The following is a 143,161-nucleotide window of genomic DNA, read 5'->3' as shown; positions in this document are numbered from 1 at the left end:
ATCTTTGCTTGAGGAAGATCCCAAAAAACTCATGCCCTTTCATAGAGCTTGATGTCTGAGGCAGATGGGGCCAGCTCATGTACTCTTACTCACATGGACGAAGAAATGCTCTCCCACCAACACGACGGTCTGGGGGAACTCCTCCCTAATTTAAACAATGCAACTCCCAGCTCACGAAGAAAGAGTTCCTTTCTTTGCTTCCTGAAAAGACAATGCACATAAGCAACATACAAGGTGGTTTAGCTTCATTACAGCGACTGCTCCAGATGCTCCCTGAGGGAAAGGAACCAAGAGCAACCCCAGTGAGGGCTCTGCCCAGCTCCCACAGAGCCCAGACACAGCAAACAGAACCACCAAGGGATGAACAGGCCCAGGGCCACCCAAGGAACCCAGTCAGGAGCAAATGCAGACAGGACCAGACAAGCCACAACACATACGCAAGGGGCCACCCAGGAGACACCTACCGACAGCATCAGTCCAAGGAGCACAGGCAACAACAAGGCTGCAGACCAGCACTCCTGCAGCAGAGCTCAAAGAGCAGGTGAGAGCCCTGGGCTGAGCTTAAATAGGATCCAGGGCCTGTGGTCAGGCTGTGGGTGAGGTCCCAGGTGAAGCTGTTCAGACCCATTAAGTCCACCTGACACATAGACCTGCTGGTATACGGTGCATTAAGCCATACTGATTTATTCCTGTGTAAGACCAAAAGCAGACACCCGTCACATATCAGAAAATCTCCCAAAACAACCCCGTGATAAAATCCTTTGGCTTCCGTGAACCGTGGGTCTCTGGTTGTGAGCAGCCCATTCTCAGGTTAGACCTCGCCTTGCCTGATGAAAATGCTGGGCTGACAACAGGCAGTGGCAGTGCAGATAGATTTTATGTTTTTTTCTGAGTTCCCAAATTTCTCAGGTTAATGCCACCCCAGAAAAAGCACATCACGCAGTTTAAAAACTAAGCCGCCTCCAGTTGAATTTACTTTCCCGCACACCAGCTCCCCTGGGGCAGAGCTCTGAGGAACAGAAATGCCTGGCTTTAGACAGTCAGATTTGAATAAGGCCGTGATAAATTTATTTTTCCTAAAATCCAGCATGTATAGACAGTGTAGCCCACCCTTCCTTTCACGTCTGCCCTATCTGAGGCTGAGCCATCTTCCTTATATTATCATCTCGTGCTATGGTATAGCACAATTATTTGTTACCCACTAGCAGTACGAAACAGAACACTGTAGCATAATGTAAGTCAAAATGACTAGCATCAAAATCAGACTCATAAGATCAACGTTGATGGAGCTGTGAAGCCGCAGCTCCTGCCGGTTCTGACGGTTCTTTCTTATCTGGCACCTCTGACTGCTTGTGTTTCTTATCTGGCACCTCTGGCTGCTTCGGGGCAAACAGCGTCCCTGCCCCCTGGCCGTGCGCTGCAGTACCCGAGTTTCGCCACAGGGCGGCAGCACTGAGGCGCACCGCGGCACCCCATTGGGGCGGCCGGGTGCAGCACCGCGCTTTGTCCACATGACGGCGACACTGAGACCCGCCGCGGCACAAATGGCATTTCTGTCCCCCCAGAAATCCCGGGTCCCTCCTGAACTCCTGGGTCCCCTCCTGAACTCCTGGGGGAAAAAAACATGCCCCTCGCGGTGGGGGGCTGTGCCGGTTTTGTTACAAAACAAGTTTCTCTTTTAGTGAATTTGCCTGTCAGCTAAAGCTTCATATTAGCTGCATTTTCCTGGACAACCAGATACATGTTGTGGTAAACAGAGCAATGGAATGCTAACTTGTTGCTAAGGACACATTCACATCTTGCAAGAGGGGCAACAAGAAACAGGTGACCGAGAAACTGACCAGCTGTGTATAACATCCCATTCACGTGAATACTTCATATAAAAGTGGGAGATCATGAGGATCTTGTCCTCCTAATGGATATTGGTCTCGAAATTGTAGCCTGGGAAATGAAACGATATGCTGGAAGAATCGAAGCAAAGCAAACCCCTTGGAGGAAATGGGGGATTTAAGGAGATCTTGGCAGAATCCTGCCTCTACCGATGTCAACGAACCATGGAAAGCCCCCGATGGATTATTTTGGATATGTGGGAATAGAGCTTAGAACGAGTTAATGCCTAAATGGAGAGGGTCTTGTACAATAGGGATAATTCAACCAGCATTTTTCCTTTTCCCAAAGGAAAAAGGGAGTCATCTGGGGAAACCTCCGTACGAAACTTTAAAGAGAGAGAAGAGGGGTTTAACAAATGTCCCCAGAGGAGGAACGCAAACTTGGAAAGATGATGAATGGCCTGCGAAAAGGATAATTGAATACTATGATCCAGCCACCTGGGCCCAAGATGGAAGCTGGGGATACCGTACCCCAATATACATGCTAAACCGAATTATCCGGTTGCAAGCAGTGGTTGAAATAAGAAGCAACCGGACAGCTGAGGCACTGAATCTCATAGCGAGACAGTTGTCTCAGACCAGGGCTGCAGTGGACCAAAATCGGGTAGCCTTAGATTATCTTTTAGCTGAAGAAGGGGGTGTCTGTGGGAAATGGAATACTTCTGAGTGTTGTTTAGAAATAGATGGTAATGGGGAAGCTATAATGAAAATAGCAGAGGAGATAACACGAGTTGCGCGTGTCCCAGTACAGAAATGGAATTCTATACTTACCGGCCATTGGTGGGATCACTTCTTTGGGGGAGCTGTTTGTACCGTGTATGATCCCGTGCTTTATTCGGTTAATACATTCAGTACGCCAAGCCATGCAAATCTCAGCCGTGCCTATAGATCCTGAAATGGCAACAAAAGGAACATCGTGTCATTTACACGTGCACGTACCACCACCCCCCAAAAGTGGGGGGGCTCCCCTAGGAAAACAAAGCGGGGGCAGCGCCCCAAACAGCCGCAGCCCCCGGCCCACAGGCCGGCAGCTGCCCCCCGGCACGGCAATGCTGCTGGCCAGCCTGAGCAGGGAGCTGTTCGTGCCGGCCAATATCGACACCCCCCTTCTCCAGGCAGTTTGGAGAACTCTATTTGCCAGTGTTGCCCCGGTACATTTCCCTCGTCCGGTTGCTCTTCTCTGTACCCTGTATACAGTATTAAGATGGTTTTCTAGACACATTTCACATTGCCGGGTCACTCGTTCGCAAAGAGTTTCTAAATTCACTCTTACCTTTTCGTCTAACCTTGACAGAGCGCATCAGCTCCTCACGCCGCGAGGCACCGCTGCTCTCCCGTCGCCAGTGACGGCTTCTTTGGACCCTAATTCTAATTCGGCTATAAATCTCCTATTAATTTCTTATCCTCTTTGTTACCGTTTCCTGATGTTGCTTGGAGGAGACAGCCACCTGGGATCAGAGACGTGGCTTTTGTGTCGGTCTCTGTCCTTTCGCTGGCTGGTTTTACAGCGGCGTCTGCCAATTTATTTCCAGTTTCCTGATCGGCGTTTCCCTTCTGAGGCCCTTTGCAACGCATGACGGCAACTTTTCTAGCAACAGCACAGCTTCCAGCAACTGGAGCGTCCCGTTCAATCTGCCTTCCTTGTGCTGTTAATAAACTTTATTCTTTTCAAATGGCTTCAAGGGCATGCACCACTCGAAAAACCTGCTTAGAATCAGTGCAAATATTAATCTTCTTCTCTTTGCATAACTCTAAAGCTCGCGTGAACAGCAAGTTCTTCAGCTTTCTGGGCAGAAGTCCCTGGAGGTAAAGGTTCAGCTCCCATTACCTGCTGGGCAGCCGTCCCCGCACGCCCGGCTTCACGTACCCCTTGCTTTACGCAAAGCTGCTTCCATCAGTGACCCGGGAGTCTTCGGCATCCTCCGGCGGCCGGTCCTTTCAATCCGCTCCTGCTGTTGCCAAGCATTCGTGGGCCACCGACTGCAGGACGGATCCACTGAGGAAAGAAGCCGCACCGACAACGTTAGCAGTAGCAATATTTACGTCATTAAACGTTCTAAGGAGGCACCGAGGGAGGGACGTTGTCTGCACACAAACGGGGACCTGACCCCCGTCGGGGGGACGGACGCTGACACGCGGAGACCTGACTGCGAACCCCACGGGTCACACAGCGTCTCTGCCCCCTGGCAGCTTCTCTTCACAAGCGAGAAGAGAAAACAGGGACAGGGATCTGAAAAAACAAGGCAGAGAACACAGCAGCGGGGGGGACAGAGGAAAAGAGGCCGGAAGAGCACCGAGGAACAGGGCAGAGGAAGAAACAAATCGGCGCGGCGGGGCGGAGACGGAGGAAAAAAGCCCGGCACGGTCAATGGGACAGAGAGGAACGCGGCCACGGGCAGGGAGCGGGACACGGGGACGCAGCGAGAAACCACGGGACGCGGGGAGGTACCAAAACGTCGGCAAAAAAGACTCTTGAACACTGTTCTGAAAGTGTTAAACGGCAGGCAATTTCAATACAGCGCACCGCACGCTCAAGGATCGCCCCTGTAATCGAGCGTGCATGTGACTCACGCTTCTTGGTATTGATTACATCTACCTATTGGATATTCATTTGCTCCCAGCGCTTAGTTAATGCATTAAACGGAAGCTCTTTCCATAACCCCACCCTTCGCTGGCAGTCCATCCTTGGTGTGCCAGCGTGTCCACCAAGGGTCTCCAGCGGTCCCCGGTGCCCCCCCGCCCCGGTGTCGGCTTCTCGACCTCATTTCTTGAGCACGCCCACTGTCATTTTGTGCTGCTACTCAAGTAGCTCCTTCTCCATTCAGTGGAACGTTCCATTTTCCCAGCCTGCGAGCCAAGAACATCCCGCTTTGCCCCACCTCCAGTCCCTGTAGAGCCAGTTTTTCTCTGTTAGGTATCTGTTACGTTAGGCCTGGTCTTGCTACCTTATGCCGAGGGTTTTCTAAAAGATTTTTGTCCCTCCTATCAACGGGAAGCAAGAGGGAGAGCAACAGGCAAAACCGATGGCAGAGCGAGAGAGACCGCGGGGAGCACAGGGGGCTGGAGGAAGAAAGAGAGGGATGAGGAGCCCCGCCGAGAGACGGAGGGCAGGGAAAAAACAACAAAAAAAGAGAAAAACGGGGCGGGGGGCAGCACGAAGGCTCAGAACAGGAACGAGGACGGGAACAGCGCCGTACAGAATGAAGAACGCCAGCAACGCTGAGCACGACAAAGGCACAGAGAGAGAAGACGAAGGGAGGGAGGAAGGAAAGAGAAAGACAGGAAGGTCGGGGGACAGAGCAGCACGTACAGACACAGAGAGGAAGAGAACAGCGGGGGGACACACAGACGAGAGCGCAGCGGGGGGACGGACGCACTCGGACGAGAGCGCAGCGGGGGGACGGAACACGGACACGAGAGCACAGCGGGGACAAGAGCACAGCGGGGACAAGAGCACAGCGGGGACAAGAACGGGCCAGAGAAAGCGTGGGGAAAAAGGAGACGGAGGGGCAGGGAGGCACCAGGACACACAAGCCGGGCACGAGGCCCGAGGGCCAGGGACTCACAGCGGCTCTCGCTTTCGGTGGCTGCCAGGAGGCTTCTAACAGCTCAGACGCTCCTGTCCCCTCCTCTCCTCCCTCGGGGCGCTCGGCCGTCCTCAGCCTAGGAGAACACGGTGGGGTGTCAGGGCTGCTACGAGACGAGGCTTCGGGGACACGGAGCCTCGCTGGCTCGCTCGCCACGCAGCCGTCCCGCTCCAGGATACGCGCACGGACCTGCCGCGCACGTTGACGGCCTGGCCCGCTGCACGCCACGCAGAGGGACCCTTCGCCACCCGGAGAGAGGGGCTCCCTCTCTTGCCCGCCGCAGGAAGCAGACGTCGGGCCGACGGCCCCGCATTTCTTCCTCTTTACCTCTCCGGCTCCAGCCGCGGCAGCACCCGTCCACGGACGGGACGCGCTCCCCCGTCCCTTTTCCCGACGCGCTGCCAGACGAGCCTCGCCAGCCCGAGGCGGGCGCAGCCGACGGCATCCCCGGGGTGGCAGCGAACGGCCGCATCCTCAGCGTGGCCTCTGGGAGCGGGAAAGAAGAAGCAGCAGCTGTTAGCACCATAGCTCACCCCTGCCTGAGCCTGCTCCTTCCGCACGGGCCACCGGAGAGGTGCCGAGGGCCGGCCTGCCGCCTTCACCGTGGGGCTCGGGAGCGGCCGGGGAACACGGGACGGGTTCGCAGGAGCTGCCGCGGCTGGGGGCGGCTGCACGGGGCGAGCGGGGCCGCGGGAGGAGGCTCAGGGGGAGCTCTGGCGAGCTGGGGACGCACCCGGCATCTGCCCCCGGCCGGCTGGCGCCTCCTGCTCCTCTGCGGCACGCTGGCCAATACACTGACAATACACCTATTAGTTAAATAGAAACTAAGCACTCTGCTTCTAAACAACGTGTTATTTAATCTTCTGTCTCCATCTTGTCATGCAGAAGGATCTAAAAGGTGAAAAATATCCCCTCAGCGTGCAGGGGGTCAGAAAGCATTTACCTCACATCAACTGGTTAACGAGGGTATGAGTTCTATAACTTCATCACAGCATGCACTAACTTGGCAGCTTCTCTTGAATTCCCCCCTTTGCAATATACTTGCAAATTCTGTGGCAGTATAAATCTACAAAATATTATCATCTCGTGCTGTGGTACAGCACAATTATTTGTTACCCACTAGCAGTGCCAAACAGAACACTGTAGCATAATGTAAGTCAAAATGACTAGCATCAACATCAGACTCATAAGATCAACGCTGATGGAGCTATGAAGCCGCAGCTCCTGCCGGTTCTGACGTTTCTTTCTTATCTGGCACCTCTGACTGCTTGTGTTTCTTATCTGGCACCTCTGGCTGCTTCGGGTCAAGCAGCGTCTCTGCCCCCTGGCCGTGCGCTGCAGTACCCGAGTTTCGCCACAGGGCGGCGACACTGAGACCCGCCGCGGCAGCCCCGGGCGAGCGGTCGCGCCGCGTGTCGCCGGAATCCCGAAAAAAAAACCCCAAAAAACAAACGCAACAAAACAAAAAAGCACACGGAGAGCCGCGGCACGGAAGCCGCGCCTACAGGACACGGAACCCGCCGCGCCTCGCCCCGAGCTCCCGCCGAAGCGGCGCCCCACCACCGAGCCTGCAACCGCGCCTCAGCTCCGCTTTTAAACGTGCCCCCACTAACGGGGGCTGCGCCGCTCCCGGAGGGACTGCCGGACCGGGCACGGGCGCTGCGCCGGAGGGAGACGCGGCTCCAGACCGCAAGCCTTCAGCGCACCTGCCCTCGGGCTCGCACGCCGCCCACCAGCTTCGCCAGCTCGGCCGTAAGGGCGGGGGGGGAAACGGAGCCCATCCCGCTCCCCCCGTTCCAACGGCACGGTCCCCGTGGCCGTGGCTGCGCTCACCTGCCGCGTCTCTCGCCGCTCCGTTCCCCTCGCGCTCTCCCGCCGTCCCACCGGCCGCAGCGAGCGCTCCGCAGCAGCCCCGACCCCCGTGTTCCCGTTCGCTCCCGGTTACCCCCCCGCAACCGAGGCGCTCGCGGTTTGGACATGCGCAGTAGGGATGCCGCAGCACCCGCCCCTTGCCGCATCCCGGTTGGCTGCCTAGGACACGTCAATCACCTCTCTCGCCGCCTATCAGCGCTCGCCATTGGGGCATGCGCAGTAGGGAGACCGCAACGCCCGCCCCTCCAGCAACCTGATAGGCGGACAGAGTGGCAACTGACGTGCCTAGGCAGCCAACCAGCGCTCCTCCCCTCCAGCCCTCCGGCCCTCCCGCGCCATCTGATTGGCCCGCTCTGAATCACAGTATCACGGTATCACAGTATGTTTGGGATTGGAAGGGACCTCAAAAGATCATCTAGTCCAATCCCCCTGCTGGAGCAGGAACACCTAGGTGAGGTCGCACAGGAACATGTCCAGGCGGGTTTTGAATGTCTCCAGAGAAGGAGACTCCACAACTTCCCTGGGCAGCCTGTTCCAGTGTTCTGTCACCCTCACTGAGAAGAAGTTTCTTCTCAAATTTAAGTGGAACCTCTTGTGTTCCAGCTTGATCCCATTACCCCTTGTCCTATCATTGTTTGCCACCGAGAAGAGCCTGGCTCCATCCTCATGGCACTCACCCTTTATATATTTATAAACGTTAATAAGGTCCCCCCTTAGTCTCCTCTTCTCCAAACTAAAGAGACCCAGCTCCCTCAGCCTTTCTTCATAAGGGAGGTGCTCCACTCCCTTAATCATCTTCGTTGCCCTACGCTGGACCTTCTCCAGCAGTTCCCTGTCCTTCTTGAACTGAGGGGCCCAGAACTGGACACAATATTCCAGATGTGGTCTCACCAGGGTGGAGTAGAGGGGAAGGAGGACCTCTCTCGATCTACTAACCACCCCCCTTCTAATACACCCCAGGATGCCATTGGCCTTCCTGGCCACAAGGGCACAGTGCTGGCTCATGGTCATCCTGTTGTCCACCAGGACCCCCGGGTCCCTTTCCCCTACACTGCTCTCTAATATGTAATCTCCCAACCTATACTGGAACCTGGGGTTGTTCCTGCCCAGATGCAGGACTCTACACTTGCCCTTGTTAAATTTCATTAGGTTATTCCCCGCCCAACTCTCAATCCTCACCCGCACGGCCTCTCCTTGGGGAAAAAACATGCCCAAACACTAGGGAGCCGTGGGGAAACCAGTGAGAGACAAGACGGACAGCAGCAACGGCAAGTGCAATCTGGCTTCAATTCTGATCGTGCACTTCAAAGCCTCTCTCAGTCCTACCAATGACTGTTCCTTTTCTGGAAGGACAAACTTTCTTACCTGAACATCCTAAATTGAAGACTCCACGGAACAGAACGGGGATTGAGCCGCAGCACAACGTGCCATCGATTTACACTAATGGGGAAAAAAACCCCTAGAAGTCAACCCCAAATTTAAAATTGCACGTGTCTTTTCCAAGCAGAATGAGCCTGTGATTCCACAAAAAAGGAGGGCAAAGAGCAGGTCAGCTTATCAGAGAAAGACAGTGACAGGGAGCCAGACAAGGTGACACAGAGAGAGGGAGAGCGAGGCAAACGGGACGGAGAGGCCAAAATGAGCGCTCCACAGCCTCCCCCGCCTCGCCCCGAGACACCACGGACGCGTTTGCAAGGCAGGCAGCTGTTCAAACGGGATTGAGTCGGCGCACTCTGATTGGCTGCTTTCCACCCCACCGCGCCGTCCTCCTATTGGATGCGCCTTCCGCGGTCCGCGCCCAGGTGCCCGCCTCACGTCGGACCTGACTGAGGACTGCGCACTTTGGGCATGCGCAGTACGGACACCCCAACGCCCGCCCCTCCGGCAACCTGATTGGCTGCCTACGCACATCGATTGCCATTCTCCCCGCCTATCAGCGCTCCGCCCCTCCAGCCCTCCCAAGCGATCTGATTGGCCCATTCTCAATCCTCACCATTTAGAAACAGCCGCTACTTAGTGGTTCCTTTTTACTTCTCTTGAAAAAAAAAAAAAAAAAAAAAAAAGTAACGTTTTGACTCCGTTTGGTTCTGAGCTTTGTTGCCTCCAATCTCATGGCTCTGTTATAATTTAAATACTAAACGCTCCCCATTACTTTCCAATGCTGTTTAAAATCTAAAGCTTCCTTACTTTGTTTCCTATGCAGTCATTCGTGCCTGCAGTTTATTTCATAACGGTTGTGCAAATGGAGCTACCAATGACTCCACATTAGTTTTCTGCCTTTACCATTTCAAAGGAATTCCAAACAATGTGGTTTTTAAACCAGGATTCAGACTGGGAATAACTGCTGCCTAGTTCACCAAGAAGTAAGAGCTGAAATTAAATTCAGTTATTGCTCACGCCTAAATAATTTCATTTATTTACACTTTAACATTTTTATCATTACATTACTACCAGCCGGATTAACTAGCACACATTACTTTTTATTATAAACTAGAGATTTTTTCTCCACAGGTATTACTTCCAATTAGTGCTCCAGTATTTATATTCCACTCTTTTAAATTTTACTACATCAATTGGAGATAATTATTATGTCTGCAGAGTTTTGAGTAACAGCTAGAGTAGATGACAGGCATTATTTACTCCCAAAGACTCTTCTGGTTACTCTTATTTACGTTTTCATTCTAAATGTCTTACAGTAAGTAAGTAGTTACAATCATAAAACACCAGGGCCTTGGCATTTCCAGGAAAACCCACCGCAGCGCCTCGACGCGTCCAGAGATCGTCGGTGCCGGCTCCGCCAACGACGCGCCCAACCAACCCCACGGCTGGGTGCCGGCTCACCACACTGCGGGTGCCGTCTCACCACACTGCGGGTGCCGGCTCTGCAGGTGCTGAGACATTCAAGATTGGTTTTGTATATTTTGGATTATTTTCTCTATTCTTATCAGTAGCATTAGTAAAACATTGTTAATATTTCCAGCTCTCTTCTCTCTGTCCTTCTCCCCCTCCCGATCGCCTGTCCTGAGTGGGACGGGGGGAGAGGGAGGGGCAAAAGGGGGAAGTGGGGGGGAGAGGGGGTTAACAATACACCTGCCAGGGTTTTACTGTCACCCCGCAATCTAAACCCTCGACAGGGGCCAACAGATGGGGGGTCCTGAGAGGAGACAAGAGGGCAAAAATGAGGCCTCTGGGATGTGTCAAGAGCAAATGGGGAAGTTTTGAGGGGAAGAGAGAAAAGAGGGGAATTTAATGGGGCAAGAGGTCAAACGGGCACCGTGATGCCACCAAAGAGCCTGCAGGGACCCAAAGGCAGGCAGGGTCATCACCTTCGCCTTCGCAGGGCCATCGCACTTCTGAGTGCTTGTGTTTCTCATCTGGCACCTCTGACTGCTTCGGGGCAAGCAGCGTCTCTGCCCCCTGGCCGTGCCCTGCAGTACCCCAGTTTCGCCACAGGGCGGCAGCACTGAGGCGCGCCGCGGCACCGCATTGGGGCGGCCGGGTGCAGCACCGCGCTTTGTCCACAGGACGGCGACACTGAGACCCGCCGCGGCACAAATGGCATTTCTGTCCCCCCAGAAATCCTGGGTCCCTCCTGAACTCCTGGGGGAAAAAAACATGCCCCTCGCGGTGGGGGGCTCTCCTGGTTTTGTTACAAAACAAGTTTCTCTTTTAGTGAATTTCCCTATCAGCTAAAGCTTCATATTAGCTGCATTTTCCTGGAGAACCAGATACATGTTGTGGTAAACAGAGCAATGGAATGCTAACTTGTTGCTAAGGACACATTCACATCTTGCAAGAGGGGCAACAAGAAACAGGTGACGAAGAAACTGACCAGCTGTGTATAACATCCCATTCACGTGAATACTTCATATAAAAGTGGGAGATCATGAGGATCTTGTCCTCCTAATGGATATTGGTCTCCAAATTGTAGCCTGGGAAATGAAACGATATGCTGGAAGAATCGAAGCAAAGCAAACCCCTTGGAGGAAATGGGGGATTTAAGGAGATCTTGGCAGAATCCTGCCTCTACCGATGTCAACGAACCACGGAAAGCCCCCGATGGATTATTTTGGATATGTGGGAATAGAGCTTAGAACGAGTTAATGCCTAAATGGAGAGGGTCTTGTACAATAGGGATAATTCAACCAGCATTTTTCCTTTTCCCAAAGGAAAAAGGGAGTCATCTGGGGAAACCTCTGTACGAAACTTTAAACAGAGAGAAGAGGGGTTTAACAAATGTCCCCAGAGGAGGAACGCAAACTTGGAGAGATGATGAATGGCCTGCGAAAAGGATAATTGAATACTATGATCCAGCCACCTGGGCCCAAGATGGAAGCTGGGGATACCGTACCCCAATATACATGCTGAACCGAATTATCCGGTTGCAAGCAGTGGTTGAAATAAGAAGCAACCGGACAGCTGAGACACTGAATCTCATAGCAAGACAATTGTCTCAGACCAGGGCTGCAGTGGACCAAAATCGGGTAGCCTTAGATTATCTTTTAGCTGAAGAAGGGGGTGTCTGTGGGAAACGGAATACTTCTGAGTGTTGTTTAGAAATAGATGGTAATGGGGAAGCTATAATGAAAATAGCAGAGGAGATAAAACGAGTTGCGCATGTCCCAGTACAGAAATGGAATTCTATACTTACCGGCCATTGGTGGGATCACTTCTTTGGGGGAGCTGTTTGTACCGTGTATGATCCCGTGCTTTATTCGGTTAATACATTCAGTACGCCAAGCCATGCAAATCTCAGCCGTGCCTATAGATCCTGAAATGGCAACAAAAGGAACATCGTGTCATTTACACGTGCACGTACCACCACCCCCCAAAAGTGGGGGGGCTCCCCTAGGAAAACAAAGCGGGGGCAGCGCCCCAAACAGCCGCAGCCCCCGGCCCACAGGCCGGCAGCTGCCCCCCGGCACGGCAATGCTGCTGGCCAGCCTGAGCAGGGAGCTGTTCGTGCCGGCCAGTATCGACACCCCCCTTCTCCAGGCAGTTTGGAGAACTCTATTTGCCAGTGTTGCCCCGGTACATTTCCCTCGTCCGGTTGCTCTTCTCTGTACCCTGTATACAGTATTAAGATGGTTTTCTAGACACATTTCACATTGCCGGGTCACTCGTTCGCAAAGAGTTTCTAAATTCACTCTTACCTTTTCGTCTAACCTTGACAGAGCGCATCAGCTCCTCACGCCGCGAGGCACCGCTGCTCTCCCGTCGCCAGTGACGGCTTCTTTGGACCCTAATTCTAATTCGGCTATAAATCTCCTATTAATTTCTTATCCTCTTTGTTACCGTTTCCTGATGTTGCTTGGAGGAGACAGCCACCTGGGATCAGAGACGTGGCTTTTGTGTCGGTCTCTGTCCTTTCGCTGGCTGGTTTTACAGCGGCGTCTGCCAATTTATTTCCAGTTTCCTGATCGGCGTTTCCCTTCTGAGGCCCTTTGCAACGCATGACGGCAACTTTTCTAGCAACAGCACAGCTTCCAGCAACTGGAGCGTCCCGTTCAATCTGCCTTCCTTGTGCTGTTAATAAACTTTATTCTTTTCAAATGGCTTCAAGGGCATGCACCACTCGAAAAACCTGCTTAGAATCAGTGCAAATATTAATCTTCTTCTCTTTGCATAACTCTAAAGCTCGCGTGAACAGCAAGTTCTTCAGCTTTCTGGGCAGAAGTCCCTGGAGGTAAAGGTTCAGCTCCCATTACCTGCTGGGCAGCCGTCCCCGCACGCCCGGCTTCACGTACCCCTTGCTTTACGCAAAGCTGCTTCCATCAGTGACCCGGGAGTCTTCGGCATCCTCCGGCGGCCGGTCCTTTCAATCCGCTCCTGCTGTTGCCAAGCATTCGTGGGCCACCGACTGCAGGACGGATCCACTGAGGAAAGAAGCCGCACCGACAACGTTAGCAGTAGCAATATTTACGTCATTAAACGTTCTAAGGAGGCACCGAGGGAGGGACGTTGTCTGCACACAAACGGGGACCTGACCCCCGTCGGGGGGACGGACGCTGACACGCGGAGACCTGACTGCGAACCCCACGGGTCACACAGCGTCTCTGCCCCCTGGCAGCTTCTCTTCACAAGCGAGAAGAGAAAACAGGGACAGGGATCTGAAAAAACAAGGCAGAGAACACAGCAGCGGGGGGGACAGAGGAAAAGAGGCCGGAAGAGCACCGAGGAACAGGGCAGAGGAAGAAACAAATCGGCGCGGCGGGGCGGAGACGGAGGAAAAAAGCCCGGCACGGTCAATGGGACAGAGAGGAACGCGGCCACGGGCAGGGAGCGGGACACGGGGACGCAGCGAGAAACCACGGGACGCGGGGAGGTACCAAAACGTCGGCAAAAAAGACTCTTGAACACTGTTCTGAAAGTGTTAAACGGCAGGCAATTTCAATACAGCGCACCGCACGCTCAAGGATCGCCCCTGTAATCGAGCGTGCATGTGACTCACGCTTCTTGGTATTGATTACATCTACCTATTGGATATTCATTTGCTCCCAGCGCTTAGTTAATGCATTAAACGGAAGCTCTTTCCATAACCCCACCCTTCGCTGGCAGTCCATCCTTGGTGTGCCAGCGTGTCCACCAAGGGTCTCCAGCGGTCCCCGGTGCCCCCCCGCCCCGGTGTCGGCTTCTCGACCTCATTTCTTGAGCACGCCCACTGTCATTTTGTGCTGCTACTCAAGTAGCTCCTTCTCCATTCAGTGGAACGTTCCATTTTCCCAGCCTGCGAGCCAAGAACATCCCGCTTTGCCCCACCTCCAGTCCCTGTAGAGCCAGTTTTTCTCTGTTAGGTATCTGTTACGTTAGGCCTGGTCTTGCTACCTTATGCCGAGGGTTTTCTAAAAGATTTTTGTCCCTCCTATCAACGGGAAGCAAGAGGGAGAGCAACAGGCAAAACCGATGGCAGAGCGAGAGAGACCGCGGGGAGCACAGGGGGCTGGAGGAAGAAAGAGAGGGATGAGGAGCCCCGCCGAGAGACGGAGGGCAGGGAAAAAACAACAAAAAAAGAGAAAAACGGGGCGGGGGGCAGCACGAAGGCTCAGAACAGGAACGAGGACGGGAACAGCGCCGTACAGAATGAAGAACGCCAGCAACGCTGAGCACGACAAAGGCACAGAGAGAGAAGACGAAGGGAGGGAGGAAGGAAAGAGAAAGACAGGAAGGTCGGGGGACAGAGCAGCACGTACAGACACAGAGAGGAAGAGAACAGCGGGGGGACACACAGACGAGAGCGCAGCGGGGGGACGGACGCACTCGGACGAGAGCGCAGCGGGGGGACGGAACACGGACACGAGAGCACAGCGGGGACAAGAGCACAGCGGGGACAAGAGCACAGCGGGGACAAGAACGGGCCAGAGAAAGCGTGGGGAAAAAGGAGACGGAGGGGCAGGGAGGCACCAGGACACACAAGCCGGGCACGAGGCCCGAGGGCCAGGGACTCACAGCGGCTCTCGCTTTCGGTGGCTGCCAGGAGGCTTCTAACAGCTCAGACGCTCCTGTCCCCTCCTCTCCTCCCTCGGGGCGCTCGGCCGTCCTCAGCCTAGGAGAACACGGTGGGGTGTCAGGGCTGCTACGAGACGAGGCTTCGGGGACACGGAGCCTCGCTGGCTCGCTCGCCACGCAGCCGTCCCGCTCCAGGATACGCGCACGGACCTGCCGCGCACGTTGACGGCCTGGCCCGCTGCACGCCACGCAGAGGGACCCTTCGCCACCCGGAGAGAGGGGCTCCCTCTCTTGCCCGCCGCAGGAAGCAGACGTCGGGCCGACGGCCCCGCATTTCTTCCTCTTTACCTCTCCGGCTCCAGCCGCGGCAGCACCCGTCCACGGACGGGACGCGCTCCCCCGTCCCTTTTCCCGACGCGCTGCCAGACGAGCCTCGCCAGCCCGAGGCGGGCGCAGCCGACGGCATCCCCGGGGTGGCAGCGAACGGCCGCATCCTCAGCGTGGCCTCTGGGAGCGGGAAAGAAGAAGCAGCAGCTGTTAGCACCATAGCTCACCCCTGCCTGAGCCTGCTCCTTCTGCACGGGCCACCGGAGAGGTGCCGAGGGCCGGCCTGCCGCCTTCACCGTGGGGCTCGGGAGCGGCCCAGGAACACGGGACGGGTTCGCAGGAGCTGCCGCAGCTGGGGGCGGCTGCACGGGGCGAGCGGGGCCGCGGGAGGAGGCTCAGGGGGAGCTCTGGCGAGCTGGGGACGCACCCGGCATCTGCCCCCGGCCGGCTGGCGCCTCCTGCTCCTCTGCGGCACGCTGGCCAATACACTGACAATACACCTATTAGTTAAATAGAAACTAAGCACTCTGCTTCTAAACAACGTGTTATTTAATCTTCTGTCTCCATCTTGTCATGCAGAAGGATCTAAAAGGTGAAAAATATCCCCTCAGCGTGCAGGGGGTCAGAAAGCATTTACCTCACATCAACTGTTTAACGAGGGTATGAGTTCTATAACTTCATCACAGCATACACTAACTTGGCAGCTTCTCTTGAATTCCCCCCTTTGCAATATACTTGCAAATTCTGTGGCAGTATAAATCTACAAAATATTATCATCTCGTGCTGTGGTACAGCACAATTATTTGTTACCCACTAGCAGTGCCAAACAGAACACTGTAGCATAATGTAAGTCAAAATGACTAGCATCAACATCAGACTCATAAGATCAACGCTGATGGAGCTATGAAGCCGCAGCTCCTGCCGGTTCTGACGTTTCTTTCTTATCTGGCACCTCTGACTGCTTGTGTTTCTTATCTGGCACCTCTGGCTGCTTCGGGTCAAGCAGCGTCTCTGCCCCCTGGCCGTGCGCTGCAGTACCCGAGTTTCGCCACAGGGCGGCGACACCGAGACCCGCCGCGGCAGCCCCGGGCGAGCGGTCGCGCCGCGTGTCGCCGGAATCCCGAAAAAAAAACCCCAAAAAACAAACGCAACAAAACAAAAAAGCACACGGAGAGCCGCGGCACGGAAGCCGCGCCTACAGGACACGGAACCCGCCGCGCCTCGCCCCGAGCTCCCGCCGAAGCGGCGCCCCACCACCGAGCCTGCAACCGCGCCTCAGCTCCGCTTTTAAACGCGCCCCCACTAACGGGGGCTGCGCCGCTCCCGGAGGGACTGCCGGACCGGGCACGGGCGCTGCGCCGGAGGGAGACGCGGATGAGCCCGCAAGCCTTCAGCGCACCTGCCCTCGGGCTCGCACGCCGCCCACCAGCTTCGCCAGCTCGGCCGTAAGGGCGGGGGGGAAACGGAGCCCATCCCGCTCCCCCCGTTCCAACGGCACGGTCCCCGTGGCCGCACTCACCTGCGGCGTCTCTCGCCGCTCCGTTCCCCTCGCGCTCTCCCACCGGCCGCAGCGAGCGCTCCGCAGCAGCCCCGACCCCCGTTCCCGTTCGCTCCCGGTTACCCCCCCGCAACCGAGGCGCTCGCGGTTTGGACATGCGCAGTAGGGATGCCGCAGCACCCGCCCCTTGCCGCATCCCGGTTGGCTGCCTAGGACACGTCAATCACCTCTCTCGCCGCCTATCAGCGCTCGCCATTGGAGCATGCGCAGTAGGGAGACCGCAACGCCCGCCCCTTCGGCAACATCATTGGCTGCCGGCTGCACGCCAATCACCATGTTCTCCGCCTATCAGCGCTCGCTCTTTGGGGCATGCGCAGTACGGAGCCCTTAACGCCCGCCCCTCCAGCAATCTGATAGGCGGACAGAGTGGCAACTGACGTGCCTAGGCAGCCAACCAGCGCTCCTCCCCTCCAGCCCTCCGGCCCTCCCGCGCCATCTGATTGGCCCGCTCTGCATCCTAACCCGCCTGCTCTCCCCTCCCAAACACTAGGGAGCCGTGGGGAAACCAGTGAGAAACAAGACGGACAGCAGCAACGGCAAGTGCAATCTGGCTTCAATTCTGATCGTGCACTTCAAAGCCTCTCTCGGTCCTACCAATGACTGTTCCTTTTCTGGAAGGACAAACTTTCTTACCTGAACATCCTAAATTGAAGACTCCATGGAACAGAACAGGGATTGAGCCGCAGCACAACGTGCCATCGATTTACACTAATGGGGAAAAAAAAAACCCTAGAAGTCAACCCCAAATTTAAAATTGCACGTGTCTTTTCCAAGCAGAACGAGTCTGTGATTCCACAAAAAGGGACGGCAAAGAGCAGGTGAGCTTATCAGAGAAAGACAGTGACAGGGAGCCAGACGAGGTGACACAGAGAGAGGGAGAGCGAGGCAAACGGGACGGAGAGGCCAAAACGAGCGCTCCACAGCCTCCCCCCCCTCGCCCCGACCCCCGTTTCCCCGTTAATTCCCGCTACCCGCGCCGAGACACCACGGACGCGTTGGCCAGGCAGGCAGCTGTTCAAACGGGATTGAGTCGACGCGCTCTGATTGGCTGCTTTCCACCCCACCGCGCCGTGCTCCCATTGGATGCGCCTTCCCGCGGTCCACGCCCAGGTGCCCGCCTCAGGGTCGGACCTGACTGAGGACTGCGCAATTTGGGCATGCGCAGTACGGACACCTGAACGCCCGCCTCTCTGGCAATTTCATTGGCTGCCTACGCACATCACTTGCCATTCTCACCGCCTATCAGCGCTCCGCCCCTCCAGCCCTCCCGAGCGATCTGATTGGCCCATTCTGAATCCTCACCCGCCTGCTCTGACGGGACCCCCACGCCCTTTGGCCGCGCGGCTTCCAGCAGCCGCGTTTAAAATGGAACAACAAACCGCGCTCATTTGCTTTACACTGAAAAGGGGGGCGGGTGGTCACCTACCCATAAATTCATTGTGAACAGAGAGAGCCCTAAGGAGCTCCGGCCGGCAGGATTTCTCTCCCCTGTGTCCGGGACCGAGGAGACGCCGCCACCTCCTGCTGCTGCCTCGCCCGTTCCCCTCGCAGCGGGGCTGCCCCCGGAGAGCCGGGGGCCTCTTTGTTTCCCGGCGGCTCGTCCGATCGCTGCCCCCCCTTTCTGACCGGCATGACCCCGACCGCAGCGGTAGCGCCCCCTCGCCCCCCAGCACGGGCACAGGGCGCCGCTCCCCAGCTGCAGTACCGGGATGTGGCCACCAGACGGCAGTACCGAGGGCGGTCACGCAGCGCCCCCCGGGCCCCGCAGCGCGGGCGCTTTTCTTGACCCGTGGGCAGCCTGAGCTCCCTGAACGCGCTTTCCCAGGGCCGCGGACATGGCAGACACACTGATAAAAGATAAAACCCCCACATTTATAAAGTATTATTTTCCTCAAGATGTCTTCTGGCCTAATAAAATATATTGCCTCTGCCTGTGCCCGTGTCTTGTCTGCAGCAATAACTCGGCTCCTCCGCAGCTGTGGCAGCTCTGGGGCTGTTAGGGGTCAGTTCCAGCCCTTACCCGCAGCTGAGCAGCAGCCGGGCAGGTGTTGCTGTTCTGGGCGCTTCGCATCCTTCAGGAACAGTTCTCAAACGATCCTGCGCAGCGATGCCCAGAGCCAGGACAGCCCGCGGCGGTGGGACAGGAGCACACGGCGGGGGCGCGTCCCGGCTCGGGGCTGTTTCCGCAGTCGCTATGAGTTGCTCCGTGAGCTGGAACCAACCTCCTGATGCCCCGGCCCGGCCCTTTGTCCCCGGCTTTCCCAGGGCAGCCCAGCGGGTCGGTCACACAAACTGTTCTCTGCTGGCACCACCCAGCCGGGTCACCTCTGTCTGTGGTTGTGGGGACATCCCACGGGCTCCCTGGAAAATGGACAGCACAGCACTGACAGGGGGCGTTCAGGAGCCTCTGCGCTTTTGGGTTGGTTTGTTTGGGGTTTTTTTGCCTCTTTTGTTGTTTTTATCATTAGCTTCTTGTTGTTGGTTTGTTTGTTTTTAAGCTCTTACTCTATATAGCTCATCCATGGTGCTTATAGAGTACGGATAAATCTACCCTGCTTCCTCACAGGAGACAAGCATCTTGCTTTACAACAGGTGACTGAATCTGCTATAGAAAAGTTCAACCACCTCCTGTACAGCAAAGGATAAAAGAAAGTATGGATTTTTGTTGCATCTAATCCATAATGCAAGTACCAATTAACAATACATTAGCAGTGGGTTCCTTCAAATATTCACTGTGAAGGCAGTTCCTGGCCCGATTATATTATCATTCTTACTATTTTACAGGAGAAACACAGGGCACGGCTGATTTTGCTCACGTGCAGCGCAATGATCACACGGGTGCGGTGAACCGGGTGAAAGGCCCTAGAGAAGGAAAATCGGGCTCCGTGTGCTACAAGGGGTATAAAGCAGAAAAAAGGGCAGTGAATGTGTATAATGACACAATTAGATGTTTTTTCAGCTCCATGATGTGCTCTTCTACTAACAGCATCTGCTGGAGTTGATATCCTGGACACAAACGGGCAGGTTCCTGGCGTTGTGCCCACGGTGATTCATCCACTGTGGCCGTGGGTGACAACAGACACAAAACCCTGGGAGGGAGGTGATCACAGGAAAACGCTTAAAGATATTGAGCTAGCAGACTTGATTTAATCTTTATTTAAAAATACACATGGCTGCTGTCTTTTTTTCCAGTTTAGCTAGGACGGGCTTCAAGATCTCTATTAATTCTAATTACAATATGTGACAAAAATTAAGGGGGGAAAGCTTTATTTTTACAATGGTGTTTAAATCGCAATTTGGGAAACAGATAAAGGGGTGTAGCAAATGAGGCACAGACTCTCTTTAAGATGCGAAGAGACATTTAATACAAACTCAGGTTTGCATTTGAAACATTGCGTACCTCTGTCCCTGATGTACCGATCCCGTATCAATCCCTGTCCCTGAGGTACCGATCCCGTATCAATCCCTCTGTCCCTGATGTACCGATCCCGTATCAATCCCTGTCCCTGATGTACCGATCCCGTATCAGTCCCATATCAGTCCCTCTGCCCCTGATGTACCGATCCCGTATCAATCCCATATCAGTCCCTCTGTCCCTGATGTACCAACCCCGTATCAGTCCCTCTGTCCCTGACGGTTCATGTCCCACACAGTCCTTGCTGCGTGTGTTGTTCCACCAGCGCTTGTTCTCACACTGTGACTCTTGCAGTTTCTCACAGGCCTGATGTCACAACCTGCCACATCTCCCCTTCTTTGTTTAACAATTGCAGCCACAGCAGCGTGTAACTGCACAGCCCCTGAACCATTAAAGCTTTTTTCAACCATTCGTTGTGCACAAGAGAAGACACATGGTACACAATCAATAAGTACCAGACTCCACCTACAAACATTCTAAGCAGCGGGTTAAAGGGCCGTGTTTTGCAATTTTCGTGGCACCCATAACTGTTACAGAATCACTACTTAATATTCCCTGCATAGTGTTTAACACAGAATAATGAGCTCCCAGTCAACTAAGAATTCTCATTCTCTGTTCTCCAAGTCAGGATCTATATTAATATATTTCTGAGCTGTCGGTTTAAGACGGTGTAAAAACTCAGTGGGAGATTGCTCACGATCCTGTTTAATCTCAGAAGGTTTCGGCATATTTGCAGCTTTAGGCACAGCGTGTCTAATCCTGTATAAAATGCACTGGCGATACCAATGCAGCCTGTCCCCCGACATAAGGACCTTAGGATGCCACCCTGGACTGACCGAGGGACAATTCTGATCTCATGTTCTCTGTGTATTCTACACCAATATCTGTTCTTCAACAAACCTTTTACTGGTTTCAATGTCTGATCATCCTTTTTCAAAACAAATGGATCTGACAGGGATAAATACAATGCATATGTAACATTATCTATTGTGTAATACACATTATGTAATAAGCAATATATGATTTAAAATATAGATCTTATTATATATTACATGTAGTGCAGTACTATACTACACATCTCAAAGTATACCCACCTAGACCTGTGCAGCATATTAATATTATCTACAGTGGCCACCATTAATTACAATATTTAATCAGATTCGCCCTGGTTGCTGTTCCCCAGAGAGTCAAACGATCCTTTTCCAATGTCACAAAACACAGCCCGGGGGGAATTTCTTCCAAATCCCTCCTGTCAATTGTACCACTACCTATTTCACAATCGCAATAACAGACAATTGGTGAACTGTAAGTATTGGACTATAAAATCATCCAAGACACAAGTAACAACAACAACAGATCACTGAAGACACAATCATACAATTGCTAAGGCAAAAACAGCAAAATCACTAAAGGTACCTTTACCAAATTACTGTTCCCTCACTTTTCTCTTTTATTTATTGTTTTCTCATTTTCCTCTTTAATTTTTTATTTCTTTTTAAGTTCCCCAGTTTACAAAACGCGCAGACGCGGATGCGCAGACCCAGCGCGCTGGTGCCGCCCACGTCTCGCGCAGGCAGCTGCCAACCCAACCGGACAATGGAAGTGCCGTATCCCATTGATGGGGCTTTACCCGCGTCCCGAGCTGGGCCGAGGATCTGTGGTCCCTTCCGGGAATTCCCCGGTGCCGGCACAAGGTCCCAGAGATCCTGGGATCCACGGGAGGTCAGGCAGATTATCGCATCCTCGTCACCAGAAAACGATACCGAAAAGTCAGCAAACAGCCTCTCTAACACTGTTTTGAAAGTGTTAAACAGCAGGCCCTTTTATTACAGCGCACTGGGCACTCTGGGGGATCGCTCCTCTGATCGAGCGTGTGTTCCGCTTTCCTCTGGTTTAACGTTATCGTGGAACTCCTCAAACAGCAAAACATGTCAACCGAGGTTACAGACGTCTCGTGCTCTTTCACCAGCGCGTGCAGCAGCAACGAGAAATCTGGAATGAGCGTCTACAGAAACACGTACGTATTTACCCAATTCAGAACAATGCGTTACATCCGCTGGCCGTACTTCATTGGCAGTAACCCCTCCTGGACTAACACCCTCTGTGGATGGCACGGGGGCCAACTGCTGGCAATCAGGGCAGGACATAAGAACGCTCCTGGCCTGATCCACTCTAATTTGAAATTGTTGTTTTAATGACTTTGCATTCCGGTGAAAGAATTTATGTGATCATTTAGGTTGCTCCAAGGCTTTAGGCACAGTGAGCGGCACAGCTCGTGCATCGGCCCTCCTATTGCCTTCCACAAGAGGTCCTGGAAGGGCCGTGCGAGAGCGGGTATGCATTGCATAATAACCATGATGTCTATGATCTATTAGAAACCATAGCATTCTCAATTCAGCCATCGAAAGAGGATTATCCTCTTCCTTAAGAAAAGAAGCTTCCAGGCGGTTAAGTACGCCAGCTGCATAATATGAGCCAGTGACAACATTCAAAGGTTTGTTACAGAACACCTCAAAGCGATCCCAACAGCTGTCAGCTCAAGAACTTGTTGGACCCTTGGTCTCTTTTTCTACCTTGCGTTTGCAGCACTGGGTATCTGAGTTTAGCCACGTCATTACAACTTTACGTGAGCGACCAGAGGCATCAGTAAATACAGTCTTGTCGCTTACTGGTCGTTGCTGACAGCAGCATTTGCTGCACAACGGTAAATTACCAATTTCAGCCCACAGTTTATGCTGAGGTTAATAAACTGATATGTTCCCTGCGTATGTTGCCAATGCAATCTGGAAATTCACATCCCCAGTTAATTACCATTGCGAATTCTCCTTTGTTGTAGGAATAAATATACCTTCAGGTCTATCCCATACATAGCATATAAACATTCTCTGCCTTTACTTATTGGTTTTGCATACATTTATTTTATTATCCAAACTGTTTTCATTGGCATGTGAGCTAGAAAACCCCATACGGCCACAGTCACCTTTCTCCCTCCTTGAGCTCTCCTGACCTGCGGTTCCACCACCGGTGTCTTCCTCCCTGATCCCTCCTGACTGGCAGGTGCGATCCAACCCTCTTTATCCATCACTCTTCCTCACAGGTTCGCCTCCTTCCTTGCTTTTCCTTTGCACGCTGCTCCACCTGAAGAGAAACACACGGAGGACTGAGCTACACCAGCAGGGACAGATTATGACAGACAAAAGATGTGTTATTGGCAGTAACTTTGGTGGGAACACAAAATACATCGCTTATGTAACGTCTAACTTAGCTAATCAGCAAATGCTTGAGCAAGCATCATAGCGAGTATAAATGCAAACCTGAGTTTGTAATTAATGTCTCCCACGGCACCTTACCGCGAGTCCACGCCAGACTCGCTACACTCTTCCTCACAGGCTCACCACCTTCCTCTGCTTCCTTTTTCCTTTGCACGCTGCTCCACCTGCAGAGAAACACACAAAGGACTGAGCTACACCAGCCCAAGGGCACTACAGTCAGACAGGGGACAAGTCTGGGGGCTGACACCTCCCCACACCCCACAGCGCGCCCACCTTGCCTTGGCCCCGGCCCCTCGCACCTGCCTTAGAGATGTCACAGCTCAGTACAAATGCCCACGGTCCTCACCTGCTCTCTGGTACTTGCTGGACCCCAATGTCACGGGTTAGAGATGTCACAGCTCAGTACAAATGCCCGCGGTCCTCACCTGCTCTCTGGTACTTGCTGGACCCCAATGTCACAGGTTAGAGATGTCACAGCTCAGTACAAATGCCCGCGGTCCTCACCTGCTCTTTGGTACTTGCTGGACCCCAGTGTCATGGGTTAGAGATGTCACAGCTCAGTACAAATGCCCGCGGTCCTCACCTGCTCTCTGGTACTTGCTGGACCCCAATGTCACGGGTTAGAGATGTCACAGCTCAGTACAAATGCCCGCGGTCCTCACCTGCTCTCTGGTACGTGCGGAGGGTCCCGTCGCTGTGCCCCAGGGCACTGGCCTGCACGGCCCTGCCCGGCAGCGGGAGCATCTGGAGCTGCGGCTGGTTCTCCAGCTTTAGGGTCCCCCACAGCAGCCCGCTCTCCTCAGCTCTGCACACCCAGCCAGTTGCGCCGCCCAGGCAAAGTCAGCTTCACCCTCTGCCTACACCTCACCTGCAAACAGCCAACTCTTCAGCTGACAACCGCCCAAAACCCACCGACAAACTCTCCAAATCTCAGCCTTTCACTTTCAGCTGCTGCCTCTAGTGCATCTCACAGACAAGCCTCCAAAATCCCCTCATCCTGCAATAATACTCCTGCGCTGATCACCTGCGGGAACAACTGCCACAATACCATGCAAACACCAACCAGTTCTGGCACAGAAATATCGCTTTCTCCTCAAGATTCCACCTACATCAACTGCTGACAATCACACGCTGTCCTCACCAAAGCCAAACGCTGCAACAACCAGCGACAACTCAAATCTCCGTGTGCAGCGCAAAATCGCAGGTGTGAGCTAACGCAGAGCTGGGCTTGAGAGCTGCAGAGTGCGCACCCTGTGGTTTAACGTGGCCAGTTACTGCCATTCTGCCTTCCCCCTGGGAGAAGCGCATGAGCACAGGCTGCTTCAAGGCACGATGCGAACGGTTTGGTTCTCCGGGTCTCTCAGGGCGAGAGCGATAAACGTGATCTGTGTCGTGGCGCAGGAACTTCCCGTTCACTTGCTCCTCCATTCGGTCTCAGGTGCTGCAAGAGAGGGACAGAGAGATTCAGGCCAAGATTGACAACCTTGGCATTCCCGTCCCAGCCACGGGTCACCCAAACCTGCAGACATCCCGGGAGGCCCCATAACATTTATGCTCCCCTATCCCCCACCCTCGAAGCCTGGACATCACCAGAACCACAGAGCAAGTATTTCTGGAGGAGGCACCCAAAGGGTCCGTGTTCTCTTTCAGGCAGATGCTAGCGCAAGATTGCAAATCATCTCACAGCTACCAGGAAGGTAAAAAATAACGTCTCAAAATGGAAAAGGAACAGGTATTGTTTCTCTTCATCACCTCCCTCAGTGCCACGTTATCAAGGTCTCCCGCAATGTTCCACAGGAAACTTGAAGCTTGGAATTCCCAGTATTCTGAACCTGGGCAAGAAAGGAAGAAAAGCATGAGACTGAGCATAAAGAGGGTGGCTGCTCGTAACACGAAAAGAGCAATAAAAAGGCAAAAAGGTATCACTTTTACTTAGAGAGCTCTCAAAGCTGCCTGTTAAGGACAAGAAAAACAAACTTAAAGGGGAACCAAAGAAAATATTCACAGAAAACATGGTGATAAAAACATAGTATACGTCATGCAGAAAGTGACAGATCGTCAGTTAAAATGCAAGGCCCAGGGAGCGACCTCATGTGCATTGAAACATGGGCCACGAGACAGTGGAAGTGCCACGAGCTGAGACTGAAGGGACAGCGGATGGATTTCCAAAGAAGTTTAGGTTTCGATGTCAGAACAGAAAATTCTACGTAATGAAAAGATAATGCAGAAGTCGGTGTAAAACCAAGTAAGGCAGCAACTATAAATGAACTCCCAGGCGCTTCAGTCAAAAAACCGGATCATTTCTCACCTGCCCACCTCCCAAACCCCAGCCTATGGCCCCTGCTTCCAGCTTCCCTGAGCCCAGATTAAAGGAGGATTTCAGAGGCCACGCCAAGTTCTGCTTCTCCTCGCTCTGGAGTTGCAGGTCAACCGCCTCTTCCTGCAAGAGAGGGAGAGAGAAAGAAAAAGTTAGGACTGGTTTAACAACCTTATCATCCCTGTCCCCAAACCTGCAGGCGTCCTAGGAGGCCTGATCTAAGTTTGGCTCTTCTCCCTCTCTTTGCTGGTTTACTGCAGAAATTTCTGTCATGAACACTCTCTTAACCAGTCTGATGTGTTCACAGTTCCCAGCCCAGCGTCCATTCCTCAAGGTACCTCAGCATTTCCCTTTGAAACCAACCTCAGTGCCATCCCGTCCTGAGCTACCTCAGCACTGCCCACTGCAGCCTCCCCGACGCCATCTCCTCCCTGAGGTCCCTCGGCCTTTCCCGCCAAAGCCTCCCCGATGTCCCCCCCTCCCTGAGGTCCCTCGGCCTTTCCCGCCAAAGCCTCCCCGATGTCCCCCCCTCCCTGAGGTCCCTCAGCCTTTCCCGCCAAAGCCTCCCCGATGTCCCCCCCTCCCTGAGGTCCCTCAGCCTTTCCCGCCAAAGCCTCCCCGATGTCCCCCCCTCCCTGAGGTCCCTCGGCCTTTCCCGCCCAAGCTCCTCCCGCGCCGTCCCGCCCTCCGGCTCCTCCGCCGCTCCCCCCGTTCCCGGCCCCGCCCCGCGGCAGCGCCGCCCCCGCCCCTCGCGCCCCCTGGCGCCCCCACGGCGGCCCCGGCCCCGCCTGCGCCGCTCCCGCCCCGGCGCTGCCCCTCCCGCTCGTTTCCTCCCTCTGCCCGGTGTCCCCACGGGCTCCCCCTCCGCCCCACGGCCCCGCCCGAGCCCCGCGCAGCGCTCAGCCCGGGGCTCCTTCCCTCACAGCCGCCGCGTGTTTCCGCCTCGCCCCTTTCTCGGCCCGGGGCCGCGCTGTTGCGGCTGCCTGCCCCTCGCCTTCCTCCTGCCGAAACCAGCCCGTCCCTCCCCCTCCAGCCTCCCCCCTCGGCCGGGACCGGGGCGGCCCCGTCCAGTTTCCCCGGTGTCCGCCCGCCCCTCGCTCACCGCCGGCACCGCCGCTCCTCGCGCGCTGCTCCCGCCGCCGCACCGGCGGCACGCGCTCCTCGGCCCGCGCACTTACGCAGCGTGTCCCCGCCCATCCCGCGCAGGAGCCAATCCCGTCCGCGCCCGCCACCGGGCCCCGCCCCTCCCTCCCGGCCCGGCGGGTCAGCGGCAGTGGGGCCGGGAGCGCTCGGGCTGCGCCTGCCCGGGACGGCCCGGGACCGAGGGCCCCGGCGCTGCAGCCCGTTTCTTCCTTCTAACTGCACAGCAGTTCACACTCACAAACGTTCCGTGCTCGTTGGCATAAGAATATCTGCATAAGAATTTACAAACATTACAAAGATATACCACGGACCACAGCTTTCTGAGCTTTCAGGTTAAAGTTCCTGTAAATATCCATGTTTAAATAAAACAGACGATACCAGTAGAGCTGCTACCTCTGCCATCTTTGTTCAGAAAGAAGTGACAACACCAGAAAACACATTGGCAGCCGGTGCTTTGACCAGTGAAGGTGGGATCTACAAAAGTCTGATAAAACCAAACAGCCTGAGGTCTTTATCGAGCTGCAGATCTGCCAGGAATGCTGAAATGCAAGAGTTTACTCCTGCAATATTCCACAATGGAACAGCCACTTAATATCAAATATAATCTCAAAGATCCAAACCAGTATATTAAAAAGCTACCACTAAGTATTAGAAGACCGCTGCAAGATCTTATTGCTTTTTGAGTTAAATAATAATTTTTCAATAATCCAAAACCCAAACAATTTCTGCAGTCTGTTGCTCATCCTCCTGTTCATTCATTAGCACTGCAGCAATCAGTTTTTATACAACGTGTCAACAGAGGCGTTTAAAAAACCCCAAACAAAACTTATTCAAGTCCACGGACCCCCCGTCCTCCCTGCCCCCCCTCACCCTGAGCCCCACGATCAGCACTTGGTGCGGGAGAGGAGCACAGCTCGACAGACAGAACCAGAAATCCGCCTGCAGGGAGAAGGAAACACCAAGGTAGTTACAGCTTCCTTAACATTCAAATCTGATGTCTTCCAAAACAAAGCACATCATCCTCGTCATTTCAGAAGCAAAGTTGCTTTGTAGGTGTCTGATCCTCACACAGCTGAGTGGTTCTCAGGTCCGCTGAGCTCCACTGTGCAGCCGCCCCGCGTCTGCGTCCCCTTCTCTGGAGTCCCCAGTCGCGGGACAGTGAGTGGGGTTGGGCTCCAGCGATAAAGAAAAACACAAAGAGTCAGAAAGCCAGTTTAATTTTAATAACTTATTTTTACACTGCTATAAGCATATGAAGTACAGGGGTCACGAACTCTGTTACTACCACATATGTGCCTTATTACATAAGCACAAGAAACAAGGAAGCAGCATTCCTTCTATTTTTGATGTAATGATGAGCTAATCCATCTCCTGAGATGGCTTCCAGACCTTAGTATCTACACCGTGTTGTACTGCAGATAAATACCTCAGGTCAGCATTAATCGAAGACAATGTGCAGAAGGAGCAATATGCAGGTCAGCACAAGATCCTGGATTCCTTACAAGAGTCTACTTCTAAAATTGTCTAAAAATGCTACAGAAATTGTAGCAGATAAACAACAGTAGCCACATTTTGTTCTATGGCATTTACATAATGTTGATCCACCTGTATTAACTTGTGCCCTTTCGGACCAGAGCTGTAAACTCAGAGTGTTCAAAGACTTCTTTCTTTTGAACAGAATACGATTAAACTGGCTGTCTTGAAAAGACCAGCTGTGCAGACTTGCAGCAGCTGAATAGAGGATGTAATTCCAGTGAATGGAGACAGAAAGAAGGTCAGCACAAAACCAGCGATGACAGACCAGAGACACTCACCTAAAGCACGGACACCAAAAAAAGAAGTCGTGTGGGCTTAGCAGTTGGGGAACCGGACCAAACAGCCTGAATATTCTCCAACAGGAGGGTCTTTATCTGGCCATAATCATGTAATCAATGGAGAAACTTACCATGATCAGACAGAGCGCAGGCGTGGGCAATGAGAGCAGCAAATCCCGCACCGACACAGTGTCAGAGCTTGTACAGACAATGCACACGCTCACGGGTCTTGTTCAGTAGTTTACACACTATTCTGAAATGAGACACCGATTTAATTGTTGCACAGTACATACTGTCACTTTACACAACTTGAAGAAATAAAGCAAGCTCATAATGTTCATACTCCATACATCAGGATAGGAGGTTACTCATAAAATGCAATCATCTCTGACAGATACAAGCAAATATATAAATTTATTTAACGCAAATTCCAATCTTATACCATCATCTCAGGTCAAAATCTGCTATCAGACACAGGACACAGAGCTCAAATGCCAACAGCTCATAAGAAAGCTTCACAAGAGAATGAACGAAAAATACAGCTATGGAATCAAGTGTGTTTTATCAATACGTCAATGCAACTCTAATTCCTCTAGGCCCTCACATTAATAAAAACCCCACAGAGTTTCTAGAAAGAACGTCCATAAAATTGACATGCGACATTACACTCAGTGAGTCTCCTGAACCAGACAGCAGAGCAACCGACCCGCAGCAAGGACAGCACAGAATAGACAGTTCTGTTGGAAATGCAAGGAATGGGCTAAAAGTAACAATTCTACATTACAGAATTAATGCATCGTGTCACTTTGTGTGGGTAATTCACCCATAAAAATTAGGAAATATGAAGGTCACCTTTATTAATAAATGCCTGTATATTTGTGGTCATGTTTAGTACAACACACACCTTGTGAGGGTTTTTTGACTCAAGGACACTGGATCAGCGTCGCTTTGGATTATTTCTGTAAGTAGCCATAACTTAACAGAAAGATAGCTTTAAGAAAGCGTGCAATTAGCTGTTAATTGGACAAAATAAGTGTAGTTAGCACACAATAAATAGTTTTAAATAGTCTCACAAGTAGTTCATGTGAGACATTTCCCTCAGGGACTCCTGACATATTTCGTTCATTTTTATTAAACCTGCTGAAATGAAGCTGTATGTGTGTTTCATTTCAGTGATCTACAGGGAATTCAAACTAACAATAAGAACTTGCCGTATTATCAGAAACAGTTTCCAAAAAGCAAACGGGCAACACTATGGGAGGGGAAGTGGAAGAAACACCACCTGGTTTCATTTTCCCATCTCAATTCTTATGAAAAAAACCCCAATAGGATGCAGGTATCAGCAAGGTATACAACTGCACATCTACACACAACATAACTGCATGTAATCGCACATTTCTGACCATATTAACTACAAATTGGGCAGCTATAAAATATATCAGTTATACCTTCATTTACTTCCAGAAATCTTCACTGAAATTATTTTGTTGCTTAAACTACTGTATAATGTGTACTTTATTAATGTATTATACATTAAGTATACAAACATATTATGAAAAACCAAATCTAGTCCCGATACTGTTGTGAGTTCTGAAGGACGCTGGTGGGTAACGCTGAACAATCAACACTCATCCGGGTAAAACATCCACGGGCAGAGCTGAAACTTGTTTTCATCGGTAGGCTGTGTTTTTCTGCAAGTTGTGTTATCATACCTACATATAGCAAATAAAGATTTGACCCAAATTACATACATTTATATGCATACACACACGTACATGTTTGTGCTGTACAAAGATGCCCACTGTTACTGAGATTTATAGTCACTGGATGTGTCACGTAAGTAACATGACAAGAGGCTTTAGAGGTGGGTCTTCAGGGAATTATGTAAGTAACATATTAATGCAACGAATTGGGTGGCATAAAGCTATCGGGGAAAAAAATCCAGAGGAGAATCAGATAAATTCATGTGTTCTTTAAAGACAGTTCATGCATTCAACCAGCTCCCAGGTGGGCCTGACTATGGAAAGGAAAGTTTGCTCGAGCACTTGGCAACACCAACTGCAGACCAGGGACTCCCAGTTTGCAACCAGTTCATGGCTCTGAGCAGTCTTCTTTCCACACCCTGCGCGTAACGCTTTACATCTGCAATCCCCTCCCTAAATCCATCTTGTTCCTGGCTGAGAAGATACCAGATGTGGGAACTGTTGCATGATAGAAGAATTTGTGCTGTCAAATCACAGGATTCTGAGCCCTGCAGGTGATCACAGTGTGGGGCTGCCCTGAGAAGAAAGGACGAGTGACCTGTGGTGTGTCCCTGCTGCCCACTGCCCTGATCCTGCCCACCCTCATGTTCCAGCCACTCAGACCCCGGCCAGAATGACTGAGACAAGAGGGTCTCTTAAGGATATTGTTTTGTTTTGTCCAGATACCTTTAATTTGCTTATAAACGCAGATTTCATAAGAGGAAGCACTTGATTTCACCGATGACATGATTTTTCAAGTAACACATCTCACCAAGATTGTCAGTTGACAGTCCCCCTTAGGATGAGAGAACTATTGCTTGATCTTCAACGAAACTATGTTGTTATAAGCATTTATAGCTTGTCTGTTTATGCTTTTATGAATAAACGCTTTTATCTGCATTTCACAGAATCACAGAATCCCAGAGTGTCAGGGGTTGAAGGGCCCTGGAAAGCTCACCCAGTGCAATCCCCCCATGGAGCAGGAACACCCAGCTGAGGTTACACAGGAAGGTGTCCAGGGGTTGGAATGTCTGCACAGAAGGAGACTCCACAACCTCCCTGGGCAGCCTGGGCCAGGCTCTGCCACCCTCACCCCAAACAAGTTGCTTCTCATATTCAAGTGGAACCTCCTGTGTTCCAGTTTGCACCCATTGCCCCTTGTCCTGTCCCTGGTTGTCACCAGAAGAGCCTGGCTCCATCCTCCTGACACTGCCCCTTTCCATATTGATCCCCAGCAATGAGTCCCCCCTCAGTGTCCTCTTGTCCAGCTCCAGAGCCCCAGCTCCCTCAGCCTTTCCTCACACGGGAGATGCTCCACTCCCTCCAGCATCTTGGTGGCTGCGCTGGACTCTCTGCAGCAGTTCCCTGTCCTGCTGGAACTGAGGGGCCACAACTGGACACAAGATTCCAGGTGTGGTCTCCCCAGGGCAGAGCAGAGGGTCATTTTGGTCCACCTTGTGAGACGTGTGATTGAAGGTGACAGATAAGAGCAGGGCACTCTTTTAATCCGTAAGACACGACCCTGAGAAAACTTTACAGGAATCAGTTCTTCGCTACATTGCTGTTCCTTGCGTTCCCAGGGCAGCAGAAAAGCACGGGCCCAGGTGAGAACCGCCCGCAGAAGGGGCTTCCAGGCACCGCTCTGGCTGATGCTCTGCAAGGACGTGCATCGTTTTCTGTCCGGTGCTGTTCAGAGGGAACACTGAACATCCGCACGAAAAACCTGCACTTGGCTCGAGCAGCGTCTGTGCCACGGGAACCAACAGCCACGTCTCATCGCTGACCTCGTGTGTTCACACGCCTGACTCAGTGATCGATACAGATTTATCTGCATTATAAGCACAGCCGAGCAAGGCCATGAGTGCTGCTTAAGAACCTTTTTCAAAATGACCTTTCAGACAATAAAGACTGATTTCTCTCAATTTGTATTACATAAAAGCTAAAGAATTATTTAATTTCTAGTAAGAAAGATGCCTAATTTTCTTTTGGCTATTAAAAATTGTATTAACCTCCAAAAAATAAGAGAGTAAATGTCTGTTAACACACTTTTTCCTTTTATGCTGATGTGAAGAAAGTTCCTCTCTCATCTTGGTACTGTCAAACAGGATGAACATTTACAGACAATGAGAGTGGAGAGTGATGAAAAAGTCAACAGGTTTTGCAGTCAGTTTGTATAAAATAAGATAAACGTGATATTGAAGCAAACCCAAATGTTTCTAACATTCTCCTATAGAATCTCCTGCTGCTGTACAATAAGATATACTCTCAGACTATGACAGCATTAGTCAGTGTCTTTGTAAGGCGCAGTCTTTTTCCTACCATATCATGCATAGGTACCACATTTATATATAGCCAGGTAACTGCTTATCTAAGGTGCATTTCGAAACATACCATATCCTGCTTTGGAACTTGTGCCAAAATGGAAAGTATTTGTTCTGTATCCAGGAATTTTGAGATAACTGTAAAACAAAAGTAAACAGATCAGAAATTGAATGGAAATTGTAACAAAATCTATTTTTTTTTTTAATGAACACAATTACTTGGTGAAACTTTTGCTCATCTTTTTCTTTCATTCTATCTTCACAAATTATTTACCAGGGAAAAAACAGGTTAAAAATTGCTGCTATCTAAATTATGTTGTCATAACTATACAGACTGTACCGAAGCATGCAGTGATTATTTTACAGGTGGACATATATCAATTCAGCAATATTCTTTTAGCTTGATTGAATCACACATCTCTTGTGATAAAGATCAAGATGACATGATCCAGCTCCAGGTGCACTGACTCACACTCCGCTGTTGTGTTTTGTTGAGTTTGCCTGGACCACTATGAAGCAACACCAAAAATCTCCATACACAACAAGTATAACATCAGTGATGCCTTTATTTGTTTTTAATGTATACATTATGCACACTCGAATACTTCCAACTAGTCATAGAGGTAGAGACAAACTCCAGTTCTTTGAAAAAGGCATTGGCTGACTTCTACCCATTTTATCTGAGAAATTCACTTTTCTTAGCAAAATCCTTGAGAAACACATCACTATCATAATAAAAATTATTTCCACTACGTGTCACCTGACAAATCATTACAATTCAAACATACTGAGTCACATTGCATACTTTCACAGATTAAAAAAACAAGTGTTTTAAAATAAATTTAATATGATGCATTAAAAATAAACTACTACCTAGCTGATTACACTCAGACAACCAAAGAGTAAATATCAAATGAGGTTTCCAGGTAAGAGTATCCTACAGATTTGAGGTGCGCTTTAGGGACACCCAGTGCCTCCTGTTCACTGTATATTATATGAACTACAGCAGTTGAGACCCTGGGATGTGTAACATGCAAAAGCCATGAACATTAAAGTAATATTTATAAATCACAAGCATGTTATTTGGCTCCTCTATGGACTGAAAGTGACAGGAGTGAAGCATCTAAATGTGATTTGTCCCACATTCATTCTTCACCACTCTGCAGCTGTTCTAGCAGGAGCTTCACACATGTTTTCCCCATTTAAGAGTTTAGATGCCAAAATATCCCAATAAGAACCATAATGCTTGTTTACGTCTAGAATTGTCTTAAATATACGTCCTTCTATACATGTTTCAGAGACCGCAACGCTGCTTTGTGTATCAGCACGTAACATACGCCACTAAAGCTGTTTCAACTAACCGACTAGACAGAGTTTTCTCTGGAATTTAACACACACATTAAAACCCCTCCAGACCAGAGCCCAGCTCCACTAGGACACAGCTCTTCGGGGTCACTGCAGTGTGGCGGTTCCTCACTTCCCAGCCATCGCCCCGGCCGCTGGTTCTGAACCGCACGGGTCCAGCGCAGACACAGCCCTGGGAACGGCAGCGGCACGAACCCCAGCTCAGCGCACAGGGCGGAGACAGCGGGCGAGTCCCGGCACGGCTGCTGTCCCGAACCCCAGCTCAGCGCACAGCGGGGAGACAGCGGGCGAGTCCCGGCACGGCTGCTGTCCCGAACCCCAGCTCAGCGCACAGGGCGGAGACAGCGGGCGAGTCCCGGCACGGCTGCTGTCCCGAACCCCAGCTCCGCGCACAGGGCGGAGACAGCGGGCGAGCCCCGGCACGGCTGCTGTCCCGAACCCCAGCTCAGCGCACAGGGCGGAGACAGCGGGCGAGTCCCGGCACGGCTGCTGTCCCGAACCCCGGGGCTGCGCACAGGGCGGAGACAGCGGGCGAGTCCCGGCACGGCTGCTGTCCCGAACCCCAGCTCAGCGCACAGGGCGGAGACAGCGGGCGAGTCCCGGCACGGCTGCTGTCCCGAACCTCAGGGCTGCAGCCACTGTCTGCGTGCACCCAGATCTGGAGCTGGCGTGGGACCTTCTCCTCTGCTCTGACAGAATCCAAGTGTATGGCCAGAACAACAAAACCAAAAGCAATGTCCTTCTTCCACCTTCCTTCCTTTCCTACGGTCACAAACCGTAAGGCTGAACTCGCCAACCAAGCTGTCTCAACAAAACCGAACAGAAGCACCTTTGGAATGAAGCACATACCTGGGCATGACCATGTTCTCAGAAGGTAAGAGAATGGGTGTCGATTTCCCCCCCCAGAATGCGAGTCATGTCCATACCATTTACATCAGTTCTGACAACTGGGGGCTCAGGGGCTGCTTCCCGGGTGAGGGGGCACCGTTCCGAGGGCTCGGCCCTACCGCCCGGCAACACCGCCCGGTAATACTGCCCAGCAATACCGCCCGGCATCTCAGCGCCGCTGCCACGGGAACAAAACACACCATGAGGAGCGACCGAGGGCTCAGCCACAGCTCCGCTCTGGTTTTGAACGTTCCCCAGCACAGGCTGATGTCCCCACTGTAACACACAGAGGCGAGAGGGAACCTTCCGCTCCCACATCCAAAACTCCATTTAGAATATAAGGAGATTTTACCAAGAACGTATCAAATATTAACACGATCGGATCAGACAGCACATCTATACCACACTGTAACCTGAAATGGGACTTTCAAAGCTGCTGCTGTGGTGTCCCGTTGCTGACGCTGTGTGAGCTGACACAGGCGGGCGGCAGAACAACCAGAGGCCACAGGTGCAACACAAAGAGCAAATGTATTGTTGTTCATTGCTGCCGGGGGGATTCCCAAACACACCTCAGCTCCGGCAGAGCTCACACCAGCGCAGCCACAGGGCTGCGGAATTCAGGAGCATTCAGACTGGGGCAGTTCCCTTGGAGTGCAGCCTCCGTATCAACATCTTGCAATAACTGGTCATTTTGTTTCCCTGGATATCCAGGTTTAGAAAACCAGTGTTTCCACAGTGCTTCTCGTCGTCCTCGGTTAGGAAAGCCATACCTTCCGTCACCTTTTCTAAGCACAAGCATTTCTGTTTTGATACACACCAAAGCCATTTGTGTCAAAGCCATAACAACATCTTTAGGCCATGACATTGGATGGAGGGCACACACTGAACCTATAGAATTATACGGAGAAAGCACAGTCCAGACATTCACAAGTGTTCAGATGCTTCTATGCCAAGGGTGTTTTTTGCAGGTTATATTCACCTTGTGTAAAAAAGTGACAATGCCCCACAAGCTTTGCTTTGGAGATACATCTCAGTGCACATCAGTTCCAGATGAGAACAGGTCTGTCCATTAAAAAAGATTCTTACAAACACCAGCCCTGCCTGAAACCGTTCAGATAACAGCCGCGGGCCTACGTGGGCTGAATGTGTGTGTGCACAAGGAGCCAAAGGGAAATCAGACACCCCAGGAGCCACCTGCAGCACTGGCCTTGGCAACTGCGAGTCTCTGGTCACTCCCCATGTGTTCTTCACCCTTTCCATTTCACAGAGAAGCTGTCAGGTACTCAGCAAGGAAACACCGACATCACTGGCAGTGAGTTACTGCGATGACAGCCTCTGGTTTCTTTTTATAGTTGCTCCACTGAAAAAAATACAATTTGAACTCTTTTTCCCTGCCTGCCAAGCCAGGCTTCGCGAGCAGGCCCAGGTGTGCTGCGCGGGCTGAAGCCCCCGCTCAGGGCACAGGAGCCGCTGAGGGGTCTCGAACCCGCGGAGCAGCTGCACGCACAGGGCGGCACCGGCGGCTGCGGGGTCACAGCGTCTCAACACGTCCCGGATAACGGCCCTGGAAGCCACTGCAAAGGGCAAGCCGAGAAAACCGAACACCTCCCAGAACAAACAGCATTGCAAAGGGCAAGCCGAGAAAACCGAACACCTCCCAGAACAAACAGCCAAAAAACAATCACAAAACCAAAACCCCGCCGGCAGCGCGGCCTCCCCCGCACGAGCCGCCCGGCCCGGCCCGGCCCGGCCCGGCCCCGCCGCTGGAGCAGCCGCCGGTGCTGCCCCCGCGCTGCGCGGCGTCTGCAGCGGCCCCAGGGGCAGCGGGGCGTCCGCTCCGCCCCCCGCTCACCCGGCACGGAGCAGCCCCGGCCCGCGCTCGGCTCACCCGCCACGGCCGCCCCGCCCAGCGCCGGCCCCGCGCACGCGCAGCTCCGCCCCCGTGCCGCCCCCGCCCCGTGGGGGTTTGAGCGGAAAAGCCGCGCGGGGGGGCGGGAGCGGCCGTGACCGGAACAGCGGAACAGGGACGTGCAGCCACGAGGTCTGCACAACGTGCAACTACAGACGATCAAAGGCGAACAAACGCTCTGCTGTGCTCTCTGAAACACGAGTGAAGCATCTGAACATGATCTGTACCACATTCATTCCTCAATACTCTGCGGCTGTTTTAGCAGGAGTTTCACACATGTTTTCCCCTTGCTCAAGAATTTAGACACCAAAAGATCCCAATAAAAACAATAATGCTTGTTTACGTCTAGAATTGTCTTAAATATACGTCCTTCTATGCATGTTATAAAACACTGTAACCCTGCTTTGTATATTAACATGTAATACACGCCACTAAAACCGTTTCAATTAACTGACTAGACAAAGTTTTCCTCTGGAATTTAACACGTGCATTAAACCCCCTCCAAACGGAAGCCCAGCTCTACCAGGCAGCCCCACAAGCGCAGGGCTTGAGCTCTGGTTTGAGCCCGATGCCGCACTCCCCGCGCCGGGCTGCAGTACCGCGCTGCGGCCACCGGGCGGCAGCACCAGCGACACCCGGCGGGCGGCGCACGGGGAGCACCGGGGCGCCACCGCGCATGCGCCGAGCCCGGGCTGACCGGGGGGCGTGTGCGGGGGTGACCTGCACCGGGGTGGCCACCCGGGAACACCCACAGCAAACGAGTCACCCGGGACAACCCGCAACAGAGAATCCGCTCTGGAGAACCACCCCACCCAGAGAACCCCCGTCGGCGGAACCTCCCGGCGGCCCGTTCGAGCTCTCCTGTGCGCTATTTGCGTAGCCACGCCTCTGATTTGCATTTCTCCGCCCTATCCCCGCCCAAACCCCGAGGCGATTTGCGTGTTCGGCACGATGCTTTGTTCTGTTTCTATTTCTATTATTTCTATTTCTATTTCTATTTCTATTTCTATTTCTATTTCTATTTCTATTTCTATTTCTATTTCTATTTCTATTTCTATATTATTTCTGTTTCTTTTCCGGTTTTCTGTTTCTTTTTCCCGGCGGCCCGTTCGAGTACTGCTCTTCTGATTTGCATGTCCCCGCCCTCAGTGGCCGCACGGAGCAAGGCCACAGAGCTCCACTGCGCATGCGCCACTTCCCAGCTGCAGTACCGAACCGTGGTCACCAGAGGGCAGCACATAGCACGGCTGGGGCGCATCACTGCGCATGCGCTGATTCTGAGCTGCAGTACCGGATTTTTGCCACCCGGTGGCAGCGCCGCGCAGGGTTACAGAGCGACACCGCGCACGCGCGGCGCCCCGGGTGCAGTACCGCAGCACCGCCAGCAGGAGGCAGCAGTGAGCACCCGGCCAGGGGCACTTGGGTCGGTTTTCCAAACATTTTTGGTTTATTTATTTATTGTACGGCCCCCGCTGCAGACCCAGGTTCGGGGTGTTTGGGGTGTTCTTGTGCCATGGCAGCGGCTCCCACTCTGCGTGTGGGGCTCCACAGCAGAACATCCCCATTCTGGGGAATCGGCCCCAAATCCACATTGGAAAAGGAGAAGGGGAAGTAGCAGCTTTTGAAAGTGCTTCTATAACTCTCTTTTCTTTCGGGAGATGGTGTTGCCGATGAGTGATTTCGGGCTCTGCCTCCCGCAGAACAATGTTTACTCGGTCACAGAAAAGTGACTGAACAACGTTCGGGGCAGGTTCACCCCGTTATTTACCGCAGGAGGGGACACGCCGGGCGAGCCCCCTGCGCCCCGCAGCGCTGGGGCAGGGCGCTCCACGGCCCGCAGCCGGGACTCGTGAAGCAAACTCTCAGGCATCAGTGTTCGTATAAATCAATAATATAATACAGCAGCAGGGCTGGGTCGAGCTGGTGTCTGCCCAGAGTCCCAGACAAGCACCGAAATCCCTGGGGTTTTACATCTTTACAGAACGTTCCCATTGTGATTCAGTTCAATGGCAACAGCTGAGTCTGGGCTCTTCTTGCTTCTCACTGGATCTTCTTCACTGCTCTCAGAGGGGCCTTCGCTCCGTTCAGCTGTAGATGCTGTTTACAGTCCATAGCCCGGAAGGTGCCGTTTTGACTGCACGGATCCTTCTCTTCCCGGCGAAGCGCAGAACAGCCCTGTCGCGCAGATGTCCACGATGTCTTCGTCCTATTCTCCCCAGTCAATTCTGTTCTTCCCAGCAAAGTGCGAACCAGACCTTACCCCACAGATGTTCAATGTCAGCTGTAGCTGTTCTGGTAAATATGAGCAGAACTTTACAGCTTAAGATTTCAGCAAACTCAGCTTACATAGTAACATGAGCAGAGAATATATCAAAAATCACACAACCTTATAATTCTAGGTGATTAATTCTATTCAGTATGCTTTTCCTTAAACTATATGAGTGATATGAAACTTAAATTTGGCTCCTGAGGTGACCTGTGAGTAGTAAAACTGTCGCCCCACAGGCAGTTACTCAGGGCTCACAGCAGCTCCCCCAGGCCGTCACATTCACGAACAAAGCGGCTGCTCGCAGCCGAATGGCACACAGAGGGAAAGGTCTGCACGGGGCCCCCCGCACCCACGGCTGGTCGGGGTTCAGGTGCTGTTCTGCTTCCCTGGGGGTTTCTGAACAAGAAAGTTCTTGGCCTGGTGGCAGCTCAGGCCATTCCCTCCTGGCTTCTGCTTTTGGCCCCAAACCAGCTCCTTTAGTGCCCATTTCTGAGCCTCAAACCCAGCTGCCGAGCCTGCTCTCCAGTCCCAGAAATGCAGGATTTGACCTCTATTTCTGAGCCCCAAAACCAGCCATGCCACTCAATCTGTTCCTGAGCCCCAAAATCAGCTGCACAAGCCTGTTTTCAAGCCCCCGGAACGGAAAGCTTAATCTCCATTTCTGGCCCCCCAAAACCTGACCCTGTTTTCAGTGCCTGTGTGCGATGCCGAGGGGCGGGGGAGCTCAGCCCCGACCCGCAGGGCCCCACACGGCTTGGGGAGCGCTCGGGACCGTGGGGGCCCGGCCCCGGCCGGCGGCAGCACCAGCACAGGGGCGCAGCGCTTCATCACCGCCGCTCAGCTCCATTTCCGCGGCCCCGTGAGCCCCGCACCCACAGCCCCGGGCCGCAGGACCCGCGGGGACCCGCACGCAGCCCCTGCCCCCAGTGCAGCGCGGGTCCCGCCAAAGCCCCGGCGGCAGCAGCCGGGGCTTCCCCGCCCGGGCGGGCACCGGGACCCGCCCGCCGCCGCAGGAGCCCCCGGGCCGCCGCTGCGCGGGCCCAGCGAGGAGCAGCCGGGACGGGACGAGGCCGCCCCTGCTCCCCGGGCCGGACACGGGCTCGGCGCCCGAACCCCCCAGCGACGCCGGGACAGCGCTCGTCCCTGTGCCGCCTCCGCGCCCACCGGCCCCGGGAGCGCAGAGCCCGGAACCCCCCGCGGAGGCTCCGCACGGCGGATCCCACAGCGCGACCGCGGCCCCACGGCCGCTCACCCGCCCGGGGCGGCTCCCTCCGCGGCCTCGCTGGTCCCGGCCCCCGGCCGCTAATGTTAATGAAGTGATGGGGAACGGGAGAGAGGACGGGAAAGAGAAGAACGAGACAGAGGAGAGGAGGGAGAGGAGATGGAGAGAGGGGAGAGGAGAGAGGGGAGAGGAGAGAGGGGAGGGTGGAGAAATCAAGAACTGGGACGAGGAGCTCTGCAGAGAGATGGAGCAAGAAAACGTAGGGTCAGGGAGCAGGACAGAGCGGGATGGGAGGAGAAGAACACGAAAGGAGGGATGAAGACGGTGACAGGGTGCAGGACACACAGACAGAAAATACACAGAACAGGACAAACAGATGGAGAAACAAATAAAGGGTCAGATCTGTACAAAGAGACCAAGAAGGAAAAGTTTAAAAAGTGCAATGGGCTGGAGGACAGAGATGGAGGAAAAGGAAAAGGAAAAGGAAAAGGAAAAGGAAAAGGAAAAGGAAAAGGAAAAGGAAAAGGAAAAGGAAAAGGAAAAGGAAAAGGAAAAGGAAGCTGGACAGAGGAGGAGAGAAAGGGAAAAAGGAGAGGCAGCTGGACAGGGAGGTGTGGACATGGACAAGCCACGAGGCAGCAGGAGAGAGAAACAAAGGCAGAAATGACAGGGACAGGGAGCAGGACAGAGGGACAGCGAGGGGAAACAGGAGCAGGAGAGGTGGAGGAAGAAGCACTGGGGCAGAGGGAGAGAAAGAAAAGGTATGAGGAAGGATGGGGATAAAGAGGGGAAAAGGAAGGACAAGGAGCAGGATCCAGATTGTCAGAGACAGGGAACAAGACAAGGTGATACACAGAGACAAAAGGGACAGGGAGCAAGACAAGGTGATACACAGACAAAAGGGACAGGGCAGCAGGGCAAGGAGAAAGGCAAAAATAAAGGCAAGGAGCAGGACTGATGTGCAGCGGAAAAGCCCCAGGATGGGCAGCGAGAGAGGCAGACAGAGGAAAAAGAGCAGCAGGGATGGAGGGAGGAGACACAGTGACAGGAGCTGGACAGACCGACAGAGAAACAAAACCAACGAGGGACCGGGACAGAGAAACGAGGGGAAAGACAAGGAGAAGGGCAGAGAAACAGGAATGGGGTAGGCAGGGAGCAGGACCGAGAGATGGGCGAGGAAGGGAAAAGAACGGGGGCAGAACGCAGGGACAGAAACAGGGACAGGGAGCGGGACAAACGGACGGGAGAGGAAAATATAGCCATGGGCTGCAGGACAGAGATGGAGGAGTTACAAACACACACACAAGGAGCGCGACAGGACGACGGCGAGGGGAGAGAGGCACAGAGACAGCACCGGGGCAGACAACCAAACCAAACCAAACCAAACCAGCGGGGCTGGGCCGCTGGGGAGATACGGAGCAAGAAACCCCAAGGAAGAGAGAAGAGAAAGAGGGGATGGCCGGCTGGGGGAAACAGAAATGATGGGAGAGGGAACGGGACGGAGAGAGAAAGGGAAAACACAGAGAGAGGCAGCAGGACAGAGGGACAGCAAGAGAGGAAGAAAACAGAGGGGACAGGAGTCTGCAGAGCTGGAGAAAAAGCAGCAGGGACAGAGGAAAGAGAGCAAAAGAGAGACAGGGAGCAGAACAGAGAGAGAAAGGTCAGGGCAGTGGGAGGAAAGAGATGGAGAAAAAACATCCGGGATGGTCAGCAGGACAGAGAGGACTGTGAATATGGGTAGGGAGCGAAACACAGGGATATGGAGAGAAACAACGGGACGGGAAGCAAGAGAGAACAACAGGAGAGAACAATGACAGGAACGGGGATGGCGAGAAGCACACGTCTGGGGAAGGAAAGGAACGAGGAGACCTGCAGAGAGATGGAGGACAAGAAAAGGGCCAGGGAGCAGCACAGGGGGCAGAGAGAGTAAGAGATGGCGAACAGGAAGGAGGATGGGACAGGGAGATACTGAACGGGAAAAAACAGGGACAGTGAGTAACACAAAACGATAGAAAGGAAGGAGAAAGACAGGAAGGCACGGAGTGGCAGGTACAGGTGCAGAGAGCAGAGCCGCACCAAGAAACAGGCCCACGAGGTCGTGGAGAAGCAGCGATGGATGCGGATGGGACAGTGCCTCTGGTCTCCTCGGCCCCCCGTCCCCGTCTGCCCTGCGAGCGCGGCCGCGCCGGCCCCAGCTGGCGCTGCCAGTGCCCCGAGGGGCTGCGGAATCCCTGCAGCACCGCCCAGGGCCGGGCCCAGGGCAGCTGCTTTGTGGGCTATAAGAGCAGTGACAATGACAAACGTGCTCCAGATGACCGAGCGACTGACCGGGAACGGATCCAGACCCCTCTGGCGGCTGGGATTTCTCACTTCATTTCAGAATAGAAATGGCTGAACATGGAATCCAGGGCAGAAACGATTCACCTAAGAAAGATCTCACATTTGTCAGGTCCCATCAGCCCTCTACACGTTTGCCCCGCGTGTGCACGTGGGCACACGAGGGAACAGGGACCCAAACGCTCAGCAACGTTACCAGGAGCAGAGAGAAACCACCTGTACCTGCCTGTGTTTGGACACATAAGGGTAGTGCAAGAGATACAAAGAAACAAAGTATTTATTGTTCAAAGCTTTTCTACGAACCAGTCAGCATCACACAATGAGATACGGCGGCCGCAGAGCAGAGGGAGGGATTCTCTGTCCCTCTGCCCCCGTATTTGCTCACTCACACAAACCATAGCTGTGTTATTTTAATGGAGTTCCTCTCTTCAATGAGACTGGAGAAGGTGTTTATCATACAGGATCTGGAAGAACAGATACATCCTATTAAATAACAGAGCAGTTACAGAAAGGAGACCTCTTTTCTTCAGGAAAAAGACCTTTCTTTCCCCCCTTGTCTACCTGCATTGCCATAAGAGAGCTGTCGGCACAAAAACAGGCCAAAAACACCAACACCTGACTAGTGTTTTGGCAAAATTAGGAGCCCTAGGATATGCACCAATATTGATATATGCACAAATATTTTCACTCAGCTGTCAGAGGATAAATTCTAAACATGGTGTAAAAAAACCACCAGCTGAAGGACCGTCTGCACTACAACAACTACCAACCTGCTCAGAGCAACAACCGGACCCTGCGCACAACAACCGAAATGTTGGGACGTGTCTGGTTCTGCTCTGCACACCCGTGTCCCAGGCTACAGACACGGTGAGATGGACTGTTCCACGTGCTCTGTACACACACAGAACACACCGATTCACGCGACTGTGCCATTCCCAGCAGTGCTCTGCACACCGTCCTGTGCTCTCATTGGCACTCCTTGTTTCATTTTCCACTGCTGTATTCTCTATTCCATAGCCAAACATTTGTTTTCCCCTTAACTTCTAAGAAACACCTGAACTGAATCCTGACTCATGGCCAACACACAAAGCGTTAGTGTTTCAAACCTGCTGTGTCAACACCGCAGCTCCAAGGTTTATTTCCCTTTGTTGGTGCTCAGAATTCTGTTTTAACCCTTTCCTAGTTTGATGCCATGTTTGCTAACAATCTATATCATCATATATACATTAACTACTTCTCTGCACAGAATGGGTCTTTTTGCAGGATGCACAGATTTGTATTGTACCATGGCGGCAACTGAAGACCCAAACCATCTTCTTGTCACCATTTATACACACAAAAAGACAACCAGCCTGAACTTGAATGAATTTATCACTCACAATCTGCCACAATTACACGCCTGTTCGGTACCACTGCCTCTCATCTTCGTACACTCCGGCAGCATTTGGTCCAGCTCCTGCCAGCATTGTTCCACCGCTTCTCTTCAAACGTGATTTACCTTTTCTGCAAACAAGCGAGCTCCCGACCGCGCTCTGGAACGCAGAACAGGACTCCTCTGTCTCTTCAGTAAAGCGCCTGAACTACTTCTGAACACAGGAAAAGCACCAGAATCTGCCCCCGGTCTGAGCACAGAAGAGACACCTGACAGCTGCTCCCAGCCCCGCTGCTGGCGCCCGGCCCGCGTGCGGGGAGCGCGGGTGGCGGGACACGGCACCTCCGGTTCGGATCACCGTGCGGGGAGCGCGGGCGGCGGGACACGGCACCTCTGGCTCGGATCACCGTGCGGGGAGCGCGGGCGGCGGACACGGCACCTCCGGTTCGGATCACCGTGCGGGGAGCGCGGGCGGGGGACGGCACCTCCAGTTCGGATCACCGTGCGGGGGGAGCGCGGGCGGCGGGACACGGCACCTCCGGCTCGGATCACCGTGCGGGGGGAGCGCGGGCGGGGGACACGGCACCTCCGGTTCGGATCACCGTGTGCGGGGAGCGCGGGCGGCGGGACACGGCACCTCCGGTTCGGATCACTGTGTGCGGGGAGCGCGGGCGGCGGGACACGGCACCTCCGGTTCGGATCACCGTGCGGGGGGAGCGCGGGCGGCGGGACACGGCACCTCTGGCTCGGATCACCGTGCGGGGGGAGCGCGGGCGGCGGGACACGGCACCTCCGGTTCGGATCACCGTGCGGGGGGAGCGCGGGCGGGGGACACGGCACCTCCGGTTCGGATCACCGTGCGGGGGGAGCGCGGGCGGGGGACACGGCACCTCCGGCTCGGATCACCGTGCGGGGAGCGCGGGCGGCGGGACACGGCACCTCCGGCTCGGAGCGCCGCTGTCAGCGCACAGACACTCAGTGCAGGACTGGAGCCCGACAGGGATTCACCGTCCAGTGATGCTGCTGAGAACACCGGGCAGCAACAGCACAGCCGCTTCATTAATTTGCTCACCCAACTGGTTCCACAGAGCCGTTCCACGAGCAGGCCGAAGCCCACGCTGTGGCACACGCTGACAAATCTGTACAAATCTGCCACTTCGATGGGCAGCTGCTCACCAGCCGAATTCCCAGCAGACACCGTGCAGGTGTCCGTCCCAGCCCCACGTCCTTCCCACACCCCCCCTTTCTTATTCCTGGAGACTGAATGCACCCCTGAATGTAGCTGCTCTGTTTAGCACACACAGAAAAGTTTTACACACCAGACAGCATGCACACAACTGACACAGCAGCGCAATAAATATGGAAGCACAGTAGCAATGACCCCGCTGGCTCCCCTCAGAATGCTCGCGCGTAGCCCAGTTAGTGGAGTCCTAAACTAAATGAGCTTTCAAGTCGCTCACTGTCTGGCAGCCTCGCAGCCCCTCACTATACTCGGTCTAAGACTGCAAGATTTCACATTTTACTATAAAAAGAGTTTTTAACAGCAAGAAGTTCCAAACGAGGCCGTTCCTGGGAAAGGTCTCAGAGAGAGGTGCAGCTTTGTCCTCACCAGTGGTTCTGCATGACAGCACTGCCATCGTGTGACTGCAATCAAAACGGACACGTTCCGAGACATCTCTGAACACACTGGACACAGTACATCTGTGGCACTATTAACGTGAGAGCAGAGGCATTAAATGAAGGGGTGGAAGAGAAGACTCTTCTGAGACTGGACAGGAGAAACTCTGAAGTTCAGTTAAGAAATTGGCAAAGACAGCGGAAGATGAAAGGACGCTACTACAGCAAAGGCACCGTTCGGAAGAACGGCCTCCCTTCCACACCACGTGGGAACTTGATTCTCTTTGCAAGAAAGTGAAAGACAGCAGACGAACAGGAGTAACCGAGGAGCGGGTTTTGAGTACCGCATCACCTGGACAAGGAGTTGTAGCTTGGTAGCTGCTTTTTGGACTACAAATCATGATGGTCCATTACTTACAAACTAGTCTATGCACTACCAAAAATGAGGGGGGAAGGATTTAATGAAGAAGTCCCTGCTTTCAAGTAAATATGGTATAAATTCCCATAGTCTGAATTTGTCATACATTTACAAAGATGATTTCCAAGGGATACGTTCTCTGTGCTGTTTAAGGCTGATAGTGCTTTGTAACTCAACAGCATCCTATACACCCAGCATGTATCATGTATGGGGGAACTACACAATTCATAGTAAGAGGCAGTTCACCTCTGATCAAAATGTGAGACCGATCCAGGGACTCTGTTAACATCTTGGAGAAAAGAGAAAACTGCCACACTATAACAAAATGAACAATTAGGGGAGTTCTTCTCAGTGCTGATCCCTACTGGCACGCAGAGAAACGTTGAAGAAATCTCATATGATACATACACGCTTATTGTTAGCATGTGCCATGTTCAAGGCAGGTATCAGCAAAGCACCAGGAAGCTTCATCTTCCCAGATGCCCCGTGTCCCGCCTCGCCCTCGGCTCTGCCAGCACCACCGGCGCTGGGGCTGCCCCAGAGCCCTACCCGGGGACAGTTCCCTCCTCTCAGTCCAGCACCTGGATCACACCCGTCCAGCGGTACCTGACTCATCTGCCTTTCAGTGCGGGGCAATGGAAAGAGGGAACATCGGCGTTTGCAGAAGAGATGTCCTGACTTGACTTCTTCCTTCCCGAGGGCTCTTCATTCCAGGAATGGAAATCCCCTGGTTTGTCATTTCACACAGTGAGATGGCTTCCTGCGCTGCTGCAGCTGGAATAAAAACTCTATTCAGGAATATAAAGCATTCCACAGCATTAAGAAAAACTCTCTTGCCTGTTTGCAGAGAAGTTACTATTTGAGACTCTCAGGTAACATCGGACGTGAACTGCGTTTATTTCTCTAAATCTGTTGCCTCCTACAACACCCATCTCAGCTGCCCCACCAATGCCACCCACGATTCTGTGCATAGCCCATTAGGATTTGCTGCGTGGTGTCTGAACTTTGCACTAAAACTCAATGATGTGCGTCGATGAATGAACCTTCAATCTTCTTTAACACTGACACTTGTGTGGTGGTTTCCCTGGCCTGAAATGGTTTGAGACACCCCCCATGGGCAAGATTTTCAAGGGTCACTCTAAAGCTGGTGTTCTGACTGGTGTGTTGATGGTACATCCTCATCCAGTCAGGAAGCAGGTCCATGTGTAACAGTGAGCTAAGGAACACTGACGAGTCCACTGGTTTGGCGGTTGTGATGCCAACGGGATCCTGTGAGCAGTACTTATGTGTTGCGCACTCCCAGAGACTGTTCCAGTTCCTGCCGGCGCTGCTGGATCTGAAAGAAAAGACAAACGGCGCAGTTCAGCAGATTCAGGTGTTCAGTGGCAGGAAGATTCATTGATAGCCAGCAGTGTGGATAATTCCTTCGTACCTTGCAGTAAAAATATCTGCTCACAGCCTCTTGAGACCATGGCTCATGATAAAATTCAGCTCTGCGTTCTTCCTCTGGGTTTCCAACTACATCAGTCATCACCTGCAACAAGAATAAAAACATCTTTCACTGTAGCTCCTTACCACACAGAAAAACATTCGGATTTACCTACAGTCAAAAGGTATCGACATTTAAAAAGTTCAGGATTGTTCTCTAGGCCCAAGGCAAAGGGCAATGAATGGCATGTGTGCTCAAGGTGTTTGCATGCGGACTGTGAACAGCTCCTCAGCTGTGCCGAGGAACAACCCCGGACAGCAGCAGCTGCCCAGGGAAAGTTCCCAGCACTGTACATCCAATTAGCCCCTGTGCCCAAAGAACCTCAGTAGTTACTCATACACAGGGTAACAGCTTGAAATTGTTAAGGTGTTCACACCAGATTGAAGGACAATTCTATACCAGCATTGCCCTTATCTGAAAGCATATCTTACCTTGATTTCAAGGGAAGTTCGGAGGGGGAAAGCATTAAGTAAAAATAGCTCTATTGAAAGGCAAGGAGCAGAAAACCCTATTAAATCCCAAATGGACAAAGTCCTGAGCTGATTTTTCGGTCTCTACACAACTGCCAAGAAAGCAAGATTTGAAAAACTGGTGAGTTGTTTACGGAATTAGTGGATGGGACCACCTGGAAAACTGCCCTTAAAGACGAGAAGATCTGAACAGAGCTGGCAGCTCTCTAAGGACACTTTTCTTGGAGCGAAAGAGCTCCGAATTCCCCGGTGTAAGAAGCTGGGGAGGGAGGGCGGAGACCGGCCCGCTCGGTAAGGACCTCCTGGTCACACTGAAGCGTGAGAAGAAAACGCGCAGGCAGCGGAACCCGGGACACGCGTCTCGGGAAGAACACGGGGATGTGTCAGGATGGGCTCAGGAAAGCTCAGGCACAGCTGGAGCTGAACTTTGCAATGGATGCAAAGAATAATAAGATGAGCTGTTACAGGTATGCTGGCCAGAAAAAGAAGGTTAAAGAAAGTGCACCCTCCCCCTTCCTAAATAAGACAGGAGAACTGGTGCCAACCAATGTGGAGAAGGCTAAGTGAATCAACAACTTCTGCTTGCCTCGGTTTTCAGTTGTACTCTCTCTTCCCACATCCCTCAGTCCCTGAACCTCAAGGGAGAAAGAAGTCCCTCCCTTTGTAGGAGACCAGGTTTGAGACCATCTGAGCAACCTGGACACACAGGTCCATGGGACCTGCCAAAATGCACGCCCGGGTCCCGAGGGAGCTGGTTGGTGTAGTCACTAAGCCACTCTCCAACATATTAGAAAAGTCCCTGCAGTCAGGCAAAATCCCCAGCGACTGGAAAAAGGGAAACATCACGCTCATTTTTAAAAAGAGTGAAGAGGAGGACCCTGGGAACCACCGACCAGCCAGCCCCATCTCTGTGCCCAGTGAGACTACGAAACTTTCCTCCTGGAAGACACGTTGGAACACAGGGAAGGCAGGGAGGTGGCTCAGACAGCCAACAGGGTTGCACCAGGGGCAAATCATGCATGACTAACCTAGCGGCCTTCCAGGATGGAATGGCTGCACTGGTGGATAAGGGAAGAGCAACTGACATCACCACCCAGGCCTGGGCAATCCTCAGTGCCAATACAGACAGGAGGGACGATCGAGAGCACTCCTGCAGAGAAGGACTGGGGGCTATCGGTGGACAAAGATCAGGTGTGACACCTCTGGCCGCCAGGGCCAGCTGCCCGGCTGTGCCCCCTCCCAGCCTCCCGTGCACCTCGCACAGCCCGGGGAGCTCAAAAGTCCTTGGCTGCTTAACAACAACTACGACATCAGTGTGTTGTCAGCATTTCTCTCATACTAAATCCAAAACACAGCACCATACCAGGAAGAAAATTAACTACCCCGGCCAAAACCAGGACACACTATTACTTCTTGTTCAAACCTTAGCTCACCTTAAGATCCCTACTTTGGGACCGGAGAAGGTCTTGGATGTATCCTTTGGGATCTTTGGAGAAACTCAGCATGAAATCACGTTGTATTTTTAACTGATTTATGGATTCAATTGTCTCATGAATCTGACAAAAACAAACAAAGCAGATGTTAGTTAATTCTTCCCGTGCTCCGCTGACCCCGAGGTCAAACCCACAGCACCTTTGCACTTTGTGTAACGTACAAAGGTGACAACTCTGCACCGCAGAGCTGCGCAGGACCCCGCGGCTTTTCCTTTCAGAGAGGGAGTTAATCCTGCAATTACGTTCAAGTTTCACTTGTACCTCTGCAACACAACCAGGTACAGGATTCGCCTTCGCTTACCGTGCTGATCTGCTGGATGGCACCGGGTAAACAATACTGAAGAGCTACCATGTCACTGGACAATGTAGTTATTTCCTGTCTATAATCACCCTGTCTGCCAAGTCTGGGAGTTTTCATGAAAGGAGCTATATAAATCTGTCTTTAAACAGTGCCCAGTGCAAGAAAGCAGTTATTGCCCTGGTTAATCATCATCATATCTTCAATACTCTGCTGTGATCCTTAGAATTTCCAGTGATTGTCTGATCAGTCCATGTTAAACGAATTCACATAACACCCATGACTCGTAAACTTTTTCTTATAAGAAAGGCTGTTAAGTCACAATGGCTGCAAAACGAAGAGTGTGAACAATGAGAAATCAGAAGCTTGGAAGGTTTATAGAAAGTGAGTCATTATCTTCAGAAACATTAAGAAAGAAATGAGGTTTAACCAGCAGGGAGAATGGAGACTCCAAAGAGAAGTCAAGGTCCTACCATCATCCCAGATACCAAAATCAAGTATGGTCAGTGGGAGGACACTTAATGAATCATTTGCACATACACATTTAGTAGAGCAAACTATTGCTACCCTGTTCCTCAAAATTCTAGTTTGAGATTGGAAACCCATTATTTAGTATCACATATACATCTGTTTTGCAAAGCAGCAGATGTGGCCAGGCACGTGGGAGACAATAGCCCTCGCAGGGCCGCTAGCACAGGCACAACTATACGGTGCGCTGGCAGAAGAGAGCTGCTGCCAACGACGCCTTGTTTGGGAGAACGATGCAGCCCTGCCGGAGAGGGGTCTGCTGGCACGCACTGAGCTTCCAGCAGAGGACTCTGTGGCAGCGCCGCAATAAATGGCACAGATTATAACAATGCAGCAGGCAATGCCTGTTTACCCAGAGGTGATTTCAGCAACGTCACTAGTCACAGCCCTCTGCTCTCATCGATGCTCAAAAAAGGTGATACGGACCTGGGAAAAGGTGCAAGCTGCAAGCAAGCCTCTGTAGGCTGGGAACCAACCGGCCGAGCAGCTGCCGTGCTCGAAAGGACCTTTCTCAAGAGCCATCAAACAAAAGATGCTGCAAAAGTTACCAGAATCCATAGGATTGCCAGTGTCCAAACCCCTTTAAAATCGCATGAAAAACAGAGTTTAACACATTAGTTTGTATTAGAGGCAAACAAACAGAAACTGGGCCCAACTGTATGTCACATGAATCCTCGCTGGCCCTCGATGTCACATCTTGTTCCCTTGCGCGGAGGGGCCACCTCTGCTCATCCCTCAGCAAGACACGTCAGCCACTGCGCCCCGTGCCCGCGCGGGGCAGCGCCCCAGGCACGAGCCCCTCGAGCGCCCGCCGAGCCCAGGACAGGGACCGCGGCTGAACAGCGCCAGATCCTCCTCGGGAACGCTGAACCAGTCTGCCAGGCTGCTCCAGGTGACCCTTCTGCCACGCATTTCCCATATTCACACCTGCTGCAGAGAGCTGCTCTGCAACCATGTGTGGAGTCACTACTGAGGGGGCTAATTATTGAAACTAATTACCAAGGATACACTTATTGAGAATGAAGTTATATCCACATGTTCAGCACACAAGGCAGCTGCGTGGCGGGGAAATCGGCCCCCTGTGCTCCAGCCCCCAGCCGGCACGCCCGGGCGGCAGCGCGTGGGGACGCCCCGTGTGCCACCGGTGACGGGCTCGGGGACGCGGGCTGAGGAGGGACCGCGGCCAGAGCCCGGGCAGCCAGGCAGCCACGGAACCAGCTGGCAGAGCTGCTGCCAGGTTCAAAAGATGAGGTTTAGCTGCTGTCAATTAAAAAGGATAGAAGTCCAGTTCCATGCAAAATGGTAGTTACCGAGCCAGACATTTGTCCGGTGGATGAAATTTGCTCATTGTAATCTCATCAAAACACCAGAATACGCCTCCATCTCAAGAGATACCCGACTCCCACACCCTTTTGAGCCAGTGCAGTGAAGTTTTTACCTTAAAAACTGAAGCAAGAGTTTTGACACCAATCAATAACCAAGGTATGTATGACTAGAGTCACTCAAGCTCCACCTAAACATAGAAATTAGTATAAAATACCCTGAAGGTGTGGGAAGACACCGTCACTGAGAAGTCAAGGGAACAGCATCACAGGACTTCTGGGACCAGTCAACAGGTTGAGCCTGGGATCACTTAGGCTGAGCCTATCTTCACCCAAAGGGACGCTCTTGGGTAAGATCTGCGCACCCAGTTATACCAAGTTTTCCCTGGACACTCAGACTTCAAGCTTGTTTTGCAATCACATTAATAGTGCTACATAGTCATGTTAGAATTTATACATATTGGGTACCAATACGTATTTCTTGCAGCTAACGTGTTTTTTATAACTAAAGTGTATTTTGCAAGTAAGGTGTGTTTTTTCAGACAGTGTATTGATCAACAGCATCTAAAGAAGATGTACCTGTTGTACCATCTAAAAGAACTTTACCTGTTGCTTTAAAAAACCTCATTATTTGTGGATCTAGTCCTGCGAATTTCTCATTGAATGCACTCAGACATATATTATACTGTTCATGAATCTGGGCAAGCGTGTAAATTCAGTGGTCACAACTGCCCCGCACTATCAGTGAATCCAATTGTGTGAATCCAGTGTTATGGTGGAGCTGCTGTGGAGCACAATCAGACCCGTAGTGCTGACCTGAGGTTATCTGATGGAACTGGGCATCACTCGGGGCTCAGCTCAGCAGCTGTGGAGCACCATCAGACCCGTAGTGCTGACCTGAGGTTATCTGATGGAACTGGGCATCGCTCAGGGTTCAGCTCAGCTGCTCCCAGGGTCACAGAGCACACGCTGAGGACACGCTGGAATGCAAGGGAGCTTAACTGCCGCTAAACTAATCCTCTTCACACAACACCATGCATGCACAAAACATCTGGATATTAGATTCTATTAGCTTTGCCTTACAGCAATTTAGCAAGAAACCATGACCTCCCAATAAAAAGTTATAGTCGAGCAGTTCAGATGATTCTGGAATGCCAGGGGACTCATTATACTCCCTGTGAAACTCTGCTTCCATCACCTCGACAGCCGCGCGAGGCCCTGGATCAAAGCCTAAGCAGAAGCAGCACTCACCCCTCTGTGTTCCCACTGCATGTGGCCAGTTCACCTCTGAGCACACCTGACTGAGCAGTCCCTGTCTCACAACATTACTGTCCTCGACGTGTGACACCAAACCCACGTGCAGGCACACAGTGAGTACATATGCCATGTGATACTTTACTCCTGGGCTGGTACCTTGTTGTCCAATGCTGTAATCTCCTGTTGGTTAGCTGTTGAGAGAAGAAAACTACTCATCTGTCCCTTTAGTGGGTCTTCAACTTCTACATCTATGTCATAACAAGCCGTCTTCTTCTGATCGTTGGGGTCAACACTACAGGGAGTATAACAAAAGACCATGAGAACTGCCAAAATGAACCAGAATAAATATCCATCCAGCCCAGAATACACTTTGATAAAGCATGTTGCAGATGCTGTGGAAAGAGTTTAAGCACGGGGTACCTTTATATATTCGTATATCCTAGTATAGCCTCTCATCTTCCACTGGCCAGCATTCAGAGAATTTTGAGCTGGTGGTTTTGTCCAGACCATCAACTTTAATAGCTACTAACAGACACAGTGTTCATTAAATTGTCCAACATCTTCCGGAGACCTGTTATAACTCTGGTCTCCAAAGCAATGCCCAGCAGTAAGTACCATTCTGGTGAGTTTTTTGCTTGACTGCATCTTTTTTGGCAAGTACAACTATACACTACCATTCTGGATGTGAGCACGTAATGACATTTTATTTGGTTATCAGTTCCTTCTCTAATAATTCGTAGCACTGTTAATTGTTTTTTGCAGCTATGCAGCATTGTAATGATTCCCAGCTACTTCTTAGGAGGCAGCAGTGAACCTGGGCGCCACCACTTGCTTTGCAAAGCTGCCTGCTTAATTCTTCAAAGAATACAGCCAGTCCCGCCTTCCTGTTACAGAAGCTACAGTGACTCTTCCCAATGGATCACAGGTCTATTAACTCCATTCTCTACCACAGTTAGCACTGATTGGCTTCCAATATCCAGGACTGGTCCTGGTACATTTTTGGCGTCACATTAACTATTTACCACCCTCTGGTACTGAAGGAGATTTCAGTAATAGGTAACACATTGTAGAATCATTTAGGTCGGAAAAGACCCTCAAGGTCATTGAGTCCAACTGTAAATGTAACACTGCCAAGTCCACCGCTAAACCACATCCATAAGCACCATGTCTACACATGTTCTGAACCCCTCCAGCGCTGGTGACTCCAGCACTGCCCTGGGCAGCCTGTTCCAATGCCCCACAGCCCTTTGGGGAACAAATTGCTCCCCAGATCCACCCTCAACCTCCCCTGGCGCAACTTGAGGCCGTTTCTTTGTGTCCCTGTCTCCCCTCAGCTCCTGTTCTCCAGCTGAACCCCCCAGGTCCCTCAGCCGCTCCATCACACTTGTGCTCCAGCCCCTCACCAGCTCCGTTCCCTTCCCTCCACTCGCTCCAGCACCCCAAGGCCTTTCCTGGTGTAGGAGCCCAGAACTGCCCCAGGATTCGCGGTTTGGCCTCCCCGGGTCCCAGCACAGGGACGGTCGCTGCCCTGGGCCTGCTGGCCATAGTGCTTAATAGAGTCTCTGCAGTCTCAAGCTAAGCCAAAATAAATCTGGAAGTCTGGCACTGAATTGAAAGTAACTAATTTTTAGGTTCATAAATTCACAGAATAATGTACAGTTGAAGGGATTTCAGTTCCTTTTTTTCCCTTGAAGTGGACTCAAACTTTTGTTCATTTCCCCTTAGGAAAGAAACCTGAACCACTTTCTCAATGGTATTCTTATAGGGATAAAAATGCTAAGAAGTTTTCCATTCTCCTAGACAATTGGTGCCTCTCTATTGAAATTCATTCAGAATTATACAGACCAGAGTAACACAGAGAGTGACCACACAACAAAGCCCAAGGTACTGACGTGGGAGTTACAAGAACTGGACCGTGGTCCCCACTACTCTGGCTGCTCTGTATGTTGTGTTTGTAGAGCAGGTGCTGTGCGCACAGCGGCGCTGAGCTGACGACCCGCTTACCTGATGATGTGGTTTATCACAATGGGGTCTGGTGGCAGCAGCAGGTTAGTGAGTCTCTGAGGAATCTCAGAAAACTTTAGCCGTGGGCAGTCGAAGATCTGGAATACAAGAAATCCATAAATCCTGTTATCCTTGCCCAAAACCTAACTTGCAATTAAATGAGAAAGGAAGAAATCAACAGTTCAAAAGTCAAGTGATTTTGGAAGCCATTAATATAATCCTGGCTCCTTGCACAGAACAGACACCAAGAGACACTGCCCCGCAGCGCCATGTCCGTGACACGCGGACACGCTGCCCCGCAGCGCCGTGTCCGTGACACGCGGACACGCTGCCCCGCAGCGCCGTGTCTGTGACACGAGGACACGCTGCCCCGCAGCACCGTGTCCGTGACACGCGGACACGCTGCCCGGCAGCGCCGTGTCTGTGACACGAGGACACGCTGCCCCGCAGCGCCGTGTCCGTGACACGAGGACACGCTGCCCCGCAGCGCCGTGTCCGTGACACGAGGACACGCTGCCCCGCAGCGCCGTGTCCGTGACACGAGGACACGCTGCCCCGCAGCGCCGTGTCTGTGACACGAGGACACGCTGCCCCGCAGCGCCGTGTCCGTGACACGAGGACACGCTGCCCGGCAGCACCGTGTCCGTGACACGGGGACACGCTGCCCCGCAGCGCCGTGTCCGTGACACGGGGACACGCTGCCCCGCAGCGCCGTGTCTGTGACACGAGGACACGCTGCCCCGCAGCGCCGTGTCCGTGACACGAGGACACGCTGCCCCGCAGCGCCGTGTCCGTGACACGCGGACACGCTGCCCCGCAGCGCCAGATGAAGGGTGCAGGTGGGGCCGAGAGAACGCGCTGCCGGGCTGTGGAATGGCACGTGGGGTCAGGTGTCCGACCCGGGCGCTGTGCTTCCTCTGACAGAGCGCCACCTGAAATCGGCGCTTTCTGGAGAGAGGGAATTTGGTAGCAGAAGTACCTGGAAGCCAGTCCTGGCTTTTGAAATACCTTTGGACCTTCTTCCTTGCTTTTGGTTGTAACACAGTGGATTTCAAATCTCCCAGCTGATGTAAACAGATTTTCTAAAGGGAAAAGGATCCTTCTCCATCAATTCTAAAATCTGCCTCATTTGCTGGACTTACTTGCACCCAGGAATTCAGTCAGTCAGTTTCTAAAGAGCCAGGAAGTAACCAAATCTGCTGAGTCTGCAGGTCACTATTTCAGTTCTGAATTCCGACACTTGGCAGAGGTGTCTGTGGAATTCCCACTCAGCTCTGCACACCGAGCTCCATCCAGCCCGTCTCCTCAGCACTCACCTCAAACTACTCATGTGGGGGAAAAGGGAGCAAGGACACACACAACAGTGAGAGAAGGGGGCGACCAGGAACTAAGGCTGGATGGAATTTTAGGAACTATGGCTGGGTGGGATTTCCCCAAAGCTTCTCACACTCCTCCTCAGCTCGAGTTCATGGTCTGCGCTGCAGAGCCCGCATGCTGCAGGGGTTCTGTGTGGGGTAAGGCACGCGCTGCAGTGTCACCGGCTGCAACCAGGGCACGCCGGCGCGGGATCTGGAAAGCTGGCCACGTGAGAGGACGGACCCCCCGCCCCGTCCCCGCTGGGGAGCGCCGGGCTCCCCGCTGCGCTGCTCCGCGCGGCGCTCTGCGCCCTCCAGCTACGACTGCTCCTTTCCCAGGGGTACACACCCAGAATGACTGTCTACGGAAATACCGTCACACTGGAAGGCAGTCCTCACCCCATTCATTCACCCTCCGTATCTCAGTCCTACAGTTCTAGGGTGAAAACCAGAAACCTCATCACAAAATGTTTCACTGGATTGAATGGGATTCATTGTCCTGAGTACCAACACCAGCTGTGAAAGCCAGATCAGCTGCTCAGGACAATTCTGCCGGAGACCCAAGGGAAATGGAAACAGCCAAACACTCCACCAATCCCCTTTCTGGTTTAAACCTGTTCAAGCACTGCGTTCTCATGACACCATTCCAGACCGACCAGCGCCTGCAGGGAGGGGGTTCGGTCTCCTGGAACAGGAACCTGCTCCGCTCAGCCCACTGCAATTACTTTGCACTTCTAACTGCACAAGAGTTTTTTTCACTGGTTTGTCACTTTTGGAACCCACATACACTTTTAGCATTTGTCATGTCCTATCACAGAGCTCTGAAGTTTAACTGTGCTCAGTGCCTTCTGTTTGTTTTTGATTTGCTACCTGTCAGCGTCAGTTGATGGCCTCTAACTATTTAGCAAAATAAATGACAATCACTCCAGTTCATCTTTTCCATCCTGCAATGATTTTCCAGATCTCTCACATCCCCTTTCCATCTGGTCTTCAGGCTGGCACAAAGAAAACCGGCTAAAGATGAACAGAGAATGGAACCCAAATCACCTCAGAAACACAGCAAACAGCTCTCTAATTCTGCCAAAAATTCTTATGTAGTTTTAAGATTGAATTTTCACTATATATGAAAAAGACTTCATGCTGTAATTCTTAAAAAAAACCCAAACAATTACATGCCTATGACTACATAATACATATCACTGCCCATGAATCTCAATTATTCTATATTTTCAAACATGGAAAAACCCAGTGCTGCCTTTATTTCAAGCACTGGTCACTTCAAACAATGGAAAGGCAAATTAATAACAGAAAATCAAAGTTTAAGAAGAAAACCGGGACTCAACCTTCATTGCAACATTTCCTTCCAATGCTCACAAAGCACTGTTCATGTATTGTAACTGCCAGTACCTTCCCCAAACAGGGTTATGTCACAAACTACCTCCAGGTACTGCCAAAATAAATTAGGTAAGCCCGAAGCTACAGAAAACCAAAGCAAATTAGGATAGTGATACCTCAGATCACATTGTCTTTACAAAATAAATATAATAATATTTACGGAAAAGGTGGAGATGCCTTTAAGTGGCATTCTTGTTTAACTCCAGAGGTCACTGTGGAAAACCTTTAGTCTTAACGTGCTACTTTCAAAACATCATGGGGATTGTTGAGGGTATTTCACAACATGAAGCAGACTTAGGGAAAAAGAGCTTTTCTCATTCTATCTCCCATGTCTTCTGCCCCTCATGAACAGGGAAAGAGAAGGGAAGAGAACAAGTCTACATATGCCTTGGCAATCAGAATCAGCAGATTATTCTATGTTTCTTAGAAGAGAATGAAACATTGGGGTAAAAAAACAGTAAATCGATACAGTGAAACAATTAAACAAAGTCGTCCTTCCTGGACAGTCCACAACTCATGTGGCACTGAACCACCGGATGTGGTCTCTGACACCAGCACATACGAAGGCTGCTCAGTACATTAGTCGTAGTGACTGTTGAAAGCCATTCAGTACTGCAGATATTGAAAGTCAGTAACTTTCATTTATCCAAAATTCACGAATGTACATTACGGTTCGCCTCCGAAGAGCTGCTGCGTCCAAAAGGGAGTTACCTGCTGGAAGTACTTGTCGCAGTTGATGTATTCCTTATCGTGGGAGTCCTGCAGCTTGTTTGTTTTTATGTACTGCCAGAGCGCCTGGATGATGGCGGATCGGGTCTGCGTGTGGATCCCCAGCAGCCGGGCTAATCGCGGGTCTAGTTTGAACTGCGGAGGCTGCAACAGAAAGAGGAGGAGATGGAGATGGCAACAGAGAGAACAGCAGATGCACAGGTGCGAAGTTTCAGCTTTGGTTCTCGGGACCGCGCTCCTGGGAGCGGCTCCCTGCCCGCGGGCAGACGGCAAACCGCAGGGTGCTCGGCGGTGTAACGCTGCCGGCGCTCTGCGCCAGCCGTGCCTGGGGCCGAAAAGGAAGAGGGACGCTCCCTGTGCTGCCCACGGCCCGTCTGCTCACACGCTTTAGGTAACAACAACTCGCATGCAGACTCGGGAAAGCATTTTGCTCTTCAACACGGACGTATCGTTCGACTTTAGCAGTGCGAGAAGGAAAAGGATGGTCTGAGCTACTCGAGGCTGACCACCGGCAGTGGTAATGAGGTCAGGATGAGGCCTCTGCTGTCGCTAATAACTGCTCAGCTGCCTCACATCAGACAAGTACCTTAGATCTGGTTTTCAGGCACGTTCCCACCGTTCTGCTGCCTACCAGAAAATCTACCCAACCACAACTGATCAATGGAATATATCTATTGTCCTGACCTTTGTGATACAACTCTTCAACTACCCTGTTCTGCATCTCTAGTAATACACATTCCTTAGATAGCTCGGAATCTGGTGCCTCCTCAAGTGTGCACCCATAATCGAGTTTAATATTTGCCACACCATTAGGCAAGGCTTACTCTGTTGGGTGCTAGATCAGCCAAAGCCAGCTTTATAACGAGACTTAAGGATAACAGAACATCTGTTTTAAAGCATGAATTTATAACAATGGTGAGCACAACAAACATCATTATATTGTCTTAGCAATAAGAATTCTCACTGGTTATATCAGCATTTCAGTAAGCTCATACGCTCCCTAAAATAATACAATTTTCTCTCTGCTAACATAAGATGGAGCATCTTTATCCTGGACAGACGCTATTTGCATGGAGGGGAAAGAGAACAGCACAGAATGAGTTCTTAAACAATCAAAACGTATCTGAGACTGAGCTGCATTGACCAGGGAGATCCCGTCTCCTCTCCGCAGTCCATTTCCATCCCTTTCCTTCAGACAACAACGTTTCTTTCAGGGATGGTTTCAGTCAGATTGGTGAGCTCCACGACTGCAAATCTCCATCGCCTGTGCCATGAGAACAGAGACCGTGGCAGTGCACACCCACAGCTGAAACCAGAGCGGGGTTTGGAAGCAGCTTAGCCTTGCAACATCTTAAACCAGTGTGAAGCTGTGCCCAGGAACCTCTTTTATATCGTATCCCAAGGCAGAATAAAGTAATTTTGCCTATTGTTCAGGTTTGCGACCACCTGAGGAACCTGAACATACATAAAGCTATGACACCCAATGAGACGCAGCCCAGAGTCCTGAGGGAACTGGTTGGTGTGGCTGCCAAGCCACTGTCCGTGTCACCTGGGACGTCCTGGCAGTCCCTGGTGACTCATTTTATACAGGGCAGGAAGGAGGACCCCGGTAACTCCCGGCCTGTCAGCCTCCCCTCCGTGCCGCGGAGATCACGAACAGATCCTCCTGGACGCTGCGCTACGGACACGGAGGACAGGGCGCTGATTCCAGCAGCCAGCACAGCTCCACCCAGGGCAAGGCCTGCCCGAACAACCTAGGAACTGCATCAGCAGACAACGGAAGGGCTACAGATGCTGTCTGTCTGGGCTTCCGTAAAGCCTTTGACACGGTCCCCCACAACACCTTGGACAGATATGGATGCGACGGGTGGACTGTTCAGTGGATGAGCAATTGGCTGGATGTTCACATCCAAGAGGGTAGTGGTCAACGGCACCATGTCAGGATGGACATCAGTGACACGTGGTGTCCCTCAGAGTTCCGTATGGGGACCAGTACTGTTTAACATCTCCACCAGTGACAAAGACAGGGGGACCAAGTGCACCCTCACCGCGTTTGCAGGTGACACCAAGCTGAGTGGTGCAGTCCTGAGGGACGGGATGCCAACCAGAGCGACCTGGACAGGCTGGAGCAGCGCGGCCATGTGGACCGCACGGGTTCAACAAGGCCAAGTGCCCGGTCCTGCACCCCAGTCAGGGCAACCCCGGCACCGGTCCAGGCTGGGGATGGAGGGGCTGAGAGCAGCCCCAGGAGAAGGACTTGGGGTGCAGGGGGTGACAGATGGGACATGAGCCACCATGTGCGCTGCAGCCCAGAAACCACCCGAGTCCTGGGCTGTGTCACCAGCAGGTTTGGGGGATCCTGCCCCTCTGCCCGCTCTGTGAGACCCCCCTGCAGTGCTGCTCCAGCGCTGGGTCCCTGACAGGACACACATGGAGCTGCTGGAGAGGGGCCAGAGCAGCCCCAGGAATGACCCGAGGCTGGAACAGCTCTGCTGGGGACAGGTGAGAGAGTTGGGGGGTTCAGCTGGAAAGAGAAGCTCCGGGGAGACCTGACTGTGGCCTTCTTGGACTTAAAAGTGGCCTATAAGAAAGATGGGACAGACCTTTGAGCAGGGCCTGTTGTGACAGGACAAGGGGTGATGGTTTAAACTAAAGGAGGGAGATTCAGGCCGGACATGAGGAAGGAATTGTTGTCCTGAGGGTGGTGAGAGCCTGGCCCAGGTACCCAGAGAGGGGGTGGATGAACCATCCCTGAGCCATCCCAGGCCAGGCTGGACGGGGCTCTGAGCACCCTGAGCTGGTGACGATGTCCCTGCCATGGCGGGGGGGGCACTGGGGGCTGGGAAGGTCCCTCCAACACAAACCAGCTGTGACTCTGTGATTGGGGTTTTTCTGTTTCCTGTGACTGGGATGAGAGAACTGATGTGGCAGGAAGTTTTGTTAGCTTTCACATGGATCGGTACCCTGACTTGTTTGTGCTCAATCCAGAAATACAACAGAACTAACAGTGACAAAAGAGAGAAGCACGAATGCGTAACAAGGCCTAAGTGTAACAGCAAGTCTAACCCTTGCAGGGCAATGTTGTCTTATGCCAGATTAGGATGACAAGGTGACTAAACAAACCAGGAAAGCTGTGTAGTTTGCTCTCAGAGGCTGCCACAGCTGCACAGGTAGTTCAGGTACCACTAGCGAGAGCCACTCCTTTGAATTTCTGTATGAAACCACACACGTAACTCACATGCATCTTATCTGACTATTCTCTAAGAAGCCAGTAGTGGAAATGTATATTCTTTCTGCAGGTGGGCAGTGAAAATACTAATTATCATAGTGCCAAGAACAATATTCTGCTGGACTGTGATAGAAACTTACTTGATGCGCCCCTTCACGTTTCAAATAATCTGTCAGTTTGGTATCACTCTGACCTCAATGGATTATGTGACATTCTGAGTCCAAGTACATTGGTTTCTGAGGTATGTGACAGGATGAACTCGTTCTGCTGCGCTGTGTCCCAAAGCTGTGTTTCCCACGCCAGAAGCGGAGCACTGACCTGGTAGTCCAACATGAGGAGCAATGTGCACCGCACGCTGACATCGCCAGGTCTTTTCACCTGGAAGCCATCGGTCTCCTGGGTTGTGGGAGTTCTGTGCCACTGCCAGAGGCAAAACCGGGTATGATGGTCAGCCACGTTCTGACTGACGTCCACCGCGGTGCGTCTCGAACAGTACACCGTGCAGGAACAAGACAACTACAAGCCTCCTGAAGATTTTGCAATTAAACAAAACAAAACAAAACACAACACAACCCCCCACCCCCGAAAATTTCTTGTTCTGCCCTTACAACTCAGCCTTCAAACTGTTCTGCTGTTGGTATGCTTTAATTACCTGGAAAAATGCACACATTTTTTCATTTCATGCACTCTGTTCTAAGATGTGCAGTACATCACTACTATATTTATGGTTTTAGACTATACAGATTTTGTCAGTAAACATTCTTAAAAAGAATCGAATTTTGAAAACACTGAAAATAGCTTAAATGAGCAAATGAATGCAAGGTATCCTGAACCAGGCAGGCAGCGGGCTCAGAGCTCCGTGTCCGTGCCAGCGCCGGGTCTGTCTGCGACGCCTCCTTACCTCCACCAGGTGGTTGTCAGGTCCATAGAGATCTTTGTCCAGTTCAATAACCAAACTCTTAAAAAAAGACGAAAACTTCCGTTTCTGCTTGCTGAGCTGTACCATCAGGAGAAACAGAAATCATTAGGCCTGCACACGACAGCTTGTGTCCTCCGCTTCCTCCTCAGCCTCGCGCTTTCTCTATCACTAGTTCCCATACAGATCACAAACGTGGTCAATTACTTGAGTTCTCCCTCTGACAAACGTCTCTTCCCCCAGGAGGTGGGTTTGACTACATGATCTCTGAGGGTCCCTTCAAGCCCAGACCATTCTATGGTTCTAAGGCCGCTGTATAACTTTTTTTTTAACAGCTTGGGTTTTTGATGAATGCCAATTTCTGTTTGATTCATCAGATGACAGCAAATTTCTCAGATTAATCACACACTAAGTGAAAGTATTTCCTTTTACATTCTGCCTTTCCATTTAATTATCCATATCCACTGATTATTACACAGCTCATACTGTCAATTAAACACTGGGAGCTCTATAATCGTATAATCTGACTTTCCGTAGAACGCAGTACAGAGGATTTCAATTAATTTCCTCTTTGTTAAACAGAACATCTTTTAGAAATCACAGAATGACAGAATGGTTTGGGTTGGAAGGGACCTTCAGCGACCACCCCGTCCCGAGCCCTGCGCAGGGCAGGGTCACCCTCCGCCAGCCCGCGCTGCCCGGAGCGCGGCCGCCCGGCCTCGGGCGCCCCAGGGCCGGCACCGCAGCTTCTCCGGCAGCCGCTCCAGGGCCTCACCGCCCGCGTAGCGAAGCACTTCGTCCTTATATCTAACCTAAGCCCTCTTCCAGTTTAAAGGCATCACCCCTTTTCCCATCTCTACATGCCCTTGTAAAAGTCTCTCTCCATCTTTCTCGTACGCCCCTTTAGGTACTGGAGGCTGCAATGGGGTCTCCCTGGAGCCTCCTCTTCCCCAGGCTGGACACCCCGGCTCTCTCAGCCTGTCTTTGGTTTAGAATTTGCCAATACTTGAGACACTATTTTGTTCCAACGAAGAATCTTTCTTTCTTAAAATATAGGCTCTAATTTCTAAAATGAATTTGTCTAACATCAGTGTCCAGACATCACACTTTGTCACCCTTCAGCAAGATGATGATTCTGATTCATGTAGTTATCTCCAGACAGACAGACACCCATGTTCTCCATCTGTTTATTGTACTTAGCTGGTGAAGCCTATTCAAATAGGTGACACCTTTATTGGGAAAGTCCAGCCTTCCCTGAGGAAAGTTAAATCCGTCACTGAGGTTTCTGAGGACTTCAGAGTAATGACATTTTTCTTCCATCCTTGCTCTGACCATCCATTCATCCTCTTGCCCTCCCTATGAATAAAAACTCATATCTTTGTCGATGATCTGGATGAGGGGACCGAGTGCCCCCCAGTGAGCTTGCAGACAACACCCAGCAGGGTGGAGCGTTGATGTGCTGGAGGGCGGGAAGGCTGTACAGAGAGATCTGCCCGGCTGGATCGATGGCCGAGGCCAATGGTCTGAGGGTCACCAAGGCCAACGCCGGGTCCTGCACGTGGGTCACACCAACCCCATGGACGCTGCAGCTGGGGAACAGCGGCTGGAAAAGGACCTGGGGGTGTTGGTGACAGAGGCCGAACATGAGCCAGCAGGTGCCCAGGTGGCCAAGAGGCCACAGGATCCTGGTGGTACCAGCACTGGCCAGCGGGACCAGGGCAGCGACCGTCCCTGTGCTGGGACCTGGGGAGGACAAACCTCAAATCCTGGGGGCACTTTTGGGCCCCTACACCAGGAAAGGCCTTGGGGTGCTGGAGCGAGTGGAGAGAAGGGAGCGGAGCTGGTGAGGGGCTGGAGCACAAGTGTGATGGAGCGGCTGAGGGACCTGGGGGGTTCAGCTGGAGAACAGGAGCTGAGGGGACACAGGGACACAAAGAAACGGCCTCAAGTTGCGCCAGGGGAGGTTGAGGTTGGATCTGGGAACAATTTCTTCCCCAAAGGGCTGTGGGGCATTGAACAGGCTGCCCAGGGCAGTGCTGGAGTCACCATCCCTGGAGGGGTTCAGAACGTGTGTAGACATGGTGCTTATGGATGTGGTTTAGCGGTGGACTTGGCAGTGTTACATTTACAGTTGGACTCAATGACCTTGAGGGTCTTTTCCAACGTAAATGACTCCATGATTCTATGAGCTACTCGCTTCTCCTTGTTATCCTACTCCTCACAAGATGCAACGCCTGCTGTAGACCTGGTTTATCACACCTCCCGTGACCTGAACCTGGCCATATCTTTTAAGGGAACCATCTCAGGCCTGTTCTCTCCTCCTCCCCCAGCCTGCCCTGTCCTTATGTCTGTGCCCCACTCCCTGCTGTCCTTCCTGCCCCTCCACGACATGCCCATCGTGGCCTCGTCCGCCACTCTGGCTGGACAAGGCACCTTCCCAGCACACCAAGCCAACGCTGCCGTTCAGGATGTCTCGTCTGAGCGGACGTCCCCATCCAAGCCCACCACCCCGGGACAACCCCCAGTCCTCGCCAGCCCCCGTGAAGCCCAGGTAAGTCATACGTCATCCAAAAGCTTCCCCTCCACTCGCAGCTCCCAGGAAGCAATGCTGCCATCAGAGTCGTCAGCGTCGGACTTGGCGGGATTAAACGTGTTGGAGATGTAAAGTCTCAGTTTCCGCTTTTGCTGTTACACAAATAAAGAAAAGAAAAGAACAGATCCAGTTTAAGTCCAAGACCCAAGGAAGCCATGGGCAAGGTGACAGTTACACACTTATTAGAGAATCTGCATGTTTAGTACAGTTGTACCAGCTTATACTAGAATTTACGATTTGGTTATGTATAAGAAAATACACTGAATCTGAATCTGAAATTTCCTTTCAAAACTACTGGCTGTACAAATGTGCCAAGGTCCGCTCTGAGCAAGGAAAGGCAGGAGGCGGCAGGGCCAGGTCCACGAGACCAAATATCCTGTATTTCTGGATTAGCTGTTTGAGAAACCACTGAGGAAAGCACGATGTGATGCCCTTCCTGAGCAGATCCTGGCCAGACTGCTAAGACTCAGCTGCAAACCTCCTGCTACATGAACGTCTTTCATAGCTGCATCAGTTCAGATTTGTAAATGTCGGTCACAAGTACAACTAATTACACACCAGGCACATCTCTGCCCATCTTCACCATCCCTCAGAGCCTCGTAACAGTCCTCCTGCACACACCCGAATATCTGCTCTGGAGGATTTGTGAAGGAATTCCCATTTCTAAATTCACAACTCTTCAAATTAACTTGCACAATATATGCACTGTTGCTAAATTTTATCCCCACCTAGATGATTTGAAAACCTGTATCCATATACACCAGCAGCTTTCCTTCTTTCCTCATGGATACTCTCCTGATATTTCAGGTTTATATCACCAACTCCATTCCCAAAGACACCTTCTCCACTCTCCCCTTTGCCCTGGAAACTCCTCTTCTCCTCCTATCTCCCCATATCCACAAAGGAACCGAGTCTGTTTCCCCGAGGTGTGACATTTCGTCACTAAGATCACCCTCTGCAGTAACACCCTTACTCACATCTGGGTATTTTAGCTGCCCTCCTCTGTGCTGGCTTTCAGGCTCCTCGGCAGTCCTCCCAGCACGCAGCAGGTGAGGGCGCCTGACGGCACCGCCGAGCGCACAACCCCCTCCGGACACCGCGTTCTCTTCTGCAACCCCTCGCCGTCCCCAGGCTGCGCAGGAGCCGGACGCGGCTCCCGGGCGCTCCTGGCGCCCCACGCCCGCTGCTCCCGCGCGCTGCTGCTTTGCTGCTCCCGCATCCCTCCCTCCAATTTAAAGAGTTTTCTTCTACACAACAAATTTTCTTCCTCAAATTTAATCCGTTCTTCACTGTAACCCCTATAAATCAGCCACTTCTTCCCTCACTGTCATTACAAAGGAACTTAGAATAATTATGAATAAAACTCCCTAAATAATGGCTCCCTCTGCAGTTATCTTTTGCCCTGCTTTCCACACAGCTCGATTTTAGATAAAAAGCCACGTATCCCTTGCCTCGAACACGTCACAAACAGCACTGACAGCCTGTGGGTATTGTGGAGTGCTCGGCCCTCGTCCCTGCTGAGCGAAGACGTTCTGTCCAACGAGCAGCACGTGGAGCCTGCCCCCCGCGCCTGCCTGCGGGTTTCGGCCATAAAGGTACCGCGGATTTGCTACACTATTAAGGCAATGATTATCTTCCAATGTAACCACAGAGAGATCCTTGCTTCTGACTTATAAGAAATAGCCAGGAATTCCGTCAAACAGACCAACTGCACAGCAAGAGGACCCAACACCAAATGGGCTTTGAATCTAATAAAAATCTGTGTTAGAATATAAAGCAGAATAAGGGAACGTAACGAAGAAAAAGTCACATTTTCTGGGTAAAATGGAGTAAATAAATCTAAACCAACAGCAGTCTAAAAAAACTGTGAGCAGGGCATTTGTCCGTGAACACAGCTGGAGCAGCCCGCGTGTCCTCTGGGCATCACCGCACAGACCCAGAGACACTCCAGCCCGCACAACTGCCTTTCTGAAGCTGTTCCGACACCTCCACCTCCCGTCTGTTCCCTTACGGGCCGCTGCTCCATTCTTCCCATCTTTCTGCCCTTCCCAGAGCTCCCACCGCCTCCTCCTTACACACGGTCCGTGTTCCAGCGCCATCGCTCCCCGTAAAAGGCACCGGGAGCAGCTCTGCCCAGGGCCCGCTGGCAGAGCGCAACGCCGAGCCAGACGATGGCACTCGAGCTTGCCCAGCACACGCTTATCACCCACACTGGTAACACAGTCTTTGAGTGGTGTTAACGAAAATACATTCAGACAACTCCAGCAAAACATCAGAACCGCAGCTCCACAAACGAACGTTCTCCTTGGACCAGAAGGCTCCTTCTCCTCTACGGGGACCTTCCTCCCATCGGCTGTGAGACGCTGCCGTCCCACCCGATCCAGAGACCCAAGAGTAGAGTCTGAATCCTCCTGCAGGGATCTACTCCAGCACCCACAGCTGTACTGCTGTCATAAGGATGTCCAGTCTTGAAGAAGTCAGCCCAGAGGTGACGCAGAGAGTCAAAACTGAGCTCAGGGAAGGACAAAACCAAAATGGCACTGGCTGGGGTTTTACAGCCACCACACAGACCACGAAGTGTCCTTGTGTGAAGACACTCACCCAGCCACTGCACTCAGTTCACACATGAGCACCCCTGGGCTCCACGATAACGTCGGGTTCATTTCCAGAAGGCTCCGAGAGCGAGATCTTCCTCCTTCTCCAGCTGAGCGGCTCCACCTCATCCCAGCGGCAACGACGCAACAGGAGCTGCGTGCAGCTTGGGCACCTTGCATCTTAAATACAGCAGTGGACAAGAAGCCATTGTCCTTCAATAAATCTGCACATTCCTTAGCAACGCACATTATAGCACAGATCTAAAACCTATTCTCTCTGTATGGTAGCTTCTCAGGGAACAGGAGAGCAACCAACCAAACCTGTGCACTTGTGTTTTACTGGTAGGATTCTCAGTAACTTGAGGAAAAACTAAAGAGGAAACTGACAGCTCGAGGGCAAGAAGAAAGCAGCACATTCCATCTCTTCAGACACACCGGGACTTACCACCCACAAAGACAAAACTCAACACAGGAACTGCACAGAGGCCCAATCAATGCTGTAAATCAAATAACCTCCTGTCCAAAAGATCAATAAACGCTTCCTCTGCTTGTTCTCTATGTGTAAGATACACATCTTCAACAAGCATCTTTGACTTGTCTTCAGCAAAATGAACTTGAAATAGCAGTCATATTAAAAAGAAAGGCCTTCCCCTAAAAGCACTGTATTTCACTTACAACTTCTCCTTAGGAAAAGAAAAGGAAGACAGAAGCGCGTGTGACAGGAGATGGGTCACGTCAGCGGTGACAGCAGCGCCGGGCGGGAGAGCCCGTGTGGCTGGAAACGGCTCTGAACAGCAGCTACGGGAGCGCTGGGCAGCAGAACTGCAGCTCCTGCTCTTCAGCGTCACCGTCACACGCAGCAGTACAGCCTCGAGTGGCAGCAAATGGCTGGAATGCTGGAAATGCATCAAGTCCTTCAGAAAACTGCCTCTGGTTTAGAGTGTCATATTTTTTTTTCAGTTTCTATTAGCATTAGATCCCTAAAAAGTCAAATCAGAAACGGAGCATCCGAAGAGACCGATCTGTGTGAGACCCTCAGGACAATGTCTGTGAACCCAAAGCTCAGGTGTCCCCCAGGGGACGCTCGGGCAGGACACGGAACCCCAGGAGCCGTCCGGGGAGCGGCGCTTGGGGCCGCGGCCGAACTCACGGAGCTGTGAGCAGGCGGCCGGCCCGGCCGGGCCAGGGAACGCGGCTGCCGGCGGCGCGCGGCACCGCGTATCGGCGCTGTGCGCAGCGAGGACGACCCGCTGCGCCACTCAACGCTGCAGAAGGGCCTCAGGCACAACCTCTGTGTTTCTGTCTTTGCACACAGAGCAACTGTTTCACGGTCCCGCAAAAACCTTTTAGGAAGCAAAAAGAACAGTGGGAGATAGAGCAGCATGGAGACTAAAAATCTGGAGACAAAAAGAACAATGACCAGTAGTAACAAGTATTCAAGTCTGACCATTGTAAGAGAATCGAATGAAACAGAGTGTCCATATCAGGACTGGAATACAGAGGTGTCGCTCAGCCGGGGCAGCAGCAACCAACATGTCAAAATCTGTAGATTAAACTAAATTGGTTGGGTAACTCACAACAACAGAAGATGGACAAGAACTTAAAATGGTCAAACCGAAGCAGGAAAATCAGTGACTTGGTAGAAGATGCAATTATCATGAAGACTGAAAAGAACTACCTAATATTTGCTGAGTTCAAATTTGCACCAACACATGAAAAACACCTGTAGACAGTTCTATAAAAGCTTCAACAATAAAGAAAAAACCCTAAAAAATGTAGAACAGATGTTACAGAGGAACGAACTGGAGAAGGGCAGCACAAACGGTCTGTGCAGCAGCTGGAGCGCTCTGGGCAGACGGGAGGCGCGCGGTGCCGAGGACGGCGCTGCGGAACTCCCATACAGCGACCAGCAGGACCGGAACGTTACCTGTGAGAACAGGACACTGTAAAACCTGAAAGGTGCATTTAAAAAATGGCCTGATCTAAAGACGATCAGGTGTTTGCCTTTTCACAGTATCACAGTATCACAGTATGTTTGGGATTGGAAGGGACCTCAAAAGATCATCTAGTCCAATCCCCCTGCTGGAGCAGGAACACCTAGGTGAGGTCGCACGGGAACGTGTCCAGGCGGGTTTTGAATGTCTCCAGAGAAGGAGACTCCACAACTTCCCTGGGCAGCCTGTTCCAGTGTTCTGTCACCCTCACTGAGAAGAAGTTTCTTCTCAAATTTAAGTGGAACCTCTTGTGTTCCAGCTTGATCCCATTACCCCTTGTCCTATCATTGTTTGCCACCGAGAAGAGCCTGGCTCCATCCCCATGGCACTCACCCTTTATATATTTATAAACGTTAATAAGGTCCCCCCTTAGTCTCCTCTTCTCCAAACTAAAGAGACCCAGCTCCCTCAGCCTTTCTTCATAAGGGAGGTGCTCCAGTCCCTTAATCATCTTCGTTGCCCTACGCTGGACCCTCTCCAGCAGTTCCCTGTCCTTCTTGAACTGAGGGGCCCAGAACTGGACACAATATTCCAGGTGTGGTCTCACCAGGGTGGAGTAGAGGGGAAGGAGGACCTCTCTCGATCTACTAACCACCCCCCTTCTAATACACCCCAGGATGCCATTGGCCTTCCTGGCCACAAGGGCACAGTGCTGGCTCATGGTCACCCTGCTGTCCCCAGGACCCCCAGGTCCCTTTCCCCTACACTGCTCTCTAATATGTAATCTCCCAACCTATACTGGAACCTGGGGTTGTTCCTGCCCAGGTGCAGGACTCTACACTTGTCCTTGTTAAATTTCATCAGGTTATTCCCCGCCCAACTCTCCAGCCTGTCCAGGTCCCGCTGGATGGCAGCACAGCCCTCCGGCGTGTCAGCCACTCCTCCCAGCTTGGTGTCATCAGCAAACTTGCTGATAGTGCACTCAATTCCCTCGTCCAAATCGTTAATGAATATATTGAATAATATTGGCCCCAGCACTGCCCCCTGAGGCACTCCACTAGATACTGGCCTCCAACTAGACTCCGCACCATTGACTACCACTCTCTGGCTTCTCTCCCTAAGCCAGTTTGCAACCCACCTCACTACTCTATTGTCTAGACCACACCTCCTCAACTGAGCTGTGAGGATGCTGTGGGAGACTGTGTCAAAGGCTTTACTGAAGTCAAGGTGACCACATCCACCGCTCTGCCATCATCCATCCACCTTGTTACATTCTCATAAAAGGCTATGAGGTTGGTCAAGCATGACCTACCCTTGGTAAAGCCATGCTGACTGCCCCTAATAACCCTCTTATCCTTGATATGCCTTGAGATGGCACCAAGGACAAGCTGTTCCATCACTTTCCCAGGGACAGAGCTGAGGCTGACCGATCTATAATTACCCGGGTCCTCCTTCTTGCCCTTTTTGAAGACTGGAGTGACATTTGCTTTCCTCCAATCCTCGGGCACCTCTCCCGTTTCCCAAGACTTGGCAAAGATGATGGAGAGCGGTCCAGCAATGACTTCAGCTTAACTTTCCTTATCCCACAATGCAAAAAAGCAAACCACATAAAATTATGTCACAGGACCATAAATTCAAACCTGATCGGTGGCAGCACAATGAACCACAGTTTACCAGAGAACTGATTGTCACAGAACTCAGATTTAAAACCTGCAGGTTTTTAAGCCAGAAGAGACTTTATTTTCCAGTCCGATCTCCCATGCAACACGTGCTCTAATCATTCATCAACAGCTCTTCTTAAAGGACATCCAGTGTTGACTTAAAGACCCGATAACAAAAGATCTATTACATTTCTGATATCCTGCTCTAGTGGTCATAAATATGCATGTTAATCAGTTTCAACTGATATATTTTTGAACTACCAGCTGTTGGACCAAAGCCAAAAGCTCTTTAAAAACAAGTAAAACAAAACCAGACAAACAAATGGAGAAGGGACTGGAGCAGCTGTATTAGTTACAGATCCCACAAATATCCGGTCAAATAAATTGTCCATTTTAAAACCACTCTGTGTCTTAATATACACTGAACTCTGATTACTGGAATTTGGGTGGAAGTGTTCCCTACAGCTGGAAGCGCTTCTGGCACCTTCCTATGAAATATTCAGCATGGGAACACAGCACGCGGGGCTGTGGCGCGCGCACCGTGGGACGGTAGAGGCTGTCTGAGCGCGGTCCTGCGCGCCCAGCGCCAGCTGGTCCTCCTGAGCACGGAGACCTGCAGAGGGCCCTGCAGCGCCAGTCCTGCGGTCCTGTGCTGGTCCCTGTCAGTAAGGACACCGACGCACAGCAGCCTCCCCATTCCTGTTGCACGTGGGAGAGAGCGGGTGATCGTGCAAGACCGAACTGCGTTCTCATCAAACGCTTGAGCTGGTTTGGGATGGGTTAAGATGCACATGTGCTGGGCCCGTTTGTGCCCAGGCTGCGGAAGCCTTTGCCCGGCGGCCGGACCGAGCCGCAGCGGTGCCGTGCGGTGAGGCCGCGGGCTCAGGGGACAGCGAGTGACCGTCCGGGCACCGAGCCGGCCAGGAACGTAGGAATGTGCTGGGCCGGGCCCATGGGCCACCCGCTCCTCTCAACAACACAGTCACACGTGGAGAACCCCAGGTCGGTCCAGACAGGACAGCCTGGGGGCTCCTGGGGGTTCAGGTGTCCAAAAGGAGGTGGACCCACCCAGAGCCCACTGATTCTGAGGGACCCTCAGAGACTGGCTGACTGAAGATCCATTCATGTGTTAAGGCCAAGACCAGTAAGACAACCACAAGTCATGACCAACTCTCCCAATGTACAACTGTTTCCTAATCAGGAGATATATCTGTTGCCAGGCTATCTCTTCACACTAGACAAACTGTAAGCTATTTGGCGCTTTTTTGTTTAAATTCTGTAAATGTTATGGTTGATGATTAAAGAGAAGAAAATTCCTAATAATATTCACTCAATAAATTGTTTTGTTTAAATTGAATTGCCATAAATTCTGGTTTGCCTTCAACACATTTCTACGTCAAACGGCTGGTGCAGACATTCCACCTGAAGAGCTCTAACGTACCTTATCGAACGCGCTGTGGTGCTCGATGGGTCCCACCAGCGGGCCTGGGGTCACCGAACAGTGAGTCCAGCTCGCAGGGCTGTATCCTGCAACGCTTTTCAGAACCCCTGAAATACGATTTCGAAGATGAAATCTTTCTTTCCTCTCCTGGATTTGGAAGAATTTTGCTTCTCTGGCAATTCAAACCTCTTTCTAATTTCAAGCCTAGTATTTGTTCAGTCATCCTTTCCCCATTTGTTCTTGTGCCAACATTGTCCTCCAGCTTAAATGTTGATCTTTTTCCTCCCCTCTATCAAAAACGCAGCCACTCCCGGTCTGTCCCAGGTTTCTTTTGGTGTTCAGACAGGAAAGTCAAGTGACATTGAATCTTCCTTTTGCTGGGTTGGTCCAGCAGCTCTTTTTTTGCATGATCATTATAGTTTGAACTGTTCATTTAGAGCATCAATGAGACCATATTCTGGCTTTAACAATCCTATGAGCTATCACCAGGGTCTGCTGCAGCAGCACGAGCTTTTCTGTTGCTACAAGGAATTCTAGTTACTGACCTATCCGAAGACCATTTATCTCAGTTGCATAATATTGTTATTATACAAAAATAACAAATCCCACCTTTAATGATGTTTCCAATCAATTTGCAACCATTTTACAGCAGAAATTCCTCCAGCTAATCCCAGCCAGCACCGAGACCAACGTGACAACCAGAGAGAAGGAAGCGCGCTGCCCTGGTGCCGCAGACCTCGAGTGCAGAGGGATCTACACCAGCTGAAACGAGACAGAGCTGCCACTGCTCTCCGTCACCTGGACTGTGCTTCAGTAATCCCCACCTCCTTCTCCATAACATCCTGCGAGGAATGATAATTGATAGCTACGGCATTTGTTGACTGGAGTGAGCGCAGGTTTGATTCCAGGAGCTCAATAACAGGAGAGTTCAGAGCATGACAGAAAAATCTCCGTACATGGAAACGATGAGTCTCGTACAGCGCCAGAACCGCGGAGCTCGGGTGTGCCAGGCACCCTGAGAAATAACCCAGCAGGAACCTGGGGATCAGAAACAATGGACATTCCGTTCTGCCAACAATCCCATAGCAACTGCTCGGTCAACTTAAAACCTGAAAGTGGGGAAAGAACCTCAGTTTACAAAACCAGGAGAGAGATGTGACTGTATTCAGATGCTACTACTCTCTTTTAACCTAAAAATGGAGAACCCGTGAGTATACAGTTCAGTTTGAAAAACTGCAGCTATGCAGAGTTCTGGTGAGCTCAGCGTGCCACCCAGTTCAGGGAAGCGTGACGGTCCCGGTGACAGTCCCTGTCTGGGAGAGGCCGGGCTGCTCCCCGCGGGGACGGGCTGGAGCGGGAGCGCTGCCTGCGGGACGGGTCCCCAGACCTCTCCTTCAGCCACGTGAGCCATCGTGTGAGCCTCGGGGTGAAAACCGCCTTAGGCTTAACATTATGCCTTCGTCCACAACTGACTAGTTATCTTAGGCTTAGACAACAGAGAGAAATAGGCACTTTTTAGGGCATGATTTATCTGTATTCTTTCAAGTATCTCCTTCTGTATGAGAAGAACTGTGCATTAAACTCCATTGCCTACTCTGACCAAACCTCCCGACTATAAAGGGAGCCCAGGGTCACTGGCTTACCTATAAATAAATACAATGTAGGTGTCTATACTTAGCCAAATAAATCCCACTCCCAAAGTTCACCGTAGCCCTAGCAGTGCAGAGTTTCAGTGATGCATTCTTCCTTAATGACATCTGCTCGTCTGGAGCTGAGCCACACGGCTCCTGTTTCCTCCAGGCTCTGTGTGTACCTCCAGCCACAGGTGGTCACACAGCCCCGTCCGCCTCACAGCCCTCGGGCTCCTCGGGGCTCCCGGTCACACAGCCCCGTCCGCCTCACGGCCCTCGGGCTCCTCGGGGCTCCCGGTCACACAGCCCCATCCGCCTCACAGCCCTCGGGCTCCTCGGGGCTCCCGGTCACACAGCCCCGTCCGCCTCACAGCCCTCGAGCTCCTCGGGGATCCCGGTCACACAGCCCCGTCCGCCTCACGGCCCCTCGGGCTCCTCGGGGATCCCGGTCACACAGCCCCGTCCGCCTCACAGCCCTCGGGCTCCTCGGGGCTCCTGACAGAGCGCGGGGCTGTCACGGCCAGCCGAGGGCTCTCTCCACGCGTGGCAGCGAATGCCGCCGCGGAGGAGCGATTCTGAGAGTCGAGACAGACCGGTCCGGGAGCGCAGGGCCGGCAGCGCAGCGGACACAGCGGCCCGGCCGGCAGAGCGGGAGCGGGCGGGGCCGGGGCCGGCGGCGCGCAGCTGGGCGGGCCGGGCCCGTCCCCGCCTCCCGGGACCGCGCTGCCCCCGGCCCGCCCCCGCCTCCCGCGCACCGCGCTGCCCCCGGCCCGCACTCAGCTCCGCGCACCGCGCTGCCCCCGGCCCGCCCCCGCCTCCCGCGCACCGCGCTGCCCCCGGCCCGCACTCAGCTCCGCGCACCGCGCTGCCCCCGGCCCGCCCCCGCCTCCCGCGCACCGCGCTGCCCCCGGCCCGCACTCAGCTCCGCGCACCGCGCTGCCCCCGGCCCGCACTCAGCGCCGCGCACCGCGCTGCCCCCGGCCCGCCCCCGCCTCCCGGGACCGCGCTGCCCCCGGCCCGCCCCCGCCTCCCGCGCACCGCGCTGCCCCCGGCCCGCACTCAGCTCCGCGCACCGCGCTGCCCCCGGCCCGCACTCAGCTCCGCGGCTGCGCGCGGGTCCGCGTGCCCGCGCACTTCACGCACCGTCCTCAATCGGAAGTGTTTAAACATCTCCACCTATGTGTTCTCCAGAATAACAACAGCCTGAGCAACACTAGACCATTATTAACCTGTGGTTCCTAAAGACCGTCTCTAGCTACAGCTCCATCACTGTGATCAGTATAACTGCAGTTACAACTGATAACTCTGAGCAGTCCTGCACATTCTCTACGTATTATCACATACCTCAGACAAAATAAACATTTTCCCACTATTACAATTTCGGTTTGGGAACCACTGCTTTAAGGCAAATATTTTAAAATTAAGAAAGTTTGATAAGAGATGGAAATGCAGAGAGAACTTCTATTGCTGTTACTAATACTCAAACTATAATAAAATGAAAATACTCCACATCAGAACAACCCAGATTTATCCAGGCTTAACTCTGTTGTGACAGGTCTTGAATTTCACTGCTGCTACGTGCCAGTTCTAGACATGAATTGGAAAAACTGCTGTCTGGCCGTTCCTCAGATGTAACTGGCTGAGTAACCGGTACTTCAGGTGTGTTTGCTGAGCCCCGGGTGTACACCGAACGTTCTGTGGCGCGGTGCCCCCCAAGTGCTCCCACCGCAGGCCCTGAACGTCCCCAGCACGGAGCTGGAGCCCCGGGGCTGTCACCTCCCTCGTCAGAGAGCTGGTCACGGAACGGACGCCCTCCCGCAGATGCGGGAATGCCAGTCTGAGTCTGCAATTACGGGTAAACATGGCCAGCTTTTCCTTCTAACAGTCCAATCAGTTATACACAACACTTTTTGACTGCAAGCTTGTGATTTAAATCATCCACACTTTGGTTTCTGATCTACAAAACAGGTATGTTAATGGAACTTAACATTTTCTATTTTTTTTCTGTTTCATATATATCGACTGGAAAAAACATCATAGGTAAAAGCCTTCCACATCTTACCAGGTACCTACGGTGACAAACAAAATGGAGTCTCGATGGCAGTTCAGATGACACCCATGACTGCGGCACAACCGAGCGTGACAGCTGCGCTCCACAGGGGACATACAGCTGCGAAACTCCCCATACTACAGAATCCGCTACATGAACGAGCATGAGCATTCGATACAGTCACAAGAACTTAAATACGACATGAAAAGAAACTCTTCACAATGGGAATGGCCACTCATCGAACAGATTGCCTGGAGAGGCTGTGAGACCTCCAGCCCTAGAGGCTTCCAGAACTCAACCAGCCCCGTGTCGAGCCGGAGACTGAACTAACGACTTCCACGGCTTCTTCCTACCAAAACCTTCCCCTGATTCAGTAGAATACACTCGGAAAACTTAGGAAAAGACAATTTCAGCAGGCTATTGTGAACAGTGAAGTGCTGGACTTAATCCAATAGAAACTGCAGAAATTGTCCTCCATTATTTTCTTATAAGAATAATCCTTTTACAGACTACGTAAATGTGTACATTTCTGCAGGATCTTTAACAATTTTTCTGTAATTTTCCCATTACATGTTCTGTTATTCCACAAGTTTAGCTTTTGACTGAATTTAATACATCTCTTCAGCACATCCCTCTGGTGTCTTATTTTCTTCTTTTTAATCATCCTAATAGGAAGTTCCAAAACCAGTGTTTCTTTATCCAGAAACTATTATTGCCCTTCCTAAAGGCTTTCACAAGCTAGAGCTGTAATGTCCAGGGCATTCCCTCCACCACTTTTCCAGGCACGCTGCTCCCCGTCTGCTTATTCTTAGGAACTTTTTCTGACCCGTTTCAAAATACCTCTGTTAACAGGACTTTTACTGGAAGGATCATTCCACCATTTAACACAAGGATTATTTCCGCCCCAGCTCAACCCACAAATAGCCCATGATGTACCTTCATTGGCCTCTTCAGCGCCTCCTGAATATCCACACGCTTCCGCATGATGGTCTGGTCCAGCTTGCGTTCAAAGGCCAACAGGTCCATGTAGGCCTGGGACTCAGGAACCAGCTCCCGGATCTGAGGAGGAAACAAGAACGTCCCAGCACTGGAGACAAGGGACACCCCGGCACTGGGGACAAGGGACACCCCGGCACTGGGGACAGACAAGGGACACCCGGGCACTGGGGACAAGGGACACCCCGGCACTGGGGACAAGGGACACCCTGTCACTGGGGACAGACAAGGGACACCCCGGCACTGGGGACAAGGGACACCCCGGCACTGCGGACAGACAAGGGACACCCCGGCACAGGGGACAAGGGACACCCCGGCACAAGGGACACCCCGTCACGGGAGGGAAGAACCCGCCGTGCGCCAGCGCAGTGACACCGACCCTCCCCAGCCCAGACGGCGGCTCCCGACCCAGGGCAGGGCACGCGGTGCGGCGGGAGCTGGCGCCGGAGAGCTCGGCAGAGCCAGCGGGGCCCGCAGCCCCGCACCGCGCTCCCGTCTGTCAGTCCAGGCACCGCGCTCCCGTCTGCCAGTCCAGGCACCGCGCTCCCGTCTGCCAGTCCAGGCCCCGCGCTCCCGTCTGTCAGTCCAGGCCCCGCGCTCCCGTCTGTCAGTCCAGGCACCGCGCTCCCGTCTGCCAGTCCAGGCACCGCGCTCCCGTCTGCCAGTCCAGGCACCGCGCTCCCGTCTGTCAGTCCAGGCCCCGCGCTCCCGTCTGCCAGTCCAGGCTCAGCTGTGAGCAGCCTGGGCGCCGCTGCTCTTGCAACGGAAAGCACGGCAGATTTGTCCTGTCTAAACTAAAAGAGTGCTGGGTCTCTTCAGACTAAAACTAAAGGGGGGGTGTTCATGTCATTTTTAAAGTGTTACCCACGGAAGCAAAACCTGCTATTTAGGAAGTCAAGGTTTGTTGATACAACTTCTCGGCTGAGGTGGAATTGACCTTCACATCAAACTTCAACATGACCAGCTATAAGGTGTCAACTTCTGATCTCATGTTCTAATATATTAGCTAAATTACATCAGTTCTATTGAGAAACACCCTTTTTATTTTCCCTTTTCCAGACAAGTTAGTAGGGGAGGTAACATGATGTAGATTAGGAGGAAGGTCTAACAATCTGAGCTTGGAAATGGGCAAGTAAACCCTTCTATGAAAAAGCTGGTTCTTGGAATAACTCATGCAGGCAAACTATAAGAGAAAGGAACTGTAAGTAATTACAGTAAATCTGCTGGACTGCCTTGTTTATTTCTATAATATTCACTCTAGCTTTCACCTGTATAACTAAAATATTTAATTATTATAATACTTCTTTTCTATAGGAATTAAAACTAGTTGGTATTCTTGTTTTGCTTTAGAATCCCAAGTCTACAGTTTCAATTTGGTGTAAGACATGAACAGCCATGGGAGGCCCCAGGCACAGCCCTGCCCGCTGTGCCGTGCCGAGACAGCACCGCTGCGGGTCAGCGCAGCCGTGGGAGACCCCAGGCACAGCCCTGCCCGCTGTGCCGTGCCGAGACAGCACCGCTGCGGGAGACCCCCGGCACAGCCCTGCCCGCTGTGCCGTGCCGAGACAGCACCGCTGCGGGAGACCCCCGGCACAGCCCTGCCCGCTGTGCCGCGCGGAGACAGCACCGCTGCGGGAGACCCCCGGCACAGCCCTGCCCGCTGTGCCGTGCCGAGACAGCACCGCTGCGGGTCAGCGCAGCCGTGGGAGACCCCCGGCACAGCCCTGCCCGCTGTGCCGCGCTGAGACAGCACCGCTGTGGGTCAGCGCAGCCGTGGGAGACCCCCGGCACAGCCCTGCCCGCTGTGCTGCGCTGAGACAGCACCGCTGCGGGTCAGCGCAGCCGTGAGAGACCCCCGGCACAGCCCTGCCCGCTGTGCTGCGCTGAGACAGCACCGCTGCGGGTCAGCGCAGCCGTGGGAGGCCCCAGGCACAGCCCTGCCCGCTGTGCCGTGCCGAGACAGCACCGCTGCGGGTCAGCGCAGCCGTGGGAGGCCCCAGGCACAGCCCTGCCCGCTGTGCCGTGCCGAGACAGCACCGCTGCGGGAGACCCCAGGCAGCCCTGCCCGCTGTGCCGTGCCGAGACAGCACCGCTGCGGGTCAGCGCAGCGAGCCCGTCCCAGCGCCGCAGCACCACGCTTCTCCTCAAGAGTGAGAGGAAAATTCAAGGGGAGCCCCAGCAATATCACATCATGATGAAGAATTTTATTTGTTTCTGGTACGTCTTAGCTCAAAACAATAAAGGTAGAACAGAATTTATTTTTCAGTTCTCTTCATAGGTAAGGGAACGACAGTCACCATGGTGTCCATGCGATAAGGAGCCGTGCAGCCTGCCTAATTCCTTCCTCTTACATGGTGTGCCCTAAGAACTTCACCGCTCCACGCAAGTCTCTTCTCTTCTGCGAAAGTTCTAACTATCAATGTGTAAAGAGTATTTCATGACTTGAATTCTCTGTTCAGGCCTTTATCTATTTCAGAAATCACAAAAAGTACCTAGCAGCAGCACGTCATCAACTGAGGTTTGAAAGCATGTATGTCAAACCTCATCTCAGAATCACACGGATAACTGGAATAGATTATTGCTAGCACTAGTAAGATAATGTCTTTCTAAAGGCTGGGGTTAACCTGCAGTGATCACAAGGTAATCTGGACCAGAAGCACCTTTGGAAGTCGTGCAGAGCAATTGTTGCGCTAAACCAGTTCAGATCACACCAGGTTGCTCAGCACCTGGTCCCGTCGGGTTCTGAACAGCTCCAGCCAAGGACGGACATCCCACGGCGTCACGTGGCAGCCTGTTCCAATGTTCTGGTACCACCACGGTACCATTACAAAATCAAAAACCCAAATGAGTTCCTGATACGGAGTCAATTGCCATACTGCAGTGAGCTTGGGCTGCCTCCCACCCTGTTGTGCACCTCCAAGGGGAGTCTGGCCTTGTCCTTTCTCACTGTCCCACATGGCGGGGCGCTCTCCAACGGGACCGCCCTTTCCCCTTCTCCAGGCTGGACAAACAGCTCTGGCAGGTTCTCTCGGTGGGGCTGTGCTCTGGCCCTCGGACTCCGGCCCTGTGTGGGCCTCGCTCCACGATGCCACGTCCTTGTGGTCCTGTGCCCAGAGGCGGTTTCACAAGTGTGGTATAGCAAGGAATACTCTCTTTCCTCGACTTCATGGCAACACCTGCACTAATACAGCCCATTTTGCAGCTGACCTTTGTCACGGCTGGCACAGCTGGCTTACCTCACAGACTCGTTCTCCGCTTGTTGTCCATGAGGATCCCCAGGTCTTCTTCTGCAAAACTGCTTTCTACCCCATTGACATCCACTCTACCCCAGGAGCAGACTTTGTATTTGCCTTTGTTGAACTTCACAACATTGAACCGCCATTGTGTTCCTGCAGCTTGTCACGGTCCCTCTGAGCAGCCGCGCTCCCCTGGCTCTGACGTAGGGTCAGGGACCTGGGAGGCCTGGAGACAGGACTTAGCAGGAGAAACGGAGGCAAAGACAACCTGAGTGCCTCAGCCTTCTCCATGGCTTCTGACATGAGTGGCAGAACCAGACCCAGAAGACCCAGGTTGTCCTTACTCTTCCACTGCTGATCCACTTGCAGAAGGCTTCCTTGTTGCCCATCACATCCATTGCTAAGTTCAATTCCAATGGAGTTTTGACTTTCCTAATTCCACACCTGCATGCTTGGGCACCACAGTGCTGTTCTGGCTGGACAGACCATCCCTCGCACATCCCTGTTCACACCTCCATGCTCTCCCGCTTTGTATTCGAGGCCAGGCAGGAATTTCCTGCTCAGCCCTGCTGGCCTCCTGCAGGCGTGCTCAGCTTTCTGCACACTGGTCTGATGGTTCCCCTTGTTTTGAAGAGGCTGTCCCTGAGTTCAGCCAGCCTCCCTGAGCCCCTTTGTCCTCCGGGGATGCCCACTGTCCCACAGGATCCTTCTGGGCAGATCCCTGCACAAGCCAAACGCTGCTCTCCTGAAGTCCAGGTCTTGCTTGCTTCTCTCGGGATGGCAAACTGCCATCTCATGGTGGCGGCAGCCAGGGCTGCCTTCACCTTCACATCTTCAACCAGTTCTTCCTTCTCTGGGAGCGGCGGGTCCAGCAGAGCACCTCCCCTTGTTGGCTTGTTGAGCACCCGTGCCAAGAAGTGTCATCAATGCACTCCGGGACCCTCCTGCAGTGCTTGTGCCAGGGCTCCTGCCCTCAGAGCAGACAGGGTGGAAAAGTCCCCGCAGGACCGCGAGCGCCTGCAACCACGGCGCTTCCTCCAGGTGTCCAAGAAAGGCTCCGTCTGCCTGACCAGGCGGGCTGTTGTGGCAGACAGCACCACGCTGTCACCCGCACACCTCCGTTTAGTTTAAACTGAAGACAGGAAAACAAACAAACAGACACAGAACAGCATGCCTTCCAGAATGATGTCTCTTTCCAGGGGAAAGCTGGATATCATTAAAAGTTCCAGAAAAAAATAATAAGTAGAATTTGATCAGTTTCAGGTAGGAAATAACGATTGAAGCTGCATTCTTCACCACCTCAGCAGGACAAACAAAGCAGTTTTAGCATTTACTTCAAAGAAAAATCATCAGACATTTATCAATAGAGGTTTGGCAACTTCCTTAGAATTAGGCCAGCCTATAATTTCCATCTTTGGGAGCGGTAACAAAAGCCTCTTGCTGTCCCAAGTCTGACAAGCTTGATTATATCCTGAGCCACACAGCCTAGACATTTCAAAAATAGTGTTCAGAAGCCAACATTTCTACATTACGAGTTACAACAACTGGAACCTGATTTACCAGCTACTGGGCAGTTTCCCCGATAAGAAGCTTTAGCCTATAGCTTACTGGCAGAAGTTTACCGTTGAGGGGTCTGTGGTGCTCAAAGGACAGCTGAGGGCTGGCGCTCCTCAGGCGTCAGCTCTGCGTGCCCGCCGAGTCCTGGTCCTAAGAGGCAACGTGTCCGATTTCTGACTGCCTGTCAGAGCCAACAACACCGTCCAGCAACGTGCCAAAGCAACTGCAGACTGCGCGCTCTGAACTGCACAGCACGTGCAGGTACCACTGGAAATGCAAGAGCCTGCAACACCACAAGCAACAGCTAAGCAAGGCTTTCACCAGCACAGACTGATGTGGGCAGATGGATGCAATACATACGCTGCGCACTGTTTGTATTTGAATGTTTAATTACATAAAAAAAGGCTATCGGATACATTTATGAATTAGGATTATGAGGAGTCCTGAGGAGTTACTCTCAAAGTTCTAGCAAAAGCAATTCAGCAGCTCCTTTACGTTCAGTGGCTGGGCAGCACCTCTGACCCAGCCAAAACAGAGGCATATACAGTCCAATGAAACGACAGGAGAGGTGACCACAAAGTCAATCAGCCCCTGCTCCAGCGCTGCTGTACGGACACCCAGCCAGCCCCTGCTCCAGCACTGCTGTACAGACACCCAGCCAGCCCCTGCTCCAGCACTGCTGTACAGACACCCAGCCAGCCCCTGCTCCAGCACTGCTGGAGGGACACCCAGCCAGCCCCTGCTCCAGCACTGCTGTACGGACACCCAGCCAGCCCCTGCTCCAGCACTGCTGTACAGACACCCAGCCAGCCCCTGCTCCAGCACTGCTGTACGGACACCCAGCCAGCCCCTGCTCCAGCACTGCTGTACGGACACCCAGCCAGCCCCTGCTCCAGCACTGCTGTACGGACACCCAGCCAGCCCCTGCTCCAGCACTGCTGGATGGACACCCAGCCAGCCCCTGCTCCAGCACTGCTGTACAGACACCCAGCCAGCCCCTGCTCCAGCACTGCTGGAGGGACACCCAGCCAGCCCCTGCTCCAGCACTGCTGTACGGACACCCAGCCAGCCCCTGCTCCAGCACTGCTGTACAGACACCCAGCCAGCCCCTGCTCCTGCACTGCTGTACGGACACCCAGCCAGCCCCTGCTCCAGCACTGCTGTACGGACACCCAGCCAGCCCCTGCTCCAGCACTGCTGGAGGGACACCCAGCCAGCCCCTGCTCCAGCACTGCTGGATGGACACCCAGCCAGCCCCTGCTCCAGCACTGCTGTACAGACACCCAGCCAGCCCCTGCTCCAGCACTGCTGGAGGGACACCCAGCCAGCCCCTGCTCCAGCACTGCTGTACAGACACCCAGCCAGCCCCTGCTCCAGCACTGCTGTACAGACACCCAGCCAGCCCCTGCTCCAGCACTGCTGTACAGACACCCAGCCAGCCCCTGCTCCAGCACTGCTGTACAGACACCCAGCCAGCCCCTGCTCCAGCACTGCTGTACAGACACCCAGCCAGCCCCTGCTCCAGCACTGCTGTACGGACACCCAGCCAGCCCCTGCTCCAGCACTGCTGTACGGACACCCAGCCAGCCCCTGCTCCAGCACTGCTGTACGGACACCCAGCCAGCCCCTGCTCCAGCACTGCTGTACGGACACCCAGCCAGCCCCTGCTCCAGCACTGCTGTACGGACACCCAGCCAGCCCCTGCTCCAGCACTGCTGTACAGACACCCAGCCAGCCCCTGCTCCAGCACTGCTGGAGGGACACCCAGCCAGCCCCTGCTCCAGCACTGCTGTACAGACACCCAGCCAGCCCCTGCTCCAGCACTGCTGGAGGGACACCCAGCCAGCCCCTGCTCCAGCACTGCTGTACGGACACCCAGCCAGCCCCTGCTCCAGCACTGCTGTACAGACACCCAGCCAGCCCCTGCTCCAGCACTGCTGTACGGACACCCAGCCAGCCCCTGCTCCAGCACTGCTGTACAGACACCCAGCCAGCCCCTGCTCCAGCACTGCTGGATGGACACCCAGCCAGCCCCTGCTCCAGCACTGCTGTACAGACACCCAGCCAGCCCCTGCTCCAGCACTGCTGGAGGGACACCCAGCCAGCCCCTGCTCCAGCACTGCTGGAGGGACACCCAGCCAGCCCCTGCTCCAGCACTGCTGTACGGACACCCAGCCAGCCCCTGCTCCAGCACTGCTGGAGGGACACCCAGCCAGCCCCTGCTCCAGCACTGCTGTACGGACACCCAGCCAGCCCCTGCTCCAGCACTGCTGTACGGACACCCAGCCAGCCCCTGCTCCAGCACTGCTGGAGGGACACCCAGCCAGCCCCTGCTCCAGCACTGCTGTACGGACACCCAGCCAGCCCCTGCTCCAGCACTGCTGTACAGACACCCAGCCAGCCCCTGCTCCAGCACTGCTGTACAGACACCCAGCCAGCCCCTGCTCCAGCACTGCTGTACGGACACCCAGCCAGCCCCTGCTCCAGCACTGCTGTACAGACACCCAGCCAGCCCCTGCTCCAGCACTGCTGTACGGACACCAGGCCAGCCCCTGCTCCAGCACTGCTGTACGGACACCCAGCCAGCCCCTGCTCCAGCACTGCTGTACGGACACCCAGCCAGCCCCTGCTCCAGCACTGCTGTACGGACACCCAGCCAGCCCCTGCTCCAGCACTGCTGTACGGACACCCAGCCAGCCCCTGCTCCAGCACTGCTGTACGGACACCCAGCCAGCCCCTGCTCCAGCACTGCTGTACGGACACCCAGCCAGCCCCTGCTCCAGCACTGCTGTACGGACACCCAGCCAGCCCCTGCTCCAGCACTGCTGGAGGGACACCCAGCCAGCCCCTGCTCCAGCACTGCTGGATGGACACCCAGCCAGCCCCTGCTCCAGCACTGCTGTACAGACACCCAGCCAGCCCCTGCTCCAGCACTGCTGTACCGACACCCAGCCAGCCCCTGCTCCAGCACTGCTGTACAGACACCCAGCCAGCCCCTGCTCCAGCACTGCTGGATGGACACCCAGCCAGCCCCTGCTCCAGCACTGCTGGATGGACACCCAGCCAGCCCCTGCTCCAGCACTGCTGTACAGACACCCAGCCAGCCCCTGCTCCAGCACTGCTGGATGGACACCCAGCCAGCCCCTGCTCCAGCACTGCTGTACGGACACACAGCCAGCCCCTGCTCCAGCACTGCTGGAGGGACACCCAGCCAGCCCCTGCTCCAGCACTGCTGTACGGACACCCAGCCAGCCCCTGCTCCAGCACTGCTGTACGGACACCCAGCCAGCCCCTGCTCCAGCACTGCTGTACGGACACCCAGCCAGCCCCTGCTCCAGCACTGCTGGACGGACACCCAGCCAGCCCCTGCTCCAGCACTGCTGGACGGACACCCAGCCAGCCCCTGCTCCAGCACTGCTGTACGGACACCCAGCCAGCCCCTGCTCCAGCACTGCTGTACAGACACCCAGCCAGCCCCTGCTCCAGCACTGCTGGACGGACACCCAGCCAGCCCCTGCTCCAGCACTGCTGGAGGGACACCCAGCCAGCCCCTGCTCCAGCACTGCTGGATGGACACCCAGCCAGCCCCTGCTCCAGCACTGCTGTACGGACACCCAGCCAGCCCCTGCTCCAGCACTGCTGTACAGACACCCAGCCAGCCCCTGCTCCAGCACTGCTGTACGGACACCCAGCCAGCCCCTGCTCCAGCACTGCTGTACGGACACCCAGCCAGCCCCTGCTCCAGCACTGCCGCCCACCCTGAGCAGCGCAGGCTCCCTGCGCCAACTGCTTCACCACAACAACAACGCTGGGAACCCTCCGCCTTTTACACTATTAGATAAGACGGTTTTCAAGAGTAACATATATTTAATAGGTTCTTCTGTGCTCCCCAGTTTCCAGAAACACAAGCAGAAGTCTGCAAAAAGTCTGCAGGTAACAGATGCAGACTGTCTGGAAAAGGCTCCAGAAGCGGCTCTGAAAGGTGGAGCTCTCACCCCGCGTTTCACATGCATTCCGCAGCCACTGTGCAAATCGTCCCTTGGCAGGACACGGATGCACACAGCATCCTCCCACCATGACCGCTGAAGTGGGAGGAGGTTCTGACACACGGACTGCAGCCTGTGGAGACCCGAATCCCCACACAACGTTGTACCACCAGCACTGCCCCTGCTCCGATAAAAACGCCATTGCAGACAGAACTCCAGCAGTTTGCGGTGCCTTATCGTCCATCAGTTAAAATTACTGGCTGACAGCAAGAAAGATACCGAAAGGCAAGAAGACTTGGTGACAGCACGGTTCTGAAAGCATGTGTAAGCTTTTTACTTACTTGAATAAGGCTCCGTCTATTAAAGAATCATCATGGATTTGATAAACAGAGGCACAAGTCTGCTGCTGCCAAACAAGTTTGGTTACCTCTGTTCTGAGACCTCCTTATCTTATAAAGGCACCAGACAAAAAGAAAACAACAAAGGCAGCCTTGAAATGAACATATATTTAAAGCCACAGCCTCGCCATCCAGAATGTGCAATTGTCTCCAAAAACAGTTTCTGTGGGACAGACAGAGGCGAAAGCACAAGAAATGTAGTTTTCATTCTAAGAAAGTACAGATTCCAAGCAGAGCAGGAATGGGGGTTTAACATAAACACCATGGAGGCCGCAAGTCATTCAAAGGTCTGGATTTAACGGCAGCTTAGTCCTTTCAAGACAGCAGCATGAGAGAACTAACGGCTCACCTGCGAGAGGCTCTGCTTTCACAACGTGGTAGGAATTACAAGAAAATAAGTGATCATACGGCATCAGGAGCACCAAGCGGGCTCCGCTCCTCGGGTGGCGGGCACTGGGTACCTGTGGGGCGCCACAGAACAGAAGCGGGCGCTGCCAGCACGGCCGGGTTACACCAGCAGCAGACAGGGAGACCCGAACGCCCCTGTCAAAGAGGTCCTGAGCTCAGAGAAAGCGCCAGGAGCCAAAGAGACTGCGGCCAGGACGTGACGAGGGGGTGCGTTTGGAAGACGAAGAAGCTCTGGGACTGAGCGGGTTTCGGGGGAACTGTACTGAAGAGGGCACGAGAAAGGAAAACTCTGAGAATAATGAAAGAGAAGGGGAGCAGAGAGGAATTTCCATGTTTAGAAAGAAAGCAGAAGATTTAAGCACTGAGGACCGAGGATAGGCAGACACCAAAAGCTAGACGTATCTCCAGAGATAAGAGAACTAGTAACTCTCCGCACAGTCCAGGCCCCTAAACTCTGTTGTTTACACGGGCTCCCTTCGGTCCCGCCAGGACACAACCGCCAGCACCACAGCCCGGCAGCGCCGGGCCCCGCCAACAGCCGGTCTCCGGCAGGCACGCTCCGGCCGGGCTGCGCTGCCGCAGCGCGGGGAGCCCGCGGCGGGCCCGGCGTGCGGTGCTGCGGGGAGCCCGCGGCAGGCCCGGCGTGCGGTGCTGCGGGGAGCCCGCGGCAGGCCCGGCGTGCGGTGCTGCGGGGAGCCCGCGGCAGGCCCGGCGTGCAGTGCTGTGGGGAGCCCGCGGCGGGCCCGGCGTGCGGTGCTGCGGGGAGCCCGCGGCCGGCCCGGCGTGCGGTGCTGCGGGGAGCCCGCGGCAGGCCCGGCGTGCGGTGCTGCGGGGAGCCCGCGGCCGGCCCGGCGTGCGGTGCTGCGGGGAGCCCGCGGCCGGCCCGGCGTGCGGTGCTGCGGGGAGCCCGCGGCGGGCCCGGCGTGCGGTGCTGCGGGGAGCCCGCGGCGGGCCCGGCGTGCGGTGCTGCGGCGCTGACCCGCGGCGGGCCCGGCGTGCGGTGCTGCGGCGCTGACCCGCGGCGGGCCCGGCGTGCGGTGCTGCGGCGCTGACCCGCGGCCGCGCTCCCGCCCAGCCCCCCCGGCCGGCTCCGCGCACTGTCACCCGCTGCCCACTCACTTTTTAATTAGATTTTTAAACAAAAAGTGAAACTATTTTCTAAAGCCCCTTTAATTACACTAAGATGCTGAACTGATTGTGAAGGGAATAGGAAATGAAAGCGACTCACCCTCTGAGGGAGAATTTTGTCAGCCATCTTCCTCCTCTTGGCACTGTACATTTTTTAAAGAAAAAAACACGTTACCATGGTGACAGATCTAGGAGTAACGAGGCCACCTGCTAAATTATCCTGACATCTCCACATGCTGGTGCACAGCTGTGCGTGCATCCGCAGCAGGGTCTCCCGTGCCCAGGACCCCGGCCCCGCTCCCGGCAGCCCGCAGAGGCAGTTTGCCAAGCACAACCTGGGGCTGTCTGTTATGCATCCTGGAAAGAAGCGTGCAAGTTCTGTGGTCACAGCACCTTCTGCGGTGCAGGGCAGCACTGAATGCCAGCGCATGTGCATCCTGTGTCTGCAGATACGGAGAAAGCATGTGGGAGGGCAGCGCGCACGTGTGAAGCGTGCGCGACAGGCCTGTGCACGTGTGAGCGGCCGAGCGCCTGCGAGCAGAACCGGAGCTGCTCAAGCAGCCGACACGCGTTCATCCATTCATGCCTCAAACTGAGTGCTGAGGAAAACACACATGTATGTGTACTTCATATGACGTACGAAAACACACATACGTACACTCCCTTCCCTATGCACATACACTTGTTTCATTGTCACGTATTTGCATCAGTGATATACAAAAGCAAGCGTGCTTGCATTTCCGTATTTGTTCATCTTTATGAACGCACATGTGGGAAGATACACGTGTGCCTGTAGCGTATTTACATGATGTGTTCATACCCCTACATAAGCACATTTATGTATCTATGCTTCTACAAACATACTTGTTCTCCGGTACATACGCACCGATGTGTATGTGCCTAAGAAACGGTTCTGTCAGGAAGATCGCCAGACACACTGTCCTCTGAATTCCTGCACTCTCAGAGCCATTTGTGCCCACCAAACGCGTTCCCTGGCTTTGGCTACCGGGGCCAAGAGGGAGCTCAGGCCCTTCCCGCACGTGCCGATAACCAGCCTGGCCTGAAGCAGCAGTTTCTCAGACTCTTTCCCATTCCCGCACAGGCCGGGCCTGACGAACTCTTTGCTGGGAAGTGCAAACTACACCCTTCCTCGGGGCAGAAAATCCATCCACACCGTCACAACCAACGTCGTGGAACAATGTCCCTTTCTGAAGTGCAGGAATAATGGGACTGGAATGTTACACAGTGGGAACCTCCAACACCTTCCACAAACTTGCACTGAAATAGTTCACAGAACCCAGGAGTAATGCCTGAGCAAGCTCCACCATCCCAAGGGGAAATGGACATACATGTACCTGCAACACCCCCAAAGGCTCGCAATTAAAAAGCAAGTAACAAACAAACAAAAAGCACCAAAAAACTTGGGTCTCAACCAGTTCTCTAAGACTCTATTACAGAAGTGAGATTTTTGTCTCCATCAAACCTGCCAAGAAACAACGACATAAACCGTGGGACTCAATTACTCCCGGATTTGGACCCAAGGTGCCAAAACGCTTGCCTGAAAAAACAGAAAAAATGCAATGGGAAACGACAAGGAGGTGGAAAGGAACGAGGAGAAAACACTCAACACATCGTGCAGAGGAGGGTGTGGGAGAAGAACCAGAGGAACCCTCCTGAGCGCCGGAGGTGCTGGTGCGAGCGGCGCTGGCGGTGGCCGGGCTCGGCTGAGCTCTGAGGGGATCTGGGAGGGGAACCGCTTCCTCCCGTGAGCTGCCTCACCAGCTCATAGAAACCATCCCTGGAAACCGGGCAGCCAGCGACTATCCAGCAGCAGCAGCGTTCCAGGTGACATCTGCTCTGCGTGTGGGAAGGCCGGGTTACCTTGTGCGGTGTCCGGAGCGCCCCCGGGTGCTGTGGAAGGGCACGGCCTCCAGGACACACATGCGTCTCTTGTGCACACATGCTGCACTCACACACGCTCCTGCTGTATTCAATCTTATTCAATCACAATGTATTAATATTCTCAGTCCTTTCCAGATGCATCCCAGATATAAGCGCCCCCAAGTTTGGCTTGTTGATCCAAGGCATTTAAGCTGAGCAGAGCAGGGTTCCTGGAGCACTGAGCTTAGGGACATGTTTTACCTACAACTAGACTCGATGACACCACCTGAATACCATCCGAATCTAGATACACACCTACAGCGATTGTGTAAAAGGCAGAACACCCAGATGAGTGCGCCCACATATCAACACTGTTGAGGTCCAATCAGTTGCAAAATTAGTGAACCATTATTTAATGAAGAATGATTCGGCACTGTCTGAAGTGGGCACAGTTCAAAAAGAAAGTTCCTTTAGAAAAATCCCTCTGATTCTATTCAATGATTTCCTACCATACCTCTTCATTTTACCTCTAGGAAAGCCTGTGACAGTTGTGAGTTTCATGACTCTCCTGAGTGACCACGGTGTAAGTATTGACATGAACAACGAAAACATTTCTTCCACTTGTCTCATTCATAGATCATTTTGTTAGCTAGTCAGAAATCAGAGAGACTATACGGAACAGATAGCAAACAATACAATAATTGTGGTATGCTAGAAGGTAACTGTTGATTAACTTAAAAGGCTAAACATAATGGCCAGAATTATAGTCTGATAAGCCCACAAACTGCAAAACCAGACATGAGTAAAGGTCAGTTTGTTCCAGAGCATTCGCAAACAAAGAGTAAAACTTAATGTTTTTCCAGCTTTAAGAAACTGACAACATATAACTCTTCCATGCCGTCTCATTCCATTTTTAAGGTATTACCTATTGCTAAAAAGACATTTTTTCTTCCTCAAACCGTGCTCCCGTGTTTCCTGTCTGCAGCACTCACCTCCTGGTGCGGTTCTGCGTCGCCTGCTGCTGCTGCTGCACCTGCTGCGGCACCTGCTGCTGCTGCACCTGCTGCGGGGCCGCGCGCTTCCTCGAGGGCTCCATCACGGTCTGGGGCAGCCCGGGCCGCACTGACGGGCTCCCGACGTACGGGGGGCCCGGGGGACCCATGGGAGCCCCTTGGTGGGGCATTCGGGCTCCTGATGGCATCCCAGGTCGCTAGGAAAGAAGCGGAACAGAAAGAAGAGTCAGTTTGGTCCCTGCTTCTTCAGCTGCAGAGACAATTGTGCATAACCAGACACTAACTGCGGCAAGTTCCCCCTCTGACCATCCTGAGAAGCACTAAGCACGGACACAGAGCACATGAGCCCTGGACCGTATTTCCTGGACACCCCAACAGGCGCTCGGTGACGGGCAGGAGGCAGGGATGAGAAGCACTGGCCGCGGGAACCCCCCGCGGTGGGAAACACAGCCAGGCCGGCCCAGGGCAGCACGTCCCACCTCCGGACCCGAGAACAGGGCTGCGGCAGCGGGACCGTCCACCCGCAGCTCACAGCTCCGGACCGAGAACAGGGCTGTGGCTGCGGGACCGTCCACCCGCAGCTCACAGCTCCGGACCCGAGAACAGGGCTGTGGCTGCGGCACCGTCCACCCGCAGCTCACAGCTCCGGACCCGAGAACAGGGCTGTGGCTGTGGGACCGTCCACCCGCAGCTCACACCTCCGGACCCGAGAACAGGGCTGCGGCTGCGGGACCATCCACCCGCAGCTCACACCTCCGGACCCGAGAACAGGGCTGTGGCTGCGGGACCGTCCACCCGCAGCTCACACCTCCGGACCCGAGAACAGGGCTGTGGCTGCGGCACCGTCCACCCGCAGCTCACACCTCCGGACCCCAGAACAGGGCTGTGGCTGCGGCACCGTCCACCCGCAGCTCACACCTCCAGACCCGAGAACAGGGCTGCGGCTGTGGGACCATCCACCCGCAGCTCACACCTCCGGACCGAGAACAGGGCTGTGGCTGCAGCACCGTCCACCCGCAGCTCACACCTCCGGACCGAGAACAGGGCTGCGGCTGTGGCACCGTCCACCCGCAGCTCACACCTCCGGACCGAGAACAGGGCTGCGGCTGCGGGACCGTCCACCCGCAGCTCACAGCTCCGGACCCGAGAACAGGGCTGTGGCTGTGGGACCATCCACCCGCAGCTCACACCTCCGGACCCGAGAACAGGGCTGTGGCTGTGGGACCATCCACCCGCAGCTCACACCTCCGGACCCGAGAACAGGGCTGTGGCTGCGGCACCGTCCACCCGCAGCTCACACCTCCGGACCCGAGAACAGGGCTGTGGCTGCGGCACCGTCCACCCGCAGCTCACACACCAGTCACAGCTACGGGACGCTCACAGCTCCAGCGACTCCGACTGTGCGCAGACCAGCGGGAACACTGACAGGGCATTTTCCATCAAGAGCCCGCTCCTTCACCTACACCCGGAGCAGTGTAAGCTCATAAATGACACGAATCCCTCAGGAAAAGGTCATGTCTCTGATCAAGCCCCTCAAGTTAAAAAAAGGGATGTGGTAGTTGCAAGCAGCCCCTGCAGGCGTTCCAACGTCCTGACATTGTGTTTACTTCAGCGTGCTCTGAGAAACCCTTTGGGTCAAACCACGAGCTCAATGCCACACAAGACACACACTAAACTAAATTCTACATCCCAAGGTTTATAGTCATCAAGGAAAAACACCAGTAAAATAACTACCACCCATAAAATGCAATTTAAAACAGAGAAGAGATGAGTTTCATTCTAAAAGTTATCAAGACGTTTGTTTTCTGTCTACGTACATGTGAAAACACAGACAAATACACAACCTATAGGCATTTGAGCCAGTATGTGAATAAGAATAACCATACACAAAATTATTTTGAAAGTCAAGTCCCTCTACAAAGTCTTTTAAGGAAACCAAGGTGCAGCAGCATCTATCATGGGTAAATAATTGGTTAAAGGACAGAAATGAGACAACAGCAATTGGTTTAGAAAATAACGGAAGGCACCCAGAGTTTGCTGGGCCGTGCTTTTCAGCATGGCCATAAGCAACCTGGGACAAGAGACAAGGAGCAGGACGTGAAGAAGCGATCCAAGCTGGCAAAGGTGAGGGCCAGTTCCAAAGAACTGCAGAAGGGCTTCGTGAGATGGAACGGACACTTAAAAGGAACAAGAACATGGATTTCAATACAGATAGAAGGGAACTACATGGGGAAAACAAATCCAGCCATCAGACACAAAACGACGGGCTCTGAGCTGACCGCTGCCCTTCAGAAACAACATCGTGGAGTTCAAACAGTCACTTCAGGAAAGGAAAAGAGTTCTCTGCTTACTAGAGGTCAAAGAAAGCCATTAAACCTAATAAACGCCAAGGAGGGGAACAGAACATGGCTGCGCACCGTCCACGGCCTGGCCCCGCGCTGAACGCCTGCGCAGCTCTGCTCCGCGGCTCAGTACGGTGGAGCAGATCCATAAAACCACAAAGAATGGCATGGAAATTGTTAAGATATGGAACTGCATCCGCGTAAGTAAAAGTAAATACATGATGGTTTTCCATCTGGAAAGAGGTGATCCAAGGTAACCCAAGGGGGCGTTTCTGGAGCTCTGCAGAGTCCGGAGTGGCCTGGAGAGGGCAGCGGGGGACCGGCTGTTCAGCGCCCCTTCCAGACCATAAACCATGAGCCAGACCCACCCACACACAGACACACAAAGGGGTTTGCACACCGGGAGCTGTCAGCCTGAGCAACCCCTCCCAAAGGGCTGCGAACGGCACGGAAAGCAGCTCCGGAGCGATAGAGTCCCGGCACGAGCACCCGGCGGCCTGAGGGTGAGGGGTGGCGCCCAGAGGGTGCGCGGACAGTCCGCGGTGGGAAGAAAACGGGGTTTGCACCGTTAATAAATAGAACAACAATTTTAAACATGGTTTAGTTCATATTTATCTCATCCTTTTATAATTTCTAAATATAGAATTATAATATATATTATAAGAGTACATACTTCTAAATATAATTTGGACCTGCATCTCCAAATTAAGCACCCAAGCCCACTGTAGCCCCCAAAGCCCCAGCTCACTGCCCTCCCTGACCACACAGGTCTCAGACACTCCTTGTGCACAAAGGAAACCTGAGAAAGAACGAACGGGAGTGCATGGTCAGCAAAGGCCCGATGGCTACACTTGGTACGGACAGAGCAAGGCTGACGGAGCAGGGAGCCCAACACAGGAGCCAGGCAGGAGAGTTCAGCAAGTGCCCATGTAGAAACCAGCTGAGAGAACAGTTGCTGAGCAGAGAACAGCAAACAGGCCGAACCGAGGCTCTGCCGGAGCTGGAAACCCCTTCCACAAACACGGAGCTCCGAGAGCTGCTGGAGCAGAGCAGCTGCCCACGCAGCCGCCCCAGCCCGGGCAGAGCCGGCACAAATGGCCCAGAAACGCTCTCGCTGGAGCCTGTATTTGAGATCCCTCTGTGTCTGTCAGTCTGCACCGCGGCCTCCTTCCAGCAGCGAGCAGGCCGGCTGTTCCTGTCAGTCACTGGGGACATCTGACATTCCGAGAGACGAGGCCACCTCGCGCCCGTCCCTCCGGGGACAGGCCGGACGGCGGCCCCACCGCCCCGCTCCACAGAGGGCACCTCGAGGCCTGGAACGGCAGCGAGCCGGAGCTACTCCATTTACATTTGACATCTTCCAACCTCCTTCAGTGCCCTTTGTTAAGCACCAAAACAGAGAAATACAGAGAAAGCACCAAACTGAGAAAAAGGAGACATCTCCAGCAAAACCACGTTCAATGCCGCCCCTGCCCCGCCCCACCCCTTCCCTCCCACCTCACGCTGCTGTCTCCAGGATCACCCACCCATGGCACATCCCTCGCTGACCGCTGCTGGCCCCCAGGGTCACCCACCGATGGCACATCCCTCGCTGACCGCTGCTGGCCCCCAGGGTCACCCACCCATGGCACATCCCTCGCTGACCGCTGCTGGCCCCCAGGGTCACCCACCCATGGCACATCACCCACCCATGGCACATCCCTCACTGACCGCTGCTGGCCCCCAGGGTCACCCACCGATGGCACATCACCCACCGATGGCACATCCCTCACTGACCGCTGCTGGCCCCCAGGGTCACCCACCGATGGCACATCACCCACCGATGGCACATCCCTCACTGACCGCTGCTGGCCCCCAGGGTCACCCACCGATGGCACATCCCTCACTGACCGCTGCTGGCCCCCAGGGTCACCCACCGATGGCACATCACCCACCCATGGCACATCCCTCACTGACCGCTGCTGGCCCCCAGGGTCACCCACCGATGGCACATCACCCACCCATGGCACATCCCTCACTGACCGCTGCTGGCCCCCAGGGTCACCCACCCATGGCACATCCCTCACTGACCGCTGCTGGCCCCCAGGGTCACCCACCGATGGCACATCCCTCACTGACCGCTGCTGGCCCCCAGGGTCACCCACCGATGGCACATCCCTCACTGACCGCTGCTGGCCCCCAGGGTCACCCACCGATGGCACATCCCTCACTGACCGCTGCTGCGCCCCCGCTGCCAGCCCCCGGGCTCCCGCACACGCCAACGCTTTTGCCAGCTCAGCTCTTACAGGAGAACACACAAGCAGCACCTTATCTAAATGCTTATTTTGCTCTCAAACACATGTACAAGAGAAGACAGAGACAGACAGTACATTGAGTTTCTCACAGTCTCGATACTAAAGACTATTACAATACCATCACATCTTTTGAGAGGGATCTTGGGGGCCCACCTGCCTACAGATTCACATCCATCTCTCCCCTGTTCCTCAGGGGGCCGAACCTGCCCTGGACAAGTTCCACGGGTGCTGAAGGCCGCAGCCCACGCCAGCACCAACACGGACCCTCCTGCCACACCGCCTGCCCCGCCATGCTGCCCGCCCCGCCACGCTGCCCGCCCCGCCACGCTGCCCGCCCTGCCACGCTGCCCGCCCTGCCACGCTGCCCGCCCTGGCCACGCTGCCCGCCCCGCCACGCTGCCCGCCCTGGCCACGCTGCCCGCCCCGCCACGCTGCCCGCCCTGGCCACGCTGCCCGCCCTGCCACGCTGCCCGCCCTGGCCACGCTGCCCGCCCTGGCCACGCTGCCCGCCCCGCCACGCTGCCTGCCCTGCCACGCTGCCTGCCCCGGCCACGCTGCCCGCCCTGCCACGCTGCCTGCCCCGCCACGCTGCCCGCCCCGCCACGCTGCCTGCCCCGCCACGCTGCCCGCCCCGCCACGCTGCCTGCCCTGCCACGCTGCCTGCCCTGCCACGCTGCCTGCCCCGCCACGCTGCCTGCCCTGCCACACTGCCTGCCCCGGCCACGCTGCCTGCCCTGCCACGCTGCCTGCCCCGCCACGCTGCCTGCCCCGCCATGCTGCCTGCCCGGCCACGCTGCCCGCCCCGGCTCTGTCCTCAACCGCTGACCACCCCGCTTTGCCCCCTCTACTCCAGATTACATGGATTACTCCGCACTACTTCAAACACGTCACAGGCCAGAGGACAAACCTGGTGCGGGCTGCAGGCCCTGAGCAAGAGCACGGCACATGCCCAGCTGCAGGGACCGCTCTCACAGCTCCGAGATGAAGGAGCGGAGCTGCCTGCAGAGCAGCGGGACAAGGCCGGCAGGGCACAGAGGCACACAGCAGCACCTCCAGAGCTGTCACAGAGCAGCGGGACAAGGCCGGCAGGGCACAGAGGCACACAGCAGCACCTCCAGAGCTGTCACAGAGCAGCGGGACAAGGCCGGCAGGGCACAGAGGCACACAGCAGCACCTCCAGAGCTGCAGAGCAGCGGGACAAGGCCGGCAGGGCACAGAGGCACACAGCAGCACCTCCAGAGCTGTCACAGAGCAGCGGGACAAGGCCGGCAGGGCACAGAGGCACACAGCAGCACCTCCAGAGCTGTCACAGAGCAGCAGGACAAGGCCGGCAGGGCACAGAGGCACACAGCAGCACCTCCAGAGCTGTCACAGAGCAGAGGGACAAGGCCGGCAGGGCACAGAGGCACACAGCAGCACCTCCAGAGCTGCAGAGCTGTCGGACAAGGCCGGCAGGGCACAGAGGCACACAGCAGCACCTCCAGAGCTGCAGAGCTGTCGGACAAGGCTGGCAGGGCACACAGGCACACAGCAGCACCCCCTGCATGCACCCCGGTCCCAGTGCTCCACCGGTGGCTGCGTTCCCGCACGCCGCCCACGCCCCGCACCCCTGTCCCTGCTCCCAAACACACACACCCGCTTTTCCACCTCCGCCCCGGCCGAACCTCCTCTGAACCACCTCTGTCCTCCTCCCCTTTGTCATTTCTTCATGCGAACTTCTCAGAAATGAAACAACATTGGACTGCTGCTTTTCTGTGTATTTCTACTGCAGAGGCTTTTCTCAAGGGACATCAACACCATAGCAGCCGAGTGCTAAAGCAGAAAAAAGAAGAGTTCCTGTCTGGACATACCAGAGAGAGGAAAACAACCCAGAGAGCTGACAGGTAAAAGAAAGCGCCAAGAAAATAAAAACCAAAAATGCCCTTAAGAGCCTTACAGAAAGGGACTGAGCAGGGAGTCACTGCAACGCAGCCCAGCAGCGAGCGGCACCCACGGCGTCCTGTTCTGAGGGACACAGCGTCCGTCTCGGCACCAGTGACACCCCCACGGCAACAGTGAGCAGCCACCACCCCACGGACACAGGGACCCGCGGGGATTGGGAACGCAGGGACCCGCGGGGATCGGCAACACGGGAACCCACAGGGATTGAGAACACGGGAACCCGCAGGGATTGAGAACACGGGAACCCGCAGGGATTGAGAACACGGGAACCCGCGGGGTCTGAGAACACGGGAACCCGCAGGGATTGAGAACACGGGAACCCATGGGGATTGAGAACACGGGAACCCACGGGGTCTGAGAACACGGGAACCCACAGGGATTGAGAACACGGGAACCCACGGGGATTGAGAACACGGGAACCCGCGGGGTCTGAGAACACGGGAACCCGCGGGGTCTGAGAACACGGGAACCCACAGGGATTGAGAACACGGGAACCCACAGGGATTGAGAACACGGGAACCCGCAGGGATTGAGAACACGGGAACCCACGGGGATTGAGAACACGGGAACCCATGGGGATTGAGAACACGGGAACCCACGGGGTCTGAGAACACGGGAACCCGCGGGGTCTGAGAACATGGGAACCCACGGGGACTGAGAACACGGGAACCCGCAGGGATTGAGAACACGGGAACCCACGGGGACTGAGAACACGGGAACCCGCGGGGATTGAGAACACGGGAACCCACGGGGTCTGAGAACACGGGAACCCGCAGGGATTGAGAACACGGGAACCCACAGGGATTGAGAACACGGGAACCCGCGGGGTCTGAGAACACGGGAACCCGCAGGGATTGAGAACACGGGAACCCGCGGGGACTGAGAACACGGGAACCCACGGGGATTGAGAACACGGGAACCCACGGGGATTGAGAACACGGGAACCCATGGGGATTGAGAACACGGGAACCCACGGGGTCTGAGAACACGGGAACCCGCGGGGTCTGAGAACACGGGAACCCACGGGGACTGAGAACACGGGAACCCGCAGGGATTGAGAACACGGGAACCCACGGGGACTGAGAACACGGGAACCCGCGGGGATTGAGAACACGGGAACCCACGGGGTCTGAGAACACGGGAACCCACGGGGTCTGAGAACACGGGAACCCACAGGGATTGAGAACACGGGAACCCGCAGGGATTGAGAACACGGGAACCCGCGGGGTCTGAGAACACGGGAACCCACGGGGTCTGAGAACACGGGAACCCACAGGGATTGAGAACACGGGAACCCGCAGGGATTGAGAACACGGGAACCCGCGGGGTCTGAGAACACGGGAACCCACGGGGTGTGAGAACACGGGAACCCGCAGGGATTGAGAACACGGGAACCCACGGGGTCTGAGAACACGGGAACCCGCGGGGATTGAGAACACGGGAACCCGCGGGGTCTGAGAACACGGGAACCCGCAGGGATTGAGAACACGGGAACCCGCGGGGTCTGAGAACACGGGAACCCACAGGGATTGAGAACACGGGAACCCGCGGGGTCTGAGAACACGGGAACCCGCAGGGATTGAGAACACGGGAACCCGCAGGGATTGAGAACACGGGAACCCGCAGGGATTGAGAACACGGGAACCCGCGGGGTCTGAGAACACGGGAACCCGCAGGGATTGAGAACACGGGAACCCGCAGGGATTGAGAACACGGGAACCCGCGGGGACTGAGAACACGGGAACCCGCGGGGACTGAGAACACGGGAACCCACGGGGATTGAGAACACGGGAACCCACGGGGACTGAGAACACGGGAACCCGCAGGGATTGAGAACACGGGAACCCGCGGGGATTGAGAACACGGGAACCCGCGGGGATTGAGAACACGGGAACCCACGGGGTCTGAGAACACGGGAACCCGCGGGGATTGAGAACACGGGAACCCGCGGGGATTGAGAACACGGGAACCCGCGGGGATTGAGAACACGGGAACCCGCGGGGATTGAGAACACGGGAACCCACGGGGTCTGAGAACACGGGAACCCACGGGGATTGAGAACACGGGAACCCACGGGGTCTGAGAACACGGGAACCCGCGGGGACTGAGAACACGGGAACCCGCAGGGTCTGAGAACACGGGAACCCACGGGGACTGAGAACACGGGAACCCGCGGGGTCTGAGAACACGGGAACCCGCAGGGTCTGAGAACACGGGAACCCACGGGGATTGAGAACACGGGAACCCGCGGGGACTGAGAACACGGGAACCCGCGGGGTCTGAGAACACGGGAACCCGCAGGGTCTGAGAACACGGGAACCCACGGGGATTGAGAACACGGGAACCCGCGGGGACTGAGAACACGGGAACCCGCGGGGTCTGAGAACACGGGAACCCGCGGGGACTGAGAACACGGGAACCCGCGGGGTCTGAGAACACGGGAACCCGCAGGGATTGAGAACACGGGAACCCACGGGGATTGAGAACACGGGAACCCACGGGGATTGAGAACACGGGAACCCACGGGGTCTGAGAACAGGGGAACCCACGGGGTCTGAGAACAGGGGAACCCACGGGGTTCGAGAACAAGAGTTACCAAGAATACAAACAGCATGTTTTAAAACTGAAAACAGAGCTACCTTGGCTAGACAACATATTGTGTTAGTGCATTACAGCAGCTTCCGATTTCTATAAGGCACAAACATAAGGAAGAGGAGACGCCAGATGCTGTCTGAGGGTAAGAACATGCCACTAGAAGTACCTGGAACAGTTAAGAAATCTAGACCAGACTGATATTGTCTGATGGCAACCGGTTTCTGACCGCACAAACAGTGTCCCACTGCATGTGCTGCTTCAAAATGGACTCCTAGAAGTACCAGGAAGCTGCAGACAGCTCCTCTGCTCTCGCTACAGACGTCACCTCACACGAGTTCATTTTCTAACGTCTATTAATCTTCTAGATTTAGTAAGCAGAAACATCAGTCTTGCAATTCTTCGTGCTCATCTGCCATATTCACCTTCCTCCACTTCCCAAAAGCTCTCGCCCATTTTCATATAACGTCCATGACCATCCAAAAATCTTCAATTTAGAAAACATCCCATTTCCTGAACTGGGAACTGTAACTTGAGACAAAGCGCAGTGATCACTTTTCTGTGTCATGCATGTCCATTCACGGCTCAGAAAATCAGACAAACCTCAAACGAACACTTGGATGCACCCAAGGAAAATAAAAAGTCTTTGGGGTTGAAACCACCAGACCCTATAGACTAAAACATAAACCTTTGGGATTGAAGCCACCAAACCCTACAGACTGTCTTGAGCTCACAGACCCGATCACATCCACCGCTGAGCTCCAGTGCACGGAATGGAGTCGGTGTGAAGGACTCGGTGTGTGGGTGAAGCACCGCCAGGCTTCTGCCTTGTCCCCGTACGGCACCGTGTCCTGCGCTCCCTGTCACTGCAGACACTGGGTTAAATCGTTCGCTGTCACTCTTTTTGTATTCCTACAGTATTTCTTTTTTAGAAAACAGAAGAGCAATTCAAACATCTCACATCAGTTACATCTGTGCCACGATATTCATCTGCAAATCCAAATTTTCTCAACAGGCAACTCAAATTTGTTCAACAAGCCCACATTGCATAAAAACACGACAACTAAGGACAAGGTACTGATCTCTGTTAAAGGCCTCTATAGAATTAGTACGATTTTCTTGCCTGAATTACCTGTGAACTTTTCTACACTTGTCAGCCTGCAATGAGTCCGGGGCTGGGAAAGGACAAACCTTGGGTCTCCGTGGGCAGCTCACGCAGCCCAACGCCGTGCGGTGTTCCGCCCCCAGGCTCCCGCAGGCGCGGCCCCAGCCAAACCTGCCCGCGGGGAGGTCCCGGTTCTCCCGGATGCCCGAACCCCGCTGGGCGCAGCGGGGCCCGCGCGGCTCGCGGCGCCAGCCAAACCCTGCCCGTGTGGAGGTCCCGGTTCTCCCGGCTGCCCGAACCCCGCTGGGCGCAGCGGGGCCCGCGCGGCTCGCGGCGCCGCCGGACCGGCCCGACACGGCCACGCTGCGCAGCTGCGAACCTGCGCTGGGACGGGGACGCGCTGCCAGCGCGGTCCTGAGGCTCCTCTCCAGCCCCTCCAGCGCCGGCTGATCCGTGCTCCGACCAGACTGTGTTTAGAGCCGTGATAATATGAAAATTAGTAGGATATTCTTCATTAGCTCGTCTGTTCTAGTGGTGATCTCTGCAAACTGACGACTGTCTGGAAGAAACAGTCACCTTTATCCACTTACAACAGATCACTGTTCCATTTGGGGAGCATGTATTTAGTTCTTCCCATTCTAATGAAACAAATATAATTTTTATATCCTACTGAAATGTGAGTCCTTGAGGTCATCCAGTCCTTCCTTGTCTCTAAGTAGTATCACCAGTATCTCCATTATCTTTGATAGGTGTTCACTTCTTCAACCAGTGCCTAAAGGCCTCTAGTGACAGAGATCTTACAACTCGCCTAATCAGCTCCCATCCTTACGTATTATAAATAATCTTTTAAAAAAAATTCTCTTCTAGATTAAGTCTTCACGGGCTTCCCACCACCACTGACCCCTGAGCTGTTCCTCCTTTGCTTGCTGGTCACGCAGGTGACCGAGATCAGGAAAACATTGCTGTGAGCATGCCCTGGATCTACGGTCACTTCTGCGTTATCCTCTGCCCCACCTCCTGACCAGTTCAGCTGCTTTCCCAGCAGCGGCTGCTCACGGTACATCCAAACCTTCCTTAACACTTCATTTAAAACCCAGCGATGCACGAGGACATGCAAAACCTGCTTATGAAATCAACTGCTTATTCCCTTTTCCAAATCACCGATAAATCTGTTAGACACTCCACACGTATCTTTGGGGCATCACACCTGTCTTTCTGTCTGTTTTAACACTGGCAACGAGTTATCTACCACCGCCTTAAACACCCATGGCCACGATCCACGCCAGCACGCGCTGAGACCGCCTCCCGCCGCGACAAACGCCGCCTCCCGCCGCGACAAACGCCGCCTCGCGCCGCGACAAACGCCGCCTCGCGCCGCGACAAACGCCGCCTCCCGCCGCGACAAACGCCGCCTCCCGGAACAGCGTCTGCACCCACAGAATGCTCTGGATCCGAGGCGTGGATAACTAGACAAAACGACGGCCAAGGACAAGCAAAGAAGCCACATAAGTGATACAGAGGTTCCTATAAATTAGCAATCTCAACGTGTAACTAATATTAAACTGTAGGGATTAGCAGGAACTATGAAAAAAACATAAATTAGCAGAAAATAAATATGGATAAGGACTTATATTAACAGGAAGAGCTTCCTGAGCACAGCACAGAGGACAAAGAACAAGATCGCTATGGGAAAAAGAAAGTAATTTGAAGTGACAGCAAGTATATTGTAAATACATATATGACTTGATGGTTGAGAAAGGGACACAGACCTTTATAGGTGTATCTTGTGTACAAAAGGCAGGAAGATTGGTTTTGGAAGGGAGATAACGTGGGAATGGAAAGAGGACGCAGAAGCAGATTAAAGAGGTCAAAACAGCACAAGAAAACGAACCTCTCAGCAGCTTCTTGTGCGGGGACGACACCGGCAAGGTCGACGGCACGAGGCGCCGGAAAAGACGGAGCCACGAGAGGACAGATGTGGGACAAGAGCCGTAGCAACATCTGCACACGCACCTGCCCGGAGACGGGGGAGACCTGACGGGGTATGGACACAGGGGAACGAGGGAGAGAGGGAGAGAGGGACCGGTAACAGGCGTTTCAGGGACCCAGCCGCGGGCCGGCCGTGACAGAGGACGGAAGAAACAGGAAGATCACCAACTTGGTTTGGTCAACACAACCTACGGCAACAGCTGGACACTCGGAGGGAGGTGTCATAAAGGCTGCCTGAAATGTACTGCTGGACAGTACAAAACGCATCAGTAAAGAGACAAATCAACACAAATGTGGTGATTAAAGCTATATTTATCCATAAAAGTGCCAGAAATAGAGCAGAGAGGAACACACACACACACACACAAAAAAGAGAGGACAAAATAAAGGATGGAGCCTTTGGGGAAAAGATTTTCTCTCTTCCCACAAGAACAATGTGCAAGGCCCTGATGGAACAGAACAAAGAATCGTAAAAACAAATAACCGACAGAAATGTAACCCTTATGAGAGAGCGGCTGACCACAGGCGTGACAAACCGTCAGGAACTCAGGCAGGAGGAGAACGAAGCGTCACACCTGAGATTTTTACCCATATCGAGGTGTCACCGTTCAGGGTGTCGGGACAAACAAGGCAGAACAAGGAGAAGAACAAGCGCAGAACCAGGTGCGCAGGAGCACAGGGCGAAGTGACCTTAGCGCAGGAACGTGCGTTTCCAGAAAGATCAAGTGAACCCAAAGGACCTGCCCCTAGGAACACTGCGATTCATCCTGTTCACCCAGCGTTCACAGAGTAAAACCATTTCTCTATCTACTATTCACCTCTATTTACCTCTTCTTCTTCTTCTTCTTCTTCTTCTTCTTCTTCTGGGGAAGAGGGGAAAAGAGAAAAAAGAAAGGCGCATCCTGCCATAAGAAAATCAAATAATAAATAAGTAATCTGAAGAGGAGACTTTTCCCTGAAATTAGAGCAGAATCAGACTCCAAGAAATGGAAATAAAACTCAATAGCTAGCAACACGTAAACTCAAGGTACCGGCTGTGACGGCACATTCTTATTTGGTAGGATACAGGACCAGGGGTGTCAAAATGAAGTTATAACTCCTATTATCTCTTTTAAGCAACAGAAGACTGAGTACCCCAAGCTGTGCTTTGATCAAAATGAACCCCAGACAAGGAAGAGCCTGGGAGGCCAAGCAGAACTGCAGGAGATCGTCAGGAGAGGCGAGGGCACCAAGCACGGCCACACCGGGACGAGAGCCGGGAGCGCGGCCCACGGCGACGGCGGGAGGGCGGCCGGTGAGCGCGCACGGTCCGCGTGACGCGGACAGTCGGTAAGATGGCCCGAGCGGCAAAACTCCCAGGGCAGAAAAGACAGAGTTCTCCAGCACCCAAACGAGTAATGGAAATGAGCTCTGCTAAATGCATTCTGGTATAGACTAAAAACTCCCGTGCTTCAGCAGCCAGCATGCTGCTTTCACGTGAAGGCCGTCTACATGGGGAAGAAGCACATCCACAGCACTGTTTTTGCCACTCCTCTTGATAGCAAAGGAAGACGACTGGTGCGCAAATGCCAACAGAAACCACGGGAAAGGCAAAAGCATCCCCTACACCCACCGCTCCCAACCCACCCGTGGTTCTGCCCAGATACAGCCATCCGGAGCAAGTCACCCCAATACCCCCACACTGACCCCGTTACAGACCCGCGCACCGGCTCTCCCGTCACCCCAATACCCCCAGTCCCACACTGACCCCGTTACAGACCCGCGCACCGGCTCTCCCGTCACCCCAATACCCCCAGTCCCACACTGACCCCGTTACAGACCCGCGCACCGGCTCTCCCGTCACCCCAATGCCCCCAGTCCCACACTGACCCCGTTACAGACCCGCGCACCGGCTCTCCCGTCACCCCAATACCCCCAGTCCCACACTGACCCCGTTACAGACCCGCGCACCGGCTCTCCCGTCACCCCAATATCCCCAGTCCCACACTGACCCCGTTACAGACCCGCGCACCGGCTCTCCCGTCACCCCAATACCCCCAGTCCCACACTGACCCCGTTACAGACCCGCGCACCGGCTCTCCCGTCACCCCAATACCCCCAGTCCCACACTGACCCCGTTACAGACCCGCGCACCCGCGATCTCCAGCTCCTGCACTCTGCGCCACATCCCTGCTCGCCGCTTCAGAAATACAGAATGCCACCTCAAAGTCCTTCGTCTTGTGAGTCCCACCATATCAGGATGCGCAGGACACACTATGGATCCTACACATCTGGAGAAAGATTGAACTATGGAGACAACTTAGGAGCTTCACAGATTTCTGTGATCTGTGCACAAAAGCCACCACCTGATGTCTTCAAAAAGGCGTCGCAGGAGGTGCCAGAATCCTCAAGAGAGAAAGCACTCAAGACTGTCAGTATCCAAATAATATCTGCATTCCTTGGCACTCTTTAGCAGTCTTATTTTTGTTAAATATGTATCAATACAATTAATCCAAATGTTATAAATGGTGACTGCTTCCAACCACTAGAGAGTCATTTAAAGAACATCGTTTCCAATGCAGCAAAACAGGGTTGGCATTTCCCCTTAAATGGAGATGGAAGACCTGATTCTTAAACAAAAGCTGGAACATTTTTAAGGCCCTGAAGGATGGCTTTAATGACGCATGGCACCCTGAAACTCTCCCGTGGGTGCGCTCCCATAGACTGCCACGGATCTGCAGAGCTAATCTCTTCAAGCCCCTGAAAGTCACCTGTTAAGTAGCCAGAGGATACACGAGAGCCAAGACTGGAGACAAGAACCAGAGGCAGCACCACAGGCTTCATCAGGCTTTCATCAGAATTGTTTTCCAAAACACAAGTTTGATTACAGAACAAAGTGTCCTACAAGCCCATTTGGGTCAGATCCAGTGCGGATTCTGCACCGTGACCAGGCTCAAAAGCACGCTATTCACCATTATGGAGAATCAAAGCAGCAATCACAGCACACACCCCCCAGACGCCAGCCTGTACCACCAACGCACCGGAGCCTGCCCGGGGGCTCCGCGGCCCCGGCGAGGCAGAGCAGCGCCCGGAGCACCGCGGAGCTCCCGCCGGCGGAGCCGCCGCTTCCACTCATCCCTCTATTCAGAGCCAGCCAGCTCACTAACTTTCCCGACTCACCACCCCATGGACCAGAAACTCAAAAAGTTTGCTTTTCGTAGCTTTGCGAGCCCCTCCTGTAACTTCGTCTGTAGCCATCGGGGTCTGCTCAGCCTCTCTCACTCTCTCTCTTCCTCTTTCTTTCCCTTTTCTGCCTTTTTCTCCAACTCTCCCCTCTGAGTCCTGCTGGGCTCTCACACTTCTAATAGCGCGGAGTGGGGAGGGGGCCCCTTCAGGGCCTTGCTGACGGCCCACTCGCGCGAAGCCTCAGCTGCTGCATTCCTCCACTGATAAGCCAGAAATAGTTTGTGCTGCCGGGTTCTGTGTGTTTACTCTGCAGGGACAGAAAATCCAGCTTTTTAAACCTCTGTCCAAACAGCAGAGATAAGCAGGAGGCAAATTGAAAACACGTCTCGGCTTTTCCGTGGCAGCGCCGCAGCCTCTCCTCCTCTGCACCGGGATGGTAAATTCTGGGGCAGGGGGAAGGGGGAGGGGGCAACTTCAGCAGCAACACGCAACTCGGTGCCTCACAGAGCGTGTTTTCCCACTAGAAAATGCAGCAGGCGAGCAGTGAGAAACAATGGTTTTCCCTTGCTCCCGCTGCTCCTCCCGCGCTGCGTTTCCAGGCCCTTTCCCCGGGGACCTGGCAGGCAGCACACAGAAACATTCGCTGGCAGCGTTTCCAGCCTGCGAGACTGAGAACTAACCCCTCTGGACAAGAGAGAAACAGCGGGAGGCAGAGAGCTGGGAACAGGGAGGGACGGCGCGAGAGCGCGGGAGGAAGGACGGGGGCAGCATGGCGACCGCGCGGCGCCCGGCTCGCGCAGCCCGGCTCGCGCAGCCCGGCTCGCCGCCCGCGGGACACCCCGGCACCGCCGCGACGGATCCGTCACGGACCCCGGCGACTGACAGATGCAGACAAATTATAACACCGCAGCTGCCGTGAGACAGCAGCCGCTCGCTGCTCATCACACAAAGCCCTGCGTGACAACACGTGCCAGCCCAGGACGCTGCTGGGAACACGGCGCCCACCTGCCACCCGGGGGAAGGGGCGCACGGCAGCGCCGTCCCCTCCGCCCGCAGCACGGCGGCCATTCCACGAGCAGCGGCTCCATCATGGCAGCGCAGGCGGCGTGGCCTGCGGCACTGATCTGCTCACCCGCGGCTCCTTGTGCGGCTGCCGCTTGCAAGGCTGACGTTTCCCAGTCTGCCTCACACCGCAATAGGCGAGAGGTTGCCAGGTTACGAGAGGGGTTTATTCTATTCCTCTGCTTGAAATTCTTGTCTAGGGGCTGTGAATTTTCTGGCAAACAGAAGAGAATCAGATCTGAAACAAATAAATAAATTTATGCCCTCAACCAGTAACAAAAACAAGCACAGAAGAGACACTGCATTAGGCAGCAGTAAAGAGCAAGCCGCAAAGATCACGCAGACATTTGCACTTGGGGATGAAGGCAACAACCTCCACTGACATTCAGGATGACCCCAATCCAGGTGCTACCGTACAGCAACACCCCTGGGAATCACAGAAATTCAGAGGGTGGGCACTGTCACCAGTTCCCCCGCTGGGCCCTCGGGAGGAACGCGCCAGGCAAAGCAGCACGGCCACGCTCAGCGCCTGAACTGCTGCAGCTTTTAGCTGAGCTGGCCCAAGGGCACGTGTAATCTGGAACCAAACTGCTACGTGCCTGGTGGGCTTGGTAGCGTTTGATTAACAGTTGAACTAGATCTTAAGGGTCTTTTCCCACCTACATGATTCTACGATTCAACGTGTCAGCGCGCCTGGCCAGGTGGCACTGGGCCTGCGCCTCCCGTGCTCTTCCAGATCCCGCAGCAGGGAGAACGCCGGCTCCCATCTTGTGAGCCCTCTCCCGGGTTCCCAGCCAGACAACACGTTTTCTCTGGAGCTGCACTACGGCTCCTGCACCGGCCGCAGAAGCACCAGCTGTCCCCGCAGTGTTGATACCGACACGGGCGCTGCTGTTCCGGTTCCTCGAGGCGAACCGCGCAACCCCCGCCGCTCCCGGACACGCGCGAGGGAGCCGCTCGCGGGCAGAGGCTCCAGCGAGCAGCCGGGCGGCCCCGGCCCGGCCGGGCGGCGGCGGCACCGGGCGCGGCTCCAGGCTGCGCGCGGCGCGCGGGCCCCCCTCGCGTCCCCCCGCGCTCCTCCGCCCGCACCAGCGGCACCGAATGGCAACGGCGCGCCCGGCACGGGCAGGGCGCGCGCCAGCCGCGGGCCCGGCTGCGCGCCGGCGGGCGGGGGCGGAGGGCCGGGCCGCTCGCCCCGGGCCGGGCCGGGCCGGGCGAACCGAAGCGCGGCGGCCGCGCTGGGCCCGCCGCACGTCCCCGCGGGCCCGGGCGCGGCGGCGCGCATGCCCGGCGCGGCTCCGTGAAGGTCAGCCGTGGCCTAGCGGGGACGCGCGGGCGGGGACGGCCGGACGCGGGGAGGGAGCGGCCTTAACCCTTCCCGCGCCGGCACCGGGACCGGCCCCGCCCGCTGTGCGGCCCGAGCTGCGGGGCTCGGGGGGAGCCGGGGCCGCGGCGGGGCCGTTCCGGGGCTGCTGGGGCCGGGGCGGCTCCGCCCGCTGCGCCCCGCGGGGTCCGCGCTCGGTGCCGCGGGGCTGCCCGGGCTGGAGGCGCAGGACAAAGCGAATCGGGCGCTTCGCAGGCGTTTTGCGAGTGCCGTGACAAATTGGCTTGTCGGGGGCACCGAGGACGCGGCGAGCGGCCGCAGACCCGGCCCGGGGCGGGCGGGGCGCGCCTGGCCCGCGGCTCTTTGTCCGCAGCCGGGGCCGCAGCTCGGGGCCGGGAGCCTGCGGGCTTCTCGGTTTCAGAACGGGTAAAGCAATGAGCTGCAGTTGCTCCCGTCTCCGTCACTAGCGGGCTTATCACGTTCTGGAGCAGGAGGATACATTGAGTGTTACTGAATTTCAATTTAATACCATAGGACATGTATTGTATTCTATCTGGCTGTTAGTAACAGGCATTACATGAAGAGATTTCCTGAAAAGAACATCAAATTACAAGGTCAGCCACTTGAAAATTAACGAATGGCAGACTCACTGTAGCCATACACAGAGTCAAAGTCAAAAAAAACCCAAAATCATGCAATAATAAAATTAATCTCTTATTTAGTATGATTGTAGTTCTTTACAATCATTAGAAATAGCTCTTTTCTTTTGAAGATGGAAAACAAGGTGCAAATGGATGGAGGTGACTTGCCCACATCACCTGGCTGAGAATGAAACCCTTTTCCCGTGATTCTTCCACTCCCCGCAACACGGTCAAGGAAAACCGGTGCACAATGCGCCTGCACAGGAGGGGAGGACGGTGCAGGAACGTCTTCTCCCAAGCCACGAGAGAAATAATATCGTTTTCTTTTGTTTCTTCTCTATTTTCCATAAAGTTTAGGAGAAAAGTGTGTTCTTGAGCTGCCTGGTTCAGCCCAGGCCCTGCCCAACAGGCATCGCGCAGCTCCCGGCCGACTCAGGTCTGGGAGGTGCCAGTGTCAGGGACCCCAGCGGGTTCCTCCACCAGCTCGGGGCTGCGCGGACGCTGGGGCTCTGGCGCCCGCACCCCGAGCCGGCTCGTGCTGTTCCTGCCCACTGAACGAGGAAAGGCTGACACCTCCTCCTCACCCAGGACCGAGGCACCTTTTCTGTCCCCAGCCTGGGGGTTTTTCAAGCTTTTAAGATTCTTAAACTAGGATGGTCAGGTTAGAAAAGATGTGAACCAAGCTGTTGCTTCAGGAAAATATTTTTTCAGGTGCTTTCGTTCTTTGATCCGCAGGTAAGTAAAGATGTACACGGCGGTGCTGGTTGCCTTCAAGAGCCCTGGTTTCCCTTACCCAGTTTTCACTGAAGTCAGCAGCACTCTGCTCACAGAAACTTAAAATATCCTCCATGGTTTTGGAATTGATGGAATATGGGATTGAAAACATACTGAAAAACGGACAGAAAATATCCCGAGATTGAGGGTCTGCTTGTTGTAAAGAAATGACCACTTGTTCCCGTGTTCAGAATTATTCAATGTTCTCATTAACAATATGGACAAGGAACTAGAGAACGTGCCTGTCAAACTTCCTAGCGAACAGGGTTTGGAGGGTTACAGGTCTGCTAGGAGAGAATTAAAATCCTGACAGGCTGGAGACGTGATTTGGAAAAACAAGACATAATTCAATCAGAAATAGGGTGAGATTCCACATCAAGATAGAAATCAACAACTACACAAATACAAGATGGAGAACGACTGGCTGAAGAGTACTTTTTTTCAGAAAAAACATTTGGGGCTATAAGAGATGACGGAGTTATCTGGCACAGAACACGCAGAGCGAGCGACCCCGCAGAGCGGCAGCACCGGATCTCCCCCTCCACGCTTTGTCCCTGCCCCTCTCCTTGTCACCTGCGGGCAGGCTGGGCTCGGCGCTCCCTGGGGCTGCAGAATTGCACTTTGCCAGCCTTGCTGAGGAGCAGCAACCCCTCTGCCGCACAATCGTGAACGGCTCAGCCGGCCGTCCCCTGCCGCGTGGGGCACACGGCGTGGGTCAGGGACAGCAGCGTGTGACGGGGACTGCAAAGCCCCAAAAGAGAAAATAATGGTGTCCAGCTGTCCAAGGGCGGCTGCAAATACAGGGAAGAGCTGCTCCCCACACACGGAGGACAAGAAATCATGGACTGAAATGTCTCCCAGGAAGATTTACGTTGAGTATTAAGAGAGAAAGTCGAGGTGTTCTGTACAGCAAGGATGGGAACCTCCATCCCGAAGGTCTTCCAGGAGCGGGTCAGGCAAGCAGAGCGATGGGTGCTGACCGGGCGGGACAAGGGACGGGCTGGTCCCCACAGGCTCCTTTCCCTTCCTTCCCTGTGGAAGCTGTATGGCATTTCAGAAGGCAAAGATACGGCTTTCTTCAATCCAGAGAGTTTTCCCTGGCAGGTTTCACAGATCTTATGCAAACAAATTTAAAAGGTCCCTTATTTTTTTTTTTTTTATTTTGAAAAAATACCTATCTGATTGCTACAACAAAGCGAGAGTGAGGAATCGCGCACACAGATGGCTGCCGGTTGCATCTGAGACCTCCCAAGTATCACACCGCTTTCATACCGTGGCTTCTCTCTCCGTGACTTACGTATCCTCAGCCACCGTCTCGCACCACTGCTTTGTGGACACACCTTTTGAGGTCAGGCCTTTCCACTAACTGCTTTTAAAATCTATCTGCAATGAAGAAATACCATGGGCAACTTGTAGCAAGCGTGAAGAAAACTTGAAATAAAGGCAAAAAAAGAATAAATGAAGGCAAGGAAAAGCATTTGTGTCTGTCTCCAGAGCTTCCACACATTATTCTGCAGAAGCAGTAAACTCTGCCGCCCCCGGTCTGAAGAGCGTATGGTGATGCTGCCGGGTGATCAGAGCGACGGCTCTGGGGGTGTTGGGTAAGAGCACCGCAGGGGATACACCTGCTGTTACCGACCGACAGAACGCAGACGGGGCAGCTGGGCTACAGTCCAGTCCTGGACGATCAACAGCAAACATGTCATGTAACCCTTCCAGACACAAGCTTACTGCACAGCACTTCAAACTTTGGTGTTCCTGTGGGACAGCTGCTAAAACCAGAGTTCTTGGAATTACCATCTTCTTTTAGTACATGGGTCTCTTCCAACCAAAATGATTCTGTGATTCTATATCTTGCTATTCCCATTTATTCTTTTACCAACATTGCCCTTAACGGTCTTTCTTTGTGTCTGATGTTTCTGCTTTGGAGCATTTATACATCGCAGTCATACCCGCACTCACTCCTTTGTCAGGTCAAACAATCAAAACCTGCTGTTTGGTCTCTTTGAAGCCGATTGCCCAGTTCTCATCGTTTCCTCGGCCCTTCCCGAGTCCGCCCCAGTTAACCGGCCCAGAACAGGGCGGACAGACCCGAGCCCCGGTCCCCCGGAGGCCACGTCCTGCATGGCACTGATCGTCCTCCTGCCGGCGGAAACGCCAACAGGCGCGCGTTTCAGCACCGCCCGCACAGCCGGCAGCGCAGCCGCCCGTCCTGCGGACACGCGGGCCCGTCCGTCACCCAGCGCCGCCGCAGCCCAGCGCGGGGCCGGTTCCGCGGCGCGTCCCCCGTGCGCTGCGCCGTCCTCGGGTCGCCCCCTCCTGCCCCTGGAGGCTTCGGAATCTCCCAGTTCCTGCCACGTAACTCATCTCTTCTGCTTCAAATCCACTCACCACACTTGCTATTTTTGTGCCGTGGGCATTACTGAGAATATTAAATGACACAAATCTCATGGCAAATTGTGAGGAAACCGCAAAGTTCTTGTGTCGTCTTTGCTGAGCTCCTCACCTCCCTCGCAATTCTTCTGTTACCTGAATTTTCAGACAGCATTGAATCAAAGGCGTCACTGATGTCTACATGAAGACGACACACGCTGTTTCCTTTAAGGAGAAAATCAGCTGAGAAAGACAGCGGGTTGGCAAACTGATGCTGCTTTTTTATACCACCTGCACCCTCCTCATGCTCCGTTATCTTCTCCTTTAAAAATCATTCTTGAGCCCTGTCTGTACTCAGAATCAGAATAATACAACTGCCTGCAGTATTCTTGCCCCTTCGTATTATAGGAAAAGCAGCAAGATGTCCTGTTTCTTTATCAGGAAAAAAAAATAAGCCCTTTTTGATGAATAATGCTAGGGATTATATCCCGCTCTCACTGAAAGTCACTTCCAAAGTATCTGTAGTTAAGCAGATCAATAATAAGTGAATACTAACCGAAAGATGTATTAACAGGCAAAGCTGCATAAGAACCGAGACACAGCCTCAGAAAGCGCCGGCGGCCGGGACGAGGCCGGTAACCAAGGACGGACACAGAGCGGCCTCGGCACGGCTGTGCCGGATCCACCGCCCGTCCCACCGCGCCAGGGCACAACCAGCGGCTCCATCAGCCCATCAGGCTCGGAGCACACGGGCACGAGCAACCGGTAACGCCGGTGGTCACGAACCTGCGCCGCCAGGCAGGCCCCGGCACCCTCCAATTTCCTTCGGTTTTATTTGGCAGCATAATCACAACAATTACAAACTAATTACCCTCCCAAAAGTCAAAGTTAATCGCAAACAGTATATAATCACAGCAAACATCAATGATCTTGGAAAATGGCAGCCAACTGGGAAATGGCAAATGTAATTAAATGCAATGTAGTAAAACATAATTATACGCCTGAAATTCTTACCATGAACGCGATTTGTATGTAACTGCCAGGAAAATAAAAATTACTGAAAGGTTATAAACAAAGGTTGTAAACAAATGATAAAAACAAGTGAAAGGGAAGTGGCTACTAAGGACACCCGGCACCGCGGGCCCGCTGGTCCTGAGCCACCACACCCGGCACCGCGGGGTCCTGAGCCGCCACACCCGGCACCGCGGGCCCGCTGGTCCTGAGCCGCCACACCCAGCACCGCGGGGTCCTGAGCCGCCACACCCGGCACCGCGGGCCCGCTGGTCCTGAGCCGCCAGACCCGGCACCGCGGGCCCGCTGGTCCTGAGCCGCCAGACCCGGCACCGCGGGCCCGCTGGTCCTGAGCCGCCACACCCGGCACCGCGGGCCCGCTGGTCCTGAGCCGCCAGACCCGGCACCGCGGGGTCCTGAACCGCCACACCCGGCACCGCGGGCCCGCTGGTCCTGAGCCGCCACACCCGGCACCGCGGGGTCCTGAACCGCCACACCCGGCACCGCGGGCCCGCTGGTCCTGAGCCGCCACACCCGGCACCGCGGGGTCCTGAACCGCCACACCCGGCACCGCGGGCCCGCTGGTCCTGAGCCGCCCAGCCCGCGCTGCGCACACCCGGCGCTGCGCGCACCCAGCACCATGCACACCCAGCGCTGCGCACACTCGGCACCATGCACACCCGGCACCGCGCACACCCGGCGCTGCACACACCCGGCGCCGCGTCAGCCCAGCCCAGCACCGCAGCGCAGGAACAGCCGCCGGCGCTCACCGCCCTGGTCCCTCGGGGAACGAGGATGCGTCATTCTGCAAGGAGGCTCCCTGGTGCTCAGCCACGCTGGTACGGCACCTCTGATACGGACACACTGAATGTTATCAATACGATGCCAAATAGGGAGACATAAATCTCTGCTAAGGTTATAGAGAGAAAGGCTTTCTAAATTGTTCATTATAAACCTAAATAAAGATATCAAGAAAATGATAAAGTTATTTCATTAAATTCCTTTAGTTAAGATCTTGGCTATTAACCTGAAGCAGGATTTTCGCCCATCTAAACAAGCATAAAACAAACTCTAAATAGTGAAAAGTTTATGTAATGGAAGGTCAGTCACTAATATTCCAACCATAAGAAATACAGGAAACAAGTTCCAACACACACAAAAAGCCCTTGTCCTATTTCTGCTCCTGAGAAAAGCTGCTTTGTCTGTAACGTAACTGACCTTTCCTACTGCATCCGACCTCTATCAACTCCCCACTTGGTGCTTCTGTCTCAACAGCCACCCCTACCCGTCTTTACCTCCTTCTGCCGATTGTGTCGCTTCTTCCTTTCTGCAGTCACACTGCAGCCACTGCAGAGCTCACCACTGCACTGCAGTGCCAGTGACACCGCTGCACTGCAGAGCTCACCACTGCACTGCAGTGCCAGTGACACCGCTGCACTGCAGTCCCAGTGATACTGCTGCCTCTGCAGAGCTCAGCACTGCACTGCAGTGCCAGTGACACTGCTGCACTGCAGAGCTCACCGCTGCACTGCAGTGCCAGTGACACCGCTGCACTGCAGAGCTCACTGCTGCACTGCAGTGCCAGTGACACTGCTGCACTGCAGAGCTCACCGCTGCACTGCAGTGCCAGTGACACCACAGCACTGCAGAGCTCACCACTGCACTGCAGAGCCAGTGACACTGCTGCACTGCAGAGCTCACCGCTGCACTGCAGTCCCAGTGACACCGCAGCACTGCAGAGCTCACCGCTGCACTGCAGTCCCAGTGACACCGCTGCACTGCAGAGCTCACCACTGCACTGCAGAGCCAGTGACACTGCTGCACTGCAGAGCTCACCGCTGCACTGCAGTCCCAGTGACACCGCAGCACTGCAGAGCTCACCGCTGCACTGCAGTCCCAGTGACACCGCAGCACTGCAGAGCCAGTGACACCGCTGCACTGCAGAGCTCACCGCTGCACTGCGGTGCCAGTGACACCGCAGCACTGCAGAGCTCACCGCTGCACTGCAGTGCCAGTGACACCGCAGCACTGCAGAGCCAGTGACACTGCTGCACTGCAGAGCTCACCGCTGCACTGCAGTCCCAGTGACACCGCAGCACTGCAGAGCTCACCGCTGCACTGCAGTGCCAGTGACACTGCTGCCACTGCAGAGCTCAGCACTGCACTGCAGTGCCAGTGACACTGCTGCCACTGCAGAGCTCACCGCTGCACTGAAGTGCCAGTGACACCGCAGCACTGCAGAGCTCACCGCTGCACTGCAGTGCCAGTGACACTGCTGCCACTGCAGAGCTCACCGCTGCACTGCAGTGCCAGTGACACTGCTGCCACTACAGAGCTCACCGCTGCACTGCAGTGCCAGTGACACTGCTGCACTGCAGAGACACGCAGCAGTCTGTGGGACCTGACAGGATGCGCCCAAGGGTGCTACGGGAGCCAGTGCCACTGTGAGACACCTCTCCACTGCCTCTGAAAACTCCAGAGACGGGGAGGGCTCTCGAGGACTGGAGGAAAGCAAACGTCACTTCTGTCTGCAACAGGAGGGAGAAGGAGGAACCGGGAAAAGCAGGTCATTCAGGGAGGGTAATGAAGCATCTCCTCCTGGAAACCACGAGGCACAAGAAGGTGACTGAGAGCAGTCAGCACGGATTTGTGAGCAGAAGTTGTGGTCATGCACCAGGACAGGCCAGGGGACGACTGGCTGGGAATCAGCTTTGCAGAAAAAGACCAGAGGATTCTGGTGAGCGACCAAGCGAGGATCTGCCAGCAGCGCTCCCTGGCAGCACAGAAAGCTCACAGCGCCCTGAGCTGCAGCGGGAGGGACATCACCAGCAGGTCAAGGGACGTGAGCCGCCTCCTGCTCCTCCACCGGTGAGACCACGTCTGCAGAGCTGCGTCCGGCCCTGGGCTCCCAGTACAAGACACACACACTGGAGCCGGTGCAGGGACTGGAGCACCCATCACCAAGGCAAGGCTGGGAGAGCTGGGCGTTTCCAGCACGGAGGAGGCTCAGGGGGTATCTTACCAATGTGTGTAAACACCCGATGGCAGGGGGTGAGGAAGACAGAGCCAGACTGTCCTCAGCGGCACCCAGGACAGTACCACAGGCAATACAGAAAAGTTCCTTCACACACAAGAAAAAGGCTTTTTTACTCGGAACCGCTTTTTTCCTTAGAACAGGTTGTCCAAAGAGCAACTTCACTCCGTCCCTGAAGATATTCCAAACTTCACTGGACCTGGTGCTCAGGCCGTTGCTCTGGCTGGCCCAGATTTGGAGGGGGAGGTTGGACCACAGGAGCTCCAGAGGCCCCTTTCAACCTCGGCCATTTTGTGGCTTTATGATTCTACCCAGGAACCTGAGCATTACAGGTAACTCAAACACACGCCAAATCAACATGCAGCAGATTCCTGTGAGGAACCACGGAACGGAGACTGACAGCAGAAACAAGGCAGTGGCAGAACAGCTGGAACCAGATGTGCAGAGCCAGCTGCTGTCTGTGCAAGCACGGAAAATCACGGAGCGCAGAGACGGGGAGAGGAATCAGGGGCTGGAGGGTTCGGGAGCAGGGACTGAAAATGCCAGAGCTGCTTTACTTCAGAAGGTATTAGGGGACAAAACAGTAGAATAATGAAAGTAAATAATGCACTTCTTTTTACTATTCCTTAACGCAGGACTAGGGAGAAGCTACTGGAATGAAAAGCAGGCTATTGACGAAAAACTTCAAAACAAAAGAATGAACACAATGTTCAGTAATACCTATACATAATACATACAAATGCATACAAAATGCTGCTTCTAAAATGATTTTCCCAGCCGATCGCTCTGAAATGACCACTGTTCCACTGGTGCTTTTGCATCCCACACTTTGTATTTAAGAAAAGAAGAGACCAAACCACGCTTGGATCCTGCTCGTGGTCCCTGCCTGAGTCTGCTCCCTCAGAAGAGCATCGCAACGAGTTTAGAAGAAGTGGTGCCTATCATATATAATTTGTTTACCATATTAGCAGTTTCTCACATGGTGGATCTAGTGCAAGTTGACCTGTCAGTGGTTCTACCCCGTTCTCCTTCTGTCCTTGCAGACACCAGAAGGGATCACTGGGGTGCGGGCTCCGTGCACACACCTTGTCTCCTGTTTTCCAGATATGCCCGTCCGCTCCCCGGAGGGCGTTCCTAACAGAAACTGTCTGACGGCGCTCTGGCCAGCGAGAACGCTGCTCTCCGTACGAAGAGCTGCAAAGAATCCTCAGCGCTGGCAGCCGGTGACCGAGGACGGAACTCCTGGATGGGAACACCGGTGTCCGATCCACCTGCTCCGGGCAGGGCGCAGGACAGCAGGACCGGCGGCCGGGCGCTGCTCCGGGTGAGGCGCAGGCCGGGCGCTGCTCCAGGTGAGGCGCGGGCCGGGCGCTGCTCCAGGTGAGGCGCAGGCCAGGCACTGCTCCAGGTGAGGCACGTCCCGCAGCCAGCGCTGCTCCAGGTGAGGCGCAGGCCGGGCGCAGCTCCAGGTGAGGCGCGGGCCGGGCGCTGCTCCGGGTGAGGCGCGGGCCGGGCGCGGCTCCAGGTGAGGCGCAGGCCGGGCGTTGCTCCAGGTGAGGCGCGGGCCGGGCGCTGCTCCAGGTGAGGCGTGTCCCGCAGCCGGCGCTGCTCCAGGTGAGGCGCAGGCCGGGCGCTGCTCCGGGTGAGGCGCAGGCCGGGCGCGGCTCCAGGTGAGGCGCAGGCCGGGCGCTGCTCCAGGTGAGGTGCGGGACAGGCGCTGCTCCGGGTGAGGCGCGGGCCAGGCGCGGCTCCAGGTGAGGCGCGGGACAGGCGCTGCTCCAGGTGAGGCGTGTCCCGCAGCCGGCGCTGCTCCGGGTGAGGCGCGGGCCGGGCGCTGCTCCGGGTGAGGCGCGGGCCGGGCGCTGCTCCGGGTGAGGCGCGGGCCGGGCGCTGCTCCGGGTGAGGCGTGTCCTGCAGCCGGTGCTGCTCCGGGTGAGGCGCGGGCCGGGCACTGCTCCGGGTGAGGCGCGGGCCGGGCGCGGCTCCAGGTGAGGCGCGGGACAGGCGCTGCTCCAGGTGAGGCGTGTCCCGCAGCCGGCGCTGCTCCAGGTGAGGCGCGGGCCGGGCGCTGCTCCGGGTGAGGCGCGGGCCGGGCGCTGCTCCGGGTGAGGCGCGGGCCGGGCGCTGCTCCGGGTGAGGCGCGGGCCGGGCGCGGCTCCGGGTGAGGCGCAGCCTGCAGCCAGGCCCGGCCGGGCCCGTCTCCATGGGAACAGCACATCCTTCCCGTTGCCGAGGAGACAGCAGCTTTCTGAGGCTGCTGAACATTGTGCCCAAAGCATTTCAGCATCTCTGAGATCATAAGGAACTTTACACAGGCGTAATCACCCTGTACTCCATTTAAACACGTCCATCATTCTCTTATTTTTCAGAACCCGTTTTAAGCATTTTTATCTAATATGTCCGATAATTCCTAATATCTGGGTTTGATATCAACATTTAAAATGACATTGTCAACCTAACACCTCTGCATGCCTGTAAATCTTTTCCTCTATTGTTCTGTGACTCTTCAGCTCTCACTGACCTAACCTTCTTCTCCGTGGGTTTCCGTGGTGTGGACCTGGACTTAGAAAACACTGTTGGGCAAAGCCAGCGTCCATCTCTGCTCTGACTCCTCGCGCTCTCTCTAAAGAGCAGCCGTGTTTGTGAAACCGAGGGCTCTGTGCGCTGGAGGCCCCACATGGCGCAAGGTGAAGGACGCGCACCCGGTGACCCTCCTGACCTGGCGAGTGCGGGACAGGCTCAGGTAGGAGCAGGTTTATCTGCAAGTGAACAACTGCCTGGGACCGTGTCTCACACAGAGCTCTGGCCGCGGCTGCCTCTGAGGACCGAGAGCGGAGGAGACGGCTCGTTTGGCAACGTGGCGCAGGAGCCTCCCTGGCCGCCGGCTGGGAGAGGGAGGAGAACAGCCCCGTATGTCGGGGTGACAACAGCCTGCGAGTAAGAGAACGGGGACTGGGGAGGGAAGTTCACGGTGCAGATCAATGGGAGCAAAAGCGCCCTTGGGGAGGATGCAGGGACCCACTTCCAGTGCTGCACACAAACACACACAGGCTGGGAAACGTGAAGTCAGATAAGTTATTCCAAGCACACATTTACATTTTTGTACTCAGAAACTCCCGGAGACGTCTGAAGAAAACGCTTACCCAGACGCTGAGGCCAGAGGGCCTCTGACAACAACCGCACCTTACTTGTCCACAAGGGCACGGCTTCCCTGCTGTGCCCCGGCTCATTCTAGGAGAGGATCCAAGTACCATCATATTCCTCCCGTTTTCGTACCGTCCTTACAGTTACCCTCAGCCACCGTCAAAGTTCTGTGTTATACCCATGATGTGAGCCAGGGCCGCTCCTCAACAGCACAGCCAGTAATCCCTCACTCAGCAGATTCCTCACACCATTTAACTTACAAGCTATAAAGATGCTGGAAACTCATGCAATCCTGATTAAAGAATGCAAGTGATCTAGGATCTGTGTCTTGACTTCCGCTCTTCCACGTTTTAATTACCCTCACTGTAAAACTATGCCTCACTTCATGTTGCAGTTTCCCATTTGTTTTCCACCCTACCCAGACCTCCCGGGTCTGTGTAGCCACATGAACTAACGGCAGCAGCAGCAATAATTCCTAAATTAACACAGAGCAAGAGGCAACGATCATCTGTGCTATGCATATCAGACTAGAAATCTGTGTCTTCATACGAAATGGCCTTGTGAACGATCTTTCCCGTTTAGATTCTTTAAAATTAAAGCAAAATCCCCGTCAGCCTCTCCTGAATGAACAAAATACACATCCTTGTGGTTGCTCACTATGCGACAGTGTTAACTACAGCTTTAAACTTTGTACATGTCTCTTCTGAACACCTTTTCATATTCCATCAGCCTTCTCGAAGTACAGATACTTTAAACGGAACCAGTTACAGTAATATGCAGTAACATCCCCAGAGGGCATCGCTCTAGGACCTTGGGTTTTCCTTTACTACTGCAATCCCAAAGCTCATTGACAACTACTCTTTCTATACAAATTAATCTGTGTTTGTTTCTCAATACATGATCCTTGTGTATTACACCACCAAAAATAAGGGTGTGTTAAAAGGAACCTACCATATAAATCAGCTTATAAACAGTTGAAATTGGTCAATACGTAACGTTCCCCGTTACTCATCACTGCACTAATTGTCTCTGCCCACCCGCTTCCTCCTCCCCCGGGACGGGGATGGCGGTGGCCCCAGTGCCAGCTCCCTGCCCAGCAGGTGGGTCGCCGGTCACGGGGCCGGGGCTGCTCCAGAGCCCGTCCCGGCCGCCCCCGCTGCCGGGCGCTGCAGCTCCTCGGTGACCGTACACGAGCAGCTTTCCCCACAGGGAGCTTCGAGCCCAGAAGAGCACCCAGGTCTGTGATATCTAAGAAATCCCACCATTGCCACTGGTTTTATATGGAAAGACAAATAATACAGAAGCGGTAGTAAAATAATTGAAAGCTACGAGAAAGTGCAAATCGTGGTGTCACTAGGTGCTACATACATATAACACTGCAAGTAAATGTTTGGCTTAACTATCTCTACTTCATCTGACTTGGATCTAAAAAACCCCAATAACTTACTAGGAAGACCAAAGCTGATGCCAGAGCCGCGCTGCCTCTGAACGATGCGTCCACAGCCAAAATCAAGAAATACAACATCACTCAGCCCATTCCTGGGCACCCAAACGCCTCTGCTCTCCAAGGGAAGATAATATTATTTACCTTCAGTGTGCAGAGCAAAGGTGAAGGGACGGGCGTCTTCTCCCGGCCAGCGGGACTGTGCTTATCACCGCGAACCCCCGGCCTCCTCGCGCCACGTCTGCGCGACGGGAGCCACGTCGTGCACGTCTCAGCACTGATCTGTCCTGGTGAGGTGCTGTGTGTGAGCAGACACGGCCTGACCGCGGCAGCGATGGCCCCTCATCCCCATGGGTCTGTGTGAGCAGACACGGCCTGACCGCGGCAGCGATGGCCCCTCGTCCCCATGGGTCTGTGTGAGCAGACACGGCCTGACCGCGGCAGCGATGGCCCCTCGTCCCCACGGGTCTGTGTGAGCACACGGCCTGACCGCGGCAGCGATGGCCCCTCGTCCCCACGGGTCTGTGTGAGCACACGGCCTGACCGCGGCAGCGATGGCCCCTCGTCCCCATGGGTCTGTGTGTGCACACGGCCTGACCGCGGCAGCGATGGCCCCTCGTCCCCATGGGTCTGTGTGAGCACACGGCCTGACCGCGGCAGCGATGGCCCCTCGTCCCCATGGGTCTGTGTGTGCACACGGCCTGACCGCGGCAGCGATGGCCCCTCGTCCCCATGGGTCTGTGTGTGCACACGGCCTGACCGCGGCAGCGATGGCCCCTCGTCCCCATGGGTCTGTGTGAGCACACGGCCTGACCGCGGCAGCGATGGCCCCTCGTCCCCATGGGTCTGTGTGTGCACACGGCCTGACCGCGGCAGCGATGGCCCCTCGTCCCCATGGGTCTGTGTGAGCACACGGCCTGACCGCGGCAGCGATGGCCCCTCGTCCCCATGGGTCTGTGTGTCCACACAGCCTGACCACGGCAGCGATGGCCCCTCGTCCCCATGGGTCTGTGTGAGCACACGGCCTGACCGCGGCAGCGATGGCCCCTCGTCCCCATGGGTCTGTGTGTGCACACGGCCTGACCGCGGCAGCGATGGCCCCTCGTCCCCATGGGTCTGTGTGAGCACACGGCCTGACCGCGGCAGCGATGGCCCCTCGTCCCCATGGGTCTGTGTGAGCACACGGCCTGACCGCGGCAGCGATGGCCCCTCGTCCCCATGGGTCTGTGTGTGCACACGGCCTGACCGCGGCAGCGATGGCCCCTCGTCCCCATGGGTCTGTGTGAGCAGACACGGCCTGACCGCGGCAGCGATGGCCCCTCGTCCCCATGGGTCTGTGTGAGCACACGGCCTGACCGCGGCAGCGATGGCCCCTCGCCCACGAGCGGGAGTGGGCCCGGCGCAGCCCGCGTGCTCTGTGCCTGGCGCGGAGCAACAGGCCTTGCATGCACGTCTTAAAAATATGAACAATCGCCATGAAAATACATATGCACAGAAAATACTGAATAGTGAGCATTAAAAAACTCTGAATTTCAGTACTTGTGTTGAAGAAACTCAGAGCAATATGGGGGGGCTCTTCATTTAAGAGCACTTCATTGGAAACTCTAAACCCATAATCTAAAACAATAACAATGTAATTAAAAGGACTCTCCTTTAGATGAGAGAGTAACAATGTAATAAATAAGGGGCAATAAACAGTACAAGTGATACTGACAATTTTTACATTGTGGTCTCTACATTAAGTTCTCTAATAGAATGTTATAGCAATTGATTCAAAACTCCACGATGATACAAAGTCAAAAACAAGACACAAATACTGTAAAGTAATATTTCTGTAACAAAAAATGTCCTCCTATGAATAATATATGTTTGATGCATTCCCAAGAGAATTTACAAAATCGTTGACAATAAGCATTCTGTTAAGTGCTGACGAAGAGGTCAGAGGGGATGCTCATCGTTTATGTTGGTGATAAATAACAAGGTGCTTATTACTACAACCATTCTGCACAAGAGCGCTAAAGTCAGAGGATTTACAGTTATTAGCTGGATCCTGCCATTCAGCAGCTCTACGAGAAATAACTCGTGCATTCCCTGGACTGCTGCTGTTAACTTCAGAACCCTCGAAACACTGAGGAAGAAAGAGGGGAAGCGAACGCTGTGTCAGATACTCAGTAGTGAACTGGGTGGCAGGACCGGTAATACACCAGTAAGTCCGGCAGTCTAACAGTATTGCTGCCGTAGTGCTCAGGAAATATTAATTAACACTAATAAAATGGGTTTATGGAAAACATATGAAAATATACCAGCTTAGTTTGACAAGATATTTCCATAAGGCTATTAATAAAAAACTGTTCTTTGTTCATATAGCCCTCCATAAAGCACTGACCCCGTCAGCGTGTTCGTTTGACCGAGGGGGGACCTGAGGCTCTAGCCCAGCACAACACCCGGTGACACGACAGGCGGTGACACGGCACATGGTGACACCGAACGCCCGGTGACGTGACACTCGGTGACACTGGACACCCGGTGACACGACAGGCGGTGACACGGCACATGGTGACACCGAACGCCCGGTGACGTGACACTCGGTGACACTGGACACCCGGTGACACGACAGGCGGTGACACGGCACATGGTGACACCGAACGCCCGGTGACGTGACACTCGGTGACACTGGACACCCGGTGACACGACACGCGGTGACTCCGGATGCCCGGCAGACGTCACCTCGGCACAGGTAGGTGTGTGAGATATCGCTGAGCTGACCGCCCTGGGCAGTCAATGGAGAGAAACAGGCACCGTCAGGACAGTTCAGGTGATTACAGCAGGATCTAATCAGCTGTTTGTACTACAGAGCGGTGAGTCAAACCCTCTGCTCACTGCAAAAGGAACTAGAACAACTAGCTCAGTTCTAGACACCTACAGTCAAACAAACATCTCCTTTATGCACTTGAAATCAATGTGGCAGAACTTATACCAAGAAACCACAGAATAGTATATCAAAAGTGCTTTGAATAGCGTAACTGTCTTCACCAGTACTGAGATGCACGGTTGCAAAGTCACCGTGTTTATAAACTGCTACTCTTCAGTCAGGTGCTGTAATTAACACACTGCCAAGCGAACTCCAGAGCAATGGTTGTGCCCAGAGCAGCAGCTGACGAGCGCTGCCCAAGTGTCCCCAGGCCTGGCTGTCCTCATGTCCCGGTAATTGCTTCACCAGTCTGAGCAACAGAAACCCTGCGACAGCAGAACACCGTGCAGGTCAGGAACCCGCCTTAACCTCATCTACAGGGCCCACAGGTCGCTACAGCAAAACCGTGCGGGGAGAATCAAAGCACCGCAAGAAGCAGCAAGAAGCAGCGGGACAGAGTGAGAACTTAAATCAGCTTTATCGATACATTCCGGTTTTCTAAATGAGAAGCAAGAAAGGTGAAGAAAATTCACAACAACATTCACTTGTAAATAGCTGTGTTTGTAAGCATTTGAAATAAACTAGTCCAGAGTAATGTGGTGCAAGCAGGAAAAGAATGAAGGCAAGATTGCCACACGTGTCCGATCTCCACAATTGCCAGTTATGGTACCGTGACATTAAAGAAAGTAAGGACATCCAAAAGCCAGGTTCTCAGGCCGCGTCGGGTTCTCCCCACCAGCCATCACATGCAGCTCCATTCCTGAAGCCAAAACGTTCCCCCAAACAAACTGAAACTCCTCCCCACCATCTCCTCTTCCTGCTTTTTTCCCCCAAGAGGAGCAAGAGCAGCTGGCAGGGAAAAGAGGGCAAGCTGTCCTGGATGAGGAGAGCTCTCCATATTCACAGCTCTTTTCCCCAACACTTCTTGCATTCTCCGCACAGCTGCTGGTTTTCGTTTCCTAATTCACATTTCATCTCAAAACAGCCCCTACGGCACCTCTAAACGAGCCCAGCTCCAGCGCTCTGGTCATTCACCAGAGTCCCTGCCCTTCCTGAGTCATCTGTTCTCTTCCTCGCTCCCAGGGCACCGTTCCCCAGCCCCGCGCTGCTCCGCTGCCTCCTGACTTCAACACGCGCTCCATGTCTTTACCGTACTGATGCACACAGGTATTAGCTCCCGGCTGTGCCAAGAGGCAGCGGCGCACAGAACAACCCTGAGCAGCGCCAGCAGTGCAGGGGAGTCCAGACGGGACGTGCAGATCGGCCTCCACAGAGCAGGGGAAGCAGCGCAAAGCAAAGCCAAGAACAGCCATCTGTGGCCATGCCATCCGAACAGCCGGTAACCGGGCAGAGCAGCATCAAGTGCAGACAGATCCTTCCTAAAGTATCGGAGAATCTCCCACTCTCTACACCTGGATTGAGCAGCGGATTTCAGAGGGTTCATTTTAATTTCCTAAATGGTGCTTCTGTTTGGTACTCGCTAGGTTTGTTTTTCAAATTAGAAGTGGAGGACTCTGCCATGAACACCACTCACCACACAGCGGCACAACTGCTGTTGAGCTGCAGATCCAGCCAGGGGACGCTCCCGCCCGTGTCGCGCAGCCCTGCTGGCGGGACCACCGGGACAGCCGCTTCTGCTGCTCTCCGAGGCGCCGTCGTCCTTGCACAGCGCGAGAGCAAACCCGCGAACCCGCGAACCCACGAACCCGCGAACCCGCAAACCCGCAAACCCGCGAACCCGCGAACCCGCGCTCGCGCCCGCTCACGGGCAGCGCGCCCCACGCCAGGTGAACGCCGCCGCGGCGCTGCCAGAAATGCAACTGGGCTTGGGAAGCTTTGCTGCCGTTTGGTGAAAACTGACTTTCAACAAAAGTTCCCCTGCCTTCGCTTTTATTGCCATCCGAAGCACACGCTATAAATAGAAACAAAGCATTTTTATATTCAGTTTTATATCAGTGCAAAAGACTCACATAGGTATGGGAAGCCTGTAGAGTTCAGAGTCAAAGTCAAAGTCAAAGATGGCGAATGGGGTTTCAGATAAACTGTTTAACCTCTGTGTTTTTTTTTCCTTTAAAGTTGCTCAACAACAAGGACTGACATCTGCAGTGAAAGAAACCATTATCATTCCCTTTGCTCAGACCGCTAACGAAGATTCTGGAAGAAATCACATTTGTGACACCATCAGACCTCAGACCATGGCCCACTCAGCCAACACTTAGTGCCAGGTGCTCAAAGACAGACTATCACAAAAATAAATACATCTTGTTTGGTTTATTGGTTGTTTTGGTTTGTTTGGGTTTGGTATTGATGGGTTTGGTTTGGTTTAGTCTTTTTTCTTTACAACTATATCAGGTTTTCTAGTAAACACACTCCTATACATGAAAACTTTTTTACTGTAAGGGTAGAGCACGATAACCACAGCACGTTACTGTGAGAAACAGGACACGCTTGTTCCCCCGGTACGATCGCCCCGTTTCCAGCTTCCCCGGCTCACTGCCCCCTGAGCCCGGACCACGTGCCTGCTGGCCGGCGATGGACCCAAAGCCGCGTTTGAGCCACCTGCACCGCAGACAGCCCTGCGAGTACAACACACTACAGCCTGGTCTGGTGTGAGCTTCAAACAAACAATCCAACCACACACACACGCCAACAGCCCTTTCTGTTCATTTTAAGGCTATTGCCTGATCCTTTCATCACATGTCCATATGTTCTATAAATCTAAGTGCCCATGCTCTGTAAACAGCTGCTGCCGTTCCCCGTGGTGGCCGATGCTCTCCAGCACGGTGACCGATGCTCTCCGGCACCGTCACCTTTGTCCATCACTTCTCCACGGAATCCTCGCGTACCTCCTGTGGGACAGATCTCTGCGCCTCTCGCAGCCCTCAGCACCTTTTCTAGACCTGTTCTAGTTCTGCGGTCGCTGCATCCGAAGGGACACAGAACGGCACTCGCGCTGCGGGACATTGCAACAACAACTCCCGTTTCGTTAATTCTTTTCCTGTAATATCTAACACTGACTTTTCCATTGTAATTGCCACTATTAAGCTCATGTTTGCAGAGGTGCTAAGATTCCCCTCCTGAGCCAAAAGAGATAATTTTGACAGCAACGTGGCTACACTGGTAGGATTATTTCTCTACACATTTTACATATTAATTCACAAACCTTAAATTTATTCTGCCATATTATCACCCAGTTTTGAAGCATCCTTCCCCAATCTTAACAGACAGGTTTAGGTTCTGCTACAATGAATAACATCACATTATTCCTGGAGGAGTCCAGCAGAGGGCTGCAAAGATAATCGGGGGTCTGGAGCACCTTTCTGATGAGGAAAGAGTGAGAGAAACGGGTCTGTTCAGCCTGGAGAAGATGAGCGGGGACCTTATTGATGCTGATCAACATCTCAGGGTGGGTGTCAGAGGATGGACCAGACTCTGTTCATGGTGCCCAACGCCAGGGTGAGGGGCGACCGGCACAGACTGAAACACAGGAGGCTCCATGTGAACATGAGGAGGCACCTCTGCTGGGAGGTGCCAGAGCCTGGCCCAGGCTGCCCAGAGCGGGTGTGGAGTCTCCTTCTCTGAGGCATTCAAACCGCCTGGACCCACCTGTGTGATCTGCTCTGTGACCCTGTGTGATCTGCTCTGTGACCCTGTGTGACCTGCTCTGGTGACCCTGCGTGATCTGCTCTGTGACCCTGTGTGACCTGCTCTGTGATCTGCTCTGGTGACCCTGTGTGATCTGCTCGGTGACCCTGTGCGATCTGCTCTGTGACCCTGCGCGATCTGCTCTGTGACCCTGCGTGATCTGCTCTGTGACCCTGCGTGATCTGCCCTGTGACCCTGTGCGATCTGCTCTGTGACCCTGCGTGATCTGCTCTGGTGACCCTGCGCGATCTGCTCTGGTGACCCTGTGTGATCTGCTCGGTGACCCTGTGTGATCTGCTCGGTGACCCTGTGCGATCTGCTCTGGTGACCCTGTGCGATCTGCCCTGTGACCCTGCGTGATCTGCTCTGTGACCCTGCGTGATCTGCTCTAGTGACCCTGTGTGATCTGCTCTGTGACCCTGTGTGATCTGCTCTGTGACCCTGCGTGATCTGCTCTAGTGACCCTGTGTGATCTGCCCTGTGACCCTGTGTGATCTGCTCTGGTGACCCCGTGTGACCTGCTCTGTGACCCTGTGTGATCTGCTCTGTGACCCTGCGTGACCTGCCCTGTGACCTCGTGTGATCTGCTCTGGTGACCCCGTGTGATCTGCTCTGGTGACCCTGTGTGATCTGCTCTGGTGACCCCGTGTGATCTGCTCTGGTGACCCCGTGCGATGTGCTCTGGTGACCCTGTGCGATGTGCTCTGGTGACCCTGTGTGATCTGCTCTGGTGACCCTGCGTGATCTGCTCTGTGACCCTGTGTGATCTGCTCTGGTGACCCTGCGTGATCTGCTCTGTGACCCTGTGTGATCTGCTCTGGTGACCCCGTGTGATCTGCTCTGCTGACCCTGCGTGATCTGCCCTGTGACCCTGTGTGATCTGCCCTGTGACCTCGTGTGATCTGCTCTGCTGACCCTGCGTGAGCAGGTGGGCTGGGGATCTACAGAGCTCCTGCAGCCCCAGCCAGCCTGTGGTTCTGTATTATCAGCTAATTCTTTTTCTTCATCACCTGCCTCTTTAGAAATTACCCACCGTACGCTGAACACCAACGGGTAACCAAAAGGGCACTCCTTCCATTACAGAAACTGAACATCTGTCCACCCCGTTTACAGCTCCGAGGCCCAGAGATTCCACTAGTTCAGTTAGTCCTCTCCAAAGCTATGCCTGTAGTTTCTTAACGGATTGTCAATTAATTAAAGTGTATTTTGGTCTTTGTCCTCATTACCCTCGACTAGCAGGTCTGTGTCTGTGTGGTTTTGAGCACTTCCCCATTTACTTATTGTCCCTTTTGCACTGCAAACGTCCTTGCCTGCATGCGCTTCCTGCAGAGAGGTGTCCTCCCACCTTCCACAAACCCTGACACCTGCTCATGAAGTTCACAGCGCGACGTGCAAAGGAACAGCCCAGGCACCAGCATGTGCTGGGGCCACTCAGCCGGGAGCAGCTGGTCAGAAAGGACACGAGGGTCCTGGGGACAGCGGGCTGAACAGGAGCCATGGGTCCCTTTGCTGCAAAGGAGACGCGCGGAACGCTGGGCTGCGCCAGGCAGCGCGGCGCCAGCCGGTGAGACAGGAGGCCCCTCTGCTCGGTACCCAGCACCGGCGCGGCTGCGGCACCGCGTCCAGCGCTGCGCCCGTCCGGCACGGCAAACATGGACGTTCCGGTCAGTGCCACGAAGGGCCTGGTGCATCCCTGCGGTGAGGAAGGGCTGAGGGAGCTGGGGCTCTTTGGCCCGGAGGAGACAAGGCTCAGAGGGGATCGTACTGATCCGTATAAACACCTGAAGGCAGAGTGCCAAGCAGACGGAGCCAGGCGGTGCCCAGGGACGGGCCCGGGCAGCGGGCACACACTGGCACACACTGGCACACGGGAGGCTCCCGGGAACGTCAGACACGGTTTTCCCGTCAGGGTGACCGAGCTCCAGAGCAGCCGTGGCGCCTCCCACCGCGAGGCGCTGCGGGGCGGTCGGACACGGCGCTGGGCAGGCAGCTCCGCTCGAGCCGGGCAGCGGAACCAGGCGAGCCCCAGAGCACCTTCCAGCCTCAGCCACTCCGGGACGCCCTGACTTCCTGCCTTTCCTTACTGCTTAGGAGGAATCGTCCCTATGGACTATATACTCCCCTTGTTAGCTTTTACATTCCTCTGACACCTTGCTGAGAGCATTTTCAAAACACTTAAGTACAATATGCTGACAGGCCCACTCTTGTTCGCATGACCCACCAAAGAATCCTAATCCTGATGAAATGGGGGCACAACTGGTACCAGAATAGGAACACAGCAGCCGCGGCTGGTCCGCGCACAGCCCTGGGCCCCGGGAGGGCCGGTGCTGGCGTTCTTGGCAGCACCACTGGCTCACTGCCCTCCAAAGACAGATCTGGACTACCAAGCACAAAAATGGCACCAGAATTAGGTACAAACCATGTACAGATACCCCTGGGCTAGACATTTACACTCAGACAAGAACATCCAGAGCTGTAACGTCAAATATTGGGAGAACAGTTCGAAACTTTGTAAGGAACCAAGTCCACAGGACCAAACCCAGGCTGCACCACCAGGATCCTCCCGTGAGGGGCGCTTATTGCCAGCGTTAATCGCGTGGGATTTGAAAGACCATTCTAGAGAGAAGATTTATTTCTGATTCTATTTATCTCTAATTACAAATAAGCACTATGAAATACCAATAATGTCCCACATTTGCTGGCACAAGTTAAACAGTAAATGCAGTTAAAAGTGAAGGTTCCTTTGCAGGGAGGGTTAGTGGCCAGTCAGACGAGACTCTCCCGTGTCACTCGGCACAATACACACTCACCTCGAATGAAGCAGAGTGCGGGACAGGACTAAGATGGACCCATCCACAGTGCGTGTTTAAAGGCAAAGAACGATCTAAGAGCAAAGAATGCAAAACATCCCCTAAAGCAGAACATCATGTCTCGAAAAGTGGAAAATCTGAAAAGAAAGTAGGGACCACAGTGGGAGAACAACCCAAACTGAACTAATTACCTGTGCCACACTGTGGCAACGAGCCGAAGGAGCCCTTGGATTTGTGAGGAGGAGGAGGCAAGGACAGATCGTTTTCTCTATATACTTCAGTCACCAGAGAAGCCCATGTTGGAACACGAATATAGTGCCAAGTACAATCCAGAAGTCTGAAATATGTCCTGGAGCAGGTTTTGTCAGAGAAAAATGACTGGGTTTAATATGCAAAAACCATGAGTTTATAAATTCTGAATGTTAGGCCTTGCGATTTCACCAGAATAAGACCAATTCCTCTCACACCCTCAAAAGAACATTTCCAAATCAAAGGCCACGTGCTTATCAACAGTTCATACAATTTCCCACTTCAGGGCAATAGCTGTGCCTATACATTTGAAAATACAGGACTGGCAAATCGTATTTTGTTCTCTGCAGTTTAGGATCTTGAAAGGACCTGGACTGTCTCTAAACAGATTATTTAAAAATTCATTCATGGGCATAGAATGTGCCAGATTTCAGGGTGACCAGTAGAACCCCAGCACTGACCAGAGCCTGCAGCCGGCACCCCGGGCTCCTCGGCACCCCGGGTTCCCCGGCAGCCGGCACCCCGGGTTCCCCAGCAGCCGGCACCCCGGGTTCCCCAGCAGCCGGCACCCCGGGCTCCTCAGCAGCCGGCACCCCGGGCTCCTCGGCACCCCGGGCTCCTCAGCAGCCGGCACCCCGGGTTCCCCGGCAGCCGGCACCCCGGGTTCCCCGGCAGCCGGCACCCCAGGCTCCTCAGCAGCCGGCACCCCGGGCTCCTCAGCAGCCGGCACCCCGGGTTCCCCAGCAGCCGGCACCCCGGGCTCCTGCAGCCGGCACCCCGGGCTCCTCTGCAGCCGGCACCCCGGGTTCCCCAGCAGCCGGCACCCCGGGCTCCTCAGCAGCCGGCACCCCGGGTTCCCCAGCAGCCGGCACCCCGGGCTCCTGCAGCCGGCACCCTGGGTTCCCCAGCAGCCGGCACCCCGGGCTCCTGCAGCCGGCACCCTGGGTTCCCCAGCAGCCGGGGCTGCCCCGAGAGGGACAGGGACACCCCAGGGAAACGCGGCTGTCGCTGCCACGGGACAACAGGCGAACACAGGCACCCCATGATCATGAGAACACAAACCAGTAAAGGCCATTGGACTATCAAAGGCTATAAAGGAAGAGACAGGAGTTTGTTGCTCAAACACTGGAACTAATTAATAGATTTTAAAGAAATGGAAGGAAGATCAAAACAGCTCAAAATTTCCTGGGACCCCTGTCCAGCGTTAGGGTGCCAGTGCTGTCCATATATCCAGGTACAAGGACGACCATATCCCTGTGACTTTCATGTTTACTCAGTGAACACCAGAAACATTTGACAAGGGCATCTCAGGCTGTGGATTCACGGAAATCAGACGCACATCACTTGAGGAGCCCCGAGCAACATTTCCTGGACAAGAGCTGCTGGCCACTGTCCACACCGTGACCGCGGCAGAGAACACGGCAATGGCTCTGTGAGCTGGGATGAAGCCCATACGGGTTGTGCTCATTCGCTTGCTTCTGTGCACTAGGACACTGCTGTGTAAATGAAAAACCTAGATAACTCCCACGGCATCACACCGGAACTCTTGATCCTTGACATTTTAGATTAAGAATCACCACATTCCTCCAGGTGGTTGAAGTGAACACCTCGCCTTCCATCAGGAACCTAAAGGGGTCTGATACATCAGCTCCTCTGATTCCGGCGAGGGCTGTGGACTTTCTGCAGGAATATACGTTACCAGGTACATTCTGCCTTAATTTAACATCAATGGGTTCTTAACAAGTTTGTCAGCACAGAGAACACGGCGTGTGACAGTCACAGGAACAGCAAGAAATGGAGTGGGTATCAAACTGAAAAGGAAAGGAACCTTCCAGATGTCACCTAGAAAGGCCCTTTTGCCACATCTGCTGCCTGGCGTTCAGCGGTTGTCTTGAACCCACCACCACCCATAAACACAAACTAAAACACAGCAAACGCGTCTCCTGCTCAGGAGGTTACTGTTCTCACTGGGTCTGCGCCCAGCCCGTCTCACCAAGCACCCGCAGCCACCCCCTTTGTCTGCGCTCTCCCAGCAGCTCCATCCACACCTCAGTTTCCTGTCACCGGGAACCCGAGTGAGAACAACTACCAGACTGTCTAAGAGACACCCGGACTCAGCAACAGCTGCGAACTGGACACAGGCACCCACGGCCTCTGGGAAAGCGTCCAGGCGAACGGTCCGACAATGGTCCTACAGCCCCCGGACTGGGGATCCCAGAGAACACACAGCTGAGCACAAAAGGCAGAGCAGGGACAGAAATGGAACCAGAGTCAGTCGCAGAACACCGGAACAACTCCTTCCAACGGGGAGGACATCGGAACGGCAGGCCCAAGAACGTGGCGAATTTTCTAACACTGTTTGCTCCGAACTGCTGACTCCATCATTGGATCACCGCAAAACTCACAAGGTATGGGGAAGAACAAAAAAAAGATTCAGCATGTGCCTCATTTCCCGTTCTCTGTCCACACGTCCATCACCACCCCGTTTCCCTGAAAACAAGACCTACCCTGAACACAAGCCCTAGCATGATTTTTCAGGATTTTTGAGGAAGTTCGAGATATAAGCCCTACTCCAAAAACAAGCCCTAGTTACAGTTCATTTAAAAAGTCAATTTAAATAGCATACAGGCAGCTATACATGTAAAAAAGTAAATATCGTTTGGAGCAAAACTTAACACAAGAGGCTGTCCTGCTCTCAGGGAACAGCGTGGCCAGGGCAGGACGCCTCGGTCCGACCCGCCCGGAGCGGCTCCGAGCTCCCGGCTCCCAGCTCCCAGCTCGCGGCTCCCAGCTCGCGGCTCCCGGCTCCCAGCTCACGGCTCCCAGCTCCCGGCTCCCAGCTCACGGCTCCCAGCTCCCGGCTCCCGGCTCCCAGCTCCCAGCTCCCAGCTCCCAGCTCACGGCTCCCGGCTCCCAGCTCACGGCTCCCAGCTCCCAGCTCACGGCTCCCAGCTCACGGCTCACGGCTCCCAGCTCACGGCTCCCAGCTCCCGGCTCACAGCTCACAGCTCACGGCTCCCAGCTCATGGCTCCCAGCTCACAGCTCACGGCTCCCAGCTCATGGCTCCCAGCTCGCAGCTCCCAGCTCCCAGCTCACGGCTCCCAGCTCACGGCTCCCAGCTCCCAGCTCACGGCTCCCAGCTCGCGGCTCCCAGCTCATGGCTCCCAGCTCCCAGCTCACGGCTCCCAGCTCGCGGCTCCCAGCTCGCGGCTCCCAGCTCACGGCTCCCAGCTCGCGGCTCCCAGCTCATGGCTCCCAGCTCCCAGCTCACGGCTCACAGCTCGCGGCTCCCAGCTCATGGCTCCCAGCTCGCGGCTCCCAGCTCGCGGCTCCCAGCTCCCAGCTCACGGCTCCCAGCTCCCAGCTCACGGCTCCCAGCTCGCGGCTCCCAGCTCACGGCTCCCAGCTCACGGCTCCCAGCTCGCGGCTCCCAGCTCGCGGCTCCCAGCTCACGGCTCCCAGCTCGCGGCTCCCAGCTCACGGCTCCCAGCTCACGGCTCCCAGCTCGCGGCTCCCAGCTCACGGCTCCCAGCTCACGGCTCCCAGCTCGCGGCTCCCAGCTCGCGGCTCGCGGCTCCCAGCTCGCGGCTCGCGGCTCCCAGCTCGCGTGCGGGACGACTGTCGATGGTGCTGGGACTGACCAGCCCCAGCGGCACCGCCCGGCGGCCCGCGCCCGCACCACAGCACCGCGCACGGCGGCCGTGAGACGGCCGAGCCAAAGGCAGAAACAACCCTAACGTGTCTGCAAACTTAAAAGAGTTATAACCTAGCCTATTTATTTCCAATGCAAAACAGAACGCATTGTTCTACCAGAGAGTTTACAGCGCCAGTTCAGTGATCTGTGCAGGCGAAAAGGCAGCGATCCGCTTGTGGGAGAAGCAAAGTCCCTTAGAGGCACACTGTGTACTGACTGCAAAGAGAGGGACGCGGGCACATATCCCCAGGGGAGCAACAAGGAGAACGGAGCCAGCGGCAGACTCCAGCACCTCATCATGGACACGGTCACTGCGTATTCAACAGCAGCAACCACTGGAGAAGTCTACCAGCCGGGAAGAGCCAACCACGCTAATTTAACCCTGCGAATCAATAACCGTCTGACGAGAACTAATCTCATTCACTTGTAGCTAATGGAGTGATGAATTATCACAAGGAATACCTGCTACTACTCCTGCTCGCCACTCTGCCCGCTCCAGGCCCGCTCGCGCAGCTGTGTTCTCCAATGCTGCTGGCTCTGAGCCCGCCTGGCCCAGCAGACACCGCCACAGCAGCTGCCGAGGACCAGCTCAGGTCAGTATCAGCACGCAGGCAGTTCAGGACTTACTTCACAGAATAACACTTCTCATCGGTCCAAAGGCAACATTTTCCAGTCCCAGTACAAGCCACAGACACATTCTTCCCACCTAGAACAGGTCGCATTTCAAAGGGCTAAAACCTACCTGTACCGGCCTGGGCAGCTGGTGGACGCCCGAGTCACATGCGTGCGGACCAGGGGGAGCAGGACACGTATCCAACAGGATGGGGCAGGGGACCAGGTATTATGTCATGATGAATTAGCAGCAGATACTCTCGTGAGGCAGGAACAGCTCTAGGACAGCAGGCCAAGGACGCATTTGGATCCAGCTCTGAAAAGAGAAAGTACAGCCTGAGTGCGAAGGAAGCAATCCACAGTATAAATAAAACTTCCTAGAACAGCACCAGCCCACATAACACTTCGTAAGCAGCACAAATGCAAAGAGGGACTAGGCAAGATGGAACCGACGCAGGCTTGGGGACCTCTCTCCAGACAGCTGCACGCAGACGTGGCCGTGACACGCGACAGTGCTCCCGCCCATCCCAACAGACCGTTCGGCCTTCGCGCTGGAGCCAGCTCGGGAAAAGGAAGAAAACATGAAGAAAGTACATTTGCCTGTAACCCTTCGGCATGTTGGGGCGTGCTCTGATGAGAACTAGAGGGTGGCCAGCCTGGAAGTGACCCCTGTGATTTGCCTGGCCTAACCAAGAAGGAAGGGGGTTTTCTTACACATTCTCAACTATCCTTCTGCCATCAGACACCTCTGGCCACCCTTGGGACAGCAGGCCGGTTCAGGAACTTTCATCAAGTCAGCTGGCTTTCATTCTTAAACGATCAGATCCCTAAAGGATATCAGAATAGTGTTTCAGCAGGTGGTGTTAGCTGCCCCGGTAAGGTGGTGAGAATGTTGCAATGATCCCACAGATTTAGGGTCTAGTCAGGCAGCTTCAGTGTCTTCACATTCGTGATCATTCCCAGAGAAGACGAGCCAGGGCAAGAAGGAAAAGGGAGCTGCTCCTTGGGAGACGCGAGCAGCTGCACCCGTGTATACAGCACGGCAGCTCCTGACTGCTCTGCACTGCAGCTCCTGACTGCTCTGCACTGCAGCTCCTGACGGCTCTGCACTGCAGCTCCTGACAGCTCTCCACTGCAGCTCCTGACTGCTCTGCACTGCAGCTCCTGACTGCTCTGCACTGCAGCTCCTGACGGCTCTGCACTGCAGCTCCTGACAGCTCTCCACTGCAGCTCCTGACTGCTCTGCACTGCAGCTCCTGACTGCTCTCCAGCACAGCTCCTGACAGCTCTGCACTGCAGCTCCTGACAGCTCTGCACTGCAGCTCCTGACAGCTCTGCACTGCAGCTCCTGACTGCTCTCCACTGCAGCTCCTGACTGCTCTGCACTGCAGCTCCTGACTGCTCTGCACTGCAGCTCCTGACTGCTCTGCACTGCAGCTCCTGACTGCTCTGCACTGCAGCTCCTGACAGCTCTCCAGCGCAGCTCCTGACTGCTCTCCACTGCAGCTCCTGACAGCTCTCCAGCGCAGCTCCTGACTGCTCTCCAGTGCAGCTCCTGACTGCTCTCCACTGCAGCTCCTGACAGCTCTCCAGCGCAGCTCCTGACTGCTCTCCAGCGCAGCTCCTGACTGCTCTCCAGTTCAGCTCCTGACTGCTCTGCACTGCAGCTCCTGACTGCTCTCCACTGCAGCTCCTGACAGCTCTCCAGCGCAGCGCCTGACTGCTCTCCAGCGCAGCTCCTGACTGCTCTCCAGCGCAGCTCCTGACTGCTCTGCACTGCAGCTCCTGACTGCTCTCCACTGCAGCTCCTGACTGCTCTCCACTGCAGCTCCTGACTGCTCTGCACTGCAGCTCCTGACTGCTCTCCAGTGCAGCTCCTGACTGCTCTCCAGTGCAGCTCCTGACTGCTCTCCAGTGCAGCTCCTGACAGCTCTGCACTGCAGCTCCTGACTGCTCTCCAGTGCAGCTCCTGACTGCTCTCCAGTGCAGCTCCTGACTGCTCTCCAGCGCAGCTCCTGACTGCTCTCCAGCGCAGCTCCTGACTGCTCTCCAGCGCAGCTCCTGACAGCTCTCCACTGCAGCTCCTGACTGCTCTCCAGTGCAGCTCCTGACTGCTCTCCAGCGCAGCTCCTGACTGCTCTCCACTGCAGCTCCTGACTGCTCTCCAGCGCAGCTCCTGACTGCTCTCCACTGCAGCTCCTGACTGCTCTCCAGCGCAGCTCCTGACAGCTCTCCACTGCAGCTCCTGACTGCTCTCCAGTGCAGCTCCTGACTGCTCTCCAGCGCAGCTCCTGACTGCTCTCCAGCGCAGCGCCTGACTGCTCTGCACTGCAGCTCCTGACTGCTCTCCAGCGCAGCTCCTGACTGCTCTGCACTGCAGCTCCTGACTGCTCTCCAGCGCAGCTCCTGACTGCTCTGCACTGCAGCTCCTGACCGCTCTCCAGCGCAGCTCCTGACTGCTCTGCACTGCAGCTCCTGACTGCTCTCCACTGCAGCTCCTGACTGCTCTCCAGCGCAGCTCCTGACTGCTCTGCACTGCAGCTCCTGACTGCTCTGCACTGCAGCTCCTGACTGCTCTCCAGTGCAGCTCCTGACAGCTCTCCACTGCAGCTCCTGACAGCTCTGCACTGCAGCTCCTGACTGCTCTCCAGTGCAGCTCCTGACTGCTCTCCACTGCAGCTCCTGACTGCTCTCCACTGCAGCTCCTGACAGCTCTCCACTGCAGCTCCTGACTGCTCTCCACTGCAGCTCCTGACAGCTCTCCAGCGCAGCTCCTGACTGCTCTCCAGCGCAGCTCCTGACTGCTCTCCAGTTCAGCTCCTGACTGCTCTGCACTGCAGCTCCTGACTGCTCTCCACTGCAGCTCCTGACAGCTCTCCAGCGCAGCGCCTGACTGCTCTCCAGCGCAGCTCCTGACTGCTCTCCAGCGCAGCTCCTGACTGCTCTGCACTGCAGCTCCTGACTGCTCTCCACTGCAGCTCCTGACTGCTCTGCACTGCAGCTCCTGACTGCTCTGCACTGCAGCTCCTGACAGCTCTGCACTGCAGCTCCTGACTGCTCTCCAGCGCAGCTCCTGACTGCTCTGCACTGCAGCTCCTGACTGCTCTCCACTGCAGCTCCTGACTGCTCTCCAGTGCAGCTCCTGACTGCTCTCCAGTGCAGCTCCTGACAGCTCTCCACTGCAGCTCCTGACAGCTCTGCACTGCAGCTCCTGACTGCTCTCCAGTGCAGCTCCTGACTGCTCTCCAGTGCAGCTCCTGACTGCTCTCCAGCGCAGCTCCTGACTGCTCTCCAGCGCAGCTCCTGACTGCTCTCCAGCGCAGCTCCTGACAGCTCTCCACTGCAGCTCCTGACTGCTCTCCAGTGCAGCTCCTGACTGCTCTCCAGCGCAGCTCCTGACTGCTCTCCACTGCAGCTCCTGACTGCTCTCCAGCGCAGCTCCTGACTGCTCTCCACTGCAGCTCCTGACTGCTCTCCAGCGCAGCTCCTGACAGCTCTGCACTGCAGCTCCTGACTGCTCTCCAGCGCAGCTCCTGACAGCTCTCCACTGCAGCTCCTGACTGCTCTCCAGTGCAGCTCCTGACTGCTCTCCAGCGCAGCTCCTGACTGCTCTCCAGCGCAGCGCCTGACTGCTCTGCACTGCAGCTCCTGACTGCTCTCCAGCGCAGCTCCTGACTGCTCTGCACTGCAGCTCCTGACCGCTCTCCAGCGCAGCTCCTGACTGCTCTGCACTGCAGCTCCTGACTGCTCTCCACTGCAGGTCCTGACTGCTCTCCAGCGCAGCTCCTGACTGCTCTGCACTGCAGCTCCTGACTGCTCTGCACTGCAGCTCCTGACTGCTCTCCAGTGCAGCTCCTGACAGCTCTCCACTGCAGCTCCTGACAGCTCTGCACTGCAGCTCCTGACTGCTCTCCAGTGCAGCTCCTGACTGCTCTCCACTGCAGCTCCTGACAGCTCTCCACTGCAGCTCCTGACAGCTCTCCACTGCAGCTCCTGACTGCTCTGCACTGCAGCTCCTGACTGCTCTCCAGTGCAGCTCCTGACTGCTCTCCAGCGCAGCTCCTGACTGCTCTCCAGCGCAGCTCCTGACTGCTCTGCACTGCAGCTCCTGACTGCTCTCCAGCGCAGCTCCTGACTGCTCTGCACTGCAGCTCCTGACTGCTCTCCAGCGCAGCTCCTGACTGCTCTCCAGCGCAGCTCCTGACAGCTCTCCACTGCAGCTCCTGACTGCTCTCCAGCGCAGCTCCTGACAGCTCTCCAGCGCAGCTCCTGACTGCTCTCCAGCGCAGCTGACGAGGAGAAGCAGCATTACAGCAGAACAGATGTGAACACGCACAGCTCTCACAGGTGCCAGCTCACACCTGGGCAGGCAGTTAGAAGCAACTGCTCACAGAACGGACAGGCGAGAGGGAAACACGAGCACCATGGTGCCAGTCGAGGCAGTGCTGGTCAGCACCAGAGCAGACAACTCCATCAGAGGCAGGGACAAGGATCTCGGTCCAGCAGGGTCAAAATAAGGCAAGAACCAAGAGCAGGAAGATGATCATGGTGAATTGTGCTAAAACAGAGCTGAAGTCAAGGGAGACAGAGCCGGGAAAGCAGTGGCTGAGGCAGAACACGGCAACGGAGGCAGCGCAGGTTAGAAGGGCTGGGCCAGGAGAGCGCACGGGCGCAGACGGACATCCCTGCAGCACTGCGGAGGAGCCACCGAAGCTGGAAACAGGGACTCTCGCCCTGGCGCAGGGGCGAGGCCAGGCTGGGAGCTCCCTCCTCGCAGACAGAGGATTCTGCCAGGGAAGTGTCTGGTTTCTCATGGTGGTGACCCCACGGTGGCCAGTCGGCTGTTGATTGCTCCCGAGGCAGCACAGAGGAACCAGTTCTTTTCAGAAGCTGCAGGAATCCCCTGTGGGCAGCAGCATGAAACCGGACTGCAAGAAGGGCAGTGCTGACAGCGCCAGGCACGGACACTGCGCAAACACCCCTGATCGTGCTGGACGGGGAGGGGCTTTGCTTCCTCCCCAGCCTCCTATTGAATTCTACCTGTCTTTCCCAGCTCCAGCTTGCACGCAGGGTCTCTCCAGCGGCCCAGGAACAGGAGGGAGCAGCAATCTCCAGCAGCAAGCTCATGGTGCACAAGTGAGATGGTTTGCCCTGTGCAAAGTCAAGATCTTCTGGAAGGCCATACAGAACATCAGTCACCTACTGATATGGCTCAGTTTGTCCTGCAGGAGTATCCAGGACTACGTATCTCCCTCTGAAAACAGTGCTGGGGAGCGGCTTAGAGGCAGCAAAATGAATTCTGTCCCTCAAAAGGTGTGACCTCCCGAATGAGGGTTGGTTGTTCCCGGAGCACTGGAGACGGCCGTCAGTGCCAGGACAGCACCGGGTGCGGGTTGTCTCTAGGGACAGAGCGTTAAGAAGATGACCCTCCTCGACAGAGGACCACACCAGGGCAGGCTGGACACGTCCCGCTGCCTCCCCCAGGAACGCGGTGGCTGCTGCGGGAAAGCCTCCCGCGGGGCCGCAGTCGCATTCGGGAGCGGTAACGAGAGCGGGGCTTCCCCTCTCCGCTGGCCCCTCCCCGCCAGATGGGGCCCTGCGCGCGCCAAAGCCACCCCAGTCGGGACGGGAACGCGAGGGCACCGCTGGGGCGGCCGGGGCCGGGCGGGCGGCTGCCCGGGAGCACCGCGGACCCGCGGGAAGCGCGGAGCGAGCGGCGCGCCCGCCGCCGGGCTGCTGCACCGGGCCCGCGGGAGCCGCGGGAGGGGGCACCGCCGGGCGGCGCGGGGGCCGCCGCCCGCCCCCTGCCAGGCTGCCGGTCCGGAGCGCCCTGCTCGCAGCGCCGGTGCCGCTGGCGGGGGCAGTGCCCGGGCGGGGCGTCCCGCAGCCAGAGCTCCCGCAGGTGCCCGGGGCGCAGCCACGGCCGGTGCCGCGGCGGGGCCGAGCCGCGGCAGCGCGGGGCGGGCGGCGGACCCGTGCGAGGCTCACCGTCCCGTCCATGCTGCTCCCGCCGCTCTCCCGCTCGCACCGCGGCCGCCGGCCCGGCGCGCGGCGCGTGCGCACAGCGGCGCGGCGACCGTCCGCACAGCGCGGCCTGCGCGGGAGCGGCGGCGCGAGGCCGGACGGGCCGCCCGCGGCACCGGGGACGCGGTCCCGGCGCGAGAGCGGCCGCCGCCGCAGCCCGGCCCCGCTTCGCCGCTGCTCCGGCGGCGGGAGGGCGGTGCAGCCGCGGTCCCTGTGCCGCGGCCCAGCCCTGCGGGGGCGGTGCGGCGCGGGGCTCCTCCCGTGGACGGGCGGGGGCAGCCCCGACACCTTTCCAGCCCCTCGGGCCGGCGCAGCCCCGCCGTCCGTGGTCCGCTCCCTCCCGGCCGCCGGCGGCGTCCACGGCAGCCGCGGGAAAGCCGGACAGGCTGCGGGTCCGCCGCTACAGACCGTTCCCGGCGGCACGGCCCACCGCCCCTGCCACCACCGAGCCCTCCACCCGCCGGCACAGACCCGCACCGCCGGAGCCCCCGCACCGCCACAGCCCCTCACTCACCAGAGCCCCGCACCGCCGCACTCCCCGCCGCCAGAGCCCCTGTTACCGCCCCGGCTCCGCTGACCCGCGCGCACCGCGGCGCCGCCGCCCCCCGCCCGGTACCGGCAGGACGGGCCCGGCCGCGCTCCGTGCGGCGTGGGAGCGGGTCGGGCTCCGCCACAGAGCGCACGCCCAGGCCGCCGCGGGGCCGTAGCGACCGCCCGCGGACCCACCTGGAGCCGGGGCCGCCGCCGCAGCGGGGAGCGGGAGCGGGGCGGGTTCACCGAGACCCCGTGAGAATCCGCGGTGATGGGAACCCCGACAAACAGCGTGCGGGGAGTGAGCGGGGGGAGCTTTGGGGCACCTGGGATATTTCAAACTCGAAACCGGCCTGTACTCAGAGTTGTCATCCTGTATTTGCACACTTGTTTTGCACACCCTTCTCTTAAGGAGCTCGTAAGTCCCAGGAGGCTGAGGTTGGGTGGTGCGTTGTACTGTGCCATTGTAACGGGAAAGGAAAATGATTTCGTGAATATGCAGCGGGAGCTATGTACAAAGTACATTTTCAAAGAGTAATTTGAAGAAGTATCAAAGAGAGGCCAACATAAATTGAAGCAGCACTGCAAACAATGAGGGATTAAGAGGGGAGTTTTATAGGACAAGCACTGAAAGTGAATAATTTTGCGTGATGCTCTAAGGATCTGTGAGAAAGGGGTGGAAGGAAACAACTCAGTCTAAGAGGAGTATCGGAGGAGCAGAAGCCAAGCGATTCTGCCGACTCCAAGTGTTCAGAAACGCTGTAAATCTGAAAGCTGGAAAAAAGTCTTGTAAAGATTATTAGGTGGATCTGAGCAAGAATACTTTGCTTTTGCTGGGGCAATGTGCACCTCGTATCCTTCTCTGTGTCTGGTCATCCAGCCTGACCACCAGCAGCTCCATATCCGGCCTGTGGAAGCCCAGCCTGGGCCACCTGCACGCGATGGGCTCGTGCTCCCGGGCGCCCGCGGTGGCCGAGACCCGCGCTGGAGCGAGGAAACGCAGCGTCGGGTCAGCGGCGGCCGCGCTGGGACCGGGCAGACAACCGGACAGACAACCGGGCAGACAGACAACCGGGCAGACAGCCGGGCAGACAGACAACCGGGCAGAAAACCGGACAGACAGACAACCGGGCAGAAAACAAGGCAGACAGACAACCGGGCAGCTCGGGCCACCAAGGGAGGGGAAACCACCCGTGCGGGTTCCCCGGTGAGACGGGGTACACAGCCCCCACATGGCAGCCACAGCATTTATAGCCCAGTCTGGGACACTGATGGACACCATGAGCAGACGCAATATCTGAGTGCACAACATCTGTATTTATTTTATTTTATTTTTTTTAAGGATACCTTTAGCTGG

The 143,161-nt window shown here is 54.7% G+C and overlaps 1 protein-coding gene and 3 long non-coding RNA genes across 9 annotated transcripts; all 4 read right to left on the bottom strand.

The window, feature by feature from the left end:
* Positions 1-2,665: 2,665 nt before the first annotated feature.
* LOC309436185 lies at positions 2,666-5,521 on the bottom strand. Its single transcript, XR_014183301.1, has 3 exons — positions 5,456-5,521; positions 3,163-3,885; positions 2,666-2,780 (listed from the first exon to the last, which is right to left on the bottom strand). It is a non-coding gene; the product is annotated as an uncharacterized lncRNA (long non-coding RNA).
* A 6,483-nt stretch (positions 5,522-12,004) lies between these two features.
* LOC309436396 lies at positions 12,005-14,860 on the bottom strand. Its single transcript, XR_014183334.1, has 3 exons — positions 14,795-14,860; positions 12,502-13,224; positions 12,005-12,119 (listed from the first exon to the last, which is right to left on the bottom strand). It is a non-coding gene; the product is annotated as an uncharacterized lncRNA (long non-coding RNA).
* Positions 14,861-22,008: 7,148 nt separating this feature from the next.
* Positions 22,009-24,727, bottom strand: LOC309436253. Its single transcript, XR_014183316.1, has 3 exons — positions 24,617-24,727; positions 23,445-23,530; positions 22,009-23,232 (listed from the first exon to the last, which is right to left on the bottom strand). It is a non-coding gene; the product is annotated as an uncharacterized lncRNA (long non-coding RNA).
* Positions 24,728-43,087: 18,360 nt separating this feature from the next.
* Positions 43,088-141,334, bottom strand: SMARCD3 (SWI/SNF related BAF chromatin remodeling complex subunit D3). Of its 6 annotated transcripts, none has more exons than XR_014183183.1 (14): positions 106,515-106,674; positions 91,072-91,289; positions 88,299-88,341; positions 77,426-77,548; positions 65,148-65,270; positions 62,571-62,666; positions 61,988-62,089; positions 58,423-58,584; positions 54,962-55,059; positions 53,114-53,249; positions 49,493-49,615; positions 47,533-47,634; positions 46,707-47,436; positions 43,088-43,157 (listed from the first exon to the last, which is right to left on the bottom strand). XR_014183183.1 is itself a non-coding variant. In XM_082043911.1 (14 exons), exons 3-14 carry the CDS (start codon positions 91,278-91,280, stop codon positions 47,383-47,385), a joined length of 1,371 nt encoding a protein of 456 aa, XP_081900037.1. In that variant the 5' UTR covers positions 91,281-91,289; positions 135,380-135,565; positions 141,238-141,334; the 3' UTR covers positions 46,130-47,382. The 6 variants fall into 6 exon arrangements, 5 of the variants coding, with proteins under 5 accessions (XP_081900036.1, XP_081900037.1, XP_081900038.1 ...); XM_082043911.1 differs by lacking the exons at positions 43,088-43,157; positions 106,515-106,674 and adding exons at positions 135,380-135,565; positions 141,238-141,334 and having other exon boundaries at positions 46,130-47,436; XM_082043912.1 differs by lacking the exons at positions 43,088-43,157; positions 106,515-106,674 and adding an exon at positions 108,246-108,604 and having other exon boundaries at positions 46,130-47,436.
* Positions 141,335-143,161: the final 1,827 nt, after the last annotated feature.

The sequence above is a fragment of the Streptopelia decaocto genome (assembly GCF_964273445.1).
Source record: "Streptopelia decaocto genome assembly, chromosome: 2".
In the NCBI taxonomy this organism is placed as follows: domain Eukaryota; kingdom Metazoa; phylum Chordata; class Aves; order Columbiformes; family Columbidae; genus Streptopelia; species Streptopelia decaocto.
The sequence above is the reverse complement of the archived record's forward strand: the minus strand, read 5'-3'. Positions and strand labels throughout refer to the sequence as shown.

Coding starts and splice junctions, on each gene's coding strand:
- SMARCD3 (XM_082043909.1), bottom strand. CDS start 106,592: ATGGCTACAGACGAAGTTACAGGAGGGGCTCGCAAAGCTACGAAAAGC. Junction 77,549..88,298: donor ACAAAATTCTCCCTCAGAGG/GTGAGTCGCTTT, acceptor TTTCCTCCTCAG/ATCCGGGAGCTGGTTCCTGA. Junction 65,271..77,425: donor CGCTGAAGAGGCCAATGAAG/GTACATCATGGG, acceptor TTTGTGTAACAG/CAAAAGCGGAAACTGAGACT.